This window comes from Megascapheus bottae, chromosome X (assembly GCF_031878675.1).
Source record: "Megascapheus bottae isolate mThoBot1 chromosome X, mThoBot2.hap1, whole genome shotgun sequence".
In the NCBI taxonomy this organism is placed as follows: domain Eukaryota; kingdom Metazoa; phylum Chordata; class Mammalia; order Rodentia; family Geomyidae; genus Megascapheus; species Megascapheus bottae.
The window spans coordinates 104,213,716-104,347,944 of NC_143547.1; the positions used below are offsets into that span (position 1 = coordinate 104,213,716).

The 134,229-nt window shown below is 47.4% G+C and overlaps 5 protein-coding genes and 1 pseudogene across 5 annotated transcripts; 4 read left to right on the top strand and 2 right to left on the bottom strand.

Moving 5' to 3' along the window:
• The first annotated feature begins 12,594 nt into the window (after nt 1-12,594).
• Nucleotides 12,595-70,621, top strand: Znf185 (zinc finger protein 185 with LIM domain). Its single transcript, XM_090325852.1, has 23 exons — nt 12,595-12,737; nt 26,390-26,469; nt 26,628-26,751; nt 27,123-27,188; nt 28,685-28,723; nt 28,807-28,884; nt 29,384-29,473; nt 30,397-30,480; nt 31,294-31,377; nt 31,712-31,753; nt 33,466-33,549; nt 37,927-38,013; nt 39,773-39,868; nt 41,337-41,435; nt 43,403-43,492; nt 48,190-48,387; nt 54,443-54,640; nt 58,607-58,717; nt 58,995-59,075; nt 60,670-60,741; nt 63,760-63,862; nt 67,107-67,205; nt 68,158-70,621. Exons 2-22 carry the CDS (start codon nt 26,436-26,438, stop codon nt 67,203-67,205), a joined length of 1,959 nt encoding a protein of 652 aa, XP_090181978.1. The 5' UTR covers nt 12,595-12,737; nt 26,390-26,435; the 3' UTR covers nt 68,158-70,621.
• Nucleotides 70,622-76,029: 5,408 nt separating this feature from the next.
• Pnma5 (PNMA family member 5) lies at nt 76,030-79,723 on the bottom strand. The gene is made up of 3 exons (XM_090325615.1): nt 79,617-79,723; nt 78,756-78,811; nt 76,030-78,600 (listed from the first exon to the last, which is right to left on the bottom strand). Exon 3 carries the CDS (start codon nt 78,476-78,478, stop codon nt 77,168-77,170), a length of 1,311 nt encoding a protein of 436 aa, XP_090181741.1. The 5' UTR covers nt 78,479-78,600; nt 78,756-78,811; nt 79,617-79,723; the 3' UTR covers nt 76,030-77,167.
• A 21,615-nt stretch (nt 79,724-101,338) lies between these two features.
• On the top strand, nt 101,339-105,514 carry Pnma3 (PNMA family member 3). The gene is made up of 2 exons (XM_090326287.1): nt 101,339-101,650; nt 101,978-105,514. The coding sequence occupies exon 2, from the start codon at nt 102,057-102,059 to the stop codon at nt 103,422-103,424; it is 1,368 nt and encodes a 455-aa protein (XP_090182413.1). The 5' UTR covers nt 101,339-101,650; nt 101,978-102,056; the 3' UTR covers nt 103,425-105,514.
• Nucleotides 105,515-113,109: 7,595 nt separating this feature from the next.
• On the top strand, nt 113,110-120,388 carry LOC150041709 (melanoma-associated antigen 8-like). Its single transcript, XM_090327192.1, has 4 exons — nt 113,110-113,279; nt 118,296-118,403; nt 119,129-119,185; nt 119,277-120,388. Exons 1-4 carry the CDS (start codon nt 113,110-113,112, stop codon nt 120,358-120,360), a joined length of 1,419 nt encoding a protein of 472 aa, XP_090183318.1. The 3' UTR covers nt 120,361-120,388.
• Nucleotides 120,389-122,826: 2,438 nt separating this feature from the next.
• On the top strand, nt 122,827-126,383 carry LOC150041710 (paraneoplastic antigen-like protein 6B). Its single transcript, XM_090326505.1, has 2 exons — nt 122,827-123,130; nt 123,459-126,383. The coding sequence occupies exon 2, from the start codon at nt 123,595-123,597 to the stop codon at nt 125,077-125,079; it is 1,485 nt and encodes a 494-aa protein (XP_090182631.1). The 5' UTR covers nt 122,827-123,130; nt 123,459-123,594; the 3' UTR covers nt 125,080-126,383.
• A 3,769-nt stretch (nt 126,384-130,152) lies between these two features.
• On the bottom strand, nt 130,153-131,695 carry LOC150041711 (paraneoplastic antigen-like protein 6B; annotated as a pseudogene).
• Nucleotides 131,696-134,229: the final 2,534 nt, after the last annotated feature.

Consider the following 134,229-nt stretch of genomic DNA (forward strand, 5'->3'; position numbering starts at 1 on the left):
CAGCCACATAGTAACATTTCTGCTGGTGCAAGAAACCTACATCAAAGTGGCCACAGGATGAGCTAAGAGAAGACAGACAAATGTGACTCCACATTCCCTGTATGGAATCCAGACTTCATACGGAGAGGCCCACTAGGGCCGTTTTCCTACTGCCTTGCCCTGTATGGGTTTCAGGACCTCATTTAGGATTAACTTTGCGTTTAGATAGGTAGGCATTTGCAAAAATCGCATGCGTGTTTTGGAAGGGTTTTGAAGGAGTGTGTGCGCAAATGATCTTATCCCCTTCTCTATAATACTTACTGAACATTTGCTGTGTGCCTGAACCTGACCTTATCAACAATGATTTGGGCGGGGGCAGTCGAATGGGAACTGGCTTCTGTCTTTGTGAGCTTGTGGGGGCATGGGAAAACCAGACGGGACAGCCACAACGTACACACTCTATGAAGGGACTGACCATTTGTGATAAGGTGTCTGTTGCCATTACTTAAGAAAAGCAAGAAGATGAGAAGGGAGAATCCCCTTCTAGTGGTGTTTGAGAAGCAACCACTCTCTGCTGTCAAATTATGCATTCAGTAATTCACAGGGTCTGTTTTTTTTTGTTTTAGATACAATTAGTTCTTCCTCAGGTGAATGTGCTCTCTGATTATGTTCATGTTCCCCATCCCCATGTATTTCTGATTTTGCAAACTTCATCTTTATGGACTTAAAAGTGCTTGGTTAGAAAAACAGGTTGGTTTATTACAGCAGCTCTCTGGCCTCTGACAGCCTGTTGGCTTTTTGATTGTGTTCATCGTTCCTCTCTAGGCTTTAGTGTAGATGGGGGGTGGCCTCTCCTTCCAGCACAGAGGGTGGAGAAACCCACAGCCACTCATTTTATGGGGGTGACACACATTGCTCTTGGATGAAAGCAGCACCCAGATGCAGTGAGTAGCACCAGCTTTGTCTTGAAAGTTTCCTCAGCCACAGTGTTGGGGGGGGGGTGTCTGGCATGACTTAAGTGGCTCCTTGTAAAGCATTTGGGGGCCTCAGCATGGCTGTTTGGGCTGGGCCTACAGTTTCAGGGGCTGGTGAGGCTACCCTGGGTGTTAAGAATAGCACCCTTTTTTGTTTTATTAGTGCTTTTTATTATGGAAGTAATACACTGTCATAAAAATTCAAAGAGTACAGCAAGAAATAGAGAAAACTCAAAGAACCTTCCCACTCAGCCCACACGAACCCACTTCCTCAAGGCAGCCACTGGGAGCCATTTCATGTGAAACTTTCTAGATACTTTCTATGCAAATGCGCACACGAGGAATCTGAAACTGCAGTTTTTGAAAGTTGATTTTTTAAAAGAAAATATGCATATTTTTCAGAGGTCAGACGTTGTAAGTAAAAGCAAAGAAACAAAAAAATTAAAGTAACTGAAAATCCATCTTCTATACCACAGCAAATATGAATATTCTCCAAGGGGTTTTCTGATACTCTACATAATTTTGTTTTCATCTGTGTTTTGGCCAGTTCTGGGGCTTGAGCTCAGGGCCTGAGCACTGTCCTTGAGCTTTCTCAAAGCTAGAGCTCTACCACTTGAGCCTCAGCACCACTTCTGGCTTTTTCTGTATATGTGGTATTGAAGACTCAAACCCAGAACTTCATGCATGCTAGGCAAGCACTCTACCACTAGGCCAAACTCCCGACCCCACCTACATAATTTTAGAGAAATGAAATCACATTATTCACACTGGCATGTTTCTTACTTTTATGCAAATTGATTTTCTCTCTTTCATTTAGCGATACGGTATAGACAATGTTCCACATTAGTGGAGATCTAAAATCATCATCTTGATCAGTCATAAATCACTCTGTTGTAAATTTTCAGTGCAAATATTGGTGGAATGTAAGCTTGAACAATGCTATAATGAGCAAACTTGTACTTAATTTTCCCCCATAATGCAGTTACAATGTCATAATATCTAAATGTGAGACCACAATTCAAAGCCTTGGTAGGTTAGCACTTTCTACCCACTGCACTGACAAAATGCAACATAGCTTACAACACCAAGTATTGCCAAGGGTATGGAGCACCAGGGACACTTAGGAACAAAATTTTGGTCAAACATGTTTGGTCCTGCCTCAGACCCACTAGTGAGGGATGTCTGGGAGGTCAAATCCAGCACTCTGTTTTTTAACACCCAATCAAAATCACTATCAGAATCAGGAGGTTCTGGAACTGTTTCACCAAACTGTGAGAATTGTTAGTCTAGAGAATCTCTTGCTCTGTAATTGAAGATGTGTTCAAAAGTGTGCAGAACAGTGCTATTCATAATAGCAAAGCAACTAGAAACAATGCATTCACTGGCCAAACAATGGAAATGGGAGGAAGTGATCAGATGTGGATTTATTCGGAAGGTCAGGTGGTAGGATTTGCTGGCAGATGAGAAATGGAGAACAAGAGAAAGTAAAGAGTCCAGGATATCATCAAAGACTTTGGCCTGAGTTGCTAGAAGTTGGTGTCACCATCAACTGTCCTGAGATCCACTTCAGAAAGAACAGGCTTACTTTGGACTGGTACATAGAAGATGAAGTCTATGTGAAAGGTGTCAGAATCAATATGGAGTTGCTCGTGTCAATCCTACCCCCCGAAGTGAGTAAATGTGGAATTATAAAGACAGTATTCTTATACGTGATCGCCCGATGCTAACTACCGCACACTGCCATCACCTTATACAAGAAGTGCTTCTACCAGGACATCTGCCCAGCAACCGTCCTTCCAACCTTGTTATTAATCACTATGGCCAAAGATTATTATTATGTATAGTCTGACTGTAATAAAAAATCAGAGGGAAATATCAAATAGGCCAATATGCTGTCTCTTCCCCCAAGATGGCACCACAATAGATGTTGACTGGGATAGTATATATAGCACTCTGGAGTTCAGGGAAAGGACCTGAGTTAGAGAAAAGTTTTAAGGACAGAATCTTGAATCCTTCCAAAGCCAAGAGGTTCCCCCTGGGGAAAGAGAAGGAGTTGAGAAGGGGCCATAGGTGATAGGAAAGAAGCCCTTGGTGTCTTATAAAATACAACATGGGGGAGGTGACAATTGGTGAACTTGACAAAATTGATTTCTATCTAGTAGTTGAAATGAAGGAGAGAGGAAGAAGAATCAGAAATGGTGCATGTACATAATTCCCTCAAGAATTTTTCCTGTAATGGGAAGAGAAACCATCAGTGGAGAGGAAGGTAGAGTCAAGAGAAAGTTGGATTTTATGGGGGGTAGAATTACAGCATGCAAGTGTGCGTGATGATCAGACAAGCTCAGTTAAGAAGGAATAATTGATGACCAAGCAACAGGGAGAACTGTTAGGAGATGTCCTGAGTAGGCAATGAAAGATACAATCTAGCACAGAAGTTGGCCTTTCATCTGAGACAAGGACAGATTATTCCAGAATGCCAGAAGACACGGCAGAATACTTAGGTAATGGTGCATCACATTTTACATAATATACAAAAGTGCTATTTTATGCATATGAGTTTATAAAAAGAATCTTTAGCAATTGATATTTCTAGATCAAAAGGAGGTCTTCTTTTTTTTTAATTTTCTTAGATATTTGTAGGTCACCATTCTAGAAGGGGGCACTAATTTATCCTCCTACTCCTTAGGAGTTATGGAGCATGAAAGTCCCATTTTCCCACAGCCCAGACAACTCCATGTTTTGCTGGTCCATTTTCAGTTCCCCATCAAAGAGACTGAGGTAGGAATGATGGTCTTTCTAAACATTTTAGCTTCATATGTTCCGTTCGTGTGCCAGCTCATTGTCCTATTGGATTTATTTTAGGAAGATTAAGATTTGAGCTATCACATGCAGTGCAAACAATGCTTCACCATTTGCTATTTGTCTAATGACAGTTATGGTGGGTTTGCCATACAGAAGTTTTTAATTTTTCCATCTTTTCTTTTATGGTTTCTGGTTTTCATGACATACTCAGAAAAAGCTGTCCCCACCCCAAGACTCTTCTAGTACTTTTATGGTTTAGTTTCTTACATTAAATTTTTGAGCCATCTGGAGTTTATTTCAGTGTGGAGCATAAAGTAGGAAGTCTAGCCTGCTTTTCCTAAATGACCACTTGTTCCAACATCATTTCTTAAATGATCTGCTTTTAATGCACTGATCTGGAATGTCACCTTCATCATGCACTGCATTTCAATGAACTTTCCTCCCTTTCTTCATACATACACAATACATCTGCTGAGTGTACACAGCAAGGGCTCAGAGGAGGCAGAGAGTATGAGCTGTGAACTCTACATCCAAGAAGTGGAGCAAGATACTGAACAATACACTTACCCCACAGGTGACGAGTACTGCAAGAAGTAGAGGATATAATCCCCTAAGTCTTGGTAGCTAAAGACAACTTTCTGCTATAAGCACTATCCTTACCTCACAAGAGAGTATGGTGGTTAACCAGGGCAGGGAGACCTAGGTCAACATTAAGGTCTAGAGACAAAGCAAGGCTTAGATTGGAAGTCCAGTGGGAGTTCAGTGTTTCAGGAGCTTAGAACCCGACAAGATAGGGGCCATAGCCAGCCCCTAATGTACAAAGGGAGAGAGAAGGAGCAGTCTCAGAGGCTGCCCCTTTGCCAAGTTGGACAGACATAGGGAGAAGTATTGTGGCTGCTTTGCAGAGAGCATGCAGAGAGAGGGAAGAAAGATTTAAAGGACCCAAAACAGGGAACCTGTTTAGCTTGATGGAACTGTTAGACATTCATGGTGATTTCAAGTCACATTATTTGCAGCGACAAGCATTCATTGTGCACAGCCATGTAATTGTCATCTCGATTCTAACCTTCATAATGATTCTTGCAGGTGGATTCTGGTACTCTTCCTTCTATTAAAGAGGTGAGAAATTGAAACCCAGAGAGACAAAGTAACATATCCAAATGTACACAGCTGTTAATGAGCACATCTGAAGTCTGTACCCAGACAATCCGGTTCCAGAGTTTATGATTGTGACTTTCAGATAAAGTGTGGTGTCAAGGAAGCTAAGAAAAGCAAGTTTATCCAGAAAGAAGGGAGTTATCACCTGTGGCTAGGTGGTAAATGAGTGCAGGAATGTGAACATTGGGTTTACAATGTGATGATCATTGGTGATGCAAACTATTTTAAAGATGTTGTAGGCTTGAAATCCTCATGGATATGAGAGAATGAGAGAAGTACAGAGAATGAATGTTGACAACTCTTTAGAATTTTGCAGAGCAGAATAGAGAAATGGAGGAGTAAATAAAGGGCATAGTCGGGTCCAACTGAGATTTTAGTGTGTGTGTGTGTGTGTGTGTGTGTGTGTGTATGTGTGTGTGTGTGTGTTTGTGTGTGTATGTGTGTGTGTCATGGGGCTTGAACTTAGCCTGGGCACTGTTCCTGAGCTCTTCAGCTCAAGGCTACCACCCTACCCCTGAGCCTGGAAGTTGTTCCTGAGCTCTTCAGCTCGATGCTACCGCCCTACCGTTGAGCCAAGCCCCACTTCCGATTTTCTAGAGGTTAACTGGAGATGAGTCTCAGTTCCTTTTGTGTCCAGGCTGGCTTTCAACCTTGATCCTCAGGTCTCAGCCTCTTGAGTAGCTAGGATTATAGGTGAGAGCCACAGGCACCCAGCATCTGAGAGTCACTTTTAGAACAATGCTGGGCAGTGCTCCAAATGAGATAGGTACTTTTTCGTGGGGTTCATGGGAAGAACAATGCCACTGATCTACATACCCACCAAGATAGGTGATGCAGTGCAAAAAAGGAATAATTACAAAGATAGGAGTCCTTGAAAAGGTCTTACATTCTCAGTGGAATCTAGGACATTATTTTAGTATTATTCTGTACAGTGGTATGACCTTTGCTGGCCTGATCCATTGTAGCACCACAGGTATTTCCATGATGCAAATGCTTAGATTTGCCCAGATGTATAGGGCAGAGGGATCAGAAGGATTATAAGGCCAGAAAGATTAGGATGTTGACAAGTTAGCAGTTGAAGTGATGGGCCCTGAAGTCTTAGTTGGCTAGGGAGGAAAATGAAGACAGACAAGAGCCGGTGAACGGAAAAGGAGTGGAGGAACCACACTGGAAGGTCATCAACAGCTTTGAAGAGACTTGTTTTGGACGCAGCTCCACAAGTTTATTGGAAAATGAGATTGCAGTGAGAAAGTAGGGGCCTACCCTACAGGCTGTGGAGGTCACCTCAGCATGCAGGCTGCCCCTGGGAAACATTGACAGGGTCTTTGGAGGCAGAAAGGTGGGAAAAGTAGGAAGTTTTCAGGGTGAGGCTGGGTGGTCCACAGTAATAGATACTGAAATCATGTGGTCACTAACCACCTGATTGCAAACATTCCTCCTTCCACTCACTGTCACATTCTGCTGCAAGAGCCAATTGATCTGACCCTTGACATAGGTGAGCTTTTCAAGCAGGGACATATTAGTTTATCCAAAGGTTAGTGAGCATAGGGGGAGAGAGAGCTTCAGCCAAGCACTGTAGGGGGACCTTGACTGGTGGACAGATCAATGAAGGAGGAAGTGAAGAGTCCCCTTGAGAAGAAAGTGAAGCCTCTAGAGCAGCACCGTGCCATAGAACTTTCTGTGATGATGGACCTGTCCTCTGTCCGTGCTGTCCAACACAGTAGTCATTGGCCCCATGGAACAAAGGAGCACTTGAAAAAAGGCGGTAAGACTGAAGAACACATTTCCCAATGTTTCATTGGAAGGCAATTAAACGTAAATACCAGAGCCCCTGAGTAGATGTCCTTCTTGCTTAGGACAGATGCAACTCGTTTGGAAGTCAGGGTTCACAGCCAGGCATGGGAGGTGGATGCAGGGGAATTGTGATTGAAGCTCACGCCTGTCATCCTAGCTACTGAGGAGGCTGAGATCTGAGCATCACTGTTTGAAGCCAGCCCAGGCAGGAAAGTCCACGAGAGTCATGCCTACAATTAAACAGCAACATGCTGTAAGTGCAGCGATGCTTCAAGTGGTAGAGGAAAAAACTCAATGACACCTCCAGGCGCTGAGGTCAATGCCAGGACTGTCACAAAACAGAAAATCAAATTCAGAAAACTATGGCAGTCTTTGTGTGTCACCTGTAGCCCTGTGTCAGGCCTTCTAGCCCAGGCTCCTAATCACGGCTGGGGCTCCACTGACCTCACTGCCAACTCCAGTTTTCCCAACTCTGAGCATGCAACAGCTACTATGCTTTTACCCTTCTACGCTCTGATTCACAATCCCCAGTGGACATCAGGCTGCCAGGGGGTCCCAGGAAACCAGACACTTGTGGGACAGCAGCAGGGTATGGGGGTGGGCATGTGGTTGGACCAGGCTTCAAGGAGGAGCTCCCAGCTGAAGGCAGACAGCCTCTGAGTCTTTCAGACTGAAGCCAAGCCCAGACCCTTCGCGTGGCCCTGCTCTGGCCAGCAATGGCTGAGCTGAGCTTAGGGAATGAGGGGGGGGTGGCTGGGCAGGGAGCCCACTGTCTCCTCCTCATCACTTCCCTTCCTCCTCATCCCAGGAGCCTCCTTGCCGGCCAACTGTACTAAAACTCCGGAAAACCATGGCGGGGAGGTTTTCCAATTAGAACATTCTTTTTCCGATCTGTGGATGATTCTTAAAGCAGGGAAAAAAGCCATTCTTCAGGGCATGTGGGGATTATCTGCCAGCAAGGCCTTGGCTCTACTCGTGCACTCGTGCTCTGGAGGCCTGGCCTGGGGCTGCCTCAGAGCCAGAGACAGAAGACAAGAGTCTGTGTTCTAGGGCATCAGGTCATGCACAGCAAAACTGGTAGTGAGTGCTCTTGATGTTATTAAAAGCAGCGGATTTGAAGGACAACAGTGGTCCAAGCCCTGATCCCCTTGGAGGGGATGTAAATATCTTCATACCCCTTGGACCTCATGTCCCCTTATTGTAAGAGGGGGTCAGTCACTGGTCCCAGTGGGGCCACTGTCAGTGGACCAAATCATCATGAGGATGGCTGCTATCCCTGGGAGACTGACCCTTCTCATTCCCTCCCCAGACTCACGGCAGCTCCTATTTGGGACTGGGTATGCCTGGTTTCTGTGCAATGCATGGGGGGCACTTGCCAAGTAAGAGTGTGGGGCATGCCAGAGAGCAGGACCAGGACCTCACAGCAAAGAGCACAAGTGAAAGGCATGGCAGGGGGCCCAAAGGCAACACTGAGTTGGTGGAGAGTATACCCCATCTGTTGAGGTTTTGAAGTAGCTACTAGCAGAGGAGCTGCTTTCAAACACAACAGGTTCAGGTTTCCAGAGGGCTCATTCTCGGCTAGTCTGCCTGGTCTGCTGACCCCATCCTCCAGGAAACCCATCCTGCTGGGAGTCTCACAAGTCACCCAGCAAGTGGAAACCAGTTGAAGAACTTTGGAGGATGAGGTGGCAGGGCGGGCCTGGGAAGGAGGGAGGGGAAGAGGGGATTAGGGTGCAAGCAGGAGCCCATCCCTTGCTACAGAGGAACCTAAGCACCCCAGCCTCTAGGCAGCTGGGTGGAGATCCATATAGAGTCACTGCATGCAGAGTTTAGTCTCAGCTCTGTCAGACTACTTATGTGGTTTTTGACTAGTGACCTACCGTATCTGGATCTGTGTCCCCATTCCTTCCAACTGCAGAGTTCATGGTGTTTTAGTTTTCAGTCTTCTCTGGTGTAGGAACACTTCCTGGGTCACCTTTAGAGCCTGATAACTTTCAAAGCCCCACCCCACTTCCCCTTTCAAACTTGGAACTCTTTGGCCAGATAGGCTTGCCTTAGCCCTGCTCCCAGCCCTGCAGATGGAAATGGGGCCTTCCTCTCAACTTTGGAATGCTGGTGACCCATGCTCCCATCTAGCCACCTGTCCCCCTCTCCATCTACTGGCTTTCACCTGGTTCCCCTCAGTACAGGGTCACTACCTGCCATTCTCTGCCACTCTCTCCCTCCATCTTTGACTTGTTATGCCCTGTCACAGTCCAGATTATCCCGAATCTACTGTATTTGGAACCAGCCAGACCTTGCTGGTGGCTTGCTTGTGGTGTTGACTGGTCCTCTGAAAGTGTGGCATTGCTACCCAAGCCACAGATCATCATGAGAAGGGCCAGGGCACTAGCCAATATTTTAGCTAAAGGGGCAGGAAGTGTGGCCTAGTGGTAGAGTCCTTGCCTAGCATGTACAAAGTCCTGGGTTTGGATATATAATATATATATATATATATATATATATATATATATATATATATATATAGTAGCTAAGGCTATGGACTAAGATGTCAGAGGATAGGAGAGCAGAGAGGCACAGACCAAGGTCAGGCCAGGTAGAGGTAGAGCCTAGTTTGGGAGGCAGCCAGTGGCCAGTGGAACTTGAAAGGAGTCTAAGGGAAGGTTCATGAAGAAGACAATATGACAGCTGAGAGTCAATGGAAGATCACCTGGTATCTTCAAAGAGGAAATATCATTCCAAACAAAGGGGGTATGTTGTACAAGGGGCAGTGATAGAAGAGTACTTGATGAGTCTGAATCTGTGTCTGTCTGCTGCCTGAACAGTAAAGAAGTCAGTGTGGCTGAGCACTGGTGGCTCATGTGTGCCATTCTAATTCCCAGGAAGGCTAGAGTAGTACAATTACTGTTTAAGATCTGTCCAGGAGGAAAAGTTCTTGAAATTGTATCTCAAAAATAGTCAGCAAAAAAATGGGATGAGGGCATAGCTCAAATGATAATGCACTAGCCAGCAAATGAGGCCTTGTGTTCAAGCCCTCATAGCCCTCAATAAATAATTTCTTATAGGACCAGATGCTGGTAACTCACATCTAGCTACTAGTAGGTAGTAATCCTCGCTACTCAGAAAGCTAAAATCTGAAAAATGTGGTTTTATAGCCAGTCTGAGCAGACTTATTTCCAAAAAGCCACCAAAAAAGCCAGAAGTGGAGCTGTAGCTGATGTTGTAGAGCATTAGCCTTGAGCAAAAATGCTCAGTCAGTGAAAGTATTCAGGCTGTGAGTTTAAGCTCCAGGACTAGCATGCGCACACATGTGTGCACACACGCACGCACGCACGCATACACAGACACACACAGACACACACAAGCCAGGAGAGGTTTAGAAGAGTGGCAAGTGACTATATGTAGTAGTGGAAGATAGTGGGGGTGGAAGTTAGGGTTGGAAGATTTTGCTGGGGCAGTGAACAGGTGGGCAGGGCAGGGCAGGGCAGTTACCATTCGAGTCAAACTTGTTTGCAGGCAACATCCGCTGCAGGGCCTGGCAGTCTGGCCAGGAGGGAGGAGTTGAGGAAAGGCTGGTGTCTTTGGCTAAAACAGCATGACAGATCTGTGATGGTCAGGGTTTTGAGTCACCAGAAACATAAAAAGTATTCAAGACCTCGCCAGCCCTTACTGGGCAGCCATGGTGTTAGAAAGACACTTAGAACTCTGGAGTGAGTTTGTTGTTCCTTGATGACAGCAATTGTTCCCATTTCCCCATTACCTCTGATTCACTGCTATGTCACCTCCATGAGGAGAACAAATGCTAGAGGAGTGTGACACATCCTAATAATGCCAAATAAAGTCCATGGCTACCAAGAACCATAGTGAGGGAAGCGGAGATGTCAGATGCTAACCATGAATCGAGGTCCTACCATATTGGAAGGACAAAAATACTTGGCATTAAGCAAGGCAGATGAAGTGACTTTCCTTACAATTCCCTTCAGAACACACAGTTTCCCTCTTTCCTCGTGAAGAAGGACCCCTTCCTTTTACAACCTCAATGTCCTATATCTTCTCCAAATGCCTTAGATCTGAGAGCTGGTCTGTGTGACTCAGTGGTGAGGCTGATGGATTCCTGAGGTCCCAGTGCTCACTGTGCTAAACAACAAAGGGTGATAGCTACTGTGCTGAGAGGGAAGTAAGGTAGCACATAGGAGGAAGTGATCTGGTTGACCGGGTCACAGGCACGGGAGCGCTTGGGAACATTCGAGTGAACACTTCAAGCATAACTGACTTCAGTAGGTAGAGAGGGGCTACAGGAAGGGCAGTGTAGGAGTGTGGATAGCTGGACGTAAGAGGACACATAATGTGTTCAGAAGGCATAGGGTGGCAATGTAACCGCAGTGCAGTGAGGAACAGAATACAATGGGTGGGCCTGCAGAGAGGGAGATCCAGCACAGTTAAATCTTTCGGTCATGTTCAGGAGTTTCACTTTGATTCTAATAGGTATGGGAAGCAATCAAGAAGAGAAACATGGTCATATTCATCCATCTAAAGTGTCTCAACAGTGTTTTATGTAAGCAGTGACTGGAGAAGGTTTCCAATGAGGCTGGAAAGTCAGCAAGGAGGCTGAGCTTCTGGGCATGGAGAGAAATGGGTGGATTTGTGGAGGGCCTTTGGGCTACAGACTCAGGATCTGAGAAAGGAGAACCTGTTCTGTTGGTCCATTGTTTTGATCCGTAGCCAATTGTCTGCCATTGCTTTTGGCTGGCTTAAATATTTCGTCTTGTAAAGGGTCTTTTCTACCATATCAGGTAGATATGCTGCTGGTAAATGTGTGTGTGTGTGTGTGTGTGTGTGTGTGTGTGTGTGTGTGTGTGTATAGTGGTAGTGAGGGTGTGTTTTGCAGCCAGGCCTAAGGCATGGTTTGTGGGTTTGTTTTTTTTCTTTCAATATTAGCACTTTACAACTGAAGGCAGAGGTGTACTTCCAGGTTTTTAGTGATCAGTTGGAGACAGGAGTTTTGTAGGGTCAGGCTAGCTCCAAACAGTGATGGTTATATGTCAGCCTTCTGAGTAGGTAGGAATATTCTTTTTCGATCTTTTCATGCTCACTCTGTCTTCACTCTCAAATCACGACCCAGCCACCATCACAAGGATTGTTCGGTCAGCATAAATAAAAAACATGTATGAAAGTGCATGGAGTCTGGCGCCTAAATGTGTCTTTCAGCCTAGTCTGCGAGGTAGCCTTGTTTACTGTGTCTTGGGGGCCCCAGCACCCCTTTCCCTGCATACCATTGCAGGATGTCAGTTGTCCTGGCGCTGAAGCTGACAGCAGCAGCTCCCTCACTTTTCCCTCCTACTCAGCTTCCTAGACTTCCTGCATGATCTCAGCCACCGCCACCCCCGCCCCCTCCTAGACCCTGTCTGGGATCTCCATCTGTAAAATGGATCTAGGCACAGTAGTTCTGGACACAATTGACCCGACAGCATCTGTGGAAGTCGTTGGCCTTGAGCCTGGGCCAGATCTCGGCAGGCGCGGGCAGGAGCGCTGCTAGTCAGCGGGGCCCTTCACGTGGTGGAGGCTTCCTGGCCCGGGTGCCGTGAGCCCAGAGGAATTCGCCTGGAACTTTTCCACGCGGTGAAGCCTTGAAGAACTCTTTCTGGGTTCAGCGTGGGGCGTCCGCGCCTAGATTTCTAGCGCAGCCCCGTGGGGAGGGGTTGGAAGGGGCGGGCAGGAGGAGGACACTGGCGGGAGAATGTGCGGAATGTGCCAGGCGCATCTACCTACCCCAGGAGAGGGCAGAGGAAGGGGGCCGGGCGAAGGGAGGGGCGAGGGGCGAGGCTCCAGGCAGCCGGAGAAAACCTGTTTGTTCTCCTGCGGGTGAGCCCAGTCCGTGCCTGCTCGCCTCCCGGAGCGCTCCCCGCTGCGCCCCGCGCCCAGCAAGCGCCGCCACGGTCTGGCCAGGTCGGGCACTGCCCACTCAAGGGAGCCCACGTCCGGCGCCCACCCGACCCTCCGCTGGCCCCACAAGGTGGGCACCTGTTCCAGGTAGGGCTGTCGACTCACTGTCCTAGGCAGCCAAACGGGGAGGCAGCAAGGGGCACGCACTAATTGGTGCGTGGAGGATACAAACTCGGACATCAGTTTTCTCACCCATAATCCATACTTCTCCGGGGAGGGGGAAGGGTGATCCAAGACTTGATTGCTTCAAAACTCAGGGAACCAGGGAACCTTACCTCCCCAGAACTCTTATGTCCATTTTACAGATGAGAAAACTGACCTCCACCGGCTGGCTCACCCAGACGCTCTCGTCATGGCTCTAGAGCCCATGAGAGAGGAGTTGATGTGCTTTGTGATGAACATGTGCTGGGCATAGGGCGATTTCAGGGAGGGCCACGGGAAAATAGCTGCTTGTGCTCAGACAGAAGGCGCCGAATCAAGTGTCACTGTGGTGATATCGAAGCAATCTGCAGCACACAGGCTCTGTGGCTGGATTGTTTTGATGTGGGCAGGGGAAGCCAAGAGCCTTGTCCTCTTTGGAAAGGCACAGTGATACCTTGCCTCACAGAAAAGCTGAAAGCTCAGGCCCTGATGTGGGCTCTGCTACTTCCGACCTAGAGACACCTGGGCAGCTCCATTGGCCCAAAGAGGTAATATGCTCGACAACCTCTCACCACAACTGCTCCAAGCTGTCATAAGATACATTGTAGGTCTGTGACTGGGCTTTAGGATCTGCGAGACAAGATGAAGGACACCACTTAGTATTAGCACTGTGAAAGGTAATGCAGAAACATGTGAGGATAAACTCACACAAGCACAGACAGACAAGAACTGAGAGAAGGGAGACTAATCGAAGTTTCTAACGCCTGCTCTTTGTCTTGCCATGGTCTCATTAGTCTTTCAACTTCTGCCTCAGATCTACAACCAGGACTGAAAGGTCTAAACACTGGACTGAGGCTTTATAGTAAAGTGCTATAGATCTGTGTGTGTGTGTGTGTGTGTGTGTGTGTGTGTGTGTGTGTCTGTGTGTGTGTGTGTGTCTGTGTGTGTGTGTGTGTCTGTGTGTGTGTGTGTGTTTGTGTCTGTGTGTCTGTCTGTCTGTCTCTGTTTCTCTACAAGTGTGAGTGTGCAGGTGTATACACACATACACACAGCTACAGAATGAACCATGAGATGTTCAACTACCTTCCCAGGGCCTCAACTGTCACATCTGCAAGACCAGGTCCAGATGTGGTGAGCAAAACACAGGGACATTCACAAGACACAATGTTCTACAGAGCTTGGTGCTTATACTATTTCCCACACTGCGTCTATAGAAAGAACACTCACTCAAGGATGGGAAAAAACAAACCCCTGCCCTGCCATGCCCTCTTTACCATCTTGGCTGTCCGAAGCCACCCATAGCAGGACTAACCACCCTGCCAGCGCTCAAAATCTATTCACTTGTGTCCTCTGGACACCCATGAGTCCATGACAGACGTAGCTCCCTATCACTATAGTGCTGCAGCTCTAGGAGGCACAAAGAATTAGGCCCAGTGCCCACACCACAGAAGCCATCCTACCTGAAAAGCTAAGGTATGACTTCCTGGAGGATCAAGACTTAGAAGCAGGATCAGGAGCTCAACAGCCACAAAATCAAGGCCACAAAATCAACTCCTTTGCACTTGCTTAACAGTACCTTTCACCCACTGCTGAAACACCAAAAGCAATTTTTCTTTATCTCCAAATGTGTTGCAGTGAGCTAGACAGTGGAGGGTGGAAGAAAAATCCTCATACCTGGTGAGGAGGAGGGACAGGAACACAGATAAGCTACTTTGTAAGGAGCTGAAGGTTAATGGCAGCTGGGATTGCTTGCTTCTGAGACAAAGCACTCTGGATGAAAAGCAGGGCTCCAGTATACCAAGAGCCATACTTCAACCTCACTCATGCTGCTTTCTGATCCCATATTGCGTCTGAGACCCCTATCATGCCCTTTTGAGAGATTTTACAGACCAGGCATTCTGGGATCCCACTATTAGCTCCAAGACCTGCTGGGAGGCAGGCATCCACACCTGTCTCCTCAACTATCTTCACTTGCATGCCAAAAAAATACCCCCAATTCAGGCTTGATCCACTATACAAGTTAGAAGCCTACTCTTCTTTACCACTCAGGTCTCCGCAGGTGACTGATTCCTTTGGTCTGAATGTCAACTCAAGGTCATAGCCTATAATGTACCAGGCCACACGCAACACAGACTGTGCCTCACGGAACCCTAAAGCCACCTTCATTGTCATTCTCCAGGCTGTATGGACAGAACCACTGCCATGGAAGAGAAAAGTTTCTCTCTAAGGCTGCAGAAGTGAGAAACATCTAAGCTGAAACCCCAGGCCCTTGGATCCCTATCCTCCCTCCCCCCTCACACAACTGACTCATGGCAGCACAAGGAAGTGCACTGGGAACTGGCCATTGACAAGGGATGAACTGGCCAGTTTCTTCCTTCTAGTGGGCGATGCAATGGGTGAAGTTGGAGATGAAGAGGACCGCACCAAAAGTGACACTAGGTTCAAAGCTAAGCTCTCGTACCATCTAGCTGTGGGCAGACCTGAGTGTGCCATGTGACTCCCAAAATTCTGGGTTTTCTAACTTGTGTGAAAGCAGCTGGGTATCTAGCTCAGAGACTTAGCTGGGAACTCTTTCATAGTTGTCTTGGCAAGGGGGAAGCTGGTGGCTAGGCTAGACAAAAGCTGCTCAGGATGTACACCCGTCACACCTGAGGAAACTGGTTGGAAATTCCTTAATAGGTGCATTTGTGATGTAGATTGTTAGTCTGATTTCCCATGTTAACAAAAATCTGGTTTGCTATCTTTTTTGTTTCAAAGAACTCCTGTAACTTCCCACTGCTGTTGTATTGCTTCCTTTCTGATTGGGGTGATGGAGGGTCATTTTTCTTGAAGGGAAACGGAGGCACAGAAAGCAACTTGCTCTGATCTTGTTTGAGGATTTGGAATGGAGTTATTGACGCTCATTGAAGCATTTAGCAGGCATTTCCTACTCACTCTGCTTGGTGGGATGGCTGAGAACTGAGAGGACAGACACAGAGGTAGGACAGACAGATCTAGGTGAAAAAGAGAGTAAAAAATATAAAGAGCAGACATCCTGTGCATGTCGTTCTCCAGGGCTAGTGAGCACACTGAGTTGAGGAGATGAGGAGGCAGAAAGGAATCTGCAGCTTAGGCAGATATCCCAGGAGGATTTAGTTTCTGGACAGACCCAGAGACCATTTTCAGGAATGCTGCCTCTGAACAGGGGAGGAGCTGCCTGGAGTGCCCCAACTGCTCCTTAACGCCTGCTGTGTTGCCCCCTCTTTCTGCAGAGCTGTCTTGAGATTACTGCTGGTGGCTTGAAGTGGCTCTGGACCTCTGGAGCCACATTCCAATTAGAGGAGACCTGGGGCAGTGGTAAGCATCCCGAAGCTGCTGGTGGTCCCTGGCCTTGGATGCATTTGCGGATACACCTCAGGCACTTAGGTCCAGCCCCCTCACTGTGGTCCCTGTGATCACGGGCTCCACATGCCACTTTCTGATGACTAGGTCAGTTTCTCAGACAGCTTGATGTGGCACAGAGTTGCTATGGAGAGAGCAGGCACAAGATTCCAGTCACAGGAAGGGGATCCCGGCAGAAAATGCTTACATCAGACACTGCCTGGTTTAGACTGGAAAAGAAAACCACAACAAAAATGAAAACGCAGGATTTGCTTCACCATTTCTGCCCGCGTGCGCTCCTACTCATTTTTGCATACTTTAGGATCAGAGCCAAAGGGCGCCTCCTTGGGAAACGCAGCACTCTGGCAAGGCCCACAGGGCCCGTCTCCCCTCCTCTGGCTCCTGTCTGTCTCCCCAGCTCTCCCCAGTACCCAGCCCAGCTGTTAGCTTCCCATAAATGCTTGTGGCAGAAAGGAAAATGTGACCTTGGGCAAATACTTTCTCCTTTCTAGGCCTCCATCTCTTATTCAAAAGTAATAGGGGGGTTATAGTGGGAAGGGCAGGCCAAAGAGGACTCTGAGATGGAGCTGGACAGGAAAGTGAGAAGGGGGAGAGCAAGGAAGACCTGGGACAGAAGAAGAGTGCAGTCCTGTCTCCCAGCTGTAGACTGAGGTTTCATGTGGGTGTAGGAGGGGCCTCTGAGTAGTCCTTACCTTTTGAGCTTCACTGGTGATTACTTCTAAGTAGACATAAAGCAGTTGGCTTTAGCCAGTGTTAGTCAGTGCTAGGGAAGTGGCATCAGTGAGGATGTATGTGGTAGGTACTCTAAGGGATGGAAAGGAGAGAGAGGATAAGCTGGAGTGGGGAAGGCTCCACAATTGCTTGCTTGCTTGCTTTCTCTCTCTCTCTCTCCCTCTCCCTCTCTCTCTCTCTCTCTCTCTCTCTATCTCTCTCTCTCTCTCTCTCTCTCTCTCTCTTGCTTGCTTTCTTTTCTTCCTTCCTTCCTTCCTTCCTTCCTTCCTTCCTTCCTTCCTTCCTTCCTTCCTTTCTTTTTACCAGCCTGGGCTTGGGCTCTACCACTTGAGCCATAGCAGCATTTCCAGCTTTTTTCTATGGATGTGGTATGGAGGAATGTAATCTGGCTCTTCCTGCATGCTAGGCAAGCACTCTACCACCAGGCCAAACTCCCGGCCCCAGGCTCTACAGTTTCGGAACTTCTTTTTGTGCCAGTCCTGGCTCTTGAACTCAGAGCCTGTGTGCTGTCTTTTAGTGTTATTCCACTCAAAGGTAGTAGATAACCACTTGAGCCACAACTCCACTTCTGACTTTTGGGGAATTAATTGGAGATGTGTCCTACTTAGACTGGCTTCAAAAATCTGATCTTCAGTGTCAGCCTCCAGAATAATACTATATGTATGATGTACCAGCATCTGGCTCTGAACCCCTTTCGAACCCCTTTAGCTGCCTTGTGTGCAGATGGTGGTAGCATCTTTGTATGATTGAGTCCTTGGCCCACAGGATGCAAAAATAATTGTGGTATGAGGGATACAGCAGTAAGCAGTGGCTGCAGGAAATCCCGAATTCCTCTGAGCCCTTTCTCATGATACAGCCGACGAGGTGATGCCCTGATAGCAGTGGGATCAGCTCGCGTAGTCCTGCCTAAGGCGAAAAGAACTTGTGGGTCCTAATGTGCCTGGCCTCACCCAAACCCCTCCACAGAGGCCTTTGACAGGGCTCTTTCCAAAATCCCTTGCTGGCCCTTGAAGCTGAAACGGCCCAGTCTAAGCAGCTGCTTGTGTTCTGCAAGCAGATGCTGCAGAGCCAGGCTGAGTCCTTGTGCTCCGGGAGTGGCAGGTGGCCATGCCTGTGTTTTCACTTCAGGACTTCACCTCCCCACCATCTTGGGAAGGAGCTGGCTTGCTTCACAACTCTTCCGTCCAGGGTCCCTTCAGCAAGACGCCGAGAAGTCTAGAATGCGGGGTGTTGGGGTGGGATGGCGGGAGGTGAAATTCCAGACTTTCATGCAGAAGTCATTTACCTGTAAAGCACATTTACAAATACCACCCCCCCCAAATACTAGTTCTTTTTCCATATTACATTTTTTCCTCAGCAACCAAACTCTCTTCCAGGTCTTTTTTTTTTCCATTTGGTGAGCCTCCTTCCTGCTGTCTTGTTGGCCTCCAGGCAGGAGCCTCAGGGACTAGACTATCTCAAGCAGGTCATGAGCTCGTGCAAGAGGGACAGCTCGTGTAGCTCCTGGGAGGTATGTGCTGAGCAGCATGTTTGTGGGGGGGCAGGAGGCAGACATGATCCAGCTGTTCAGCCACTGCTCGGCTGCGCCCAGCCCTGTCTACAGTCTCTAAATCACTTTTTTATGCCAGTACTGGGGTTTGACCTCCGGGCCTCATGCTCTTGCTTGGCTTTTCCTCTCAAGTCTGGCACTCCACAACACTTCCATTTGGCAGTTCATTGAAGATAAATCTCATGGACCTGTCTACCCAGGCTGTCTTCGAACTACAATCCTCATATCTCAGTCTCTCAGCCTCCCAAGTAGCTAGAATTACAGGTATAAAGCACACGGGAGCAGGAGGAGGACAGTGTTGTCACTTTGTCTCCCTCCGAGAAGAAAGCAACCTGGCTACTAATTCTGGTGAGATCACAACCTATTGGGAATCAGAATTCTCTGATTCACAAGACCTGGAGTAGGAGGCTACATTATAAAACGGGACATTTCATCTTGCCAGCCTTTTCAGCATAGAGAATCTGGCTGGCTTTTTAAGTGCTGGCTTAGGTCAGCCTGGGTCGAACCTCTGCGAGCCAAGCGCATTCCTTGAGAAAGAATTGGACAAGGATAGCCAAGTACGGTGTGTGTAGTGGTGGTGGGAGGGACATTCCTTAGCCCCCCCTTACACAAAAGCACATGACCTGCACCTAGGCCCCAGTACCTTTTCCAGGCAAACAAGTGGAACACCAGCTTGTCTTCCTATTTCCTCCTGCAGCTGGGGGAAGAGGAGTAGCTTTGATGCAGCCAATGCTTTCTCCCTACTTTGATAGGACATTGGCCCCACCCACCCAAAGTAGTACTCCGTGGGGTCCTGGAACATGGGCAATAAGCAGAAGGTGAAATGGTTGTGAGGGGAGCTGTGTGATCTGGCCTAAGCATTGTGGATCCTCAAAGTAGTAAAGCCTAATTTGGGTCTTCATAGAAGGGCTAGAGGGGAGCAGTCTAGCAGTTGGGGTCTCCCTTGCAGATTTCGTTTACTAAAGGTTTAGTCCTGTGTTCTTATCCAGTTTGAGAATTAAGACCCCATGAGGAGAGAAAATAGGTGCCCCAAATGTGGCAGAGCTGAGATAAGAATGCATTCTTCTTCCTACACACCAGCCATCTTCTCTGAGCTCTCTCTGTGAGCAGTGCCTAAAGGGCTTCGCACTGACTGTGTCCTTGAATGTCTGCGAACTTCTTCTGGGAAACAGAAGACAGAAGATTTTAACATCACCTTATCACTGTACTCATGACCAGATGGAAGCACTATGTTTTTCCTGATGGGAAGGGGAAGGACTAAGAACTTGTCCCCAATTAGTTAATGTTTTGTGAATCTGCCTATCATAGCAAAGTTCTTGCCCCAAACCTAAACGCAAATGCACATGCTTTACCTAAAATATGACCTGTTGTCAGCTCAGCAATGAGCCCATATGTTGGGCAGATCAAGTTTTGATGGTTCATCGAGATGCCAATTGCCACATGTGTATCTGGCCACTGGGCTACATGTTCATGCTCTGCCTTGCCAGGAAAGTCCATTCCTGTGTTCCTGGGCCCAGCAGAACAAAGGACTAGAGCTTCTTTGTCCCTCCCTGATGGTTTTCTCTAGCCCTAAGAGGCTACCCCATCTCAGTGGTGACAGGGAGAAACCAGGAAGCAAGGGGCTCTTCTTCCTGCAGTGGGCTAGTCTGCAGAGAGCATGAGAACAATAGTGAACACCCTAGGATTCTATCACTGATCATTCACACCAGCATAGATAACCAGGGCACATGTTCTTCCATGTCCATCTTTCCTGGGCTCCCAGTCAGCATTGAACAGGAAGGGGTCTGTCCTTGGGCCGATATAAGGTGATGCTTTGGTCAGAAGATTTGACCCTATCTTCCTACATAGTTCCCTTCTTTCCTTTCATTTTCCTTTTCCATGTTTAATACACAGTGACAAAGAATGACATTGGATTGTGTCTTACTGTATCCCTGACCCAGGGAGCGGTGGGATGTGAGAGCTTCTCTAAGAGAGAGAGGTACCTCTTATGAGGAATCAAGTGTGAGGATTGCAGTACAGCAAGGGTTTTGACAAAATGTTCTCTCAGTTTAAGAGACAGAGCACATCCCTATGCCGTGGTTTTCTTTTATTTCTTCTTCTTTTTCCTCTTCTTCCTCTTCCTCCAAGCATTTGTGTCACATCTTCTGACCCTCTCAGCATGGCTCCTTCAAGCTCTTGTGTGCATGAGTGTATCAGCTCCTTCCCTGACTCTACTCTGATGATCCCTAACTCTGAGGCACCAGGCTTGTTGTGATCAGGGAAAACAGGCTCCTTGCTTCACGCTCATTGGCTCCTTGATCTTATCTGTGCAAGACACTGATGTGGAAAATGGTAGGAAAGCCAGACACTAAGCAGATTGATATGGTAATTCTCAAAGAACCAAAAATGTTCCCCCAATCAAAGTACAACTGAAGGTTATGGTACTGAAAAAGTCCCCCAAATGGATGACCTGACTAGAAATGTGGTCGTGTGAATCATTCGAAGATTAGGACCCCACCAGCATCAAGGTACTGAAGTCATAGCTTGGAAAAGTCCAGACAGGGTCACATGCTGTTATTTGAGGGAGTTCCACCAAAAATAGGCCCAATGGGCAGGTCCATGGACTTGGTGGTTCTACACTACTTTACAGATGAGGGGAACTAGGTTCAGATACTGGAACGTCACAACTATGTGATGAGAGCAGATGTCACAGACTGGACCAAGATAAGTTAAAATCCTGGATGGGACCAGGCGCTGGTAGTTCAAGCCTGTAATCCTAGCTACTTAAGAGGCTGCGATCTGAGGATCACGGTTCAAAGCCAGCCCGGGCACTAACATCTGTGAGACTCTTATCTCCAATTAACCACCAGAAAACCGGAAGTGATGCTGTGGCTCAAGGGGTAGAATACTAGTCTTGAGCTGAAGAGCTCAGGGACAATGCCCAGGCCCAGAGTTCCAGTCCCACAACTGACAAAAAGGAAAAAAAAAGAAAAAGAAAAGAAATCCTGCATGGAAGAACTGGGTGGGTGACTAGTCATGGGGTGGGGTGAATGGGAAGATACAGGAACCCCAATCCCAGCAGTTTATTCTTGAACTTTATCCAAATTGTGGATGTCAGGCACGAGCCGGAGAGAGGCAACAGAAGGTAGGCTGCATGGTGAAGGGGGGTGGGGCTTGTTCTTCTCCAGTCCGTTATTGGAATAACATGTTGATAAGCCTTAGCAGCTGCAAAGTCGTGGAGCTTAGTCGGAATCCCATGGGTGGCCCCAGTGCTCAGCTTTGGAGGAGAAAGGAGAGGTGGCTAGTAGTGGATGTGCTTGGATCATGTCCCTTTACACCAGGAGCATATGACGCTGTCATGCATGTGGTTAGCAGGGCTCCTGCATGGACCACAGCGCAGATGCTTGTGAGTATGGCCCTGGGCCAGCCACTGACCTATCCTGGGTTCATTTGGTCATGGTGAAGCAGGAATGCAGTGGTATTTCATGCCTGTGGTTTGCAGATGTGCTGCCAGGCATCAGTGCCCTGTTCTCAGGCCCTCAATGCAGAGTGCTGACCTGGCTCATAGGATGTCCTGGCCTAGTGCCAGCTCTTCTTGCAGCATGGATTGGAACTGGCAGCAGCTAGAAAAAGGTGGAAAGGTCTGAGGCAGACTGTAGATGCTTCTCCCAACTCTGACGGACTCTATACTTGCTATTTTTACCCTTAGTGCAAAGAGATCAGGTCTTGGGGGAGGAGTTGTAGGGTCATAAATATTTTTGTGCCATGCCCATCGATGCCAGGGACCTGATTACTCAGTTCTCCCTGTTCTGGTTATATGAAAGCACACAGGATAATACTCGTCAGTCTGTATGCCATACTTCATATTTTCTAGACACAAACTTCATACGCAGGCAGTTGTCATTGGCTCTTTGAATACTTTGTTTTCTGCACAAATCCTGACTTACTAAGGCAAGGGTTAGGGAGCCTGCCGTGTGTGTGTGGCGGGGGTATAAAGAAAAGTTCTCTTAACCTCATCAGTGATTGTGATCTAAGCAAGGAGCAGATCCTTTAGTGGGGCCAGTGAACACTGTTCGGCTATCTGTCCTAGTTTGTGTTCCTTGCACATTTGAGCAAAGAATGTGGCTTTCTCTCTCAGGGATGGTTGATTCTACCTTTTCTCTTGCTGTTAGGACTTCACTGCTGGATCAGGCTCCAAAGGTACCTGCCTCATAATCTGCAGGTGCTCAAGTTCCTTATATGACACTGTGTTAGATTTTCATGGTGTATGTGCATCTTCCAATTTACTTCAAACCATCTCTAGATTTCTTAGAATACAGTGGCATTGCTATGGTAGTTTTGCTGTGTTGTTAAGGAATTATTGATTAGGTCTCTATGTGTTTATTATAAGTGCAATTCTTTTAGTACTTTGGATCTGAGCTTAGTTGACTACACATATGGAAACAGATTATATAGGAAGGCGTGTTTAATTATATTGATATATATTTGTGTGTCTATAATTTGAAATAACTATATAGCATGTGCTAGATTCGGATGGGCCATATTATGTTTAATATGACTGTTGGACTTCTCTAGATTATTCCCTTAGAAAGACTAGAGAACCAACAGGTAAGTAAGACGCGGGGGGTGATATGGACAAGTGGGATTACAGTTCATAAATACTACTGGAAGGAAGCACAGATGAATTCAAGACGACCAGGCAAGGGGCCATAAGTTATCTTGGCCTGAACCAACGTGGGGGATGGGAAAGCATGGCAAAGTGAAGAAAGATGTCAGATTGCTGGCTAAGACATAGATGCTAACCTAACCCCACTTGTCAATTCACTTAATTAAGACTCATCAGCTTGAAGGTTTTTTTGTTTGTTTGTTTGTGTCATGGGACTTGAACTCTGGGCCTGGGTGCTGTCCTGAGCTCTTCAGCTCAAGGCTTGAGCCACAGCGTCACTTCTGGGTTTTTTTGGTGGTTAATTGGAGATAAGAGTGTCATGGACTTTAGTGCCTCGGCTGGCTTTGAACCTCAATCCTCAGATCTCAGCCTCCTGAGTAGCTAGGATTACTGATGTAAGTCACCGCACCTGGCTTTAAGGGTTTTTTTTTTCCCCCAAAGAGTTATCCTACTGGCCAATCTAGCAGTCAGTTTTGATTTAGTGTCATATCAAAAAAGAAATTAGACTTGTGGACTGCAGCCAGGCCTGAGGGAGAGGAACCCATGCAGAAGTATCAACCCTGGTGTTTATCTGCCCCTGCTCCTGCCCCTTTGGCCTGGGACTTGCCAATGGCCCCTTTGCTTATGTCATTCTGCACATGTATGAGCCTATCCTCATTTGAAAAATAGCTTATGTGCTTCTAATTTGACAGAAGACTCCTATGCAGCATGGTCATTAACTCTATCGAGGGAAACTGATGAGTTTCTGAGTCTATTGCTGAACTTGGGATGGAGTCGGCTCCAATAATGTGGGTAAATGTTACCTGTTTGTCAACTTCATGTGTGGAAACCAGTGGCCACAGCCTCTGATGAGGTCCTGAAACGGAGAGGTGTCCTTGTGATTTCCTGAAAAAAGTGAGCGAAACCAACAAGAACAGCCAAATAGGGTTAAAAGACCCTGTAAGATCAAGTAGTGCGAGGTCTTTACTTGTAGGTGTAGAGTTGAAGTCCAGAGAAGGCAAAGCACTATCCCAAATTTTCACAGTCTGTAGCACTAAGAGATCAAGGACCACAAGATTTCAGGCTACCTGGGCCTGTCCACAAGCTCTGACTTTACCTGTGTGCCCCAGCCTGTAAGGCCACTCCCCCGAATTCCACGATAGACACAGTTGGGCAATTGGGCCTACGCAGGCATAACATCACCTACAGAATGAAATCTTGACAGAAGTGTGATGTGGCAGCTGAGTTCAGCGCAGGGGCCGGGCATGCAGGGTTCCCATCTTCCATGATGAGGTGCCATTCCTGGCATGCAGCAGGTTTGGGCTGCCTGGACTGCTCATTTGGTACAGTTTATGGGAGAGCCAGCTCTTGCTGACGTGGCTAATTTGGTTTGGTCTTGGCCCCTTGCCCTACCCCTTTTAGTGTGCCCCTGACTTCTACACATATCCAGGCTTTGCCAGTTGGCCTCTGTTCAAAGCTGGCAGAGCCTAGCCCCGGAGAGGCCCACAGGGTGGCAGCCCCTGGGAAGAAAGGCTGATCTTGCCTCAGAACTGTGCCAGCACAGCCAGGGTCACACTTTTCCCTTGCTGACCTCTGACTCCCAGGTCCTCTCATGAGGCCCGGGAGGTCTCCACTGTAGGCAGTAATTAGACCCGTCAGGATCTTTGCCACTCTGAGTTACTCCCAGCCTGAAGGACAGGTGCACATCCTTGGTGCTGTGAAGGCCTCAGAGACCACTATGGCCCCCCCACTATGGGCTTTTCCCCACCCTGCAGGGCACAGAGGAGGTGACAGAGAGAGAGAGAGAGAGAGACAGAGAGAGAGAGACAGAGAGAGACAGAGAGAGAGAGACAGAGAGAGAGAGACAGAGAGAGAGAGAGACACAGAGAGAGAGAGAGACACAGAGAGAGAGAGAGACAGAGACAGAGAGAGAGACAGAGAGAGAGACAGAGACAGAGAGAGACAGAGACAGAGAGAGAGAGACAGAGAGAGAGAGAGAGAGAGCAGAGCACAAAGCAGATATGGGCCCTGACCAGATCTTCACCTCATCTGGTCCTGCCAAGAGTTAGCAGAGAGCCTTTAGGCTTTCCTCCCTGGACATGGAGCCAATCCTAAACCAAGTAGAGCAGCCTAACACCAAATCATTTTAAGTACTGATCCTCCCTCTTCCAGAAAAGACAAGTTGAAAATTACTACTATTTGGTTCCTATCCAACTGTTCAATGATCTTTCCTGTCCTCACAGAAATCTTGAAAGGCAGACTCTTAATCCCATTTTACGAAGAAGGAAAGGAATCTGAGGCTGCTGGGAGAGATTGGCCTATCCAAAGTACACCAGACAGCTACTAAGGGTTACAAAAATTGTCCAACCCCAAAGCATCTGATTCCTCAAGCCCTGTCCTCTCCACACGCGGAAGTCAGGTCACCTGATTGGCCCGAAGGTATTTTGCCTAAGATGAGATTCAGCCCCACCTTCCAAATCTAATTGTACTATCTTAACTCCATGCCACTCTCCATGACCTTTCTGAGGCTCCCTTGCTGCCAGCTGTCTCTCCCACACTACCAGGGAGCTAGAATATGGTCATTAGCACTCGGTAGGAGAGTTCATGCTTGGCCCTAATCAGTGATTTAGTTGAACAGAGAGTTTCTGACAGCTCTAGAGCTCTGTGCTCTCCAGGTGAGCAGTCCTAGGTGGTTGTGTCACTCAGCAGTGCTAAGTACAGAAAGTGCTTTTTCCCTGGCCTCTGGCTTCCCGTCAGGACTCCAGCAGTTCTTGTCACCCCAGGGCAAAGGAGACCAATTGATCTTCTGGTGCTACAAATGGCATCATGACTCTATTACTCTTCTTTTTCTTTCTATAATATTATATGTGAAGATGGGAACTTTATAAAGAAAAAGTTGCTGTATCTCACAGTTCTGGGGCTGGCATGGTGTAGGCATCCAACTCAGATCTGCTGAAGATCTCTTGGTTGATGGCATCATAATAGCAAGACAGCGTGTAAGAGGATGAACTCATACAATGAGATGGGAAGCCAGAAAGAGACTGAGGCCTAGCCAGACTCACTCCTTGAGAACAAATCAGCCATATGAAATAACTAGGGTTCCATAAGAGGTACAATTTCTTCCTATGGAAATACCCCCTCCCCAGTGACTAAGCTCAAAGGTCCCACCACCCCTTACTACTGTCACACTGGGAAACCCAAATTTCCAACACATGAACCCCTAGAGATCAAGCCATAGCCATACTACAGAAGTGACCCACAAGCCATTGCAAATGTATGAAGTTACAAGTAAATGCTTGCCTTTCTTCCCAGGAGCTACAATCAAATCAACTGAGAAGGAAATTGCAGAGTAAACACCATGAGTATCTCAGCTCTGGGAGGCAGCACCAAAGGTAAGTGTGGGCTTCAAGGTGCTATACCTGTCTTGTTTCCCATAACCCACAAGAACCAGGAGTGCTGCCCAGGGAGCAGAGGGAGGGATGGAGAGGATGCTGTAGAGCCTTGGGGTTAGGGTTCCCCTTTTAAAGTTGTTTGGTGTTGCCCATGCCAGGAAAGTCCCTGCCTCCAGGTGAGGAGGAGCGCAACAATGTCCTGAAGCAGATGAAAGTTCGAACCATACTGAAGGGGGACAAGAGCTGGATCACCAAGCAGGATGAATCCGAGGGCCGTACCATGTAAGTCCAGGAGAATGGCAGCAATGGAGTGGGGATGTACAATCCATGGTGCCTCAGCCTTTGGGAAGGATGCCGACTGGCTTTCCCTTAGAGCTCACTCAGGTCATGAGGCCTTTGGCCAGTCTGAGATGATGGGGCATGGCGAAAGCAAGCCCACAAAGGGCAAGACTTAAAGTCACAGAGCAGGAAAGCTACCAGCCAGCAGGGCATATACATGTTCATGCAGCCATGGAGGAATGTTGGGAAGGAGAAGGTGAGGTTTGAATGGAGGCAACCAGCAGGCTGCTTCTAGAATAGACGCCACAGGGTGTAGGGTGCCAAGGAACCTTGGGAGTCAGCCTTTCACAGGCCCTCCTTCTTCTCCCCCACAGAGAGCTGCCCACATGCCGGAATAGGGCCACATCCTTTTCATCAGCTGGAGAGGTCTCAAAGACCAGGTAAGAGGTGGTGCCCTAGTACTTTGTAGTACCATGTAGGGGGACCCCCAAAGACTCCTGTGCAGCAGAGAGAATGGACCAGCCACAGGGGACACATAGGAAGCTTGAACTAAGTGGGGACAGGCAAGGCATACACTAAGTCATTTGGAGTCCATAAACACGTTGGGCTTTTCTGCTGAGTTTCTCCCTCGGGAAAGGGACAGTGTACACTCCCTAGCCTTGCAGTGCAGCAGCAGTGGGGCTGAGCTGCCTTCTCAGCTATGGCTTCAGATGGCAATTAGGATAGAAATTATTAACAAGACTGGGTTTCTAACTCTGCCCTGTAGAAAATGTGATCGTATCTCAGAGGGTTCTCAGGTACTGTTGATTGACCTGTGTGACACAGACCTGCAGGCAGTCCTGACTGCTGAGCACACTCGCCAGTTAACCCTCCAGGGAAGAATTACAGGTTTGCTCCAACGGCCCCGTAAGTTCACACTAACAGCTGGCCACATGGAACTTGCCTGTGTTTTAAGGCTTTTCCATCAGAAGTGTGGGCATTTCCTGCTGGCATGTGGAGGAACTCTCCTGAATGACAGGCTCAGTCATTGTTCCAAACTGCTGGCAGCTGGTGTCACTCACATTCTAACTCACTGGCAGATCCTTTGTCCAGCACATAGGCTATAGTATTTGTTGAGCCCTACATCCTCTCTTTAGGGGCCGACATCCCTGCTCAAGGCTAGTAAAGGATTATATTCTAAGGAGAGAACTGGGAACTGCCATGGGCAGCATTGGCACAGAGTTGAAGATCAACCAGCCAGAGTTCTAGCTTTCTCAGTGCCTGGTATTTGCTCAGATGAAGGCACTCAGATGTGGCACTCATAAGTGCCACATGGCTGGAATGGATCTCACTGCAAGTGTTGCTGCAACTTGATGACATTGTCAAACACAGAAATTCTGCATTACCCTTAGTTCCACTTAGTGACCCTACTGTTCCACTCCAAAGCCTTTCTGTTGCTAGAAGGTTCCTTGGAGGTGCCCTGCTCTCCTATCCCCAAGCCCAAACATAGAAGTTATGGAGAACCTTTAGCTTGAACTCATTCAACTTTGAGAGGAAAGAATAGGAGCGCTGTCTGCAAGCAGAACTGAGAAGAGTTCTCCTGCAGGAGCATACGGGGCTTGGCAGATCAGGAAGACGTTGGACTTTGGGAGAGACACCTCTGCAGTAAATAGGCAGCCATAGAACATGCATTCGTAGGCACCTACCATGAGTTATGGCCATGCTAGACCTGGCCACAAAAGAGTCATCCTTACAGACTCTTGGGAGAGACTGAGAGCAACAGATGGAGGGAGCACTTGGGTTAAGGGTATGGGGTAGCTAGCTCCCCCTCAGTTCTGCTACACTGTATACCCATGAGCTAATACCCTTTCATGCACTTGGGAATAAGATAAAAGAGAGTGATCTGAGCCTCCCAGGGGGGCCTCATTTCACTTCCTACCTCCTTTTCTCGTGGCAGGCCTCCAAGCACAAGAGCTTCTACTGGTTATATCATCCGGTAAGTGACTAGAGATCCCTTCCTGCCCTCCCGGGTCACTTGAGCCCCCTCCTGAATTAACACCATCTGGGCTTTTTTTGCAGGGGAGTCTTCACCAAACCCATAGATAGCTCATCTCAGCCCCAGCAGAACTTTCCTAAGGCCAATGGAGCTCCAAAAAGGTATTTGCATGGGGACACCCACCTGCTGGCTGGTGGGAAGGCATGAGCCCTGTGTAGATTCATGACAGAGAGAGGGCTCTATCTCCTGCAAGTGAGGGTTTGTGTGGGAAAATACCCTGACTGGCTCCAACAGCAGCAGGTGCAGTGTGTGGGCACAGGCATGTGAATACAGCTGTGAGGAGTAGAGCCAGAGGTCCAGTGGCCTAACAGCTGGCACTGCATATTCTGAGGGCATTGGCATTAATAGCCAAGCTCCTGGAGTGAGGCACAAGTGGGGCTTTATCAGAAAGGAGAGGCCCAGGACACTTGAGAATAGGAAGAAGACACACAGGCTGTTGTTTCCTGAAAGCTCAGTGAGTCTGTTGGCAAGAGGTGTCTTCCAGACGTGACAACAAAGAGGAAAGGCTACCAATGCCCCGCACCTAGTCATCTATCACATGATTTCTGGGAAGCAGAGGGAGCCTATGGATGGGCACATGAGAACTATTTGCCTCTCTAGTGCTACTGGATTGATGGGAGCAGGTAATCTTGGCCTTCCCCGCTCCTCCTCTTCTGGCTACAAAATGACCACTGAAGATTACAAGAAGCTGTAAGTATGCCCTTCCAGACACAAATTTTGTGCCCAGTTATTGAGCCTACTGAGAGGAGTTGGGCACTTGGCTCTAAGAAAGAAATGGGCAAGTTAGTCTCATGGATTTGACATCCCTTGCTGGTTGTGGCTGGGGCCTAGAGCCAACCACAGTCCCATAAGACTGGATAACTATACATACGGGTTTTTGTTCAAATTTGGGGGCAAAGTCTCGCTGTGTAGCCAGGCGAGCCTTATACTTCGGATCCTCATGTCTCAGGCTCCCGCATGTGAGGAGGACACAGCCTTCACCACTATGCCTGGCTTCAGTCCGTTTTTGACTACAAAAAATTTTCTAGGCCTACATTGATGTGCAGAAAGGGGCTATGACCATAAGGCTGTCGTTGGCTGGTTGTATTTACTAGGCAAGATTTTTTTTTGTATCCCACTAAATGTGAGGCTCTCAATCTGAGTTGGGATGGCCTGAGAGCCTGATGATCCTTGAGATGCTTCAGGCCCTGGCATCATGCTGATATGATCATTTTCTCTCTAATTCTAACATGTTTCTTAGATGTGAGCCTTTTGTATACCACCATCCCTTTCCCTTGAGATTCCTATCTGAGGCTACAACTTAGGGACGGAGACCCAAAATTAAGTTATGAGTACTCCCTGAAGTTCCCAGGAGCTTTATATTGGTTGTCCCTCGGCCCCATCATCCAGTGTCATGGAGTAAATGGGCAATCATTCTAGGGAAGTGGTTATCTTGAACTGGACCTTGAGGGGAGGAAATAGGGAGGAGTTCCAGTTTTCAGGAAGGAAAATGTGGCATGAACTAAAGCCATAAGGGCAATAGATGTCAAAAACCAATACCATGCTGAGTGGCAACCTGTGATAAGGAGCAGGGGGGCAGTCAGTATGAGAACCATGACTGTTTCTCCTCTCAGGGCACCATATAACATCAGGCGTAGCTCCACATCAGGAGCTGAGGAGGACGAGGTGCTCTTCTCATCAGACGAGCAAAGACGGAGGTAAGGGTGTCCCTCATGGGCAGAACAAGAGCCTGACTATACAGACTGCTGACAGGAATTGTACCAGTTGGGGTGGAAAAACATACGACACATAGGTTGTCAATGAGTTCAAGGTGTATGAAGATCCAGGCAACGCTTCACTTGTATGTTCTTCATGAGATTCTGTAAGTTTGTTTGAAAGTATCTTGAGAATATTATACAAAGAATCCCAGGAGAGGGACTGTGCATAGCACCCTCAATCTGTGCTATGTACAGCATCCTGGCAAGCCATGCACTGCACTTGGGAGGCAGGAATGGGCTTTGGAATTTTGAATGTAACCTTACCCACAAACTGGTGCTCTGCTTTGGACCAATATCTGCTGACCCATCCATAGCTCTGCTGGCCCATCTGTGGCCCAGGAGTATGGTAATGTCCCCTTGCTAGAGGAAGACCCTGGAAGAGTGACAATCATAAGGAAGGAACCACAATAGCGTGAGCCTTGATGCCTGAGTGGTACAGGTAAAAAGCGCAGGAACTAGCACCTATTTTGCCTTGAATGCCTACTCTGCAATCTGTTACATGTGTACTCTTAGGCAAGTCAGTAGAGTACCCTTAGGCCCAGTGACTTGCAGAAAATATAATAGCACCTACATGTCAAGGTGGGACTGTCAGCATGCAGGGCAGGGCTGGACACACTGTGTGCTTGGTAACCGGTCCCTGAAACAGAGGCCATGATGGCTTCCTCCCTCACCTCCATGGGATGGTCCTGACTCATTCTCAGGACATCCCAAACTATACTGGCACAGTTGAACACTTTTCCCATGCTGCCCCAGGTCGGAGGCTGCAAGCAGTGTGTTGAGGAAGACAGCCCCCCGGGAGCACTCATATGTTCTGTCGGCAGTCAAGAAGACCACTGGGTAAGTTAGACAGCAAGGAAGCCAGCAGCCCACAGGCCTGAGCTCCCTACCAACTGGCTCCATGCTCCAGCACAGTTCCCTTCTCCTCAGGCCTCCAGTCCCTTTGCCTGATGAAAGGTTGGGTTGAAAGAATAACCTTCGAGTACCCTCCTATTTGAACCTTCTCAGCTTCTTAGATGTTCTTCCCAGAAAATGGATGGAATCTGGCTACCCTCATCAGGGAAGCTGTGATACTGGGGATAGGAGGGAGACTAAGAGTTTTTTTGGGATAAAGTGGCTGAGAGGTCCCTACTATAGGCTCTGTCGGATATATGCCTTTCTACTTTCTTTCCAGAAGTCCTACCCAGGAGATCCAGGCCCCATTTATTGCGAAGAGGTAAGTGTCATGGAGGAAAGCATCGGAAGCCTGATGTCACTGGCCATGGAAGAAGGTTGCCTGTTAGCAGTGGGGGAGAGGGGGCTGTTGTCCCTGAGAAGAACTTGTAAAAGGCCAATAGTTAATGAAGCTGGGTCTCTGACACAAGATGGAGCCACTGCATTTCAGAGGCACTCTGGGAATGTGAACGTGAAGTAGTTGTTATTCCCTTGACCTAATTTCTGGTCTTCCAGAGAGAGTTTTGTCCACAAACTTATCACTCAGCACCCTGACTAGCTGAGCTTTGCAGGTGCCCTTGCTCTATTTGCCAAGATCCATCAGGAAGCATCTTTCTTGATCCCAGCAAAAGTCTTTTTTTTACAATCCTGGCTTGAACTCACGGCCTGAGCACTGTTCTTGGGCTTTCACAAGGGTTGCACGCTACCACTTGAGCCATAGCATCACTCCAGGATTTTTCTATGTATGTGATACCAAGGAATCAAAACCAGGTCTTCATGTATGCTAGGCAAGCACTCTACCACTAGGCCACACGTGTGGCCCCAGCAAAAGTCTACTTGCTTCTTATCATGCTCTCTGCTTTTACTCAGGACCACAGCTATCAAGAGCCATTCTCTGACATTGGAAAAGAGTCCTTAAGGGCAAACAGGATATCAGGACATTCTAGTAGAGTGAGGGAGGGGTGTCATGTGAGACAGGTCCCACTGTAAATGATGAAAATATGGCAGAGAGGGTGAAGAAACATCCATAAACTTGAATCTTTTAGGGATCTTTGCTTAGATGGACAAGGAAGGTCTTCAAGAAAATGTTGTATTATAAGATGAGAACTGAAATTCAAAGAGGACCAGCATGCTGTGTCCCAGTCTGAGGACCCAGCTAGTCATAGGTCCAGGTGAGGGACTGCCTTGCTGTGTGAATGACCAGAAAGACTGCCTAGAATATAGTGAGCACAATTTCAGACAACAGAAATGAAGAGTGTCAATGGTACTAACTGTATTTGGTTAAGTATTACAATTTAGGAGGCTTAAAATACCAGAATAGTTTCCAGCTGTTGAGGGTAGAAGTGTGAAGTCATGGTGTTGGCAGGGTTGATCTCTTCCTGAGTCAGCAAGAGAGAAAACTTCTGGTGGTTGCCAGCAATCCTTGCTGTGCCTTGGCCTGTACTTTAGTTGTTCCAGTGTGTGCCACTGTGTTCATATGGCCTTCTTTCTTCTGTGTGTCTGTGTCCCGATCTCCCTTGGCGATCATTAGATTTGAGGCCCATTCTAATCAATGTAACCTCATTTGATCTTGATTATATCCCCAAAGACCTTACTTTCAGATGTGATTAAAACCACAAGTTCCAGCCAGGAGTGTGGCCTAGTGGTAGAGTCCTCCCCTAGCCATGCACGAAGTCCTGGGTTCAATTCCTAGGTACACATACATAGAAAAAGCCAGAAGTGGTGCTGTGGTTCAAATGGTAGAGTGCTAGTCTTGAGAAAGCTCAAGGACAGTGCCCAGGGCCTGACTTCAAACCCCAGGACTGGAAGAAAAAGAATCACAAGTTCCAAGGAGCCTCAATTATCTGTGTATGTATCAGTACCTGTGTTCTCCAGCTGAGCCACCTTGTGACCACCTCGGGACCACCTCACTTGGGCATCACTGAAAGCACTGGAGCCAGTAGGATCCAGAGCAACAAAGATGACCACAAGTGCCACTTTTCCTCTTGCCCACAGGGTTGAGGTGGTAGATGAGGATAGTCCTTCTGAGGGGAGCCAGCACACATCTGCTCTGACAAGGTCCACTTCCGGCTTGAGCAGGTAATGAATCACTCATCTGTGCCACTCAGATGCTAGAGAACCCAGCTCATGCTACCTTCCTACTGGGCCTTAAGGATACTGTCCCTACCTGTCCAGCGACAGAATAACAGGACACAGTGCAGAAATGAGTAAGAGCTCATTTGACTGGATGTTCCAGGACTGAAAAGAGCAAAACAGCTTACCTCTCAGGAGAGAGCACGAGGTTGTCTGTTTAGTACTTATCTGTGTCACCTTAACCCTTGCACTGCTGAGCTTCATGGCAGCAAAGCATCCCAAGAGAGTGTACCAACTTGAGGGTTTGAGATGAGCAACCACTGCAATTGTTCACCTTGCTCATGACACTGCTATAAGGAGGCCAAGTTCAGTCTGCCCGAGAAGGAAGTTCTGCAGTCCCTAGCAGTGTTCACAGTTGCCCTCTTTGCCATTGCAGATAGGGGCAGATCGGATGCATGGGGAGTGCGCCTCGCCCCACCCTTTGGAAGTCAGGATTCCAGGAGCTGGACTCTGCCAAGAGATGGCTCTGGCCTGTGTGTTGGTCAGGTGTTTCCCACCTGCCTAGTTGGATGGGCCTGCCAAGTAGAATAGATCTGGAGGTGGGGTGACAGGGCCTGGGATAAGTGGAGTACTGCTTATCTCACTGCAGGTGTGGCTGTGATTTGCCCTGATTTCTAAGCCCTGAGTGTCCCGGGCTCTCTTGTCTTCAGATGAAAACCATCAATACCTCCTTGTACTTCACACTGAATGGTGCTAAGTCCTCCAGGGAGCGCCATTGCCTAGTTTCTGCAGGTGAAAGCACCTGGCTGGATTGAGAGCTTTGTCCAAGCCTATGTCTGCATCTCTGTGACACTCTGACAAACACCTGAGGCTAGAAAAGGAGAGTCTATCCCTATGAGTCACTTCCTGGACCACAACTGCCTATTATAGGCCTCCTCGAGTCATTTAACACCTTCCAACTTGAACTTTACCACCACTTTCAGACATGTGACCCTTGACCCTGGCTATCCTATTCCTCCCACCAGAACTCTCATCCATAAGGGACCTTTGTTTGTGCCAGTCCTGGGACTTGAACACCCAGCCTGGATACTGTCCCTGAGTTTTTGTACTCAAGGGTCTTGTTCCATCACTCTGAGCCACAGCTCCACTTCTGGATTTTGGGTGGTTAGTTGGAGATGAGTCTTGCAGACTTTCCTGGCTGACTTTGAACCAGAATCCTCAAGTGTCAACTTCCTGAGGAGATAGGATTACAGTTGTGAGCCACGACCACCCAGCCATAAGGAACCTTCAAAGGCTTAGAAAAGAGAATTGCAGAGAGCTCATTATCAGACAGTATCTAGAAGCCTTAGTAATAGATGGGGCTACATTGCCCACGGTCAGGCATCACAGACTAGATGACTTCAGCTACAGAAACTTCTTCATGGTTCTACAGACTGTAATCCAAGATCACAATGTGTTAAGACTTGATTCCTCCTGAGGCCTCACACCGTGCCAGGTAGATGGCTACTTTTTCTTTGTGTTCTCACATAATCTTCTCCATATCCATCCTCAGCTTTTCTTCCTATGCTAATTATTCTGGATTGGGACCGTTCTAGTGAGCTTACAGTCCTCTCAGACCCCTGTATCAATGTAACATACACCTCTTGTAAACGTCATCTCAAAATAGTGTACAGGGACAGGGAGTTTGGCCTAGTGGTAGAGAGCTCACCTAGCATGCATGAAGACCTGGATTCCATTCCTCAGTACCACATACACAGAAAAAGTCAGAAGTGGTGCTGTGGCCAAAGAAGTAGAATGCTAGCCTTGACAAAGTTCAAGGACAGTGCCCAGGCACTGAGTTCAAGACCCAAGACTGGCAAAAAACAAACAAACAAACAAAAAACAGTATGCATTTTTCATTTCTCTTATTTTTTTTGCCAGTCGTGGGCCTGAGCTCAGGGCCTGAGCACTGTTCTTGGACTTTCTCAAGGTTAGAGTTCTACCACTTGACCCACAAAACCACTTCTAGCTATTTTTCTGTGTATGTGGTACCAAGGAATCGAACCTGGGTCTTCATGCATGCTAGGCAAGCATTTTAACCACTAGGCCAAACTCCCGGTCCCTGTCTTCATCTTTTGAAAAAAAAAAGAATAATTTTAAGATGCCTTTAATAGAAAATAGGTGGAAATTTAAGTGCTACATGATAGATTTGAGAGGCGAAGTTATTTTGCCTGTGTGGCTCTAGGAAATTGAGCCCAAGCCGGATTAGAGAACACTCTAGAGACCACAGCTTTCTCACAGAGGAGACAGAAGGAATTTTCCCTTGTCAAGAGTGTAACTAGTTAGAAAAGCTAGAGTATGGGTCCAAGATCTTAATAGTAGGCTAAGCTTGATGCCTTGGACAGTTTTTTCCCTCAAATTCTGCAGCCAAAAATAAATATGAAACCCACAGCTACTTCCGTTGAGCAGCTGGCTGATGTTGAGTCTCTGGAGAGTCTTGTTGTCTGACTCCATAAATCAGATACTGCACCGGGTCAGGCACTCACCATTGGTTCTTCCATGTCCCGCTCTGGACTCTCTATCCATCTGAGAAGCCCAAGCAGGAAGGGTGATTCAACCAACTCTGGGTAGTAACAAAGCAGGTTGATGGCAGAGTGAGGGAGGGCAATACCATGGCATGTCCTTCCTAATCCTGACTGTAGCATGTCAATCCAAAGCTCACCTTCTCATGACTGCAGTGCATCGGGTGAATTGAGCAGCTCGCAGATCACTGTGCTGGTCATGCTTTTTGAGCTCTCTCCCTCCCAGACTCAGTGCAGGGCCTCAGCTTCCTTGGTTCTAGTCCTAGGGTATTGACCTGATGATGAAACCTGACTAGTATTTAAGGAACAGTAAGTGCATGGCTTTTGGCATAAGGTATAACTGCAGATTTGCCTCCAGTTAGCTGAGTGACCTTGAGCAAGCCCTTCATCTCTCACTGCTTTTATTTTTCTCCATGCAAAACATAGGGAGAGCACCAATGTCCACTCAAGACTGTCCCAAATAAGTAGGATATTGCGTTTTAATGTTTACCATACTGTCTGGGCAGTGTTATTGCATGCTCCTGGTTCTCAGAACTTCCAGAAAGAGCCTAGTATTGCCCCCTTCTGGCAATTAGAGGAACTGCAATGATGATCTTCTGTTGAGAAGAAAATGTCCCTTCCCTCCCTACCCCCCCTCCCTCCCCGCCTTCTGTCAGGGTGGGTTAATGCACTCTATGACACAGGTCACTGTCACTTCCATCCCCATATGTGTGCAAGGATATAGGGAGTGTTCAGTGATCAGTTTGGGGCTTCAGGTGATACCTGGTATTCAAGGGTATGTAACCTTCCAGAATGTACTTAGCCTTCTGTAGTAATCAGCTCAAATGAAAAGTTCATAGTGCACTGAGCTCTCTGCAGATTATGTTCTGGGAAGGTGGTGGGGCTTGTATGGAGCAACAGGTAAGGAGAGCTTGAAAGGCCTTGGAATTCATCTTCTGAGACTCGGTAACAAAATACCAGAAAGTGGGTGGATTGAAACCTTAGAAATGTAGTCTCTTACCATATGAGAGGCCAGAAGTCTTATCGAGGTTGGCAGAATCCTGGCTCTTGTGCAGATATTAAGGGAGAATCTGCCCCAGGCCTTTCTCTTAGATTTTGTTGTTCACTGTCCTTAGCAGTCCTTGGCGTGTGACCTGTCTCACTCCTGTGAGTCTTTGCCTTAGTCTTCACATCACCACCTTCTCCTTCAGTTGCCTGTATCCAAATGTCCTTCTTCATATCAGGATGCTGTCTTTCTTTGTAAGGACAATATAATACGTCAACTCCCACTCTACTTCAAGCCCATCCTGTACTCATTGCCACACAGAGATGGTCTGATTTCTACCCAGTAGGCCTTGTTGCTGTGCCTGAGGGAGTCCAAGGCTCATGTGTGTACCCCTTTCTATGCCTTCCTCTGGGGCCTAAAGGTAAGGGGCCTAAGCTCAAATGTAGTACCCAGAAGGTTCAAGGTTAAAGAGCAGATAAAAGCCAAACCAAAAGAAGGAGTTTGGGGGCCGGGAGTTTGGCCTAGTGGTTAAAGTGCTTGCCTAGCATGCACGAAGACTCGGGTTCGATTCCTTGGTACCACATACATAGAAAAAAGCTAGAAGTGGCGCTGAGGCTCAAGTGGTAGAGCTCTAGCCTTGAGAAAGTCCAAGGACAGTGCTCAGGCCCTGAGCTCAAGCCCAGGACTGGCAAAAAAAAAGAAGGAGCTTGGTTGGCATGGCTGTTCCACTCACTAGCCAAGAGGCACCTGAGAAAGAAGGTCCTTGGATGCTGCACAGATGGGGAAGCAGAAGGATTTTCCCAGCATCAACCCTCCAATTTCTCTTTTGGCCTGCAGCTTGAGAGGGGATGAGATTGTCCGCTTGCAGATCTTGACACCCAGGGCAGGACTTCGCCTGGTGGCCCCAGAACTGGAAGGCATGAGGTATGGAGGATCCTACTGTTACCCTGTTTCCTTCTACACTATTCTTTTTCGTGAGTGTGAGTGTGTGTGTGTGTGTGTGTGTGTGTGTGTGTGTGTGTGTGTTGGTAAGGGGGCTTGATTTCCGGGCCTCAAGCTCCCACTTGGCTTTCCTGCTCAAGGCTAGTTTTCTATTGCTTGAGCCACACCAGTACTCTAGGCTTTGGGGTGGATAATTGGAAATAAGAGTCTCGTGGATTTTTCTGACTAGCCTGGCTTTAAACTGCGATCCTCAGATTTCACCCTGAGTAGCTAGGATTACAGATATGAGTCACTCGCACCTGGCTCTTCTATACCATTGTAGAGAGATAGATGCAAATGACAAGGCTTTGTCTGCATGTGGGGCTTGCTGCTAAGTGGGTAAGGTTCCTGAGTCAGCCTCCCTTTGTGTATCCTCAACCCCACCAACTTTCCCTTCCCCCCATCTCAGGGCTATGACTAAGATGGAGTAGAAAGGGCTCAACTCTTTCTAGGGGAAGCAGAGGGGTAGGCAGGCAGGCAGGTTTGGGAGCTGTGAGCTGAGCCCTGTGAGCAGGTTTGGGAAGCTGGGATGGGGGCTTACAGTGTCCGGAAAAAGAAGACTAGGATACTTGTAAAGTCCACAATCTAGGAGGGAAGCAGGATTGTACATAGAAGATTATTGCTTAATCTGCAGAACAGGGAGAATACAGTTGAAAGCTTCTTGGAAGAAGTAGCATCTAAGATGAATTGAACAGTATCTCTAGGTCCTGTTATACTGCTCCTTGGATCCTACTTGTCAAACTTCCCGTACAACACATTATTTTCTAATTTTATCTTGTGTTGCTTTCTTTTTGCCAGTCCTGGGCCTTGAACTCAGGGCCTGGGCACTGTCCTTGGACTTTCTCAAGGCTAGAGCTCTACCACTTGAGCCTCAGCACCACTTCCGGTTTTTTTTTCTATGTATGTGTTACCCAGGAATTGAACCCGTGTCTTCCTGCAAGGTAGGCAAGCACTCTACCACTAGGCTACACTCCCAGACCTTGTGTTGCTGTTCTATTCCCACTGTCCTCCCCTGGGACCCAAGTTTCCACCCTCTCAGCTATCTTCCACTGTGTTCTACTGTGTCATCCTTAGACTGCCTCCCATGAATCTACATGGATAACTATTTGGAGAGGTTATTCTCCGAAGGGAGACAGTTGACATATTGAAAAGAGAACAGATGGAGGTAGCACAGGGAGGAATATGGGGAGCAGAGACATTTAAGGGACAGAAGGGAGGAGAGGTGGTAGGGAAGAGGGAATAGCCAGTGTCAGCGAGTACTGATAGGAATCTGAGATGATGGACATGGAGGTGACTTCCTGACAACCTCAAAGCCAATAGTGCCTAGGTTGAGCCTTGAGATTTAGATTAGCTGACCTATAAATTAACATTGTCCAGAACTCCCAAGTCAGGCTGGCTTCAGCTCTTCCTCTTATCTGTGGATTTGGAACAAGTCACTGAGGCCTTGTAGATGCCAGGTGGCTTACCTGGAAAGTGGGAATATAACAATACTGCCCATGTCCTGGCATTGCATAGAAAGTTGCAAGGATAGGGTGTGGCCCCCAGTCAATATTATGAATAATGACATTTTGTGAAGTAGGCAATTAATTGGTAGGAGAAACTAAGTTCCTTTGAGACGGCCGGCATTTGAGGATGAGGTAACTGACTCCACTGGAATGCGGGTGGCGCCCAAGTGAATAACTTGCACGTCTTTCCTCCACAGTTCTTCCCTAGGCCACAAAGACAAGGAGGCACCTTGCTCTGCAGGGCTCAAGAGAGACTCAGCTGGTGAGGAAACCTTCAATACGGATTTGAAAAGGTAATGCACCCCAGGGAACAGACGACCCCCAAACACAAAGACCATGTGCAGCCAGCTCTAGGCCTCTATGGCCCTTGCTATAAGATCGGCAGCTGGAACTGGGCCTACGCCTATTTCTGGTGTGCTGCGTGGGGTTGTATAGGTGTTCAGTGAATAGTTGTTGAAAGAATTAATAAGGATGGATGTTGTGGTGCATGCTTGTAATTCCAACATTTAAAAGACAGAGGTAGGAGGATTACGAATTCAGAGGCAGTTTGGGCTACATAGTGGTGGCTCATACCTACAATCATAGCTACTCAGTGACATAAGATCTGAGCATCCAGCTTTTGGGAACTCTGTGATACTCTCATCTGCAGTTAAGCAGCAGCAAAGAAAAAAGAACTGAAGTGGAACTATGGCTCAAGTAGTAGAGCACCGACCTTGAGAGAAAATGCTAAGGGACAGCAGCCAGGTCCTGAGTTCATACTTTAGTACTGGTACATGCACATAAAAAGCAAGAAAAACAGATAGGGGGAAGGAAGGAAGGAAGGAGGGAAGGAGGGAAGGAAGGAAGGAAGGAAGGAAGGAAGGAAGGAAGGAAGGAAGGAAGGAAGGAACAGAGGGAGGGAGGGAGGAAGGGAGGGAGAAAGGAAGGAAAAGGCCAAAAGAGATAAAGACAAAGAAGGAGAGGGAAGGAGAAAGGGAAAGAGGGAGTGAGGAAAGAAACAGAAATGGAGGGAGGCCTCAGGAAGAACTCCAAGGGAACCAAGTCTTGGCCCTCATTGGATTCCTTCCTCTCACCTAAAGCTGCCTCACTTTCTATGCTATTATACTAGAACAGATACTGTTCCTCACGTTGGCATTTAGAGGAACCAGTAACCAAAGTATAGACATTGATAGAACATCTAGCAGAGACTTCTCTGTGGACAAAGGGAGACATTTGGGGGCAGAGGGTCAAAGATGATGAATCAGAGCCACGATGGGGACTGATGGGCCCAGAACCTGCTCATCCCCCAAACCTGCCCCCCAGGCTGTCTAGGGAACAATGATCTGGTGAGCAATGACTATACTCCCCATTCCCTCCACGAAAGCTTGGTAGTAGGTACATTTGAACCCATAGTCCAGTGTGGCCCCCTGGAGTCCCAAGCAGAACTCTGATCCCTGGGAATGAGGGAAGGGAACCCCAGATACATGGAATGCCTGGTCCAATGCCTTGCCCCTTTGGCTCTTGCCCTGTTGGCCTCCAGCTATCCTCCTACACAATTTCCACCTTGCTCTGTTTCTTGTCTCTGTTCCTTATCAATCAAGTATGAAAAAAACACAGGAATACTTCTTAGACTCCACTGTGGTTTGGTTTGACTGTTGTCAGAACTATGAAAGGATGCAAGCAATAGCCTGTGCTTCCAATCCTTGAGACCTGCCCTCAAGACTTGTTAGATAGCTAAGCTCAAAGTGCAATCGCAGTGAAATGCTTCTCTTCTCATAACAGATCAACTACACAACTGAACGATGGCAACGGGACATCTGGAGCCATGGGGTCTGCACCAGAAGTCTCAGCTGGAGCAGACAATGGCTCAGAGTCAAGAGGGTAAGGTATTTATGACACCCAGGTACTCTCAAATTGCTGCTGATGTTCAGGCTCAAGCTTCCAAACTGCTCGGGCTGCTGGGAGGCACTGGTAGATTTTGGGGGTTGCCATCTGCTGTTTCTCCCATACTCTGCCCCCAACCGCATGCTTTGTCTTGGGCTTCCCCCTTGTCTTCTAATTATATTCCAATCTTATTTTTTCTTCCCCCACAATTTGGCTTTTAAGTCATTTGGCCTTTAAGTTCCTCCAGAGCAGGCACAAGGCCTATCTCCCAGATGTAGGTCCATCTCTTAATTGGGCCTGGCCTTGGGCAGATAGAATATTTGGGATACACAAAAGGGACAAAGCAAAGAATGGATGAATGATTGAATAAATGAATGAATGAATGAATGAATGGTGGGCGAACCAGTGCCTTTTTCCTGGTTGAGCATTAAAGACTATCTAAGGATGCTGTATTCCCCTGCCTTGTCCCTAGTACATATAGACTGACTCAGTTTCTTATTGGCTACTGTCAACTTTTGGTCCAATATGATTGGCTCTGTTTCTGAGTGCTTTGGTTTTGAATATTTATTTGGGCCAGCTTTCTTGTTCATGCACCTCATTAAATGAAGTATTTGCTTTCTGTTTCAATGGCACAACTTCCTTTTCTATTCATTTTCATGATTTTGTTCAATAATTGAGTGTAGTCATTATGGTCACACAACTGGTATGAACAGGCCTGGGGACAAACATGAGGGAGTTTTAGTAAATGTTACCCAAGTGGAAGGCAGACTTGTGCATGTGGTAGAGTACCCTGTGAACATGGGTGTGAGTATTATAGAGACAGAGGATGTGGCCTTATGGTAGGGTAATAGAAGTCCACTCATCTTGTAAAAAGTGGGTAAATACAGATGGACAATGAAAAGGTCCCTGTGCTTACAAATAGTCACAGAATCCAGTAAGAACAGGGAGCATATTACCATATGCTATGATCGAGGGAGTGTTTGAAGTACTTGGTCATGAGTTCATTTGTTTCTGTTAGAATAGTTATGAGGAAGATCTGATCATTGTTTCTAGTTTACTGATAATAAAGCAATGGACCAAGGAGATCAGGCTGTATTCCCAAGGTCACACAGCTGAGGGAGAACAACAGTGACTGGAATCTAGACCACATGTCTCCAGGTTGCTGCACTTAACCCGTAAGCAACACTGCTCCAGGGGTCCTTTAAACAGTTCCTATCTTTGAGGATAGAAAGCCAGTTCCTGAAGGGAAGATAGACATATATAGCACAAAGACTAGCTTGGCCTCTTCCCACAGGTGGGGCTCAGATACTAGGTCTGCCCCTTCCCTAGATGACTATGATATGTATGGTGCCAGGTCTCATTGCAGTGCAGCTGGACCCGCAGCTATCAAGTAAGGTTGTAGCCACTTTTCCAGCAGCCAATCCCATTGCCAGATATAGCCTTCAGGACTCATTTCAAGGTCCAGTGGCTCAGGGTTCCTGCATAGTTTTCAGCTCCGTACAAGTTTCAAATGTCAGGTGGTCACAGCAGGACAGGGACCTCATCTAGAGCCACGGGCCAGTAGGAAAAGAAGGAAAGCTGATAAGTCTATCCGTTCCAGGGCATTTCAGCAGCAACATTCATGGGGTCAAGGTGAGGTGGTAGGGGTGGTAGGGAACCAGTAACAACGTGGAGGAGGACATTGGGGATCGACCGTGACAACACATCTTGGAGGGAATGCTTTCTGGCCTCGTAAGGAGGAGGAAGGGAGAGAAATCACAAGGTCAGAGTCAGCAGAGAGGGCTGAGTCAAAGGGAACATATGCGTAGGAAGGACAGATGGCAGCAATGGCACACGTGAGAAGCCATCCACCACTGGCACATAGAGCTTTGTGTATCTGTGAGAAGATGGTTGGCAAATAGGAAAAGGTGGGCTCCAGCCAACTTTGGTGACCGACATCAGCAGTCCTGTGTTTCTTTCCTCAGCTCCAGTACCATTTCAGCCTCTGCTTCCCTGGCTGATAGGAAGGATGGCAGTTTAGCGGACCTGGAAGACATCAAGGCAAATTTTAAGGGGTAAGAAAGGCATTCACTGGTAGTGCTGAGAATCTGGAAGGGAAAAAGTTGGGTTGGGCATGTAGTAGACTTTACGTAGGAAGGTGAGGCAGAAGACCTGGCCTCAGGTCAGGGCAGGACATAACCTACAGGTGGAACTTGGCAACAACTGCCTGTGAGCCTAGGAAGGTTTCTATGAAGTTCTCTTGCTTTCAGTTTGTGAATATTCCAAAATCAGGAAATGATAGTCTTTCAATCTGGAGTGGCATATACAGTTAAACATGGTTTTGTTTTCAATGATCCTCATGCTGTGTTTATGGAGTGCTTGGGTGGGGAGGCGGGGGCAGAGAGAAGGGAAGCTTGGACTTGGACAACATTTGAACACCATACCAGTACTGCAGCAGGGGAAGGAGTCCTTGGTGGTTTAACAAAAAGGTTGTTTTTGAGGTTTTTGTCCTGAAGTATGTATAGTTCTATAAGCAGTGAGAACAGAATCTAAGAAACTCAAAGAACACAGTATGGATAGCTGTATGATATGGGTCCTTGGGAGAAGGAAATGATGAGAGGGAAGTCTTTTCCAAGTAGGTAGGGATCATTGGCTTTTTGTCCATAATATTATCGACAGCTCAAGTATGTTAATTTTGTGGTATCTGTTTTTTATGGTACTCAATAGAGTAGCCCCTGTTAAGTGCATGTTTATACGTAGTTAGAAAAAACACTTATGGTGTAGCGGAGATAGAAATATGGTAGTAATTGACAGATCAGATATTTGTGTGACAGGAGACTTAGGTAAAGCAGAAGATGGGACAGAAAATTCAAGTAGAGTTGTTATTAAGAAAATTTGCATTAATTTCGGAAAGTTTTAAATATTTGAGACCAGTGTGTTTGAGAGTGGTATCTTTGTTTCTTTTTGTGCTACTCCAGAGGTTTGAATTCATGTGTGGGTGCTATCCCTGAGTGAGTGTTTTATTTATTTATTTATGTATTTCTTTTAGGATGATTAGTGGTGTACCATTTGAGTTATAGCTGTAGTTCCATCTTATTGTTGATTAAGTAGAGATAAAAAGTGTCAAATTTTCTTGTCTTGGGTGTCTTGAGTAGGTTGGATTATAGGCATGAGCGAGCCATCAGGTACTTGCTAATGGATAAAGTATGTGTGTGTGTGTGTGTGTGTGTGTGTACTGCATGTTGAACTAGGGACCTTATGTTGTCTGTTGGTTTTTGTGCTTCAGGTTACCACATAACCACTTGAGACATAGCTTCCCCCTCTTCCGCTTGTTTTCTTTTTAAGGACCTTAATCTATTCTCTTTTCCAAATGTACGTGGTAGTCATTGTAAATCAGAAGTATTTTCCTGACCTAATCCCCACTGTTCCTCGCTTAAGAAGTCATGTAGTAAATGAGGCATCTGGTTTCCCCAACTAAGGGTGGGAGACAGTGGCTTCTGAATGTTAGACACTAGGCATGCTGCTCTGCTCTACATAAACATCACCCAGTACATATGATAGCATCCGAAGTCTCAATTCGTACAATAGAATTAGCAAGGAAAAAAATGTTAGTATTGCTGAGGCTGCCAACTCCTGTTCCTTGACACGTCAGGCTGTACAGGAGAAAATACATCTGCCAGGTCACCCAGCCTCCGGGACATGTTTACCGCTAAATGCAGAAAGCAAGGTTCATCCTTCAGGGAGATGCCCCCCTCCCACCCGCCCTCGTGCACACGCACAAACAGGAGCGCGCACGCATCAGCTCGCGGGGTGAGTGCGCCTGCGCAGGCCGCCATTTCCCGCAGCCTGCAGCTCGGGCTGCGACGTCTTTGGGAAAACGCGCTGGTCTGGCGGGGAAAATGGCTGCGCGGTCCAGAGCCGGCACCCCGGGGTCTCTGCTGAGGTCGTACCCGCGTCGGCCGGTAGGTGGCGGGCGAGGATCGCGAATGGCTCCGCCGTCCCCGGGACCCCGCCCCCACGGCCCGGCCCGCCGCGCCGCCCCCACCGCCCTGCCGAGCCATCCGGGACCCTGCAGCCTGCGGAGGGGATCAGGGGAGGGGGATAACTCATAGTGGAACCTTGTCCTTACAAAGTACTACGCAAAGCACAACAGGATGGTGAGGACTTGGCCCGCACACTGCAGCTCAGTCATAAGGAACTTGTAAACTTGATGGAGAAGCTCACTCAGCAGACGACAGCATTAATGCTGACTACACACTGCTAGGATTTTACATACCTTACAACGCTACTCCAACTAAAATTACAGATTCTGCACTATACGAACTTGACTCTGCTCCATTCCATGTACAGAAAGAAATAACACCATAGACTGGGTAGACAGCATGCTCGCTACTGCTTGAGTTCAAATGCAAACCATATCACTTACTACCTCTGTGGTCTATGCCCTGTTATTCATAAGGAAAGCCCATGACTTTCCTCATGTGCAAAATATTGGTCATAATATAGTCTATCATATAGGGCTGTGACACCCTGATGAGTATGCATTACAGCATTTCTTGTAACAAACAACTATATAATTTCAAAGGCAGCTTTTATAAATCCTTCAACTAAAATGAAACACCTCTAGAGGAAGGAGTCCAATCAATCAGTGGTCAGGAACACGTAGTAAGCTCTTCCCTGCATACATTAACCAGCTTTATTGCCCTGATTTCACTTCATAATAAATTTCCTTCCTGTTCAATTTTTGTATCAGACTTAACATCTAAAACAATTTTTCTCCTTATGATGCACCACATGTGGGTTGTACATGAGAAGCACATGAATTCTAATTTCTTTTCCTCACTGAAAAACCTTACCCAGCAGTGGAAGAATCTACAACACGTACTGTCAGAGTACAATCTAATGTAAAGCATGCACTTCTGTCCTGAATTACTACTGCATACATTATTACTCCCCTGGACCTTTGACCCACACCAATTTCTACACCCACAAGCAATAGCTTCAGAAAATACTTAATTGCAAATGTAAACCTCAATAGCGACGGCAGTCATTATTACCTATCTATAACCACTTCTAGGCAGTTCATCACACCCCAGCCAATTAACAACAAATAAGATTGAACATACTGCGTGCTTGTGTCTCATATTTGTAACCCTAGCTTCTCAGGACACTTGGATGGGAGAATCACACTTCAAAGTCACCCCACGCAAGTAACTCTGTGACACTCTTATCTCCAAATAACGACCAGAAAAACAGAAGTGGTGCTGTGAGTCAAGTGGTAGAATGCTACACTTGAGATGAACAGCTGAGCCCAAGCTCAGGCTTCAAGCCCCAAAACTGATCAAAAAAAAAAAAAAGATTGTTCCTCTTCCCCCATACTATATTGCTAAACAAACCTACTTGTGTTAGACCAGTATTTTCTTTTCTTGAACTACATACATCCCATCTCCTAAAATCTAGAACTCTCACTCATCCACTTCCCCCTATCCTGCACTGGACCCAAAATTGCTCTCCATTGTACTTTGGCATTTTGAGGGAATAGGGTTGTTTGTGCTAACCCTGGGTTTCAACTCACAGCCTGCACACTTTCTCTGAGCTTTTCCCAAAAGCCAGAGCTCTATTTCTGGCATGGGGGTACTTTATTGAAGATAAGCATTTGATACACTTTCCTGGTCAGGCTGGAACCATGATCTTCAGACGTCAGCCTCTTGACTAGCTAGGAGTACACATATGAACCACACAGAAGCCCAGCTTCCAAGTTTCTCTTCTCTTCTCTTCTCTTCTCTTCTCTTCTCTTCTCTTCTCTTCTCTTCTCTTCTCTTCTCTCTTCTCTTCTCTTCTCTTCTCTTCTCTTCTCTTCTCTTCCCTTCCCTTCCCTTCCCTTCCCTTCCCTTCCCTTCCCTTCCCTTCCTCTCTCTCTCTCTCTCTCTCTCTCTCTCTCTCTCTCTCTCTCTCTCTCTCTCTCTCTCTCTCTCTCTCTCTCTCTCTCTCTCTGCCAAATTTTTCTTTTTGAAGAATGTTGCTTCTGGTCACTAACTTTAATAACATCTTCTATTACCACACTTCTACAAAGCATTGTGAAGTTAGAAGTGGCAATTGGGTTATTATTCCTACTGTGAAATTTTAGTTTCTCTACACTGAGACAAAAAAATAAAATGGCATTGCTTTTAGGATATCCTCCTCTCCACTCCCCAAAATGACAATCACTTTCCCTATTACTCCAGCTTGAAAATAGGGAAACTACCTACTATGAACGTAAATAAATAAATACTATGAACTTCCTTAAATAAATGAGCACCAGGTTGGGATTTCTCCCACCCACTATTGGAGGCAACTCAATAATGCTAGAGAGTTATTTCAGGTTAAGTTCAACCTGAGTGCTGTTATGATGGGCTTAGTAACATGACTTTGTTTTTGCCCCGACCCAAGAGGCCCTAGGATCAGGAACAGGAAAAAGGGTACACAAGTGGAAGGTGAAGCATCAGCCTTTTCTTTTTCTTTCCACGGTGCTTGTCTTTGAGAGTTTAGCACAGGTATGATGTGAGGCCAAGGGGGGGAAAGATAACTGAGGAAGAAGATACTCCCTGCTGGATTCAAGTGCATTTCTTTATTATATATGGAGGCTGCCTTTTTCAGTCACAAATGAAGGACAGCACCACCCCCCCCCGGTATCCTCAAACAGATGAGCCCATCCATGCCTATAACAGTTTCTATGCCCAGGGAGAGGAAGGGCTACTTCCCCCTTGTGTGTAATCATGGGCCTTCTCCTCAGGATCTCTTCCAGTTATGAGGTGAAGACTGTGGATCCCAAGATCAGTGAGGCCTGCCAGGAGAGATCTGGAGACCAAGGAGATGTCGAGGAAAACCCAGCCTCACCCACTGAGCAACCTGAGGCTTCCAGTGCCTTGAAGCCACAGAGCGGGCGCAGCACTCCGGAGCAATGTGTGGAAGTGCAGAGCTGCAGTGGCAGGTGAGGTTCCAGCTGCACAGGGCATCTGCCAGCTGGAGCTGACGGGTTTTGTCAGGGGCCACAACACAGGTGCTACATGCTTCCTTCACTCTGTGCCACAGTGTGACATATTGCACAGACTGGTGCTTGTGCTGCTTCCTGTGAGCAGGATTGTAATGGTCACGTCTAGGTCAGTTTGTTATGGCTTGACATGGGAGCCCAGGGCTGTGATAGGTGGAGGTATATGACCACAGGTGCACACAAACTTATTCTCAGTGCCTCCCGCGGTTCCTATGCATTGCAAGTACAGTGAGGGATATTTTGCATGTACAGTGGTACACAGACTATGAGGGACAAGATGAGTATAAGCAAAGACAGTAATATGACAAGACAATGAAAGAAGGTCACAGTGAGAGGAATCAAATATGCTTTGAGCATGCAGGAGAGGGAATGACAGGGGACTGAATGGAGTGTTGGTATGTGTGCATGGGCACGGTGAGAAAGCATGATGTATTGGAGATGATGATAGTATGGTAGAATATTTTCAAGTCCAGGCTCTCCATTTTCCGCACAACCCCAGGCATGGGGAGACTCTTCTGCACACTGTGCTTTTATTGATTTGAATTTTAGGGGTACAAACAAAAGAACTAGCCACTTCTCTAGATCTTTGTACATAGCTATACACCCAACATAGAACTTATTCCCTGCCCCAGGAGATAAGACACCGTGGGACCGAATAGCTGTCCTAGTGGGGGGCATCTTTGCAGGTTCCTTCCTCTTGCAGTTATAAAACGAAAATGTACATCTATCCTGAGTTGTGGGATTTCTTATAGCACTGTTGTTGTATAACTAGTCCATTAGAAGGACATTTCCGGTCCAAGTTCACCTATATTCTCTTATTTGGCAATACTCTAGCTCAGTGTCAGTGACTCACCCTGTAACCTGTAATCAGGAGGCTAATATTTGAGTAACAAAGTTTAAATCTACCCTAGAAAGAGAAATGCAGTGAACCAGAAAAAAAGTCAGAAGTGGAGTTGTGGCGAGAGTGACAGAGCATTGACCTTGAACACAAAAGGGCTGTGTGCAGGCCTTGACCTCACACTCTAGGACAAACACAAAGGAAAGAATACTCCACGAATCCTTGAGTCCTTGGCCCCAGGCCATAGAAGGGCCCAATGCAATGACACTGAGTGTATAGTGTGGCCTTGGTCCCATCATGCTTCTTTTTTTTTTTGCCAGTCCTGGGCTTGAGCTCAGGGCCTGAGCACTGTCCTTGGGTTTTCTCAAGGCTAGAGCTCTACCACTTGAGCCTCAGTACCACTTCCAGCTTTTTTTTCTATGTATGTGGTACCGAGGAATCGAACCCGGGTCTTCATGCATGCTAGGCAAGCACTTTAACCACTAGGCCAAACTCCCGGCCCCCATCATGCTTCTTCCATGGCCGTGTTTACAGAATTGTGAGTGTGAAAAAGGGCAGCAAAGAAGGTAGTTGGTTCTTTTATTCTTTTCTGGGTGAGGATAAGTTGTGGTGTCAGGAAAGGTGTTCCTTGCAGGTGATATGAGGTTAGAGCTGGATCTGCTTGGCTAAATGGGTATGCAGGTAATGGCTTTCCAGTAGAGGAAAGGGAACATGAAGCTGCAGGGAGAAAGGACGTGAACTCGTGTCCTAGAAAGAGGCATGGGCTCCTGAACAGAGGGTCCTCAGGGCTGCTGAGAGTTCTCATACAGGAGTGTGGCAGGACAGGGTCACAGGCTAGGGAGATGCAGCACAAGGCAGGAGGTCCATGACGAGACCAAAAAAAGGTGATAAAGCTGCACCATTGATAATTACTGAGGGTTCCCGTGAGGAAAATGGGGCGTGCAAAGCTGCCCCCAGATTTCAGGTCTGGGTAACTAGGTAGGGTGGTGGAAGCAAGTAGTAGAGAGTAAACCTATTGATGGGCGTTATTGCATTTATATGATGAGGTTTGAGGGTCATGATGAACCTGAATGACAATGTTCAGTATACGATTAAGTAAACAAGCCTGAGTGTGGTGGCTGAGTGTCTGAGAGTTAACGGTTGTCAACTTGTAGGTTGTAGTGGAAGGGAGTGAATGAGGTTGCTTGGACAACCTGTAGAAGCCAGTGCATACCAAGCCCATGTTCTTAGCTTCACTCGACAAGCACCAAGGGCCAGGCACCATCCAGCCCCTGGCCATGTGGTTTGGGGTTATAGCGGGAGCTTTGGGACTTGTTTAGCTGACCCTTTTCTGTCTCAAAAACAGAAAGCACAATGTAAATACTGGCTTCCCCAGACTCTAATCAAGTGTACAAAATAAAAAGAGGTAAAGCCAGGTGCTAGTAGCGCATGGCAGTAATCCCAGTTACATAGGACGATGACATCTAAGAATCAGGAATCGAAGCTAGCCAGGGGAAGAAAGTCAGTGAGACGCCTACCTCAAATTATTTACTAATAAATCCAAAAGTGTTCAAGCCCCACAATCAACAAAAAAAGGATAAATCCTGAAGTGGAGTCACGGCTTAGGTGTTAAAACACTAGCTTTGAGCAAAAAGAAGCTTAGGGACAGCACCTAAGCTCAGAGTTCAAGCCCCCGGATTAGCAAGAAGAAAAAGCAGAGGTAAAAATCAATGATGCTAGCTGGGTATGGTGGCTCATGCCACTCAGGAGGCTGAGATCTGAGAAACAAGGTTCAAAGCCAGCCCAGGCACAAAAAAACCTGAGACTTTTGTCTCCAATTAACCTCTAGAAAATGGGAAGCGGGACTTGGCTCAAGGGTAGGGTGGTAGCCTTGAGCAGAATAGCTCAGAAGCAGCACCCAGGCCAAGTTCAAGCCCATGACCTACAAAAATAAAAATCAATAATGCTGACAGAGCTAGGTAAGGAAGAGGATCCATAGAGAGGGAAGGTTTTAGATAAATGCAAGAATTATACAGGAGTGACGTCATGGAAACAAAGCCAGGCTGAGCTAGCTTTCCATTGTGCGGAGCTAGCTTTCCATTGTGCGGTGAGCCTTGTGACAGCTGCCTTGGGGAAGCAGGTTAGGGAGGAGGAGGAGCTTACATTAGTATTTACTGCATTGCAAAGCGAGTGTGAAGGAAGGGGCAATTAGTGGGGATGCACAACTCCTTAGAATATTAGCTACACAATTGCAACTGTGGGAGACATGCCAGCAATCGTAGCTCCAGGGTGGTAAGGAGGAATTGCTAGAGGTGAAAGCAGCATATTTAGGCCCACAGTGAGTTTGCTGCTGAGATACAGAGCAGATGTGAGGGAAGACGGTTTCTGAGGTCATAGTGTAGTATCAGGGTTGTGGAAAGGAAAGAAGGCTGTTTTGGGATACAGATGACAGGTAGATCAGGAATGGTATAAGCCAAAAAAATATGGACAGCTTGAAAAATAGAGTGGCTTTGATTTTCCTCTGGAATTTATAAGGTGTCCCTGTCATAATTAAATAAAAATTGTGTCAAATGAATCTTCTGTGTTAAGGCAAGTGCTATAAACACTGGAGACATACACAAGGCAGAAGCCAGACCCTTGACGATAGTACGTGCTAACTTGAAAGTATGGAGAGAAGAGGCTTCACAGAAAAATCGAAGGAACACCCAAGCTAGCTGGAGTGACAGGAGACCTTGTAGTTTTCTGGGTGGTGGAAGGAATTCAGGAGACAAGCACTTTCCCCTGTGGTAATGTGTGCTATGCTATGGCTAGTTTATGATGAGTAGGGGATTTGGTGTTGACCAAGTGATGTACAGAAGAATATTACCATTATGGGCCTCAGAAGATGAGGATGTGGGAGTAGAGTGAGAAGACCCATTTGATTTAAACAGTACCTTTAAGTGGTCACCCCTCACCCCAGCTTCCACCCCAGCACTATCACTACGAAGTGATGCTACATGTGATGTGCTGAAATGAGCAGGGAGAAACAGTTCACTGAGTGACACAGGACAAAGTCCATCCTGACATTAGCCATAAGTAGATGAAGCCTTCCTCACATTTTCATCTGCAAAAAAAGGATGAAAAGTTTCTTGCTTCATAATAATAGCAGTGACTATTAGAGGTCTCCAAAAGGGAGGAGGTCTCTACATTTGCTGTTGGAGACTAGGTTTGTGATATCACAGAAAAGAATTTTAGGACACATCAAAGTAGAGAATGAGCAAGTTTATTGCTAAACCCAAGCCAAGAAAGTTCTGGATGTATGCACATCTGCTAAGAAACTAAAATGAGTACTCACTCTAACATCATGGATATTTATGGTGGCAGCATAGGCTGGGGGTTTGGCTTAAATTTACTCTACAGTTCAAATTCCCCTTTGTTCTGGACCGCTGATACATCTTATCATTCTTGCAGTTACATACTAGGGGTTTTGTTTTTAATTTTTTTGCCAGTCCTAGGGCCTGAACTCAGGATGTAGGCACTGTCTCAAGCTTTCTCAAGGCTAACACTACCACTTGAGCCACAGCACCACTTTTGGCCTTTTTTGTGTATGTGGTACTGATTAATCCAACCAAGAGCTTCCTGCATGCCAGGCAAACAGTCTCCCACTAAATCACACCCATCCATACTAGGGTTTTTGTTGTTGTTGATTTTTTTTCATGCTCTAAGGCTTCGTATAGCTTTTCCACTCAAGGCTTGTGGTTTACCACTTGAGCCACAGGGCCACTTTCAGCTTTTTGCTGGTAAATTGGACCATAAGAGTTTCATGGACTTTTCTGCCTAAGCTGCCTTTCTCCTGGGATCCTCAGATTTTAGCCTTCTGAACAACAAGAATTATAGGTGTGAAGCATCTGAACCCACTTGACTGTTTTGATAACAACTGTCATCAGGTTTACTAAATCTAGGTCATTGTGACATGGATGTTTGTTTTTCCTTTTAAATAAAGTATGGAGTTTGTCAGGTGCTCCTTTTAAGACAAATGTCTAGCCTTGATATAAATATTTTTCTTTTTTGTATACCGTTTATGATCAGTGGAATTGTTTTACAATTTTTTCTTTCAAGGTAAGTGCATTTTTTAAATTTAAATTTATTTATTTTTTATGATATCCTAGCTCTATGCCCAGAGTGTACTAATTATTTGAATAAGCAGTAAAGGTCAGAAAGCCTTAAAAAAAACTATGTCATAAGTTAGTGAGGAAATAGAGCTTAAAAAATAGTGTGTTTTTAATGAAACTATGCACAGACATAATGTTTATCTCTAAATTCCTGCTCTGGTTTTTCATCCTTTGCTTTCCTTGATCTATACTACCTCATGATTACTTCACAGTGAGCTGCAATGGAGTGGGGGTGAGGAGGGGGTGGGGTGAATACAAACTGGCATAAGGGTATGCCTGCGCATGCGTGCACTAAGATCTCAGACACACAGGCCAGCCTGAGTGCGCTTGCTCACGCGGCCATTTCATGAGGTGTGGGGCTGGATTGCGTTTGTGGAAATGCAGTAGTTCTGAAGGTGAAAATGGCTGCGAGATCATAATCGTCCTCAGCGAGGCTTGTCTTCAGGGTGTATTCTACATGGCCATTAGGTGGCAACAGAGGATCACAAATGGTTCCAGTCAATTCTCTGGGCTCCGCCCTAGAAACACTTCTCACCCATCCCCCTCTGAATGGATATCACAGGCCTTTTAGCAATCTAGTGCATACTACAGAGCTGCACCCGCTGCTCTCTCCTTTATTGAAGCCTCCACAGCAGCCTAAATTGAAGCACCTTCTTAGATTGTGACTCCTGCCTAGGCTCAGAAAACTTCTTAACCTGAGAGCCTGAGGAAAAGGCTGGATGGATTAGGCCATTCTCCCCCTCCCCTCAATTCAACAAATGAGCTTCTGACTACAATAATCTTTAAAATTATTTAACATCCCACTGAAATCATGAATAGTACTTTGCCTTTTGCCATAACAAGACAATAACAGACATGAGGGCCCCAAAAGAAGACAGTCCAGGCTTCCTAAAAGTTCAGGGTGTACCTGGCTCCCCCCTGCTGCATCCTCAAACAGATGAGCCCATCCATGCCTATGACAGTTGCTGTGCCCAGGATGAGGAAGGGCTACTTCCCCCTTGTGTGTAATCATGGGCCTTCTCCTCAGGATCTCTTCCAGTTATGAGGTGCAGACTGTGGATCCCAAGATCAGTGAGGCTTGGCAGGAGAGATCTGGAGACCAAGGAGATATCGAGGAAAATCCAGCCTCACCCACTGAGCAACCTGAGGCTTCCAGTGCCTTGAAGCCACAGAGCGGGCGCAGCACTCCGGAGCAATGTGTGGAAGTGCAGAGCTGCAGTGGCAGGTGAGGTCCCAGCTGCACAGGGCGTCTGCCAGGGCCCCCCAAACACACACACACACACAAACACACACACACACACACACACAAACACACATACAAACACGCCTGTTACTGTGTGAAACAGGTGAGTGGCTAGGAGGCAGAAACAGCTCAAAATAAACAACTCACAGTATAGTAGTCAGAATAATTCTGCACAGCTTTTACATGAAGTTGCAGTATAAGACCTCTTAGATCAATCCTGAAAGCCTGTTGGAGCCTACAAGTGTGGGTCAGGGTATAGGGTCCTAGCAGGTACTTCTGACATTCGTGCATTTGGAAGATCAGCGGGGAAGGCATGTGCTCCTGTGGATAGGCCTCAGTGCCTGAAGTGAAGAAGGCCTCCACTGCCAGATGCCCACACAGGGAGCGGTTGGGGCAATACCTCACCTCTCCGGTAGTTTCCAGAGACTGTGAAGCAGTAGACTGAGGAAACAGGGCCATAAGGGAAGCCAAGTACCAAAGAGGAACAAGGAAGTGGCTGCTGTTTGTTGTGCTTGCCTACAAGCAGCTCAGTGTCCTGGTGTCAGTAAAGCAATGCCTGTCCACCACTTGTATCACAGTGCTCTCAGTGGGACAACCTAGGGAGTTTATAGATTTTTTTTCACACCAAAAACAATCCTTAGTTTTGAAAATGTTTTTCTAATTTTTTTTACCAGTCCTGGGCTTGAGCTCAGGGCCTGAGCACTGTCCTTGGACTTTCTCAAGGTTAGAGCTCTACCACTTGAGCCTTAGCACCACTTCTGGCTTTTTTTTCTATGTATGTGGTACCGAGGAATCGAACCGGGTCTTCATGCATGCTAGGCAAGCACTTTAACCACTAGGCCAAACTCCCGGCCCCTGAAAATGTTTTTCTATAGGCAATGTAGAGTAAGTGTGTGTGCCACCCTTAAACCGTTGGTGAATTTTTCATTTGTAAAACGGAGGAAAAAGTGTGCCGAGGAAAACCTGTCCCACCTGTCAGCCTTGATAGTCAGGGCTCTGACATCTGAGGATCACCATTTGAAGCCAGGCTGGGAGGCAACATTTTCAATCCAAGTAACCATGAAAAAGGTAGAACTGGAGCCATAGGTCAAGTGGTAAAGTACTAGTCCTGAGCCCCTCCCCCCCCAAAATCAAGCAAAAGCCCAAAGCCCTGAGTTCAAGTCCCAAGAACTGGTACAAAAAGAAACAACCAAAAACAAACTCCCAAACCTGCTATGGGGTAGAAGCTGGATAATGTACATCCAGAGGAGAGATTCATTTCTAGATTCTTCAGGACTTGTTTTTCTTTTAATCAGTTTATGAAGACTCCTTGAGGGGTATGTAAGGAAAATTGGATTTGTTGGGTCATATTTTAAGGTGGTTTCTGGATGTATCCAGAGATATTATGAGACATCAAAGTCTGGATAAAATGACATGACTTGATAAAATCATCCCCATTTCTGCAAGGTGACTTCAACGCCATCTCTCTGGTAGAGCTTTCTGACCCCCGCATGTAGGTATGGTTCATGGGAAGCCACCTTTGGCTTCTGCCCTAGCAAGGTGTAGAATAGGATCTTCTGCTCCAAGGTAGGACCTAACATCTGAGGATTCCCTCAGCCCTTGTGCTTCTTGGCAGTTCTCCTGCCCGCCCACCTGATGTTGATCCATGACCTAGCTCTGACCTCTCTGGTAGTTTTGTGCCTCTCAGTTCCAAGAAGTGGCCTAAAAGAGATTAGAATCCAGACAGCCCAGCACCTGCATTATTAATCATAGTGATATGCGTCCTATCCTGCTGCTTTCCCTACAGTAAGCCAAGAAAGGAAAAATCATGCTCTGACAGGAAGGGGCTCAGGCCAAGCATGTTGGAGCCAAGATGGTCAGGGAAAGCTATCCTGCTGAGGAAGCATTTTAAGTGTACGGGCTTGCCTGAAAATAACCTTGAATAAAGCAACTTAGGCAAGTTGGGAGCGGGGGCACCAAAAGATGAGCCACGTAGCTGAAGGGTAGACAGTTGAACAGGACACAAGCTCAGACTCCTGTGTTAGGGAGAGGACATATTAGAAGGAAAGTAGGGCTTTCCTCCAAGGGTTGGACAGCAGACGGAGCGGGGGGGGGGGGGCTGCCACTGCTCCTGTTGCAGTTCTGAGGAGTCACCCTGGGATTTCTTTTTGAACGCTGTTCCTTCAGTGCAGCCGTCTGTTCTTGTGCTGGACATGGATCACAGGATGCCTGCCAGACATTGAAATGATTCAGCCAGCCAAAGTTTATTTTCCTCTTTTTTTTTGTAGGAAATTCTCATTTCATGATTGCTTTTTGCATCCCCCCCACACCTGTCTGTCCAAGTTCCTGTGGTATCTTCCCTCCCATCACATCTCCACTCTGTATCCCTGCTTCGTGGAATACTACAGAAATGCACTTACGATACACAATCTGAGGTGGACAGGCAGGTCCCTAGGTGGTATCTCTAAAGCCACACTCTCTTATGGAAGTGCAGGCCAGTCAGTGTGGCTGGAGTTTTCGTTCTGTATGACTCAGCTTGAGACTGAGAGACAGAAAAGCTAGACAGGTGCTAGGTCCTAACTGCTCATTCTGAAACTGTTTGGCCTGTCAGGCACTGGCTTCTCTAGCAAGAAAGTGATGCCCCAGAGCCGGGCCAGGTGGAAGAGCCATATCCAGACTGAGAAATTTGTGGGTAAACATGGCACAGAAGCCCAACTCAGCACAGCACTGTGTGTGCCCATAGCACTGGCCAAAGCTGCAGCACAGTGGGCAGACATGAGCTTGAAGGAAAATATGGTCAGTGGTCCCTGACAGGATGCCTGGAATTAAACTGGGCATTGTGCAGGCTTTAGTACAGAGAAGGAACAGTATGGGTCAACCGGAACTTGGGCAGAGAAAGCCGCCTTGGAGATTGCATTCCACGACCAGATCTTCTGTTGCATAGTCGGGAAGGAACCTTCCTTGATAACGTGCATCTGACTTTTGTCTTTATTCATATCTACATTCATTTGGCTTTCTCCCGTGGCTCATATTCTCTAGACAATTCTGCAGGTCCTGTCAAGGAACCTGATTAGAAGGCAACTTGCTCTGTATCCTGATTTTCACCTCATTAGCATCCCCACAAGTTATTCTGCAGTCAGGAGTTAAAAGTGTAGGTTGAAAGATTGTGGTCTTATAGTACTGTGTCAAGTTGTGACTTGGGCTATGTCACCACACAGTCTAGCTGGTTTTCTGTTCCATACAGTGAAAAATTCATTTGCTTATCTCTGAGCACATGACCTTGTAAAGGGAGGAGCTGTGTGGGGGGAGGAGAACCATTAGGAGAAGAAGGGAGAAAAGATAAGGCTATTGGATGAGTATGATGTAGTATAATATATGTATGCATGAAAATAGTGCAATCAAGTTCACTAAAAGTGGAGGAGCGGGTTAATAGAGGGGGTGAATTTAGATCAAAGCATATTATATTCATGTATGTAAAATATCACAGTAAAACTCCTCTGCACAGTTACTTTATGGTAATAAAAATGGGAGGTAAGGAAAGACACTCCAAAAAGCATACAGTACACATGCATATATGAAGAGCTATTTAATAACAAATGAATAGTGAATTGCAGGTATGGTTTAAGAAATACCAGCATTCGGGACCGGAGTTTGGCCTAGTGGTACAGTGCTTGCCTAGCACGCACGAAGACCCGGGTTCAATTCCTTGGTACCAAATACTTAGAAAAAGCCAGAAGTGGTGCTGAGGCTCAAGTGGTAGAGTTCTAGCCTTGAGAAAAATCCAACGACAGTGCTCAGGCCCTGAGCTTAAGCCTAGGACAGGCAAAAAAAAGAAAAGAAAAGAAAAGAAATACCAGCATTCTTTAAAGCCCCTTGAAATAGCAGTGTTGACATGAGGCCAGTAAAGTTAGACTCCTGGATGTGCCAGGTCTGTGTCTCCATGTCAGACCCTTCCTCCATTTCTTTCAGGGTGAGAAGTCCATCAAGCCGCATGGTCACTGTGACTGTCGCTGCCACTTCTGAGCAGCCTCACATTTATATTCCAGCCTCCCCAAGTGAATTGGAATCCAGCTCAACAACGTAAGAATAGACACCTGCCATTTTAGAAGGGGTTTTCTGGGCATACTAGGGGCTTCCTGTATTCTCCTAGGAAACAAAGGACTCAGCTCACATTTCCCACCGATCCCCTGTAATGCCTCCCATAGCAGTTTGACAGACTTTGGTCTTAGTTCCACCAGTTCCGCTTCTGCACTTCTTGTTCAAGCATGCCTAGGGGGGACTGATACCTCTTGTATGCCACAGCCAGGCCCTTAGAATGTTCTAGTATATTTCCTTCTGTTCTTCTATGCTTCTGCAGCAAAGGGATTGTGTTTGTGAAGGAGTACATGAATGCTAGTGAGGTGTCTTCTGGGAAGCTGGCAGCTCCGCAGTATGGCAGGTAAGAGCATGTTCCAGATCCTTCCTTGTCATGTCCTTGTGCCAGGCCTTGTGTTGCCCTCACTCCTGCATCAGATTACCTTTTCAGGGCTCAACCTAGCGTAGCTTCTGGGTAATGTTATTGTTGAATAGAACATAGCATGCTTTGCCACTTGTGTGATTTTCTGATTTGGTCCCCATTTCCCTCCCCCCACCCCCGCCCCTCATATTGTTTTCCCCCTTCCCTATCCTATTTCAAATAACCAAGTAAGCATATATACAATATATCAGATAACAAGGTGAAATACTGTAACAATATGAGACAACCAAGGGACAGCAAAGGAGATGAGAGACAACATAGTACATTAAGGGCAACAATCACTGCTTATATGGCTTTTGTTTCTATATCCTGGAGGTCCTTCCATTTAGCGTCATACTATATGGCCTTATGAATCTAGGTTTTGCTCTATTGCAAATCTCTGCTAGAAGAGCCCAAAGTTTCTACTGATTATGTCAAATGAGGGAAACCATTGAGCCTATGTTCCTTTGAGTCTGGCTTACATCACTTAATATGATTTTTACTAAGCCTTTCCATTTCCTTCGTAGTCCATTTCTTGCTGGTTAATTGGAAATGAGCATCTTATGGATTTTTCAATGTGAGCTGGTTTCAAACCATGATCTCCTTATCTCAGCCTCCTGATTAGATAGGATTACAAGTGTGAGCCAACAGTACTTGGCTCATTTTTGGATCCTTGACAATTAAATTTATTTTAACATTTAATTATAATATATATGTAAGGAAAACCCTCAGACTTTTCCTTAGCAGGCAATGAGTACTGTGTACTCTACTGTTTTCCCTTTTTGTTTTGTCTTTCAGGAAGCTTAGACAGAAACTTCATGCTGACAAAAAAAATCAGGTCCAAGGCTGAAAAGTCAACTCATGTTTTATTCAGAGTTTTACCATAGTCAGATTACCTGGTCTCTGATAAGTAGTTTTCTAAATACCTTATGGGCTACTACTTGGCATGCAGGGAAATGGCAAGCCCATTGGGGGGCAGGTCTTGAGGTTTGCAGCTAATCAGCTGTTTTCTATAACAATATTTTCAAGCCATCAGTTTCTTTTTTATTATAAAATGCAGTCCTATTGAAAATGAAAATACCACCTCAGGCTTAACCCCAACATGTAAGGGAGTTAGAGGTATCATATTATATACTTGTATTGTCTGTTCCAGAAATTGTGTCTGCTTTCTGCTGTGAGTGGGCTCCCGGTAACTCACAGTATAATCCAGAGCATACATGAACAGAAAACCTCTAGTCTTTTTCTGTTGTTCAGTAGAACTGAAAGTCCTCTTGTATCCAAGAATCCATGTCATTTCCCTTCCCAAGGGGTCTTTTTTATCCCCATAAAAGGGCTTTTCATCCAGAGGATCATGCCTCCTTGGCAGCATTATGCCTCATATGGCACCAGGTTCCATTTAGAATCACGAGCGATGGCTGTCCGTCTAGCTATGTCTCAGCTGTGGTGGTCTGTGGGTTCATGAGAAGTGTTCCCTGTGTATAACTGTGATAGTGATCTCACTCCCGTCTTTTGCTCTCCTCTTCCATCATGCTCCCAATGTCAGCAGCACCGAGGACTCGCATGACATGGACAAGAAGCAACCATACAACAGCACTCCATACCCTGACAGGTACGTCTACTTTCTTACCAAGGAGCTTGCAAGTTCTACAGATGAAAGACAGTGAAGATCTCTGCACTATATCTATTTGCTTTGGTCAGCAAGCTTCATAGCTTGTGATCTATTGGCACATCTGTCACACAATATAATACAGTTTATAGGGTGGTGGCACCTTTCTCAGGATATCACTGTTGGGGCAAATAAAGCCTTTGAACCCAGTTCAAAGCAAAAAAAAGTAGACACAACAGGTTACCAAGAAGGGAACTAGTAGTGTCTAAAAACCCAGGGGTCACTTCCTCAGGAAAGGCACTTCAGATCAGAAACTAATGACTCACTAAAGCAGCTTGCACAACTGATCAGAAGTCAAAAGAAAAAAAACTACAAAAAGAAAATTAAGACTTGGATCAAAAAGACAGAAGAGGGGGCCGGGAGTTTGGTCTAGTGGTTAAAGTGCTTGCCTAGCGTGCACAAAGACCCGGGTTCGATTCCTCGGTACCACATACATAGAAAAAAGCTGGAAGTGGTGCTGAGGCTCAAGTGGTAGAGCTCTAGCCTTGAGAAAGTCCAAGGACCGTGCTCAGGCCCTGAGCTCAAGCCCAGGACTGTCAAAAACAAAAGACAGAAGAGATAGAACTAAGAAGCCTAGTGGTATGGAGTCATTGAATTGAATAAAGAGCCTATGACTCCTCATTCAGCTGTTATGAGAGCAACTTAGGATGGCTTAAATGACAAAGAATTCCTACTTTAAAATTCTTGGAATAAGAGAGAAAAGAACATTTGAGATTCGATCCATTCATGTTACAGTGAAGAAATGAAGAGTAAGTTACACAGGGAGTTGGTGGCAGACCCACAGCTAAGTGCTTTCTCACTCACGGATAGATCTAAATTGCTGTGATGATGTTCCAAGACCGTGGCTGGACTTGGAACAAATGGAAGAAAGGAAGAGAATCTTTTGAGTCTCTAGCCCTCCCAACAAAAAAGGCACAGGGCACATGAAAATGCCATAGAAATCTTCTCTAGGATGGCTGAAGACACAGCCAAAAACACCCAAATCCTGGGCAACCATGTATCATTTAGTAAATCATATCACCAGGTAAATTCTTAGCACAAAGGCAATATACGAGTCTGTTACATGTTTCTGTCATAAATGCCTGAGGCTGAGCACTTTATTATTTATTTATTTTAATTTTTTTGACAGTCATGGGGCTTGAACTCTGGGCCTGGGCACTGTCCCTGAGCTCTTCAGCTCAAGGCTACCACCCTTACTCCTTGAGCCACAGCACCACTTCTGATTTTCTGGTGGTTAATTAGAGATAAGAGCCTCACAAACTTTAGTGATTGGACTGGTTTTGAACTACTATCCTCAGATCTAAGCCTCCTGAGTAGGTAAGGTACCATTACAGGCTAGAGTCACCATGGCTGGCAGGCTGAGCACTTTAAAAAGAAGAGTGGCTTCTTTAACTGACAGCTGTGGAATCTCAAGAACATGACACTAACATATAACATATTTGATTATAGTAAGATGCCTCAAAACACCACGGCAGTCTTTCTTTGAGGAACTCACCTAACTATAAAAGAACTACATTGCTCCTTTTCAAAAGTAGCATCCCCAATGACCTAATTATATCCCTCGGGCCCAATTCATAAAGATCCAAATACGTGTCCCCCTACCATACTGAAGAACGAGCTTCCAGCACATGGACCCTTGGATACACACTTTAACCAAAGGAGACAAGTTGGTTAGAAACTTAGGAATTAATCAGTTGTATAAAAGTAAATGGAGAGAGGCAGGCCAGACAGCCTGAAACCCCTTCTCCTTGTTGTACAAGCATTAGTACAGAATCAAACATCTCTGGTTAATTGCTGAAGTTGGAGGAAAGAAGGAGATTCTTCAAGGACAATCTTGGACCTCAGTCTCAGTCTCAGACCTCAGACATATGCATGTGCAAACAAAGGCTGTGAGTGAGATAGAAGTGGTAATGCACTAGGTTTCACTTGCTATGGCAGGCATCTCTTGCAACAGTGATACCTACAGAGAGCTCTGGGCCAAACTGGATGGCTAAATGCAACATGCCCATGGTAATGCTGGGCTCTGGAAGGAGCTAAAGTATCCAGGCTACTGGCACTTCTCTGGGTTCTGTGAGAAAGACAGATGCACATCTCTGAAAGGGAGCACCCCTGATTTTAGCCCAGACGACCAGAACAAATGTCATGACCTGTGTAAAAAGGAAAAGCAGAGGTGACTGTTAGAAACAAAAATGTACATCCACCAGGTACCAGGGGCTCACACCTGGAATTCTAGTTACTTGGGAGGTTGAGATCTAAGGATCCTGGTTTGAAGCCAGACTGGGAAAGAAAGTTTGTGAGACTCATCTCCAATTAACAGCCAAACTAAACAACCCTCCCACGGCCCATTGCTGGACATTGGTGACGCAACACCTATAGTCCTAGCTACTCAGGAGGGTAAGATCTGAGGATCACAGTTCAAAGCCAGCCCAGGTAGACAAATCAGTGAGATTCCAGTCAACCAGCAGAAAGCCAGAACTGAACATATGGCTTAAATGATAGAGCATGAACCATGATCAAAATAGCCAACAGAAAGTGTGAGGCCCTGAGTTCAAGCCTCAATACCAGCACCCAAAACCAAAAGGAAACAAACCAGGTTTCCTAGAACAAGGCTCCAGATCACCTCAGAAGGCAGTACATTCAAGCAAGCTTAAAGTGTGATTATAGCAGGCTGTACAAGAAGACTAAAGGCAGGTAAGCCTAAGCATATAGGAATAGAAGAACAGGGCTCTGCAGTCCCAGACCTAACATGGAGAAGGTCTGTGATACAAGGCTAGTGGCGAGTGGGTTAGGCCAAGGGCCCAGGGCTATGGTCCCAATTGTGAACCACAGAAATGAGCCAGCTGAATATGCTGACAGGAAATACTAGGCCTGGCTACATCAAAGCAGCAGGTTTTGTTGAATCACGTCAGAAGCCTGAATGCCAGCTTTACTACTGGGATTTTGGGTTTTTTTTTCTCACAGAACAACTGGAGGGATGTGCACTTACTGCAGCCGTGACATCCGAGACTGTCCAAAGATTACTCTAGAACATCTTGGCATCTGCTGCCATGAATATTGTTTTAAGGTAAGACAAAGGAGTGGTGCTGCTGACGTCACAGAGAGCACAAGACTGTCATAGGTTTAAGACCGGGAAGGAGGTTAGCTGTTCCTGAGCTAATGTGAACCATCTTAGGTGTGCTACAGGACTGAGGAAGGGAAGGAGAGTGGGTAATTGCACATGGCTACTATCAATAGAAGTGGTCTTCTTCCCAAGAAAGGGACACTAACTATAAAGGTCTTGGGGCAGAAGCATGGAGGGTGCTAGCTGGCATTGCTAGGGTACCAACAGTTAGAGGAGGATGACAAGAAATAATGTCCCGGAGGTAGCCGGAAGTTGCATTGTGTACAACTTAGTGCAATGATTGTTCAATTCATTCTAAATGTAACTGGAAAATGAGAGTATGAGGGTATGAGCTGGAGTGATGAAATCTGACTGGTGCCTTTCCAAGGATCCTTCTCTTCCAAGTGAGACTATAAGGTGGAGGTCAGGAGGCTGCTGTAGTAGATTAAGATACAGAATGGCTAGTTGACGAGGGATAGTAATGGTGAGGGGTGGAAGGATTTTAGTCATACAGCTGACAGGCTGTAGGGTATCAGAGGCTGAGAAGAGCCAAAGGAGATCTAAGATTTGGAACCTGAGATACTCTGTGAACGAATGGTGGGTTCCTTTCCCAAGGGTAAAGGAATAAAGAGGAGCAGGTTTTATACCTAGATTCAGAGTGAGGATGGACACAGGTGACACTGAAGATGCCAATAGAGAGGTCACATAGGCAATTAAATGCATAAGTTTGCATTGCAGGGAAAGAGAAGGGCTGGAGTCCTCTGAACTGTGTGACCAGATCAATTCAGCTAAGAAGTAAGTAGGAGGAGGAGAGGACTGAGGAAAAGAGGATTTCTGTGGGTGGTGCAGTGTCAGAGTACAGCACAAGGAAGACATTTAATCCGGCTATGATGGTGTGCCATTGAGGGATTGACTGGTAATTGCCTTTTCAAAGTGGAATGGGCATCTTTCTTGAGGGTTCCAGATGATACTTAAGGCGTGCGCCACCTGTTGGGTGATTTGAGAAGTGAAAGTTGGTCCATTAAGGTTTTGCAGGGTAAGGTGAGTCCTGACCTAGGAATGACAGACTGCAGTAAAAGTTTCTGCACTTTGATGCCTTTTCAAAGGTGTCAATAACTGTTAGGAAGTATTTATATCACAGCTTTTATGGGGGGGCACATATTAGTATAAGCCTATTTGCTTATCTTGGCTTGGCAGGTGTCATTGCAATTGCTGTGTGGACAATAGGGGAGGGGTTTGCAACTGGCACTGTGGATTGATTTAGTTCCAAAACAAAGCATTTTTTGTGTAACAGATGGAAGACAATCCAAAGTGGGGCTATGAAAAAGATAGGGGACAAAACAAAATGATTAGGAGGGGAGGGAGGGAGGGAAATGGGAACAAAAACATGAGAAGGAGTATCAATGTGTGAGAAGCAATGCACCTACTACCTGACGAATGTAACTGTAATTCCTCTATACATTACCTCGACAATAAAAAAGAAGAAAAAGAAAAAAAGGATAGGGGAGAGAAGGAGTTTTCATGCTCTTGTTCCTATATATAGGGAATTATAATTGTCTGCAAGGGCATCCATCTTTTGGTTGTCAGGTAATCAAGGTCCAGGTAGTCCAGGGGACAGGAGGAATTTGGTTTTCCATGGGGAGGGATGTATTCAGAGAGGTTCTAAAGTATTAAGACAGAGGTATGGCACCTGCCTTGCTATGGCAGGCTCAGCTGTGTACAGCAGGAGGCTTGCTTGTGGAGTCTAAAGTCTTACACAGTTGGTATAGTTCCTCAAGATGGCTGAAGCGGTCACCCTTAATTGATCAGTAAGAGATCAAATCACATGAAGCTTGAGAATTAGCCATTCAGTTTTGCAACACTGAGAGTGTTATTGAGGGGTGGCGTGGAAATGGTGGAAATGGAGAGAGCAAGTCTGGAAAGACCTGGTTGAAGGCTTGAACAACTATGTGAGTCACATGCAGGGAGAGACCCATATTAGGCAGTGAAAGAATGAGGAATTCAATAGTTGTACCTGTCTTCTAGATTGCTACAGACCACATTGTTTTTCTACTTTGTGGACTTCCATGCAAGTCCTGGATGATTCTACAGACTTTAAATAACTAACTTAATGGCACACACTCATGTGGAACATAGCAAGCTTACAGGAATCTGAGACAATTGGGCACCCCCATGCTATGCTAAGGTGTACTTAGCATGGGCAGGACCCCTAACAAGACCTTATGAGAGAAGCTGGTCTGAAATTTGGAGTGAAGGGATGTACGGGAATTTTTTCAGGGTTCTTGGGTCTTACCTGGGTGCTATCAATGTAGGCAGAAGGCAGTCATCTGGCAGGCACAGAGAAACTACACAACCAGACAGATTTCACACTGCTTTGGACTCATATAAGCTGTGTGCAAGTTGGGGTTTTGGCAATGAATGTGGGGCCTAGCATGCTTGAGGGATACTTGTGTCTGAGTGACTTTCCCTACATTGCCCAGCGAATAAGTAGCAGAGTCCAGGCTTAAACTATCAGAATTCTGAAGTCCAGAGTCTTAATCACTATGTGCTCATAGTGCCATCTAGGTTTTGCAGGGTTTTTGTTTTATTTAGTATTTTTAAAGTGTTTTCTTTATTTAAATTTGGTTTAGCTGGGTAATCTTCCAAGCCCTTAAATATTAGGCAAGCACTTTACTACTATGATACTCCCCCCACCGCTGTTTTTGTCTTATATTTGAAGTTGAGTTTTACTTCTCTCTTTCTCCTGGCCCTTGTACTTGGGTTTGTACTCAGGGCCTTTTGCTTGTTACACAGGCACTCTACCACTTGAGCCAAGATACCACATCTTTTTGACTTTTGTTATTTTTCTCAGTAGGGTCTTATGTGTTTGCTCAGGTTCAGCCTAAGACCATGCTCCTCCTATCTGTGCCAATCACAGAGCTAGGATCACACACACACACACACACACACACACACACACACACACACACACACCACCTGATCAGGATGTGTTTTCATTAACTTTCTGCCTAGGCTGGACCTGAGCTATACAACTTCAGATCTCCACATCTGGAGCAGGCATTTATTGGCATGAGACACCACACCAAGTTGTTTTTCTTGCCTTATTTTATTGCCTTCTTGGAAGTTCAGGATATGCTATTAGCTCATGGCATCTGCTTCCCCTCTTTCCTCCTTTGAATATTGACTGCCACCTTGCTTTCTCTTTCAGTGTGGCATCTGCAGTAAACCAATGGGTGACCTCCTGGATCAGATCTTCATTCACCGAGACACCATCCACTGTGGGCAATGCTATGGAAAGCTCTTCTAGGTGGGTACTTACAACCCATAAGACAGTCAGCCAAGAATCTACCAGAGGGAAGAAATTTGTTCAGGTCTCAGCCTGTGTGTTTCCCCAGGACTTTCCTATCCCTCTCAGCCTTTTGGTTCAAAGGCCCTTGAGTCCTTGTCCTGTGCCCTTTGGCACTTGAAGTCTTAAGTAGCATGCATACTACTCTGTGATGATGCTTCCAGGTTGATTGAGTTGTAGTGTTTTCCTGTCCACAGTACTTCCTATCCAGAAGCTCATCTGAGTTCACTACCTCTGGGATGCTACTACACCTGTTAGCTCCATTTTATGACAAGGAAAAAGAGTCTGGACATACCCCTAAAATACCTAGTTGGTTTATGGCTTTACCTCAAGTCTTCAGACTCCAGGTCTGGACTTCCTACCCTATTCTTTTTTTTTTGCCAGTCCTGGGCTTGAGCTCAGGGCCTGAGCACTGTCCTTGGGCTTTCTCAAGGCTAGAGCTCTACCACTTGCGCCTCAGCACCACTTCCGACTTTTTTCTATATGTGGTACCGAGGAATCGAACCCGGGCCTTCATGCATGCTAGGCAAGCATTTTAACCACTAGGCCAAACTCCCGGCCCCCTTCCTACCCTATTCTTTCAGAGCCTTTTCAACACTTTTTGTCCAGCGTGAAATCTAGACTTAATAGCCACAGTTTTGAGTAAGCTAGCATCTAAGCTCAGAGCTAGTGGAGTTGCCCCAAGTATCTGAACACTGATCAGAAAATTTCTCTTGAAGGCAACGGGAATGGGTAGCAATCAACCTCTTTCTCCCACCTACATGCAAGTTGCCTTCTTTCCAGGAAATACATTTGAGTTGTATTCTGGTTCTTCAGACTTGGGGCTGACAAGTCATCTGCCCCAAGGGCCTTTGACTCAATAGTGGATTGGATGCTTATTTCCAATATCATGGATACTTCTGTTTCCTTTTAGCTTCCTACTGGCTGAGCAGAAGCTGATGAATCCAAGACGAGTTTGGCAATCCCATTGCCTAACGTTACTAGCTCCTATCTTTCTTTGTGTCACTGATCTCTTCATACTTCTACCCACCTTAGCTTGAACTTACTAACATTCAATACTGTAGCTTAATGATTCTATGCCAATTATTTGTATGTGTAGTTTTTATAGCTTAAGAAATCACTTTAAAGCTATAATTTCATTTTAGGCTTAAAACTATTGACCAAAGGACTAAATAGGAACTGTATTTTGGCTTTTCTAAGACATATTGGCTTTCTAATAAGTGCAGCCAAACTGGATGTTAGGCCCAGGCAGAGGTATGGGGTTCTGTGTGCTGATTCCCTTGAGGCTTCTGAGGAACCACACTGAAAAATATTGACGATCCCTGGTGGGTAACTTGCAATCATTGAATGCTAGGCATTGATATACACTAATTGCTTGTCCATTTGCCATATGCATTTAAAAATTCCATCCACTTTTTAAAGTAGTTAGTTTTTGATGGAGTTATATAACAGACTTTAATTTCTTTCTCCTATCTTCCTTTCACTATATTTGAGTTTCTCTGTGAAGGTACGTGGGCATGTATTGGGAAGTTTACACAGTTAGACATAAATTTAATACGATATGATTTTAGGAAGCTAATAACCAAGGTGATGTCTATATCTATTTGAATCTTGATAGTTGCTTAATATTTTTGCCTTCAATTTGTGCTCCCTGAGCTTTATCTAGAAGTCCTCTCATCTAGTTTTCAGGGTACATACATATGGCAAGGTTAAGAAGACAGAAAAAGCAGACCAAATTTCTTAAGGCCTCACCACAAACCAGCTGTTATCACAAAGTGAAGGCAGTGATTGCTGTGACCATCCTAAGAAAAGGGGGGGCATTCTTGTCCTCGTGTTACACAAGATAGTGAAGCTGAATGAGGTGGGCCTGGCCTTCTGCAGAAGCCTGTGCAGAAACACTGTGGCCTCAACCCCACAGCCCAGGCTTTCTCCAGGAACCAATTGATTCAGTGTTTCATATGTGCCAAGCACTATTTGGAGGGCATATCATTCCTACTGTGTAGCACCACCCTGTGGGTTTCTCATGGAACATATTCTTACAAAAGGGAGCACTGTGAAAGCCGTTTTTCTTCTAAGAATCCTGGGTGCCCCTGAAAATACTCCAAGAGTCATTTTTCCCCTCTTCTCCCTCTTCCCTTTTTATGAAAATTCCTCTAAACCAAAACTGTCAACTGGGATCTGATTTGATTACTGGATCTTCCCAAAGAGGTGCGTGTCTAACCAGAGACACAGAAAGATCTGGTAGGCCTGCTTCCCTGAGCAAAGCACCTTTGGTAACCTCCTGATTTCCGATCCAAATTCTGTCTGAAGCTAGCAGCAACGGCTGGGTCCCAGACGATACAGAACACCAGGAATGTGTCGCCTGGCAGTGCACAGGCAGGCCCATCTCTGCAGTTTGCTGACTGTATGAACCTGACTGTACTCAATTTCTTTCAGTGGAAGAACAAGTTTAAAGTTTTTCAATTCAGCGCGGCACCAGTGGCTCACACCTGTAATCCTAGCTACTCAGGAGGCTGAGATCTGAGGATCACAGTTTAAAGCCAGCTTGGGCAAGAAAATCTGTGAGACTCTTTCTCTCCAATAAAGTACCAAAAAAGCCAGAAATGGCACCGTGGCTCAAGTGGCAGGGTGCTAGCCTTGAGCAAAAGGAGCTCAAGGACAGGACCTATGCCTTCAGTTCAAGCCCAGCACTGACAAAGAAAAAAGTTTTTAAAATTCAAAATGAAGGCCTCTTCTCTTGATTTTATTAGAAAATGTCAAAATGTCTTTCCATTTCCCCACAATTTCTGAACCCTATACACAATGATATGTGGACATATTCTTCCTGCCAAATGATTATATAGGAACATGTCATTTATTTGCATAATTGTATACATGATTTACTCTGAAGGAAAAAAAACAAGTTGGCATGGTATGCTCTGTACCCATGCTACATGAGGTAGTCTTCCTTAAGTCTGACTCTCAGCATGGGTCTTGGTACATTGTAAGCACTAACACTCAACTGCTGAATGAACGAGAACAAGAAAAAGAAGCCACTCTTTTCGTGAGAAGTGTTAGCCCAGAGTGTTGGTGAAGGACTCTAAGGTAGAATGTAAGACAAAGAGGCCCCAAGATAGGCTGATTTCTTCACCTCAAAGTTATACTGTACCTTTAAGGGAGTTTACAACTGTAATGTAAGATAAGACAGCTTATAAGATGAATTTTTTTTTTAAAAATTGATCCAAAACAGCTTCTGTCATTTCTTAGAAGATACAGAAATTGGTACACACAAGGAAGAGGAATGCTTCAATTGTTTTACTTTCTTTTGAATTGCTGTTTCCAATTATACTTGCTTAATCTACATTAATGTACACAATTACAATAAATGTTAAGCTATTATACAAGTCATTGTTAAGTTTTCCTTTGTTACAAGTAATAACTTGGTATGTCCTACTGTGCATATAATTTACCCGATCTCATTTTTCTTTGGTTGGTTGTGGGGCTTGAACTCTGGGACTGGGCGTTATCCCTGAGCTCTTCAGCTCAAGGCTACGGCTCTACCATGATGAGCCACAGTGCCACTTCCGGTTTTCTGGTGGTTCATTGGAGAAGATTCTCACATCACTGACTTTCCTGCCCAGGCTGGCTTTGTATCATGATCCTCAGATCTCAGCCTCTTGAAAAGCCATCAAAGTTTTGTTCCAACCCAGAGAGAAGAAGTCCAAAGACAGAACTCGTGACAATCAGATAACTCATTCCATCACTGAGCAGGGATCTAAGGACTGTTCTAGTGTCTCTTGCCCCAGTCTCAGTCACCATCTTGTCTATAAAGAGTATGACTGGGAAAGGAGGAAGAATAAATTCACAGAACAAGGACTATAGCAGTAACTTTTAATTAGGCATTTACGGCTCAGCCAGTGATGGCATGTGACACACAGAGTAAAACAAGGCAAGATAATAAAAAATCACTTGCAGACTACATTGCTACCAACAAATTGATTTCAGTATTGGGCTTCTGTTCTTTTTCCTGCTTCCTTTCCCCCTTGCCTGGACATATACCCTCCCCATACCCTCTGCTGTGGTGTCCTCCAGACACTGCTTTTTGCTCTTGAATGTGTTTGGACTGTAAATTTCTCCATATAACATAAAGGTGTGAATCTTCTCTCCCCAGTACCATCACTGGGAAGATGGCATACCTGTTTTCACATGCCTTTTGCTTACTCTTTTCTGCCTCTGAATGTCTCCCACTCCTGGCCCCTTGCCAGAGTCCTCTACCTGCTTTGTCAACTCTGTCACTGAATTCTACCCTCACCAGAAATTCCATAACGGAAGGGCTCTTCCAGGAGGGCTGTTCTACAAAACGCCATCTTTCTATGCAGCCTGTCTTTAAACCACGTTTTCTTTGCTTAATTTTACTAAGGGTGTATTGATTTTTGTTCCTAGGAAAAGTTGATTTTTCTATATTATTTTCTTCTGTTTTCTTAATATCTGCTCCAATCTTTATTAGTTTTTTTTCTGTATTACTTTCTTTGGATTTAGTTTTAATTTCTATACCAGTCTGCTTGGAAGTCATGGTTGCTCTTCATTCCTTAAGCCATGAAACTAAATACTAATTTGACTGTTTAATATATGTTTACATGTTTTTCCCTGAGTCCTGTGCTAGCTGCATGTTGTGTTTCTTTTCATTCATTTCAGAAGATTGTCTACTTTTCCTAGTAACTTTCACCCACTGGTTATTGTGGAATATGCTATTATACATGGATTCCAGAAAGGCACCGGTGGTTCATACTTGTAACCCTCACTACTCAGGAGGCTGAGATCTGAGGATCACTATCCAAAGCCAGCCTGGGCAGGAAAGTCCATGAAACTCTTATCTCCATTAACCAGGACTGAGAAAATGGCCATGCTGTCTGTAAGCACTGGATCATACAGTCAGGTTCAGGAGTATTCCAGTTCTGGGGATCTTATATTCCATGAGCATTCCTTCCATGCTGGACATGGAACTATAAGATTTAATGTTTGCTCTAGTGGGTTTTGGTTTTGTTCCTATCTTTCTTCTCTATGTCCCTATTCTTTGCTTTGGGAACTAGAATGATTACTCTGGGCCACTAAATGTCTGAAGTACTGGCACTTCAACTCAGGGCCTGGACACTATCCCTTAGCTTTATCACTCAAGACTGGCACTCTACCACTTGAGCCACAATGCCATTTTCACTGTTTTGGTGGTTAGTTGCAGATGAGGCTCTCACAGACTTTCTTGTGTGGGCTGGTTTTGAACCATGAACCTCAGATCTCAGCCTCCGGAGTAGCTAGGATTATCAGTATGAGCTACTAGCTACTAGCTTGGATTTTGAAAAATTTTGGAAAATGGTGAAACACTTAAAACTGGGATTCTAAAAGCTGGTCTAAGTGTATTTTACATCGTGACATGGACATAAGATACTTTGGAGGCCAGGCGAGGATCTACAGGATCCCCCCAAAGCAAAAGCGTGCTCCCTAACTTGGTGCTACTCTGTCTTCTTTTGCAATGGAACATCTAAAGGTATGAGTCACACTACACTTTTTGTCTTAGATACACTAAAACAGATGCTTTGGACTTGAGCAGTATTGGAAGAGTTGGGACTTTGGAAACACTTGGCGATGAACAGATTGCATTCTGAATTGTGAGATGGCTGTCGACTTTTGGGAGGGCAGGGACACAATTCTGTGGTTTTGAACTAGGATGGCCCCCAAAGCTCATATGTCACAGGGTTGACCATTAACTTGACTCTATTGGAAAGTAGTGGAAACTTAAAGAGGTAGAGTTTAGTGATAGCTCTTCAAGTCACTGGGGGCATGCTTTGAAGTGGATTGTGGGAGTGACAATGCTGTCTGCCTCTCTCCTTTTCACTTCTAAATCATATGTAAGTAGTTTTACTCTGTCATGTTCTCCTGTCATGATTTTGGTACTACTTACAGTTATAAAAGCATAGGGATCAATAGAGGGACCAAAAGAAATGTCTAACCCTGTGAGCCAAAGCCACTCTTCTCTTTGCAAGTTAATCATTTCAGGTATTTGTTTTCATGTTTGAGCCTTTCCAACTTCATCTGAGGAAGTTAACCATGCAAGGAGGAATGGTAATTGCCTCCCTGCTGTGGGCGTCATGAATAGCTAGGATTACAGGTATGAGACACCAGCACACACCCTTAACTACTGAGTTCCATTTTCCATTGAAAATTCATTTCCAAAAGCACTTTTGTAATCTGCAATCATGACACTTAAAATATGTGCTAGTGCACTACTTTTTAAAGTCCCTAGCACGAATCTGAACACTGCTAATTGATTCCAAGCCACTCAAGGGGCTGAGATCTGAGGATCATGTGGAAGCACACCCACTTGGACAGAAAAGTCTGGAGATTCTCATATCCAGTTAACCAGCAAAAGCCGGAAGCGGAGCTGTGCCTCAAGTGCCATCATTGAGTTACAAAGCAAAAGCAACAGTACAAGGCCCTGAATTCAAGCCCCAATACTGACATTAGAAGAAATCCCTATCATAAAGCAAGGTCACATTGAAGCATTAGAAGTTAGAAATTCAAAATATAATTTTGTAGAGAGAAGAGATAAAATTGAGTGAACATCAGTAATTTTTTGCACCAAATCATTTTACATAGAATACCAACAAATGAGGTTGATTTTCTAACTACTGATATTTCTAGGATCACAGTGCTCCACTGAAGGTCACCAATGTATGGGTCACTGGCCCTAGTACCAGGCAGAAGAAAGGCCGGCAAACACAACCATAGTGTTCACAAGACTGGCATGTACAGGGATACCATGTACAGGCCCAGGGAACAAGTCATGCCCCAGGCTCCATGAAGATGTAACGGCTGTTCCCAACAACTTGGTCATGTTTGTCCCAAGTTGCCTGGGCTTTTACTGGGGAAAATTGTGTACAGCAGAGCCAGTAAAGACAGATCAAGAGCTCCCACACCAGCGGACGTGGGCCTAATGTGTGACGCCCAGGGAAGTGGCTGACCAGTGCCAGGGATTCTTTTCCTTGCCCACTCTACTCTAGTGAAGGTGCCAGGTTCCTGGGTGTGAGTGATCCCCTCTCAACGGGCCAAAAGTGAGGGGAGACAGACAACGTCATTCTGTTCAAAAGAGAGGACTGAGGCTTGAGAATGGGGTGGCCTCCAGGGACCTGTGAATTCTGGACCAGATCCTAGCCCTGCTGATGGCCAGTGCATGTTGGGGAGCAGGCTGCCTGGCTGAGGCCCTCACCTGTCACCCCCTCTGTGGAGGATGGGGGTGGAAAATGATCACAAGCGTCTTGAGTGGGCAGTGTGAGGGGCAGCAGCAGGTGGAGGCCAGGAGCACACAGAAGGCCGTGTGGGGGCTGAAGCTCCCTGGAGAATCCTCAGAAGTCCAGGGCTAGCCTCTCGCTTGAGCTTCCTGCCCACGGGTTACATGACCTAAATGCCTGGTTACCGGGTAGTGGTGTGAAATACACTCACTTTCTAAATAACTTCAACTTAAAATCCCAACTTGTCATCCCCCTCAAAGCTGGAGGGGGCTATTCATGGAAGCCCAGAGGACAGTGACTGTCTCACCTACTCAGGCACGATGGCACAGAGCCCTACTCATGAGAAAGGCACAGTTCCCAAGGACTGGCTGACTGGCAATAGCACCTTGCCCGCCCTTCCCCTCCTGTCCTGCCAGTGAAATCAGGAGCATCTCCTGACAGATTTCTACAGCAACTGTGTGGTGTTTGATGGAGCTATAACCAAAATCCTGTCCACCCTCTCTTGACATACTTCAATGAGAGGATGGAGATGGTCACAGCTCTAAAGGCAGGGCCAGCTCTACTGTTATCCTGGGCAAGACCATTTCAGTGCTCAGAGCACTTAAAAGTAGCTACACACTGGGGCATCTTGGCTTCATACCCAGGCTGGTATGGGAACTTTGTCTAGTGAGCTTTGCCGGGCTAGGATTGCATACCTGGCCACTCTGATTTCACTGGAGACACCAAATGACCCTCTCCCAACACTTTTGTCCTGTCAGTGATTTTGAGGCCCTCATGCCCCTGAGACCCATTCAACGCCTGATCCAGTTATTCCTGGGAGCGCCCTGAATCCCCTGGGAATCCAAACACTGGTCTTGAAAGGAATAAGTATGCTGTTCACTGGTATCTGCTCATCTAGTGGCCCCCACAGCCCCTTACCAAATCTTTACCTTGACATCCCTCATGTTAAGCCAGAAACCATTACCCCCTATGCACTCCCAAGAGATGAGACTCAGCAGATGCATGCAAAAAATTTATTGAACAGAAATATTTGTTGAAAACCATTAGGAAAAGGATGAAAATGCAGGCAGGACCTTCCACCACCAATGGATAACACCAGTCTGTCTCCACTCATGAGACCATGTTTTATTCACCAGCCCCTTCTGGGCAACACTCCTTGCTGAGGGTCTCAGATCTGTCTCTTGCCAGTACAATGGCCTTTGGCAATGCTCCCTCACTTCAGGAGACCTTTCTTAGGGATCATCCAGTTTGGGTGGCCTCGTCCATGTCTGCAACAAGACATCCCGGGACATGGGAAAGCACAGCAAGGAAAATCACACAGGTCAGCTCTGGCCCAGATCTTTTTGCCCAATGTTGAAGTTCAAGTCACTGAGTCACAATTTGTTTTTGTACACCCTTTCAGCTGGCTTCTGAGACTGGGCTCTAGGCCTCTGGAAAGGAACTCCTCAGTGAATGCACATGCACTCATGTATGCATGAGTGCATTCATGCATGTGCGTACACACACACACACACACACACACACACACACACACACACACACACACACATGCAAGAGAACATCAAATAGATTGGCCTATGTCTACAAGAAAAAAAGCAGAGGTGGACTATGGCACCAGACAGGAGCAAGCAGAGCCTTCGCTCCAAGAGAAGTTCACATTAGCTGACACCTCCACGTAGGCTGGCATCTTACAGATACCTCCAGCTCAGCCACCCAAGTTGGCAGGGTACAAACTGGCCTTGGCCTTATTACTGGCTGAGTTGTAACTTGCCACGCCAGGCTCTGGTACTCCCTGCTTGTTATCTCTGGTTCTCCAGCCTCTCTGCAGGAACAAAAAGAACAAAACAACCCCATACCAAGTCCTGCCATCCACCACTGCCTCTTTTAGAACAAAACCTGCCCGGCACACCCACTCACTCCCATGATAGCTCTACAGAACTGTCCCAAAGAATTCCCCCCACCCCGTGCCCATGTGTGGTATCTCCTGAATGTTTGCTTCCTTCCCATACAGCCCTGTTAGGCTGCAGGGGAGGAAAGTAGCTCTCGGAGGCTCTGGCCTCCCAGGCTTTTGGGTCGAAAGACCCAGGCTTTACTCACGCAGGTGCTTCAGGACACTGCTCTCCTGGGATTCCCTTGGAACAATGGGGAGTGATCCTGAAGATAGGCTGGACCTTGCGGTGTCTTCCCTGAGTGTCCTGCACCCCTGGCTGCAGGCATTGGTTCTCTCTGGCTGGGGATGCCCTGAAGCTTCCCATTTAGTGAGCAGACTTAAACCAGAGCCCCCATGGTGGGCATGTGAAGGTGGCCTAGTGACTAGGCCAAACCCCTCAGCCTCACTATGTTTGTCCTCTGTTTCACTATGGTCTACAGTGGATAATTGGGTTTCTTGTAGGTTGGGTGTGTCAGCTTCCTGTATAGGTCCCTGGTAGTTCATGGGGCCTCTGTGTATGGCCTTCATTGAGGTGGGTGAATTTTGGTCTTGGTTATTGTCATATTTTCTAGTTGGTAGCAGGGGACAGGGTGTGGCTTGGGCCTGGCTGCCCTGCCCCTCTGCCCCCATTAGGTACCTTGTTAGTTGTGTGGGCTCCCTAGTTCCCCTTTCAAGGTGTGCCTGATTCTTGCAAGGAGGAGGGCCCCATATATCTCCTGAGCCTTTGTTTCCTAGGGCTTGGGGTGGCTCACAGCCCCAGCCCCCAATGTGTTTCCCGACACGATTTTAGCCTGTATGGTGTCAGCTCCTTGGTTTGTAACCTCACTTTGCCCTTCTTCCATTACACTATCATTCATTATACGCCTGCGCTTCAGTGGTACAGGTATGATTTCCTGTGTGGACTGGGTGCCACTATCAGTAAAACTCATAGTCTGGGAAGCAGTAGTAGTTTTCTGGACAGTGACCTGTACTCTCTGCCTGTTAGCACCCCCTTGTCTTACCCAAGCATCTAGCCTCTGTTTCTCCCTCATCACTGTGATGGTATTCTGGTGCTCCTCTTCATCTCGGACAAGCTTCATAAAATCCAGAAAACATGGTGGGCACCCTCGCTGGTCTAAGAGCTCAAGCTTACCCCGGAGGCTGGGGGTCATGGAGACCCGAGATAGGACATGTTTGAGACGAATCATGTCTGCATTTTGTGTTAACACTGGACTTTTCTGCACAGCTTTCTGCAATAGGGGCTCTAAGCGCAGCAAGAAAGAAGATATCTTCTCTGTAATCCTAGGAGAAGACTGCAGAAACCTGAACTGAGATATTCTAGCATCCTCTTTGTTTCCAAAGATCAGATTCAGGCTGTGCAGGCACTGCTCCACAGTCATGGAGTTGTCACTGGCCACAAGCGCCCGAATGATTGCTAGGGCGGGGCCACGCAAGCTCTCTATGAGGCGCCGCCTCTTCTCTCCCTGTGACACCTGCCACAAATGCATGATCTCAGTGACCTGCTCTATCCACACTTCAAAGGGCTCTTCCTGTTGGCCTGGGTAAACAGTTCCTGAAAACACCTTGAGTTTTCGGTACCATGTGTTATCCAGCAGAGGCTGCAAATCTAATGGCCTGGTGTCACCTGTGGCCTTGAGATTTGTGCCATCCATGGAAATGATGCCAATCCCCAACATTTTGGCCACATCTACAGTTTTCCGGCCCTCCTCTTTGAGAAAGGCATTCAGCTTACGCATAAATTCCTCATCCGAGTTTCGGGGTTTGACTACCACTTCCCAGGTCCCTCCATTGCCTGGTATGTGAGTGGGTATCATAGTATAATTGATAACATCAAGTAATTCAATGAACACTGCCTTAGCATTATCTTCCCTTCTAAAAATCTTTCCTGCCACCTTGTACTTGCCCAGGGCTTGTAAACCTGCTTTCACAGTCTCATCAATCTCTACCTCAGTACAGTGTACTGGGATACCCACAATCAGCAGGGCCTTTTGGGGATCTACTTCCATCCCCTTACACCAATCCTCTAAGAGTGCCAGAGCCATTGTCCCCAATCACTATTAGCTGACACTAGAGCAGTAAGAAGCTCACAGTCCTAAGAGAATTGAAAGAATGCTAAAGCAGTGACAAGTAGAAAGGCAGCAGTGTCTCAGGTTTTCACCACGGCCTGTAATACAGATGGGAAAGAGCATAGTTAGTAATTCTCTACTAAGAGTCATCTGCTAGAAATTCCCCTTAGAAATGTACTCTCTACTCCGTAGGCTTCCTAGAATTATTTTGTTTGGGGTTTTTGCAGCAACCCGTACCCCTTATCCTGCTTACCTTGTACTGCTTCACGTTCCTCCTTGGAAGTTCTAGGACTGTGGTGCTATGAAAGCCTGTGGTAGAAAAGGACAAGGTCAGGAGTCAGAGTATGATGCCCAGGGGTAGTGAACATGGCTTTGTGTAAACATTCCCCAAGGCCTACTTGGAGATGTAGGAGTGCAGATCGCTTGGTATCGCCTCACTGGACAAAGATTGGCCGCAGATGTGGAGCTCCACTTTGAGGAATGTGAGATACATGACAAGGGCCACAGTTGTGAGAAATGTAAGATTGCTAGGTGGGGAGAGTGCAGGACAAAGTATAGGTTTTTTTTAATGGAAATTTGGCAGTCCTGGGGACTGAACTCAGGTCCTGAGCTTGTCCTTGAGCTTTCCACAACGCTAGAGGTGTACTACTTGAGCCTTAGCACCACTTCTGGTTTTTTCTGTGTATGTTGCTCTGAGGAATGGCATGTGAGTGTTTGTGCATGCTAAGCAAGCACTCTACCACTAGGAGAAATTCATGGTGCCATAATTTATGGAGTTTTATCGGTAATTGTGTTATGTGGTAAAGTTAAGGTCTTTGGCGAGCAACAGGTATTCTGTGTATGTTTCAACTAATAAAGCATTCTGGCCATAATGATGGGAGGGGGTAGGTTCTAGTGAGGAATAAAGTTCTGAGAAAATAATAGTTTATGAATTCAAAATGTGTGGGAGGTGTAATGAGAGGCAAAAAGAGAATTCTGAAAGGTTAGCGCAGACTTTGTACCATAATGTGGCTGTACACTGTAGTTTGTGAATCCCAAAAGGCAGCCCCTTGCCATTTCTGCTATTTGTCGATGCTACAGAGTCCCCTTTCCTGTCCGTGTACGCCATACAAACCTTAGTGGTGTTCACGTTGTAACAGTCAGACAGCGCTGGAGATTGGAAGTTGTACTTTGGTGCGAGCTGCAAGGTCAAGTGTTGTAGTTTGGGTATTCTGTCCTATAGCACTGAAGCTGTTTAAGGTAAGGAAGAAAGAATTTTTATTATTGCTGTGTCTTGTATACTGTTCTAGTAATGAGGAGTGTAAATGGAAGACTGTATAGAGTTCACACAGAGAAGAACTGCTCAATAATATGTGGTAGAGCAAAAAGAATGCCAAGGGCAGATCAAACTTTTGTGGCTATTGTAACTCTTACATACAGAAAGTGCAGTTTATTATGTCCCATTTATGCTCAAATTTCCTAAATTACTTTGTAAATACCCTGAAAGGTCGGTACACTAGGAGTGGAAACTGCTCAGTAGTGTGAGGTAGACATGTGATTTGAAGTCCAGAAATTCTATGATGATCTACAGAACAGAAACATGTTGTGAAAAGTAAAAATAAACTGGAGCCGTGGGTCAAGTGTATAATATTAGCTACTCAGGAGGCTGAGATTTGAGAATCCTGGTTCAAAGGCAGCTTGGGCCGTAAAGAATCTGAGAGTCTTATCTACATTTCATCATTAGAGAACGGGAAGTGATGTTTGGCTCAAGGCCTAAGGTGGTAGCATGCAGTTGAAGAGCTCAAGCCCACAGTTCAAGTCCCATGCCGACAAAAATTTAAATATAATAAAATAAAAATGATGGCTGGGAGTATAGCGTAGTGATAAAGTGTTTGCGTATCACGCTGAAAGCGCTGGGTTCAATTAGTTATGTTAGAAAAACAGAAAAAGCTAGAATGGTGCTGTGGGTTAAGGGGTAGAGGTGTCGCGTTCAGAACGCGGACGAGCAGTGCCCCGGGCCTGAGGTAAAGCGCCGTGTAAAAATTAAATGAAAATAGCACTAACAGAGAAGCTTTAAGGAACATATTCGTTTGTATAAGTCCCCAATCCATTGTTGAAAACCAAACATTACATAGTTATCTCCTCCTTGCTCCCACCCCAGTAACCGCCATTTTTGAGGAGGGAGTCGAGAGGCCCCGAGCGGCCCACACAGAATAATTCTCCTCAAAGTACCTGACTACTGCCAGTTTCCACTACGCCCTTTAAAAAACTATGAGAAAAATAGTACAGATCTTTACTTGAGAAGAGTATCTTCTGTCTGGGCCCGAAGAATCAAGTCATATACCGGCTGGAAATGGTCCACAGAGCTCCTTCCAGCTTCTGCTTCTGCCGCCGAACTGACTGATCACGAGGAGGCAGGGCTTTATAAGCGACGCTCCGCCCCCAGTGCGCATGCGCACACGACCCTCTTCTAGCGGTTCTGAACACAAGCTCGGACCCGCCACCTGACTGTATTAACCGACGCGCGAACATCACCAATGCTCTTTGGAACCCAGCAGCCTTTGCGGCTCTGTGATCACGTGCCCCTCGTTACACCATCCACGCACTTGTAAATGCAAACTCTCACTACAGTGTTGTGAGCAAAATACAAGACCGGACACAGAGTCAAGGGCTGAGCACAACGCCAATCATAACAGCTGGTACGCAACTAGCACGAAATACAGATGTGAGGAAAAAAAGATAATGAAATACAAAATACAGGACCACTCGAAACTATAACAAATTCAAAGGCGAAATCCATGTTTATTTTTTAGTAGGCTATGGACAAGTGATTAACCCCTGAAAATAAAACTCCTTCATCCATCTCATAAGCACATAGCAACTCTCACACCTCACTAAGAAGTGAAAAACCATACAAAAATTCTCCTCTCTGGCTCCACCTAACACCCAAACAGCAGTCTGGCCTTCCAAAAGCTACTTTCTTCCACAGACAAAAATTTTTCTTATTAACCAGGAACCACAAATCACTATTCTGTAAAACACTCCATGGATAGCACACAAATTAGCAAACTAAAACAACACATTTCAGAGACAAAAGTTGAAACTATTCAGCTCGATATTTCTTTGGCCTTATTTGAGACTAAAAAGACTACCCTTTTATAAAATGTCATAATGAAACATTAAAAGCAGACAAAAACTTAAGGGTATTGAATAACATATTTGCAGAATCATCTATCCATTTTATTTATCAATATATATATTCAAACAAAAATCTAAAACTAACTGAATGTTCAACATGTTTACAAAACTACCAGCCAACACCATTTATTTAATTCCTTACTACTTTTATTAAGGAAAAAATTTAACTAACACTGACAAATGTACTTGACCAAATATGTGCCCACCCATCCTATATATGTATTTATTTTTGCCACTCCTAGAGATTGAATGGAGGACCTGGAAACTGTCCTTGCTCTTTCTCAAAGTCCCTATTATACCACTTAAGGCACGGTGCCACTTCTAGCTTTTTCTATGTATATGGACCTGAGAAGCCGAACCTTGGTCTTCATACATACTAGGCCACATTCCCACCTGCCTCCTATATATTTATTTATTGAAAGAAAATCTTAAGGGTCACAGATCAACATATTTGCAGAAGTACCTCTCTAACTTATTTACTCATTCATCTATTTATACAGACAAAAACTTAAAGGTCATTAAAATATCAAAGGAGTTGCACAAGTGGCCATTCACATTTATGATTTACTGTATTTATTTTCATAGTGCTAGACATGAAACTCATGGCCTCTACACATTAAACATCTACTCCATCATTAACTTACATCCCCACCCTTTAACTGCATCTGTTTTCAATGTCTCACATGGATAACATACACATATACTCTCACTACTCCTTGTTTATTTAACAAGAACATATTTTGAAGACTCTTTTAAATCAATGTTCCCCTCACAAGGATAAAATTATATGACCATAGTTACAATACACTACTTGAGGCCGGGAGTTTGGCCTAGTGGTAGAGTGCTTTCCTAGCATGCATGAAGACCTGGGTTCAATTCCTCAGTACCACATACATACCAAAAAGCCAGAAGTGATGCTGAGGCTCAAGTGGTAGAGCCCTAGCCTTGAGAAAATCCAGGGATAGTGATCAGGCCCTGAGCTCAAGCTTAGGACTGGCAAAAAAAAACAACAAGAAAAAAATCAAAACAATACACTACTTGCTCTTGAAGTAACAGTCGACAATTCCACCTTGCCACCATCATCCACCATTTTACATTACGATGTCATGGCAGTCATTCTCTTGATGGCAGCTCATACTCACCTCTGAAAGACGGGCTACTCCTCTAGCCAGACTTACATTTCTCTTTATTCTACTTCTCACTAGTATAAAACTAGCTTCCCCTTTCCTTCCTTAAGCTATAAGAACCTAGTAAGAAATGATGTCAGTTTTGAATTGTACCTCACTCCAGTGATACTGAAAACACTAAGTTTAATGTTCCAAAAAATATGTTCTTACAAAGATACGTTTCCCCATATGATTTACATGAAACTCAAGAAATGCCTCCCTTATTAACCCATAACAAGGCCACATAAAACTCCTTCAAATTCCTGTTCTTATGGATCATAAATGATTAGTTGAACTGCTTGCTACCCACTAATAAACAGGACCAAAATCAGGACTAGGAAATGTTTGAGGTACTTTTCTCTTTTTTTTTTCAGATTCAAACTTTGGCCTACCTCTGTTCCAAGCCACCAGACAGCTATAGTGGTACCTTCTAAGAGTACTCTGTACCCAGGTAAAACATTCTCTTCTACCATCCAGTAATTCCCATTGTCACACTGCATTCTTTTCCACCCTGTTTACTCTTCCCTTCACAACAAAACCGTTTTCTTCCAAGTCATTGAGACATATTTTTTGTATTGTAACATTTATCCTTTCCTCCTCACAGAAAGCCTTTCACATAAAGTCTCCTTGTTAAGATGATTCATTCTTTCCCAAGCTTTTTTGAGGTATGGTTGAAAAAAATCATGTATTTAGCATATACAAAGTTTTTATGTGTGAATATATTGTGAAATGATTGCTGAATTCAAGCTATCCATTATATTACAGTTATGCTGTAGTTTGGAAACAGTGAGGCTAAATACATTGGGGGGAAAAAGAAACTGCAACATCTGCATTGGGACCTGTCTTCATGGTCTTCAGAAAGAGCCTATGGACACAGCAGAAGTAAAATGGCAGAGATTTATTGAAGAAAAATATAAACAAAGCTCCCACTACAGGAGAGAGTCCCAAAGAAGGATCAGTGACTATTGGAAGTGGATTGTGCTGAGAATAATAAGGTACATATCCAGGAGATAACTATAAGCCTCTATATCATTGAACACCTCTTGCCCATAGCAATCCCTAGATCCAATCAAAGGTTCCATGCAGCCTTTGGGAGCTCTCCATGTGTCATTCAGCCCCTCTCACTGGGTGTCTATTCCAGTGCACACTTATAGTCCAATCTGTCTACTGCTCCCATGTAAGTCTTTCTGGGACAAACGACCATGAGGTGATGTCAAGACACTTTCATACATGACTACTCAAGGCAATTGTGAGAGACACAGTCCTTATGGGAGGGGATCTTTGTTCTGATTCCATACCTTTTCCGCTCTCAAACTGAACTATGAAAAATACCAGAGAGGAATTTAAGGGTAAAAACTGTAATAATGAATAGCCGAATTAAAAATGCACAAACTTCAGTCTCCTGAGTAGCTACATTATAGGCATGAGCCAATTAACCAGATAAACAACTAAAGTGGAGCTGTGGCTCAAGTGGTAACACAACCCTTGCACAAAAGTGCCTAGATCCTCATGGTATTCCTTAATATGTGTCTATTAGATCCAAAGAGTACAAGAGCGAGGACTCAATATTTGCAGACCCTATGCTATGGACATGGTACTAGAAATATAAATAAAATTACATAGACATAAAAATCCATGACTCTATAGACATAATGTTTTATTACACAGATTAATATGTATCTATGACATAGAAACCCTCTAAAATCTAAATGCCAGTGACTGTATATAGAGATTCCCTTATTGAATATTTGTTTGTTAAATGTCATTTGAATTATGATGTAAAAATCAATGTTAATAAATTCTGTAATAAAAAAATGCCTAGGTCCTGAGTTTAAGATGTCAGCTTCTTGATCAGATAGAGTTACAGGTGTTCCCCATCACAGCTTAGCTGTGATGAAGCATGTCTCTGGATATTTTTGTCAGGATAAAGTAAGAAGAAAACTTTCTCTCTTGATATCCCAATCTGTGCGATGAATAGCATTTAAAGAGGGCAAGAGGAGTAACCCCCCTAGTACATTGTCTCCTCTTCCCCTGTCTGTCTGCTCCACAGCTACCATGAGTTGATCTTTCCATCTTACCATGCTATACTGCCTCACCACAAATGCAATGAAATATTTAGTACATGACTAGCAATAGTCAGCTACACATATCATCCTATCTAGTTATAAAAAAGAATGTATAGGTTTCCAAAGCATGATTCAATCTTTTTTTGCACTTTGGCAGTTTTTCATGAATGTCTAATCGAAATAACCAAGTATTCAAGCTTTTTCACAAATTGTGACATTTTTCCTTTGTCAAATCAGATTCTAAATGATGTCTTCTCGACTTTGAGGGCCTGAAGTGTGGCCTAGTGATAGAGTGCTTGCCTAGCATGCACGAAGACGCGGGTTCGATTCCTCAGTACCACATACATACCAAAAAGCTAGAAATGGTGCTGTGGCTCAAGTGGTAGAGCGCTAGCCTCGAGAAAGCCCAAGGACAGTGCTCAGGCCCAGAGTTCAAGGCTCAGTACTGGCAAAAAAAAACTGCCTTTGAGACTTCACAAAACGCCCCAGGAAATCAAAAAAGAATCTGTTTGTTCATCTTGGAAAATGAGACCCCAAATAACTAAGTTGAATATTACATAAGTTGCAAAGGGAGGTATTGTCATTTTTTTACATGCTTATATTTTCATATATGATATTTGTATTGATAAAATATTATCAACATTTCAAAACAGTCTTTGCTCCAATTGGGATATAACCATGGACTCTCATGGTTAAAATTGTTGCAACTACAACTACTTTGCTGCTGTGAAGGCATACCTTGATTGTTTATTTGAACTGGATTAAGGGCGACTTGGGAATTAAAAAAAGCACAATACTGGCTGAAGGAATTTATAGAGATGATTAGATTATCCTACCTATGGTCTAGTGAATTCAAAACTATTTAAAGCTATTAATGTTATCAAGATTTGAAAATGTTACTGAAAAGGTGATACAGTGGTGAAAACTGGGGCCTGGTTGCAGGAAGATGGTTATTTGGAAACAGGTCTTTGAATGCTAGATGTTGCTTTCTTTCCACCATGATAGGAGTACTCTGTACCCTTGCCCTGCCTGGCATGCGAGATGAAACTTTTGAAATTATGAGTCTTTTTATTTTCCATTATTTTGTTACCATGATGGAAAGCTAACTCACATATTAGTTCTGTTTATATATGCATATTCCTAATGGGTCTTTTCTCTAAGTGCATGGTTACAGATGATAGAGAAAGAGAGGGAGAGAGGGTGAGGGAGAGTGAAAGGAAGAAGTTTGTGGTGTTCAGATGTCAAACTCCTGATTGACTACAACTAGAAAGAAGCAATTTGTAATACACAAAAGGCAAATTGCACCTTCATGGCATTGGAGTCTGACACTATTTTCACTAATACTAACTAGAGTTGTATTAAGTCATGATTTAGTTCAAATCTTGACAGAATGGAAATTAGATACTCCAGGAAAATGACGGTGCTTTTGTAGGAAAACATTTACACACTACCTGACATACTATGAAAACCCTAAACATGGGAAATAATAGGAAAATTGATGTGACTGACCCATGTTCAATAGTAATTAGCATGCCATTGTTTTTCTCATTCTGTTTCCTGAAGCAATTCACTGGACCAACCTAGATTCCTGAGCACTAATTTCCAGGGCCTATGATTGGAGGAGAATCAAGGCTGTATGGGTGAGACCCTCATCTTATCACTGTTTCCATGAAGGAATGGGGGATAGAGGCAGACAGTAACTATCACAGCCATAAACATCACAGAAATTGAGCTCCCCAAAGGCTTTTCTTGACTAATGCCTACAGGAACAGTCACATTCTCACCTCCACTACTCCTTGTGTTCATTGTGAAAACAGCTCCAAAGTCATACCTCATGTTACTTTTCCCACAGAGCTCACACATAGGACTGTATAACAGTATCAATCAACCTTGTATATCCCCCCTCCCCATAGTTGGTCTGACCATCCCTTCTATTTCTGACTTCTCTGCTCATTTGCTGTGAGCACTGGAAAGTAAAGCTCCATGAAGAACGTTCTTATGGCCCATTTACATATGAGCAAGAGAGACCTGTGAATCATGCAAAATTGTCTGCTTATGTGGTGAGTAACCTCACTTTTGCCTATCTCCAAACGTATTCTCCAATGCAATGAATTCCTATGTGTTAAAACAGCTTTACTGAGGCCCCTGGGCCAAAAAACACTGTCTCTGCACCTCGTAGAAGTTCAGGAATGATGAGGAAGACTTGCTGAATGCATAGGGACCCCAGGACCCTACCAATCCTATCTTGCTGGTCTTCTACTAGGCCATTCTCTTGATTGACAGCCTATAAAATGCTTATTATCCTAGAAGATCCAAGCCTTGCTTTGTTAAGCTCTGACCAAGTAGGTTGTGTTGTCATAACAATGCTGACACCTAAATGTGTTCAACCATGGGCCTTAAACAGACATTTGAGACCTTTCATCTACCTGGGGCTTCTGTGAGAATCGAGAGACTCAAGGGACCTTATAACAGGTAGGGCAGACACCATTGCCTGCCCAGACTGCATACTTATGTAATCCTGACGTGCCTGGTTGAGGTGTATTCTTGGATCTCCTGATCCAGGGCTTTAAGGCTGCTTCTGGAATCAGCTCTGTCAACTGGATACTACATAGTTCAGCATTTCAGTGAACTCTAGACTGAATTTCTCTGCGCCAGCACTCGTAGCATCAGAAAAAATTAGCAGGCAGTCAGGGGGCTTTGTTTAAGTAGGAGCCCAGATTGACTACAGTCACCTTGGAAAAAAATCAGATTTCTAGCTCTGGCTAGTAGTGGGCACAGAATGGGGTCTCAATCATGCAGAAAGAGGAAGTGGGGCTTCTTGGCTACAGAAATCTAATTAGGGAGGAACCTGGACTGCTGAAAAACTGTTGACAGCAGAGGCTTAGGTGAGAGTAATATAGGAGAGGCTCTGACTATGGTGAAGGGAAGGAACTCCTGGCTCTGGGTATGTGAAGCACAATGAGGGAAATTGCAAAAGGAATGAGAATAGGAGTAGGGAACAGAAATGACCACATTGCTGAGACTGGTGATGTCACAGAAGAAAACACTACCACTGGCACCAAAGAGGCCAATGTCTCCCCTGCCTACTCCCTCCCCGACTACTCCTCATCCTGGAAAAAGCTCACCCTTACCCACAGGCTACTAAGTCAGCCTGATATCAAGCAAGTGGACATTCCCATGTCAGTTGTCCTTCCCATGTAGAGGCAGAGGTGTGTTGAGCTCAGACAGAGGTCCTGGCCCATCTGCTCAGCCTCTTCTATATGCAAGGATGTGACATGAGCTTCTTCCTTTGCCAACAAAGGCTCCACTTGCTCCTGTCCAGTGCCATGAGCTCAGTCTCTGCTTTCTCGGTGTAGATCTAGGCCGGCTGCCTGCCGCTGGCTCTCGTGGACCTGTGTGCACGTGTGTGGGCTATGTTCTTCTCTGAGCACTTCCTCCCCAGAGGCCCTGAGCCCGTTCCCAGGAGTCATCACAAAGGATGGACGAGGAAGGAGTGGTGCTTCATGGTGGTTCAGATATCAGCCTCACTCAGGACGACTGGGAAAAGTGATAATTGGGGTTCTGAGCAAAACATCTTGCTGTTTTATCTGCTTCATGAGGCTTTGTGTGTTGCGCATTCCAGAATAACTGGATTATTCTTTGCCGACCATGTGGCAAGGTCACAGAACAGTGGATGATGCCTTTTGAAGGTCTCCTAGACTGAGAGACCATTTCCAGGAGCCATCATCCTAACAAGAGGCAGATGTGGAAACTCAGGAAGGAAGAATATGGGACAATGGTCCCCTGGGGCTGGAACTCAGAATCTGGGCACTGTCCTTGTCACTTTTTGCTCATAGCTAATGTCCTGCCACTTGAGCCTCAGTGCCACTTCCTGCTTTTTCTATGTATGTGGTACCAAAGAATTGAACCCTGGGCTTCATGAATTGTACACAAGCACTCTACCACTAGTCCATGCCCCAGGCCTCACGACTTGGGACTTTTGGCATCCAGAGGACATTGGAAGTTCCTGTATGTGCAGTTACCCCTTCTCCATATTGTCACCTAATGATTTTATTTAATAAATATCTTGGATATTTCAGGTTTATTGGGTCTCTACTTTGGGTTGTTAGAAAGGAAGCTTGTATTAGGCCCAAGCATGGTCATAGAAAAATGCTGAGCAGTTTTATTCATCTTAGAGTCAAAGATTAATGGCTTATAATTATAGGTAAGTAGTGTGTATCTGCATCCCTGTGCCATGTACAGAAACTTTTGGAATTAAAAAGTTGAAATGAGGGTACAGGAAATTAGACTAGACTTCAAATGTGTCTCAAAGGTGTGGCATATGTGTGTGTCCCTATCTATCTATGAATGTCTGTATGTGTATATGTGTATGTGTATATATATATGTGTGTGTGTGTGTGTGTGTGTGTGTGTACATATGTATGTTTGTATCTATCTAATGTAAATATAGATTTTGTAAGTGAACTGATTGAGTGGAAACGTGAATACTTAACCAAAGGCTTTTATTTGCTAGGCAAGGTAACACCACTTGTGCCATGGCTACAGCCCCTCTTTTCGCACTGGTTATTTTTGAGGTAGCATTTAGTATTATGTTTGAGTGATCTATATTGAGATTATCCTTTTTTGTTTCAGTAGCAATGGCAGGCACACCACTGTGCCCACCCAATATTTTCCCCATGGGTGGGATAACAGATGTTTATCACCATGCCTCACCATTAGTTGAGATGGAGCCTTGCAAACTTTTGCTGAGTCTGGACTCCAAACAGAATCTGCCATGTTTGTGTCTAGGATAGATATGTTTAAAATCATTTTCTGCTTTTATTATGTTTATCTTGCTCGTAAGCTATGGTATTAGAGCGTTTATGATATCTGGGAACAGTGAGTCGAGCTGTAAAATAGAAGAGTCGGGGCATTACAGCTATACACGATACGAGAGATCTGAGTAGTGAACGCTAAACGTGTTCACCGCCCCATGTGACTACTCAATACATTTTTTTTTTTTACCAGAGCCTTAGGCACTTGCTCCTTTGCGAGTTGCAGTGAGCATGTGCGCGCCTGCGCGCATGCACTAGTGTCCTCTGCACCTAGACCACCGCTCGCGGGGTGAGTGCGCCTGCGCAGGCCGCCATTTCCCGCAGCCTGGAGCTCGGGCTGCGACGTCTTTGGGAAAACGCGCTGGTCTGGCGGGGAAAATGGCTGCGCGGTCCAGAGCCGGCACCCCGGGGTCTCTGCTGAGGTCGTACCCGCGTCGGCCGGTAGGTGGCGGGCGAGGATCGCGAATGGCTCCGCCGTCCCCGGGACCCCGCCCCCACGGCCCGGCCCGCCGCGCCGCCCCCACCGCCCTGCCGAGCCATCCGGGACCCTGCAGCCTGCGGAGGGGATCAAGGGAGGGGACCGTGATCATGTGCAGACCATTAGGAGGCGGGGGTGATTTCCATGCCCGGAAGGAGCGGTAGAGGACTTGTCTGTAGGGGACCTACCTGTGTTGTCTGCTACACACTGCAGAGCCCCTACTTGTGGGCCTGAAGTTGGCCCATTTTATGGGACTCCATGTTGATGGGAGAGTTAGCACCCTATTCGTCTGATGAGATAGATGGATTGGTGGGCCTGTGACGATGAGATCCTTAAGAGCACAGAGATCATGGAGGACTTCTTTCTTTATAGGAGGGACTATAAATACATGAATAGAGAATACTAGGGTTTATCTGGTTCAGTATTCAAGGGCCAGGCTTCTTACATATGAAACTCTTGTACATTTCACAACCCTTCACTGCTTCCATTTTGGGATTGGCTCTTACTGCAATGCTTTGCTGATTCTGTGACATTCAGTTCAAATGTCAAAGATGAATATGCCTATTAATTCTCAAAATATCTCCCCTGTTAGCCCATTTCCTGTCTCTGACATCCCAACCACTTCTATTACATTCACAAAAACCATCTGTATTGTTTAATGTTTAATTATTACACTGGGAATGAGTCTCCATTATCACGCACTCTGTGGCATCTTTCTGGTCTAGTCACAGATAGTCAGGCAGTTTCAGTTGTGCCATTTGTACCAAGTTGCCAGGAGAGCCTAATGTCATCTTCTCCCCACAGGCTGTGCTTTAAAAGTAAAATTATTATTATTTGCAAAACCCTTCTCTGATTAAAGGCTAGCAAAACTCAGACTACTTTATCATTTAACTACTAAACTCTCTATTTTCCTCTTTCTCTAAGCAGCTAAAAGCTGCAGGGGGAAACTACCCCACCATACATTTTCCTTCCCCCAGAAGATATCCTTCTCTTTTCAGCTAGCCTTCATATTTTTCCCCTTGATTCTCATACCTGAGTAAGCTGATAACACAAATATCCAGACCACTCTCTTCTTTATTGTATAATGTTGATTCAAACAAACGTAATCCTTTTCATGCCATAAAAAAATTTTACCCCAGCCTCACAACTAACCACAATGAAAACTTAGACCACTCTCCTTTTTATTCACCTAAGCTGATGAGTCTGTTCTGCTCTCTCCACAACCATTAATTATATAAACTAAGACATTTTTTCTTGTCTCTTTGCTGTGTGTGTGTGTGTGTGTGTGTGTGTGTGTGTGTGTGTGTGTGTGTCAGAGAGAGGGTGGGAGCCAGACAGAAGACTGAGACACAGACAAATGAGAGAGAAAAACACACACAGAGAACATCAGTGTCAACATGAAAACAGTTTTTAGATGTGGATCTATCTTTTCAGGTCATAATAACAGCCCCCCAAACCAACTAGAAGTATATAAAACTATACTCATTCACATTGCCAGGAACATAAATTTAAAAAATATCACAATATCCATGTGCTGGTGACTCAGACTTGTAATCATAGCTGCTCAGAACTGTGAGATTGGAAGACTGTGGATCAAACCCAGCTTGGACAGAAAAGTCCATAAGACTCTTATCTCCAATTAGCCACTGACAACAAAGAAACACAATTACACTTGGACATGATAAATTAAACAAGATTCTAAACATTCACAGAGACTAAAGGAGGACATTCTTAGGAGAGGATCACAAAGGCTCAAGATCTATGTGCATATGACCACATAAAATGATCCTTATTGAAACTAACTCAAAAAAATGTAAGTGAGAGGGGTTTTTCGTTACTTCCCTGCCCCCCTTGTTGCTATTTTTCATGTGTGTGGGGGGGGGTCATGGAGGTTGAAATCGGCCTGGGTGTTGTCTTTGACCTCCAGGCTAACACCCTATCCCTGGACCTGAGTGCTGTCCCTGAGCTCTTCAGCTCAAGGCTACCACCCTATCCCTTGAGCCAAGCCCCACTTCCCATTTTCTACAGGTTAATTGGAGATAAGAGTCTCAGGTCCTTTTGTGCCCGGGCTGGCTTTGAACCTTCATGCTCAGATCTAGGCCTCCTGAATAGCTGGGATTACAGGCCTGAGCCACCATGCCTGCCGCTCTTTTTCATTTCTGTATTTTTCTCTTGTATGTGAGTTTATATGCTTGGGGGAGCACTGAAATGGAGGGACAAAGGGAACAAATTCAGCAGTGGTACTTACTAGACACTATGTTAAAAATGAACTGTACAACTTGTTTGTGAGGACAGGAAGGAAAAACTGGGAGCAAATGAGAGAATAAGGGAAGAGGTGACACTTTTGAACAAAATGTACTCATTGCCTGACGTACATAACTGTAACCTCTCTGTACCTCACCCTTACAATAAAATTAATTAATTTGTAAAAAATGTAAGTGGAAGTGTGGCTCAAGTGTTAGAGTATGATCCTTGAGTGAAAATGGAAAGGGACAGCACCCAGGCCCTGAGTGCAAGCCTCCCAATTGTCCCCCTTCTACCCACAAAACAAGATTATAACAGGCATTACAAAAATGAGAAGCACAAACACTCCTAGAAATCTTAAGGATGTATAATGATCCCCAACAACTCCCTTTAATTTGTTCTTCTATACCTTGCAGAAATTGAGGGGTTTCTAGAAAATGGCTGTACACTGTCCCACAGTCCACCATGTAGCAGTCATAATTGCAGATGCTACATGTTAGACATGGGGTCATCTTTCCAGCAGATTAATACAGTCTTGTGCGGAAGACCTGTACATGGGCAACCACAATGCAGCCATTTGTGTTTGACTTTGGAGTGGGCAGCTTGGTGTATACCATGTGGACAAGGATTTGACACATAAAGGTAAGGAACAGTATTTCACAACCATATGGACAAACAAAAATCTTTATTCATACCTTGTAAATTGTCACGCACACTCTTATAGTTCTGGAGCACAGCCAAGCCACTTCCATCGAAGAATTTTATGGCTCTGTAGAAACAGTCTCTGGTACGATTCTAGGTTCTTGTAGAATTAACACTTGACCCTAGCATGCTGTGCTTTTGTGTCTGAAGATTCCCATAATAAGCAGAGTTCTGACAGATGCCTTATAGGATGCAATGCATTATAGGATTGAACTAGTACATCTGAAATACAAACAGGATATGGGTGCAAGTAAATTTTCTTGACACTAGTGTAGACTTGTTGTTACCACCACAGTTATTCCAGTGCCCTTCTCTCAGCTCACTTGTTAGGCCATGTAATCTTGTATCTAGGGGAAGGGAAAGGGCCAAGGTTCATTCATGGAGGAATTGACTAGGTATTTGGCTAGTCATTTAAAGTGGATAACAGCTGCATCTAACTCACCATTCATGCCCACCTGGGGATGAACCCTGAAACAGTATAAAAGAAAGACCATCCCAGCAGGTGGAACTATGAGTGGTGCAGCTCGTTATTAATTTTGTGTGTGAAGATAAATGGCTCAAGATAGGAATATACACAGATGCCTGAACAGTGTCAAAGCTCTAGGAAAAAGGACTAGACACTTGTGGATGAAAAACCCTAATACACAATTATAGGTATGGGCATGAGCAGAAACTTAATAGTGCCCATCAGAAAGAATCAACAGTTGGACATGGAAATATTTTTTAATTTTGTTTTTTATGATAGGAGTAATGTATAGAGAGGTTACAGTTACATTCGCCAGGTAGTAGGTGCATTACTTCTCACATATTGATACCTCTTCTCATGTCTTTGTCCCCATTTCCCTCCCCCTACCACCTCCCAATCATCTTGTTTTCCCCCCTTCCCTTTCCTATTGCAAATAATCAAATAAATGTATATACAATATACCAGGTAACAAAGTCAGACACAGTAATGATATGAAATTAACCAAAGGGCAACAAAAGAGAAGAGAAATAACACAGTACATTAAGAACAACAATTACACAACATAAAGCTCTTGTTTCCCTATTCTAAAGATCGTTTCATTTAGTCTAATCCTATATGACCTTATGTACCTAGGTTTTTGAGCTATTATAATCTTCTGCTAGGAGAGTTCTAGATGTGTACTAACTGTTACAAATGAGGGAAACCATTGAGCCTATGTTCCTTTGGGTCTAGCTTACTTCACTTAATATGATTTTTCCAACTCTTTCCATTTCCTTACAAATGGGGTGATGTCATTCTTTCTGATGGCAGCATAGAAGTCCATTGTGTATAAGTGCCACATCTTCTTGATCCAGTCATCAGCAGAGGGGCATCTGGGTTGGTTCCATATTTTTGCTATGATAAATAATGCTGCAATGATCATCGTTGTGCTAGTGTCTTTAGTATAGCCTTGTTTGTGGACACTTGGGGTAAATGCCAAGGAGTGGAATTGCTGGGTCATAGGGGAGCTCTGTGTTTAGTCTTTTGAGGCACTGCCATACTGCTTTCCATAGTGGTTGAACGAGTTTGCACTCCCACCAACAGTGTAGTAGTGATCCCTCCTGGCCATATCCCCTCCAGCATCTGTTGTTGTTAGATTTCTTGATCACGGCCATTGTAACTGGAGTGAGGTGGAATCTCAAAGTTGTTTTGATTTGCATTTCTTTTATGGCCAGAGATGTCGAGCATTTCTTCATGTGTCTATAGGTCATTATTTCCTCTTCAGAGAACTGTCTCTTTAAGTCTTTGGCCCATCTTTTAATGGTATGGTTATTTCTTTGAAGATTTGTTTTGCAAAGATTCAATTTTTTTAGCTGTTGATATATTTTAGATATGAAGCCATTGCCTGTTGTATGGCTAGTGAAGATCTTCTCCCACTTTGTGGGTTTTCTATTTAACTTGCTAGCTATGGACATGGAAATATTTATCCACATTATATCCCTTCTTTCTTGAAAGAACCAAGTTTTTCTGTCTTAGGGAAAAAGCCAATTCTGAATATAATTTTGTCTTCCCTACGAGCACAACTTTTAGTCAGAATTACTATCCAGGGGCCACCAGTGTGTGACATAGTCCTGAACCTCACAGAAGATGGCATCTTACTAGGGGACGTGCTTCAGAGTGATGGACATATGTGATGGGATCCAGGAACTGGAATACTCTGCTGTCACAATCTGGCAGCAGCCACGAGCTATTCGACAGAGGTAGGAATGCCCTGAGGAAGGTGCAGCTAAAACATATGATCAGAGGGAATACTCTGTGAGGATGAGGGGTTCTCCAACACAGTGTTCCATACTCGCTCAAGCAGAAATCTTCAGGTAGCAATTTGTTCTCAGGAGGAAGAATATGTTGGTCAGAAAATGAAAGGATAGAAGCCACAGAGCCCACTGATTTACTCAGGAACCATATTTGTCTTTCCCATCTCATCACATCTAGGCTCTGTACAGATTGTCCTCCTCTTTAGGGTCCCATTGTATTTATAGCTGTGACTGCTGAGTGAGAATTACTGTGCTTCCTTGTGTCCAGAGATCAGCAAGCAAGAAGTCTTACCATCTCGGTAGTGGTATAGATATTTACCAAAGAAGAGGTAGGGATGATGTTAAAATCTGAACGGGGAGGAACAGATAAGAGAACTAGAAGAGCTCCTTGGAGGAACAGATAAGAGAACTAGAAGAGCTCCTTGGGTGGTCCTTAATGTTTTCTTGTCTGACTGAGGCTGTGAATAAGCAAACAAGTGTAGAAATTTTGGCCTGACAAGTGTGCAGATAGCAATGAATCAGATCCTCAGGGATGAGGGAAAGCCACCAAGACTGCAGGGATGATAGCTGAGGGTGAGGGAAGTGGACAGTAGAAGAGAAAAATGAGTGGGATTACGAATACTTGTTGCAATCACAGGACCAACTGTACCAATTGAGGCTGTATTTTGGCTTACCAACTTCTGTTTGCTCTCAGGAAACCCCACAAGAGCCATGGAGGAACTGCTTCATATTTATGCATCTGTCTGGAATAAGGGGTGGCCTGTGGTGGCTATTGAAGTGTACCACACAGGTGTTTCTTTAAGAAAGGAGTTGCTACTAGGGGTATTATTCACTGACAGCATTTGGACCAAGCCCATGCCATTTCTAAGGACCTATCGGTTAATTGCTTACCATAGCAGAGTACTAGGTTAATCTCTAGCTAATGCAAGACTCCCGTATGGGAGTCAGAGTTTTTTCCTGTTGGGCTGGTCAAGACCTTCTCAATATTCCAATGCAGTCTAAATCTCCTCTGTCAACTCTTCTTCCTTCTCCTGTATCCCTCCAGCTCTCTCCAGATGTCAAGCCTAAATTGATCTAAAAGCTGTTGCTGCTCCTCTTGTGACTCTTCCACTTTGTCTTTCTCAATAAATCTCTTGCACTCTGTTTTATTTCCTGCAAGACCCAAACTGACTTGCTTAATTTGCTGTTACAATGAATGCCTCCAAATCTTCCACCATGGATAGGTAAGAAGAACAACCAAAACACTATTTGCTCCTGCAAATTCCTTCCAAAATCATCTTTGAAATGCTTAATCTTCTCTTTAAAAATCTTCATGGGATGGTAGTTCCTCCACTGGCTTTCCCATCTTTTAGTATATTCAACTGTGTGTAGGGATTGGAGGCTGAGTGAGGGAAAATATAACCACAAGGGGCAGTAGCATAGACAGATCAATTAGGAGAAGCTTGGCAGTTTGCCCAGGAGGAGACTGTACTGATGCTTAATGAGAAGAGGGGAGAGCTTAAGTTCACCACCTAGGAAGAGAGGAAAGCATAAGGGACTCCTATGGAACAGAGACGTTAAAAAAGAACTTACATGTCTGGCAACATCACTCATAAACACACTGACGAGACTCTGGGTAGAGCTATAAATCTGCTTATTTGGTCTATCTAAAACATAATTGAGTGTATAAAACTTTGAGTTTTGATGCTCAAAATTGTACATTGACTTATTTCCTGCCCTCAGATTTGAACTGAAGTCATGTGAAAGCAGGCAAACTTAAATATAAAACGTCCGAAATACCAAAAGCAATTCTATGTAAAAAGAACACTTTGGGAAATATTACAACACTGGACTTCAACTTATACTGAAAAACCAAAGTTATAAAACACAGTTTCATATGGGCACAAAAACAGACATAGAGACCAAGGAGACAAAATAGAAGACTCAAAAAACCAAGCCACACTGCTATGACCATCTGATCTTTGACAAATGATCCCAAATACAGCCTGGTGCAAAGACAGCCTCTTCAAGTGGGAAACTTGGTTGTACATTGGTTACATACAGTCAATCTGCAATCTTTCAATCTACATAAAACTCAAGTCCAAATACATGAAAGATCTTAACATGAGACCTAAAATCCTGATACTTTATAGGAAAGATACACAGGGAAAAGTTTCAAGGTGCAGATACAGCCACTTGTTATTTTAACAGGACCCAGTTCCTAAAATAAGAGCAAGAATCAACAAATAGGATCACATCAAATTAAAAAGATTTTGCACTTCAAAACAATTGGGTAAAATCTTGACAACTATTTAACACAAAGGATTAATATTTAGAATATAGAAACAGATGAAAATGAATCTGCACAATACCAAATAATCAAATTAATAAATGGGTAAACAAATTCAACAAATTTCTCGGAAGAAGAAACACAATGCCTAATAAATGTTCAAAATCCTTGCTAGAAAGGAATTGGCCATCGCTATACTACCCACAGAAGGATATCTGGGCAAGTGGGAAAGAGTGTGAACAGGTTTTTGGTCCGAGTCCCCATCAGGAGCTCCACATTTTCCACGGTAACTTGCCAGGAGACTCTCCTGATTTGAGTGGCAGGACAGGAGGAAAAGGGCAGGCAAGGCACTCATGCTAATCAGCCAGTCCTTGGAAACTCTTTGCCTTTGCCTTTCCCTTGAGCAGACTGGGCCTGCATATGCTGTGATGTGTGTCTGAAGGGGACTGAAGGCAGGTGGGAAAGGGTGGATATATGATGAGGACTTACGTGGGAACAGATGTGTTAGTGTGAATGTCCCAGGATGTGAGACTAAATGAGAGTGAGAATATGTGATTGTGGTGGCACAATGTTGTTGAGTGTGGGTCACTGAGAATGTGGGGGAGGGGTATATCTGAGGATAAGAAGACTGTGAATCAGTTAGGGTATGTAATATGTATGAGCATGTGAGTATGTCACTCTGTGTCTAACTTTGTGTGGCTTTGAATGAGGAATATGTAAGTGTATCACTGAATGAGTATGATTTGCTTGGCTTGTTTGTTGAGATTTGGTCTTGCTAACTTTTTCCCTATACTTGCCTCAAGCCACAATCCTCCCAGTCTCTACCTTTAAAATAGCTCTGTCAAGTTCCATATCATTGCTATAATATGACTTTAATGCTATTAACTGTGAGAGATGTCATTTGTATATGCCTCTAGTTAGAATTTGATTATGAATATTGCTTAATAGCTTTGTTAGGGGATATTTCAGGTTTCTGTTGATTGAAATGACTACAGATAAAGTATTAGTTATGCTAAACTTGGTTGTATTTTTTCTTTTGTGTGTGTGTGCTAGTAGTGGGGCTTGAAATCAGAGCCTGGGCATTTTTGCTTGGCTTTTTAGTCAAGGATGGTGTTCTACCAGTTGAGCCACAGCTCCACGGTTGGCTATTTGGTGGTTAATTGGAGATAAAAGTCTTATGGACTTACTTGCCCAGGTTGGCTTAGAATGAGGATCTTCAGATTTCAGCCTCCTAAGTAGCTGGAACTACAGATAAAAACCAGCAGAGGTAGTCACTGAATTTTTCAATCTTTAAATGTAATTGTCAAATGATTTTGTAAACAAAATTGCTAGGCCTCTTGTAGGCTCATCAGATCAGTTTCCAGAGGTGGAATCCACAGGTCTTTACTTTTACTGATAGTTGCTCTTGGTTCTCCCATGCAGGTTGCTTCCTTCATCTCTTCCAATTTTCACCTCACAAGTGATGCCTATCAATTTGGTTCGCAAACGTAATGTTTTTCTGCCAAGTACCATACCAGGTAATCAAGACATAAAAGCAAATAAAACATTTCTACTTGTGTCGAGTTCAGTTAGGATAGTTCATAAACTTTTCAAGTGGAAAATATTCTTCCTATCATCTCTACATCTAGTATTTTTGAATCTTACTTTTCTGATGTATACAACCTCCACCTGGCTGGGACAGGCTCCTTTCTGGAGAAATTCTGGACATATCCCTTTGCCTTCATACCACTGGATGTTTCCCATTGACAGCTCACAGCTTTGCCATTTATTCTGTAGTGTCCCTTTTGAGAGCCTAAATTTTTGCCTGGGAAAATCAAGCATATGAAGATTTGAACTCTTGGAGTGGAAATGGTGGGAACAGACGTGGGCCTTTTCAGTCCTCTAAGAAATACAAAGGTGTTTCAGTTGGGTATCTAGCTCAGTGGAAGAGCACTTGCATGGCAAGTGCAAGGTCCTGAGTTCATTTGTTGGTTCTGGGGGTGGGGTGAGAAATACAAAGGGCTAATTTGGAAATTTGCAAATAAATATTTTGTGGAGAAATGCATTATGAATGATCTTTTACACATTTTTATAAACCTACACATACATGGTTGACCTTGGAAAGCATCCCTGATAAGGTGCCATTCTGCATGCCATAATCGGAGCAACGCAGTCGTGTCATGTTCCCTCTCATATGACGGAATCCTAGAAATGTGAATTTAAATCAGCATTGTCCGTAATTCATGTGAAAAGGAATATTTCCCTGGAAAGGAGTGCTGAATATATAGAAATCCGGAAAATAAATTCTGAGGAGGATAAAGCAAGTAAGGAGAAAGGTCCAATTGTACACAAAGACATATGGATAGGGATTTAAGATCTAGTTTTGACTGAACTACAATAAAGTATGCACATATATCTTAGCCTATTTGAGGGTCATGAGTGAAATAAGGACAGTGTTAATACGTACTATACAGGGTTCTTGGGAGTAGTAATTAAAATGATTCCTATAAAGAGATTAATAATGCAATCTAATCAAGGAAAAGTCCTCAAGATTCATTGCTTTTGGATCCCTGACAACTGACAGCAACAAGAAACATAAGCCTGAAAAGGCCAGGATGAGACACAAGTTATGTGAACAGTTTTGTGTCACATTCCTATACAAGGTGGTTTCCTTCAGGTGGTTGATGAAGGCTGTGTGAGGACCAACCATACCTCCTGGTGCGGTGCGAAACAGGGTAGAGCACTGTGTACAGGAGATTGGGATCAAGGGGACAAAGCAAGCATGATCACAAAGAACGCAGTAGTGATTGGCAGGATGCGTTAAGGACAGTCAATATCGCTCATCGACTTGGTTCCCTGAGACCAAACAAATAGAGAAGTAGATCAGAGTATACGAAAAATCAGTCATAAGGTGCTGGGGTCAATATCCACGGAGCAGTACCATGTGTGGGCCTTGCCATCTGCAGTAGCACAAATGCAGCCTAGCATTTGTAGTGTGGAGAGAAAAGTGTCCACGCAAACCCTAGCTACGGGTCATCCAAGGTATCAGGGACCCTGGCCCTAGGGCAGCAAAGTTGTTTTGCTTGCATACGGGCGCCACTGCAGGCCCAGGCCTGCCTGTAGTTCCGTTGTCCCAGCCAGATGGGCAGTGGAGCATGAACCCATGAGAGCACCTGTGGGATGCCCTCCAGAGGACCCCTCCTCCAGGCAGGTAGGTCCTGTTCTCCTAGTTCGTGGACTGGAGTTGTTGTGAGTGGGATTCGATTGTAGGAGAGCTGGGAAAGTCTCCGTGTTCGTTTTCCGAACCCCGAGCTACACGTCTGATTATTTTTTCCTGGAAGAGTCCCTGGCCCCGCAGGGGCTCGAACAAGTGCGCATCCCACGCCTGTGCGGGAGGGGCGGGGTCGGTCGGGGCTGGGGGAGAGCCAAGGGCCCTGGGCGCCAAGGGCGCTGACGCCCGGGCCTTGGGAGGCGGCGGGCGGGGGTCCACCCGGGACTGGACGGGAGGGGCGCGTGGAGCGGAGCCGGTGACGTCATCCGCGGCCCCCAGTGCCCGCGGCGGCGGTGGCGGTGGCGGCAGCGGCGGGCACAGCAGCCAGGTCCCGTGACCCGTGTGCGCCAATGGCCTGGCGGTCTCCAGGGCGACGCGGAGGGTCCGGGCTCCGCCGCCGCTGCCGCCACCGCCCCCGCCGCACCCCCGCCCCGAGTCCGCACTGCAGAGAGCGGCGGCGAGCAGGCGCGGGCGCTCCGGCCCACGTGCCGGAACCAGACAGCCACAGCCACAGCCAGAGCCAGACGCGCTGAGCGAGCCGGAGAGCGAGCCCGCAGCAGCGCAGGGACGCACGCACGCCCCGGGAGACCAGGGCCGCTCGCTGCAGCTGCCGCCGGTGAGCGCAGCCCGCCGGAGCGCGGTGCGTGCGCCCCCCCGCCCCACCCCACCCCGCGCCTGCCACGGACCCGGGCCCCGAAGCGCCAGCGCCAGCGCCAGCAGAAGGTACCCGCCAGGCCCGCGCGCGGAGGACGAGGCCGGGGCGCGGGGGGAGGCGGTGGAGGAAAGGGGTCCAGGCGTGTGTCCCCGCGGGACCCCTCCGCGCCCTTCCCGCGCCGCGCCGTGCCCGCACCCACTGCGGCAGCCTGGGGCGCGTAGAGTTCCCCCCCCCCAGCCCGACCCGCAGGGATCGGCCAACTGGGGTGGGGGAGGGGAGGAGGGCGGGGATGGGGTCCCCGCGGAGGAGAAGCACCCACAGCTGGAGGGGGCCTGGGGCTGGGGTGGGCTGGAGGGCCGGCGTTCACCTCGCTCTCACCCCCTTCGCATTCACAGGCAGTGGAGACCTGGACGGGGATTTTTGGCTCCGATTTATGTATTTATACACCAATTAGAATACGCTGCAATTGCAGACATGCCATTGACCCTGTTGCAGGACTGGTGTAGAGGGGAGCATCTGAGTAGCCAGCGCTCCATGCTGATCCTTGGCATTCCGGAGGACTGTAGTGAGGATGAGTTCGAGGAGACTGTCCACGTGGCTCTCAGGCACCTGGGACGATACAGGGTCATTGGCAGAATGTTTAGGAGGGAGGAGAATGCCCAGGCCTCTCTACTGACATTTTCAGAGGATTTTGACTGTGCTTTGGTCCCCAGAGAAATACTAGGCAAAGGGGGGCCTTGGGAGGTAATTGTAGAACCTCCTAATTCAGATGATGAATTTCTTAATCGACTGAACCACCTGTTAGATGAAGAGAGGAGAACCGTATCAGACATTAATAGAATCCTCGGGTCCTATGCTAATTCTCCTCCTAGACTGGCTTTTAACCCAGAAGTTTGGAACTGGGCCCAGACCCTGGAGGTAACAGTTCAACCTCTGCTAGAACAAATGTTGTACCGAGAGCTAAGAGTGTTTTCAGGGAACACCATAGCCATCCCAGGGATGTCAGCCTTTGAAGCCTGGCTAGAGCACACCACTGACATGTTACAGATGTGGCAAGTGCCTGAGATGGAAAAAAGGCGCAGACTGATAGAATGCCTTCGAGGCCCTGCTCTGCAGGTAGTCAGTGTGCTTCGGGCTAATAATGCTGGCATTACAGTTAAGGAGTGTCTGGAGGCCCTGCAGCAGGTGTTTGGGCCTGTAGAGAATGGGAAGATGGCTCAGATAAAATTTTGTAAAGCCTACCAGGAGCCAGGAGAGAAAGTCTCCAACTTTGTGGTACGTTTGGAGCCATTGCTCCAAAGAGCTATTGAAAAGAATGGAATACCACGGAAGAATGTGAATCAAACTCGCCTGAAAAGAGTCTTAGGTGGAGCCACCCTTACTGACAAACTTCGAGACAAGCTTAAGCTGATGAAACAACGCAGGAAGCCACCAGGTTTCCTGGCCCTGGTGAAGCTTCTGAGGGAGGAGGAGGAGTGGGAGGCCACTATGGGTCCAGAGAGGGAGTTCCTGGAAGGGCTGCAATTATCCCCAAGTTCATCAGGCAGAGTCAGTCGCTTTGGATCTTTTGTCCCTACCTCTGACCAAAGCGTTGAGACCTGGCCTTCCCAGGGCTCCCAGCGCCGTCGCCGTCGTGGCCGAAGGGGTGGCAGAGGCCGGAAGGGAAGTGTGCAAAGATCTGGCTCTCGAGGGGCAGGGAACCGGAACCACCACACATTCTGCTACAGTTGTGGAGAAGATGGCCACATCAGGGTACAGTGCTTCAACCCCTCCAACTTGCCCTTGGTGAAGCAGAAGAAGCAAGCTGCAATTGGAAAGTTGGGAAACGGAAGCCGGGCTTGAGACAAGAGCCAACCCAAGCCCAAGGCCACGTAGGCTCCAAAGAAGAAGGCACCAATTTTTACCACAGGTTAAGCAGACAAAAGACATACTGGAAAAATAGAATGGAACATTCCAGACAAATAGCACTATATTTCAGGGGGGAAAAAAGGCAGGGCAGCCAGGCCCAGGCCAGACCTCCTCACCCTTCACCAACTGCCAACAGACAAGACCAAATTGCACCCAACACTGTGGGGGGCACACACAAGGACCCCATAGAGTGCCAGAAATACATGCAAGAAGCTGACACACCCATTCCAGAAGACACCAAAAACACTACTGTGGACCTCAGTGAAGCAGAGGCCCAAGATAGGGAGGCTGGGGGCTGTAGTCTTGGTGTCAACCCAGTCACATGGCCACCTCCAGATGCCCACCCTAGAAGCTCTGATTTAAGTGTGCTCTCTAAATGTGAAGCCGCATTGGGCACAGAGAAGTCTATCTCAGCTCAGCCTCAGCCAGAAAGAGCCAGTGATCCAGGACAGAGAGAGAAGATATCGCAGGGGAAGCCACAGGGTCCAGCCTATCTTCAGGATCACCCACATTGTTCCAAGGGAACCCCAGGAGAGCAGTGTCCTGAAGCACCTGCGTGAGTAAAGGCTGGATCTTTCGACCCAAAAGCCCTGGGAGGCCAGAGCCTCCGAGAGCTACTTTCCTCCCCTGCAGCCTAACAGGGCTGTATGGGAAGGAAGCAAACATTCAGGAGATACCACACATGGGCACGGGGTGGGGGGAATTCTTTGGGACAGTTCTGTAGAGCTATCATGGGAGTGAGTGGGTGTGCCGGGCAGGTTTTGTTCTAAAAGAGGCAGTGGAGGATGGGAGGACTTGGTATGGGGTTGTTTTGTTCTTTTTGTTCCTGCAGAGAGGCTGGAGAACCAGAGATAACAAGCAGGGAGTACCAGAGCCTGGCGTGGCAAGTTACAACTAAGTAGCTGATAAGGCCAAGACCAGCTCAAATCCTGCCAACTTGGGTAGCTGAGCTGGAAGCATCTTCCAAGACAGAAGCCTACATGAGGGTGCCTAAAAATCATATAGGAGAAGAGACTATTTGAAAACTGCCAGCTGCCTGCTTCTCCCCAGAGGCAGATCCCATCCCAGTTCCATTCACCAACACCAGATAGTATACTTCCTATCCTGGGAAAGCCCACCCTCACCTATAGACCCCTTAGTTATCCCAGCTGTCAGCAAGTGCCCACCTCCCACACTAATCACCTTTCCCGTGCAGAGGCATGAGGTGTGCATAAAGCCCAGACAGAGGTCCTGACCCACCAGGCCAGCCACCTACATGCCTGGGCACAAGCCATGAGCTTTACCCCATGCCAATCAAGGCTCCACTTGCTCCTATCCAATGCCGTGAGCTCAACCTCTGCTTTCTCTGTGTAGATCTAGGCCGGCTGCCTGCCGCCACCGCCACCAGCTCTCGTGGACCTGTGTACACGTGTGTGCGTTATGTTCTTCTCTGAGCAGTTCTTCCCCACAGGCCTGGAGTCCATTCCCAGGAAGCATCTGGAAGGATGGATGACAAAGGAGGGCTTTTCCTGTGACCTGGACTTTAAATTCTGGCAAGAAGACCTGGACCCTGGATTAGTGGGGTTCTGGTGACAGTATTTTCATGTTTTGTTCCCCTTGTTGTGACTCAGTTTCCTTTGCTTGGGGGGGGTGTTCCTTACTGTTCTTTCCAGCATCTCAAAATTGTCCTTTGCTGAACACAGGCAGTGGACAACCCACAGCAGGCAATCCTGAAGACTGGCCATTGCTAGAGACCATTGTCCCTGACAAAAGGCAAACTGGGGCTCGCAGCAAGGAGAACGTGGCAAGAGGGACTCAGTGTGTGATGTGGTGTGTGTGTGTGTGTGTGTGTGTGTGTGTGTGTGTGTGTGTGTGTGTATGTGTGTGTGTGTGTGTAGAGGATATACAAATGAGGCACACCATCCAGAGCACATCCCAGGGTCTAAGGCTTCTAATGGCTGTGGGGAGTTCCTATCTTTGCTTTCACTCCTGTTTCCTCAATAGTTTCAGCAAACATTTTTGTTAATAAATTTCATTAATGTTCTCATGGTGTCCTGTCTCTGCTGGAAGAGGTTGGGTTGGAGTGAGGGGTCAAGAGTACTTGGGCTATCCAGGCACTGGTAGTACATGGTTGTAATCCTACCTACTAAGGAAGTTGAGATCTGAGGATGACAGTTTGATGCCAGTCAGGAGACTCCAATTAATCACTGAAGAATCCACAACTGGTGTTGTGGCTCAAGTGGCAGAGTGATAGCTTTGAGCCAAAGGAGTTCAGAGACAGTGCCAGGCTCAAAATTCAAGCCCTAGGACTAGCACAACACAAAGAAAACTGAAAACAAACAACAAACCCACCTGGGTTAATATTGAGGGAATGTGTATGGCAGGTTTCACAATGGACTATGGAGTATCCTAACTGCAGAGGTGCTCACAACTCAAGAGATAGAGGTTTATAGACTCAAAGAAACCCAGCAGTGCAAGTGGGTAGTTGACAGGGCATTGGTGGGTACAGGTAATGATCACTGAATCACCAAGGTACCAAGAAGCGCCTCAGAAGTAAGTAGGTATGACATTAAAAGGAGAATGGGTTTTATCAGGCTGGAGCAGATGGCTCATGTTTGCTAGCAGTGCTGGAAGAAATTAGGGCATCATATCTGGAGTGTCAACCTCATCCCTTGTATGTGAATATGTGTGAAAATGTGTATAATTCTGAGTTCCTGAATGACAGTGGATATTATGCTAGCTTATGTTATACAGTTTATAAGTGTATCAGTTATGTGTGAATGTATGATAATAACTGTGAAAGTATTATGAGTGTTTAAATGTTTCAGTATGTATAAGTGAATGTGAATATGTGAGTGTGTGAGATAGCCTGAGTGCATATATTGTCTGAGTCTGTACAAGTGTGAATATATGTGCAGATATGTGTGTTTGTATCAGTATATGTGTAAATAGGTTTGTGTCTATCAATAAAAATGAATGCACATGATTGTTTTCTGTAAATATATATATATATTTATATATATATATGTATGTTGTATACATATAAGTAAATGTATGAACATACAGAAAGTTGTGCTTGTGGGTAAATCCATTAGAATTTGTATGAAAGTATATGTTAGAAGATTGGAGGATCAAAAAGACAAAACTCTTAATGCACATTACATACAAGATGCCAGATAGAAGATCTAAGGGAGAATCTGTTGCATTCCTTTAAATCTATTTAGAGTCCCAGAAAAATTTCACATGACATCTGGCCTAAGTGAACATCTTTATTTGTGTCCAAATTGTCCCTTTTATAAAACATCACTCACATTGGATCTGGGGCCTATCGTTATCCAGTTTGACCTCTATATTTGTGTTCAAATTGTCCCTTTCAAGAGAACATCAGTCATATTGGATCTGGGACCCATCGTTCTCTAATTTGACCTCATCTAAATTTAACTAATTAAATCCACAGAGATCCTATCGCCAAATAAGGTTGCATCCTAAGTCAGCGCAGGAATTCTTTCTTCCTTTTTTCTTTCTTTTTTTAAGTCTTTCTTCCTTAATCTTTTTTTTTCTTCTTTCTTTTTTGAAGTAGTAGAGTTTTGACTCAGGAACTTGTGATTTCTTGCTAGGTACTCTTACCATTCCAGTCTCTCCTCCATCCCACAACAGATTTTTTTAATAGAAACTATAAAAAACAAAAGAAAAGGGAATATGGAATGGTGTATTTTCAATCATGGAAGAAAGTAACTGCCATAGGTTAGTGTATCTAGCAAAGTCAATTCCATGATTGAAGCAGATATAAAAACATCCTTTGATACACAAAAACTAAAGGAAATTGTGACCTCTAAGCCAGCACTACAGAATTTACTTAAAAGCATTCTACACACAAAAGAGACAGATAAATATACTTACAAAAATACAGGAAAAAATTCATCCATGGATAAACAAATGAGCAGAGAAAAATGAAGCCCTACAAAACAATAAAATGGCAAGAATTTCTACATACTTTCCAATAATAATTCTGAATGTAAATAGTCTTTACTTCCCAATCATATGACAAAGGGAAAAACTGGACTAAGAGTCAAGGCTCAACCATTTCTTGCCTACCAGAAAAGTACATTGCTGGCAAAGACATGGGCTTAAATGCAAGGACAGAACAAGATTTTCCAAGAAAATGGACTGAAACAAAATAGTGTGTGTATAATATATTGTATAATAATATGTATAATAATATGTATATATATATATATACAGAGAGTGACATATGGTTCTACACACACACACACACACACACACACACACACACGTGACCGTCTTAGTTCAAACCAAAATTAGAAGCTCTGAAGGATACTTAATATTGATAAAGGGAAAATTCATCAGGAGGATATAAGACTTATAAACATGTATGCACTGAATGTTGGCACATCCAGTTTCATAAAGAAAACACTACTGGATATACAAACATATATTATACTCCTCCATGAATTCAAAGTGAATTCAATACACAACTCTCTTTGTCATCCAAACAAGTCAAAATAGAACTTCAAACTTCAGTGTCACCATAGAGGGAATATACATAAAAGACATCTACAGAATCTTCCACCCCAGAATACTCATTTCTTCTTAACAGCTCAAAATGTTCTTCCAAACAGGTAATATTTTAGGATATAAATCAAGCGTTAAGAGATACAAGAAAATTGGGATAACTTGTTCTATTTTATCAGATCATAATTGAATGAAACTAGAAATCAGTAACAAGAGAAACTATCTCAATCAATATCTGGGCATGGTAACACATTTTGTTTACTTCAGCTATGTAGAAAACGTGAAGAGGAGGATCATACTCTAAGTCAGTCCAATCAGCTACCAAAAAAAAGCCAGAAATGGAGCTGTGGCTCAAGCGGCAGAGCACTAATCTTTTGCAAAAACAAACAAACGAACTCAGGGATAGCATCCAGGCTCTGAGTTCAAGACCCAGAACCAATAAAACAAAAAAAAAAACAGAAAAACAGTCAATCTAAATAAAGGAGAGAAAATACCCAATTTAACAAAATTGGAAATGAAAAAGGCCAAAAGGACATATCACTACAAATATCTATAAAATTTGGAGAATCATTAAGGAAGACTTCAAATATTCTAATAATATGCGAAATCTAGAAGACATGGACAAAGTCCATGTCTAATAAGCTTAAACTGCACAGAATTCAATAACACATCAAAAAGATTAGATATCTCAAGCAAGTTAGTTTAATTGTAGGGATGAAAGGCCAGGTCAATTTATGCAAATCAATAAGCTAAAGTAATATAGCATATGAACAGAACAAAGGAAAAAATAATATAATCACCTCAATAAATACAGAAAAAATGACAACATTCTATATTCCTTAATGATGAACTCGGTGTAAACTAGTAACTCCATCACATAGATAGATCGATCGATAGATAGATAGATAGATAGATAGATAGATAGATAGATAGAGATATCCTCTATCTCCTACATCTAAATCATACTAAGTGGGAAAAATGAAAACTATTTCCTCTAAAATGAAGAAAAAGAAAACGATGTCGATTCTCTCTAACCAAATTATTCTTGAATTGTTAGGGAGGTCAAAAAGAGAAAAAGAAATAAAAGGGTTACAAGGAAGAAAAGATGCCAAATAATCCGTACTTTCAGAAGTCATGACTTGGTACTTAGAACTTTAAAGGCTCCACCAAAACCGCTGAGATTTCATAAACACTAAGAAAAATAGCAAGATTAAAAAATACAAACCGAGTACATTTTTCTACATCCCAATAATAAAAGGCTGAGAAATAAGCCAACGGGAAAATTCCATTTTCACTAGCCTCCAGAAATTTTAATATTTAGAAATAAACCTAATAGACAAGATGAAATTCCATTAGAATAACAACTATAAAACTTTCAAGGAACAAAGGGAAGAAGATGTTAGGAAAAAATGAAAAGACCTCCCATGAACATAAAAAAGGCAAAAATATTATTGTGAAAGCATAGAACTGCCAAAAGTTCAGTACTCGCCAAAATTCTAGTGTCATTTTTCTCAGAAGTAATAACTTCAGTTGTAAAATTCATATGTAAGCAAAAGAGCTGAAGGATCCTGAGCAAAATGGTGAATGCTAATAGTTTTTCAGTACAATACACAGTCATGGGGGGAAAACCCATCATACTAGAGAAAAAGCAAATATATAGACCAAAAAAATGGAATAGAAGAGAAAAATCCAGACACAAGTCTACACAGCTACAACCATCTGATTTTGTACAAAGATGCCCAAAACTTTTGGCAAAGAAAGCAATAAATGGTATTGTGAAATGTGGATTTCCACCATTAGACTGAAAGTAGACCTCTATATTTCACCTTGTACAAAAATCAATTCAATATGGATCAAGGCTCTTAATGTAAAAGCAGAAACTGAAATTACTAGTGGAAGACATTGAGGATATAAGTTTACTTAATCATGGTCTGAATAGGACTCCAGTTGCTCAGGAAATGAGAACAAGAACTAGACCTCTTTGACTTTCACTTACCTAAATGCTGGACGTGTCTCACATTTTGGTTGACAATGCCTGTGAGGTGCATAAGGAAGATATTTCTGCACTTTAACAAGTTGAGTCCTAATTTAATGTTAAACACCTTCCGGTTCAGTGCAGATGTACTTAATACAGGTAGGGCCATTGTCACTTGGAGTTTCCTATATGTGACCTCCCACTACACCAGGACTACTTGTCAGAATTCTGCCCTCCCCAAAACCTGACCCAGAGGAAGAAGAAAGCAAAGCTGATAGGGTCTTGATAGTCCATAAAAAAACTAATGTAAAAAACATTAGTTGGGCTTTCTCTTTCTTGTGGAAAGGTTCTTCAACTCTTAGAGAGGTAATGCATTTTCTTTCTCCTTCGTATCTATGCTGGACTAGTTTCTCCCCAAGGATTTGACCTCACTATTGTATATCCTTCTGCAGGTTTCTCTCCACCCACAGTGATCATCACATTTCCGAGACTTGTTCTGTCTCAAAATTTAGTGCCATAACTAGGTGATGGATTCTCAAATCTGTAATATTAGCTACTTAGGAGACTGAGCTATGAGAACTGTGTTTCAAAGCCAGCTAGGGTAGAAAAGTGCTCAGAATCTTATCTCCAATTAATCAGGAAAAACAAAGCTGGAAGTGAAGGGAGCTATTCAAGTGGTAAAGGGCCACCCTTGAGAGAAAAATCAAGCCAAATTCCAGGCCCTGAGTTCAAATGCCAGTAACACACACACACACACACACACACACACACACACACACACACACACCCCACAAATATCATTCCAAGTGTGCGACAAAGGGACTTGGAGGTTTTTAGGTTAGAGGAAGAACTACAAGGACAACTTCTGAGTTAAAAAAGGTGAAATGACAAGAAACTTAATAACAACTGTGCATATCAGAATAAAGAAACAGATATGGCAAAGAAAAGGAGGAAACAAAAGTTACATTTAAATACTTGAACAAACCTTCAGAGAACAAACACTTCTAAGGAATATAACAGCCCAAGTCACTCAACCATATAAATGCAGCAACACAAGATTCAGAGACTGGAAGTACTGCTGCTTGAGGAGATCCTGGGAAAATATGCCAGCCAAATCTCACGTCAACCATGAAACCACGTACAGTGGTGTGCAGTACTGGATTCAGATAAGAGAGCAGCATATACTGGGAGCATGGAGGTTCAGGCTAGCCAAGGGAAATAAAATCCAAACCCAAGTCAAAGAGTAATTGAAACCAAGACGTAATCAGAGTATTTGAAGTGATAGAATGATTACACCAAAGATCATAGATAAACCTGTAGTACAACAATACTAAGACACAGGGATCTCATCATGTGTATCAAATACTCCCAAATTTAAAGAAAAGAAAATGAGACAGGCGCTAGTGACTCATGGCTATTATCCTAGCTACTCAGGAAGCTGAGACCTGAAGATCATGATGTAAAGCAAAACCAGGCATGAAAGTCCATGAGATATCTCCAATTAACTATTAAAAAGTTCAAAGTTGAGGAAGTGGCACTGGGGCTCAACTGGTAGACTGTTAGCATTGAGCTGAAAAGGTCAGGGACAGCGCTAAGGCCTACAGTCAAAGGCCCAGGACACACACACACACACACACACACACACACACACACACATACACACACACACAGAATTTCAAAGTTGTACCATCGGAAAAGTGGTAGAGGATTATCCATTAGCAAAGAGTACAGGTACATCATTCAATTCCTGATATGGTGTCCTAGGAGCCATATTCACACAAAAATTCATAGATCTCACTGAGGACCTGTCATATAAATAAACAGAGTGGTTAACATAAGGAAAGACAGGGTATTGTAAGGACATCAATATTTCTAGGCAGTGAAGGTTCTTTTAAATTTATTTCTTAATAAGGATAATAGTGGAAAGATATACACTATTAACCTAGAAAAATGAGACCAGACTGTTTTCATAGCTTAAAAAGAAAAAGAAAAGAATTGGATTGCAATACAATATTCAAAGGCATTAAAAGGGACTGTGGGTAATCACAAAATAGAAAACAAAAATGAATGCACAGTAGTTATATTAGAAAATAAAGATTCTTTCAGTGATGTCAAAATCAATGACACATTTATGTAATAAATCTGAGGAAAAGATTGCTGAAAAGATTATTACCATAATGTATTGAATACTTTCTCAACACAGAAATGAGCAAAACTTGTGGAAAAATACAAAAACAATATGAGTATTTTAATCTCAACAGAAAGACAAATGATCTTCAGACAGAGGAGTGAAAACAAAAAGCTCAAGCTTTGCACTTCCAAGGCAAAGTAAAAAATCAAGAACAATCACAATGAATTCCTTAGAAAACAACAACACTGATGCACGTTGGTACACCACCTGCTGGTGAGGGTTTGTCAGCAAGAAAGCCTGGACCTGCTTTTAGGGAAGGTATACAGGGAAGATGTGCGCAGTAGGAAGCATTGTACCAGCTTCTGTCCTAGCAGCGTGAGTTCCTGCCACGAGGGCCAGTCGTCAGAAGGAGCACGGACCCCAACACTGAAACGCAGGAACGAGACGGGAAAGAATGCAGAGGCCTCCGCACGGACAGGAAGCGGGGCAGTTGAGAGCACTGCGGAGTAGCCTGGCCAGGGGAGGGGTTGGGGACAGGATGACACAGGGAGCAATGTGGTCCCCACCTGAGTGCAAAGCCCGGGAGGAACAGAAAGCAGACGCGGCAGACAGTTGCACGGAACTTGACCCCTCGGGTGTTGCTACACGGACAGGACAGCAGGTGGAACGGGTGGGAGCCCGGGTAGCAGCTCAGGCAGGAGCGCTGTCACCTGGAGCCCCACTGGAGGGGACTCTGGACACAGCAGAGCAGGAGCCAGGAGAAGGAGCCCCAGGAGGCAGAAAGAGCACCCCCGTGGGCCCCTTGTGGTGAAGGTCCTGGCAGACAGAGCAGCAGAGCACACTGAACAGCAGAGCCTCCGACAGCCTAGGCCACAGCACGCGTGGGCCGGCAAAGCGAGGGACTGGGTAGACTCTGCTGAGAGCCCAACTTCGTAGGGGGAGGGGCGGGGGGATAGGCGGTGTAAATCGTGTACCACGCACGCGCACTGTGCCTGTCAGTCATGGAGGGCTCGCGCCTTGTAGGGCCAGGGTACCGGGGCAGCGCTGCCCGAGGCGAGGCCCCGCCTTGCGCATGCGCAGAGAGCCAGGAAGCCAGCGCGACCACGAGGGCTGGCAGAGGGATCCGCGTGGGCGCGCCAGCCGGTCCTGAGAGAAGGTCGCTGTCCTCAAGGTAACAGGATTGTTTTTATTCGTGGCACACGATCGCCACACGAGGGGAGCAGGGTCAGGCTGGATCCCAGGCTCTTGGAGATCGAAGTGGTTGGTGGCCCAGGACGGGCCGCGGCGGCTCTGAGAGGCCCCCCGCCCGGCTGCCCGTGGCCTGGGCCGAGGCCTCGGCCAAGGCCCCTTGGGTTTCCCAGGACGTGTGTTGAGGCGTCCAGCCTAGGCCAGGAAAGGTGTGGCAGGGCCAGATGTGGGCCGGGGTGCAGGCCCGGACTCGCGATGTCTCCGCGGGGCTCCGTGAGGCCGCCTCGCACACGCGCACAAGGCCGGGAAGCCGCTTAGGCTCAGATCGCTGGCGAGCGCGCCACGTGGTCACGCGGGCTGACCGTTATACACGGATTCTCTCGCAAACGGTCCACATGCCGTGCAGTTATGTACGTACTTGTGTGCTAGGTATAGCTGCCCCACAGGACACAAAAACAAGGCAGCGTTCCTCTTCCTGAACCAGGCTCAGGTGATTTCACAGGATGATCTCCAGTGCCACCCATTCGCCTTCCAGGGACATCATTCTACCCTGTCATGTGGTCTGCAGCTCTCTTTGCTTCCTTCACGGTCGCAAAGCACACGGGCACTCATTGCAACTGAATCATATTTGCTTAGGCTTCTTTTACGTCCTCAAAGATGATTCACCTCGGAGAAAGAATGAGTTTTGTGCACTTGCTGGAGAAACTGCCTTGAGGATGCCTGTCCCATCTACTTGGCGTTTCATGACATTTAATTTTGACAAGTTCCTTCCTAAAATAATAAGTTTTTCTAGGAGTAAGTACTCATACTTTTAGGAAGTTTGGGTACCGAAGCTGCCATTCTGATTGTGTTGGAGGGTGGAGAAGCCTAGCTATACTTCTTTTAACTCTTTAATGTTCACTAAAGCTGGGTGCAAGGCCGATAGGCACATAAATTTCAAGAATTGTTAATGCATGCTCATTTTTTTGCTTTTATGCGCAATCATGTACAGACATGAGTACATAACAGATGTCTAAGATAACGTGTGCTTAGGAGATCTCTGTGCCAACCTAATACACTAAGCTACTGCGGGCTTTTGTCTATGAGATGTCGTTTTGATAACGAGCAAGACTTTGGGTCTTGCTGTTTCTCTTCCTGTTCACTAATGCATTCCTTTTGTCTAGGGAACAGAGACAACAAAATTCAGCATTAATGCCAAAGACGGGATACAGAGTAATGTCTGCCAAGGTGTTGTTTCTGTACTGTGTGCTTCTTTCTTACCTTTTGATTTCCCTATCTACTATGGAAGATAGGCTTTATTTTCTCACCTTGAGCACACTGTGCATTGCTTGTTAGCTTGCTGTGAACTTGCTTTACTGTTTCTTTACCATGGAAGTATGCTTATGTTTCCCCGGGTATGAGTAGTACCTTGGCTGGGTGAGTGAAAAGATGTGGGTTAGCAGTTATTTCAGCCCTCTACATACAACAGACCTGCCTCATTTTGTAACATTGTGTGGAGAGTTTGCTGTTACCCCTGTGGCCCGACATTTGTTAGTTGCTTGGCTTTTTTGTTTTAGAGGTACTTGTTTCCTTCTCTCTAAGTTCTTTGGACTTCCTGTTGAACTACAGCAAGCTGTGGAGTGGCCATCTTCTGGTCTTGTCTGTTTGGAGTCTTAAAGGCATCTTGTACCTGGAGGGACTCCTCTTTCTCAAGGTCTGACAAGTTTTCAGCTACTGTTGGAAACCTTCCTTGTGCTTTTATCTAGCACTTCTCCCTCACCTATGCCCATCACTCGTAAGTTTGGTCTTTTCATACTGTACTGGAGACTTGCTTATGCCTTCATTCTTGGATCTTTGCCTTTAACAGCAGCAGCAACAGCAACAGCAACAACAGATGCTTTATTTTTCCTTTTTTTTGCCAGTTGTGGGGCTTGAACTCAGACCCTGAGCACTGTCCTTGGACTTTTCTTAAGGCTAGAGCTCTATCATTTGAGCCACAGAACCACTTCTAGGTTTGTTTTTTTCTTTCTGTGAATGTGGTACTGAGGAATTGATGCCAGATCTTCATGCATACTAGGCAAGCACTCTTCCACTAGGCCAAACTCCCGGCCCCAACAACAAATTCTGAGAACTGGTGCCGTGGCTTAAGCGGTAGAGCAACTAGCCTTGAGTGAAATAGCTCAGGGACAGTGCCCAGACCCAGAGTTCAAGTCCCAAGTTCAACCAAACAAACAATTAAACAAAAAAATTCTTCTTCTGTCCAGTTTGTACACAGGCTCTGATATTCTGACTTCCATTTCCTTTCGTCTGCTGGAGAGGCTATTGAGCAGATTTTTTCATCACCAGGAGTTTTAATTTTGTCTCGTGTCCTCCAGGACTTCTGAATCTTTATTGAGTTCCCTTTGCATATCTCCTATCAGACCTTTCAGGTCATTTGGGTGTTTATTTGTATCTTCTGAGAGCTCTCTTTGTTGCTCATCTGCATTCTCCTCGAGATTTGTCAAATCAAAGTAAAATTCGCCTCCACTTGGCCCAGTGCGGCTGCTGCCCAGAATCAGGTAACCATAAGCAATAAGAAGATAGGGTTCATGAGTGTGATCCTTGCTATTTAGAATGATGGATCCAAAGATTCACTTTTCAAAGGGAACCTCAGTCAAACAAACTCATGAAAGTTTTATCTCCAATTTCCAGCACAAAGTCAGAAGCAGAGCTATGTCTCAAGTGGAAGAGCACCACCCTTGACAGGAAAAGCACAGTGACAGCTGCAAGGTCGTGAGTTTAAGCCTCAGAAAATGCCCATAACCAAAAAAAAAACAAGGAAAGGAAATGTTGGGGGCAGAGAATACTGGCTCACACCTGTAATCCTAGCTACTCAGGAGGCTGAGATCTGAGGATGACAGTTCAAAGCCAGCCCGGACACAAAAGGACCCAAGACTCTTATCTCCAATTAACCTCTAGGAAATGGGAAGTGGTGCTTGGCTCGAGGGTAGGGAGTCAGCCTTGAGCTGAAGTGCTCAGGGACAACACCTAGGCCCAGGGTTAGAGAGGTAGCCATGAGCTGAAGAGCTCAGAGACAGCACCCAGGCCGAGTTTATTCCCCATGGCCCCCAAAAAGAAAGAAAGAAAGAAGAGACAGACAGACAGACAGACAGACAGACAGACAGAGAAGAAAGAAGAAAATGTTGAGATATGCTGGGTGCTGGTGGCTCATGGCTCCTGTTATCCTAGCCACACAGGAGGCTGATAGCTGAGAATGAAGGTTCTACGAAGCCTAGGCAGACAGATTTCCTGTGCTCCTACCACCACAGAACCAGTAGAAAGCCGAAAGGAAAGGAATGACGCTAGACATGGAGTGATAGCCATGAGAGACTATGATCTCAACACCCAGGAGTGACCAACGAAATCTGACCACAATAGACTGTGTTAGGAGCTCAGTGAGTTCTGGTATTCCTGAGAAGGGTCGCATTCGAGACCCATCTGTGAGTTAAACTAACCTTAAACTGTCCCCATGAAAATAAGCATTATGGGATTTGCAAGGTTGTGCATGCCTTTGGAACTGTTGACAGGAAGTAAATGCGGTGTTGTCCGGAGGTGAGGCTATATGTGTTTGCACGGTGGACATTTGGGTAAACTGTGCAAAAAGTGAAAAGAAGCTGTCTTGGTACAGCCCTCAACCATCATGACTTTCACCTTTGACCCTCTATGCTGCCACACCGGAGACCGTAAGTTGGTACACCTGGAGGTGCACTGGAATGCATAAGTCGTCCTCCAGAAACTACCATGTGGGCAATCAATGCAGTTGCCAAAATGCCATTTTTAAATATTGACTAGAAATTTCTCTTTCGCTGTAAATATCAACTATGCAAATGTTTAATACCTAATGCTGTGGGAACTTGTATGTGAGGCTTCTGAGGTGAGGTGCCTGTGTTCCAGCTGTGAGGAACCTCTCTTCGGCTCCTGCCTGACAGAGAATGTCTCCTGAGTCCCACGGCTGGGCAATGCTCATGATATCACTGTGTGCCTGGGAATTGTGGGAAAGAGATCAGGCTCTGCGGGGACCACGCACAGAATGACACCGATCCTTTTGTTTTTCCGGGATACCTACTCGTTCTCTGAAAATGATTTTCCTCACAGTCCTTCTGTTTTCCAAGTTCTCACCCTTTCCCGATCGCCTCAGTGGCACATCCACTCCTTTATAGAAGGAGAACAAGTGAGCTGCGGTTTCAGGCCTTTGCTTGAAGACCAGCATGAGTGACCTAGGAAGAGGTGGAGATTGTGTGACATGGACTCTTTCTACTTTCTGAGACAACAGGGAGGTGCTACTCACAGTGGGAGTGAGAAAGACTTACTGGCCTCATGTTCTGACTGCCTGCAGTTGAAACCCAGAGCCCAGGTTACAGAGGTGTGTCTTTTTGGTCTGTGAGATCTCCTCCACTCAGCAATTTGGCTCAAAACCTTCCGGAGGGTGGGGCTGAGGTGCTGGGGGGGGGGGCGTGACGTGGGGAATGAAAAGACCCCTATTCCAAACATCGGAAAGTTGCCCATCCTGTCAGTCCAGGGCAGCTCCAGGCAGCACTGTGGGGAACAGGTACCACTTCCCCCCAGCTTCCTGCTGTAGGCAAGGGCAAGAGGTAGGGAGACAACGGCCTTACCGCGCAGGCTAGGTGTGTTGGTCCCTAGAGGAGAAGGCTGTGGGACTGGTAAGAAGTAATCGTGGGGGCCGGGAGTTTGGCCTAGTGGTTAAAAGTGCTTGCCTAGCATGCATGAAGACCCAGGTTCGATTCCTCGGTACCACATACATTGAAAAAAGCCAGAAGGGGTGCTGAGGCTCAAGTGGTAGAGCGCTAGCCTTGAGAAAGTCCAACGACAGTGCTCAGGCCCTGAGCTCAAGCCCAGGACTGGCAAAAAAAAAAAAGTAATCGTGGCTATCTTGAGGACACTTGAAGGGGTTCTTGTGAAGGGCCACGGTGACCTCTGCTGAGCTTCCCGAGTGAAGTCTATCGTTTCTTGTGTCTCCCAGAAAGCAGGAGGCCTTGGAGAGAGAGAGGAGACATCAGGAGAGCCAAGGGAACCACTGCTGGTCAGCAGAGGGGAGAAGGTGGCCAGCGTATGTCTGTCAGGAGGCAAGGTGAGGCGAGACAGGCCCTTGTGACTGTGGGTGGACAGGCTTCCACGCAGCTCCCCTTCCTTAGTGTGTCTCATGGAAAATGGCTGAAGGAAGGTAGTCTCATGGCATCTGAAGGGACAGTCCGTGTGCTTACCGTTTTGTCTGGTCAAGCAGGGAGATGGTCCCCAGTCCCATCACGGCGATTCTCCCATTTTTGGCCTGGTCTTGCTTTCTGCCCAGGACAGATAGAGCCACACGTGAGGCTTCCCACTGCATTTTGTGGCCAATTCAAGAAGGCGGAACTCGTTCTCAGCGCCAGCACAGGGGTGACCTGGGGCCAGTCAGTGCCAGGGGCCCATTGGGAGCCTAGAGCGAACCCCGGGACAGTGAAGACGCTGGCACAGTACAGCCGACCCATCCTGTCCGGCGGCTGCCCGGTGGTGGGCTTGTAGGCTTTGGCCTGCGGGAGGTGGGGTGGTGGGGAAGGTCCCTCAGTGCCTCTGCCAAGAGCTTCAGAGGCCACGACTTAGAAGAGCTTGCTGTGAGGCAGTTGTCCTCTGGTCGTGGAGGGGATGACACTCGGTGGTGTCAGGGGAGAAGGGGAGTTGCTCAGCCCGCCTGAGCCCTCCCCCCTCCGCCCCACCTCATCAAAACCCCCACATGCCCTGCAGGCGGCCACCACAACAAGGAGCTCATAGCCACCTGAACCCCCAAGGACCCTCCCCCCCCCACACTTCCTTCCGCAGGCTCTCAACAGACAGACCAACGGTGAACACAGGACCGGCTGCCAAAAGAGATCACCGGTACTGGCTCTCTTGTGATAGACCCCGTGGGAGCCGGCAAGGGTGCCATTCTAGGCTGAGGCCACTCAGCCTGTCCTCGCTCTCTCCCCAGGACCGTCCACCCTTCTGCCTGCCTGCTGTGCTCAATGAGAGCCACGATGCCCTATGTCCCGAAGAGCCAGCGTGTCAAGGGCCAGGGATGCTCCCAGGCCCCAAGGGAGGCGTGGGGCCTGGTGGGCGGGCTGGTCCCTGTGGTTGAGGAGGAGGAGGCAGCCACTGCCACTGCCTCCACTGCTATGCTCCCAGCCTCCCCAGTGGAGGAGCAGCGGGGGGAGGCAGAGGAGGCCAGAGCCACCGCCTCTTCCTCCTTCACCACTGTTGGGCTCCCTCACACCCCAAGGGAGGAGCCTGTGCCTCGGGCACAACCTGGCATTGGTTGTCAGAAGGCCTCCCTTCCCCGAACTGGCTTGGTCTCTGCTCCATGGAGCCAACTCAGTCAGGGCTCCAGAAGCGTCGTGGTGATTCCTAGTCTGTTCCCCTGGACTGGCCAGGTAGACCCCAGATCCCTGCTGAAAGATGGCCTGTCCCTGGTGCCCCTGCTGCTCCTCAAGTACCACCTGAAGGAGCCAACCAGCAGAGAGGAGCTTCTGAAGCACGTGTGCAGAGAGCACCAGGAGTTCTTCCCTATGATCTTCAAGACGGCCTGTGAGTGCCTGCTGCTGGTCTTTGGCCTTGAGCTGCAGGAAGTGGTGCCCGGCGGCGACTCCTACGCCCTGGTCACTTCCCTGGGGCTCACGTATGATGGGCTGCTGAGTGATGTGCAGGGGGTGCCCAAGACAGGCTTGCTGATCATGGTCCTGTGCGTCGTGTTCAGGGAGGGCAACCACGTCTCTGAAGAGGTGCTCTGGGAGGCCCTGAGTAAGATGGGTGTGTGTCCGGGGAGGGAGCACTACACCTACGGGGACCCCAGGAAGCTTGTGGAAGATTTTGTGCGGGAGCAGTACCTGGAGTGCCGGTGGGTGCCCAACAGTGATCCTGCTCGCTGTGTGTACCAGTGGGGCCCCAGGGCCCTGGCGGAAACAAGCAAGGTGAAGGTCCTGGAGCAGTGGGTGAATTTCACTGGGCGTGATCCCAGCTCCTTCTCCTCCCTGTACAAGGAGGCTTTGAGAAAGGAGAAAGAGGCTACCCAACAATGAATGGTAGTGACGGGCAGGGTAGGCTACCTTCCGGGGCGGGGTGTGGGGGGAGGGGCAGGTCACCACGGTGACAGACAGCCGCCCGTGGCCGGGGGCGGGGGGGGGGGTGGGGGGGGCGGTCATTGTTCACTTTTGAGTTGGGAGAGAGGAGTCAGCCTTGTCACTTGTGTGGCTCCAGGCTGGGTTCGGGAACACATAGGGGACACCTGTTTGGATGTTCAAGTTGACCTTGGTTTCAGCTGTCCTTTCACATGGCAGCTTTATAGGTAGGACCTCATCGTGCGCGGTTATGGATGGCAGTAGTCGCATGGTTACTGCTGCGGATGTATGTAGTTTGGGGGAACCTGTGTACTTTGGTGGCCCGGTGCAAAAACAGTGCAGTCGCTTATCCCCCGTGCAGATGGAGGGGACTCGGCTGAGAAGCGATTGTGGCATAGGGACACGGAGGAAAGGAGAGTTAATTCTTGCGTCCCCCTATTCTGTTGTCTTTCTTTGCCATCATATTAAAAAGTTGCATTTGAATGCGTAGACCTGGCTTGGCTTGACTGTTACCGGAGCATGTAGATGCCATCTCATCTTAATAAATACATAGGCAACCCTCACTCTGTTCCTCAAACCACTTTGGGCACCTTCTCCCGGGAAGATTTAGCTGTGCGGTGGAGACACTAGGAAGCTGGAGTCAGTTGGGCTGACGTCTCCCCACAGACCGAATGGCTGGTTCTGACTGGGTGCCGGTGGCTCATGCCTGTAATCCTACTGCTCAGGGGGCTGAGATCTGAGGATCAAGGTTGAGAACCAGTCCAGGCAGGAAAGTCTATGAGACCCTTAGGTCCCAGGAACCACCAGAAAGCCAGAAGTGGAGTTGGGGCACAAAGTGGCTGAGTGGTACCCTTGAGTAAAAGTGTTCGGGGACAGTGCCCCAGACCCTGAAATCAAGCCCCATCATCGATAAGACAGAGACAGAGACAGAGAGAGCTGGTGGGCTAGGTCTAGAAGGAGCAAGCGATTCTCCCGGGTGTGAGGAAAAGTTGGCCCTTTAAAGCACGGGGAAGAAGGAAAAATAGTCAAGGAGGCAGGGCTCCGAGGAGAGCAGTCCAGTGTCAGTATCAGTGTCCTGGGCCAAGATCGTCTGGGGCCTAGAGAAACTGAAGTTCCTTCCGCAGGAGTTGATTCTTAGGAATCTCCTTGGTGGATAGGAACGTGCCCACAGAGCGTGCCAGGAGAGGAAAGAGAGGGGGGTTGCCAGGCAACCGCATTCAGAGGTGTTAGTGACCAGGCTTGCCCTCTGAGTGGTAAGAAAGGTTGCACACATGGCCCTGGCCTTGTGGAAGGGGTCAGGGTTGGAGTGGTGTGACTCATGGGGCCAGAAGGTCTCTTTTCAGCTGAAGCAGCACTGTCCTGTTGCCATGCCTACTAGCCCAGGCAGCGAAGCACAGGACAGGGCGCTGTGCATGGGTGAGGAGACCAGACAGATGGAGACTTCTGGGATGGCTGGACACCCACACGGCCCTCGGGGCAGAGAGAAAGCAATGTTCCAGGTCTGATTGGGCTGCAGGGGGCACAGAGACAGTGGAAATACGAGGCGCTGTGCTCCCAGCAGCCGGCCTCTTCGCAACCAGAGGGTCCCAGAGACCCTGAGTAACCCTGTGTCTAGCAAGAAGGGGCAGGTCCTAAGGTACAGGCTCCAGGGGGCCATCGGAAACTCATTTGGGACACACTGCAGAGGTGGATAGGCCCAGGCACACCCTACAGCTGGGAGGTCATGCTGTCCCTTGGGCCCTGTCCCCAGGGCAGCCAAAACCCTTAGGCCCCATGGTGGATGATGGCGGCCCTGCGGGCCCCGACCCTCAATCTGTTTCTTCCAGCAAGCCAGGCAGCACCCAGATGCTGGACCTTCTGGGGGCTGGGGAGCAGGGGCCCATGCGAGCCCATGTGGAATCCCCTCCAGGGGACACCTCCTCCACTGCACCCCAGGAGCAGATAGACCCTGCTCCCCTAGCTCAGGGCCTGGAGCAGTGCCCGCGGTGGGGTCAGGTTGACAGGGAGCTGGGAGAGCTCCCGAATCCCTGATCCCAGCCCTGGGCCATTTTCTGGTGACCCCAACTAGAAGACCCTGCCATCCCTGGCCCCGCAGGGGCTCGAACAAGTGCGCATCCCACGCCTGTGCGGGAGGGGCGGGGTCGGTCGGGGCTGGGGGAGAGCCAAGGGCCCTGGGCGCCAAGGGCGCTGACGCCCGGGCCTTGGGAGGCGGCGGGCGGGGGTCCACCCGGGACTGGACGGGAGGGGCGCGTGGAGCGGAGCCGGTGACGTCATCCGCGGCCCCCAGTGCCCGCGGCGGCGGTGGCGGTGGCGGCAGCGGCGGGCACAGCAGCCAGGTCCCGTGACCCGTGTGCGCCAATGGCCTGGCGGTCTCCAGGGCGACGCGGAGGGTCCGGGCTCCGCCGCCGCTGCCGCCACCGCCCCCGCCGCACCCCCGCCCCGAGTCCGCACTGCAGAGAGCGGCGGCGAGCAGGCGCGGGCGCTCCGGCCCACGTGCCGGAACCAGACAGCCACAGCCACAGCCAGAGCCAGACGCGCTGAGCGAGCCGGAGAGCGAGCCCGCAGCAGCGCAGGGACGCACGCACGCCCCGGGAGACCAGGGCCGCTCGCTGCAGCTGCCGCCGGTGAGCGCAGCCCGCCGGAGCGCGGTGCGTGCGCCCCCCCGCCCCACCCCACCCCGCGCCTGCCACGGACCCGGGCCCCGAAGCGCCAGCGCCAGCGCCAGCAGAAGGTACCCGCCAGGCCCGCGCGCGGAGGACGAGGCCGGGGCGCGGGGGGAGGCGGTGGAGGAAAGGGGTCCAGGCGTGTGTCCCCGCGGGACCCCTCCGCGCCCTTCCCGCGCCGCGCCGTGCCCGCACCCACTGCGGCAGCCTGGGGCGCGTAGAGTTCCCCCCCCCCCAGCCCGACCCGCAGGGATCGGCCAACTGGGGTGGGGGAGGGGAGGAGGGCGGGGATGGGGTCCCCGCGGAGGAGAAGCACCCACAGCTGGAGGGGGCCTGGGGCTGGGGTGGGCTGGAGGGCCGGCGTTCACCTCGCTCTCACCCCCTTCGCATTCACAGGCAGTGGAGACCTGGGCAGCTTTCTCAGAGGCCTAGGCTCCCGCCCCAGCTCATTTTCCACCAGTGCCAGCCCGGTCTGCTCCAGGGCCGGCTCTCTGCCCCTAGTGTCAGCCCAGGCTGGGCCGGGATTGGGGCGATGGCGGTGACGATGCTGCAGGACTGGTGCCGGTGGATGGGCGTCAGCGTTCGCAGGGGCCTGCTGATCCTGGGCATCCCCGAGGACTGTGACGAAGGCGAGTTCCAAGAGTCCCTGGAGGCTGCACTGTGGCCCGTGGGCCACTTTACCGTGCTGGGCAAAGTGTTCAGAGAGGAGGATAACGCCACCGCGGCCCTGGTGGAGCTTGACCGGGAAGTCAACTGTGCTTTGGTCCCCAGGGAGATCCCAGGCACCGGAGGCCCCTGGACCGTGGTCTTCGTGCCCGGTTGTCCAGGCGAGGAGGAGTTTCTGGGCCACGTGTTCCACTACCTGGAGCAACAGGGGGAGGCGGTGGAGAGCCCAGAGGGGGCCCTGGACCTGGGGCTGCACGAGGACTGCTGGCTCCACTCAGTCAGTCAGGCTGTCCAGCCCTGGGTGGAAATGGTGAGGTACCAGCGCCTGGCTGTGTTTTCTGGGAGGGACCAGCCCGACCCCGGGGAGGAGTCCTTCGAGGCCTGGCTAGACCACACCACTGACATGCTTCGCGCATGGCAGGGGGTCTCCGAAAGGGAGAGGAGGAGGAGGCTCATGGAGGGCTTGCGAGGGACTGCCCTGCAGCTGGTGCATGGGCTCCTGGCAGAGAACCCCGCCAGAACTGCCCAGGAGTGCCTGGCTGCCCTGATGCAGGTGTTTGGAGACAACGGGTCTCAGGCCACCATCCGGGTGAAGTGTCTCTCTGCTCAGCAGCAGCCAGGAGAACCTCTCTCGGCCTTCGTGCTGCGGCTGGAAGTGCTGCTACAGAAAGCCATCAAGAAGGGGGCCCTAGCCAGGGCCTCTGTCGACGATGTCCGCCTGAGGCAGCTGCTCACCAGGGCCAACCTGACTGAGCCTCTGGATGAAGCCCTGAGGAAGCTGAGGATGGTCGGCAGGCCTCCAACTTTCCTGGAGATGCTGGGGCTCATTCGGGAGTCGGAGGCATGGGAGGCCAATCTAGCCAAAAGTGTGGCCGCCCAGGCAGACGATGAGGCTGCTGCCCGGCCTGGGGCCCAGGTGTATGACGCCCGGGCAGATGCCAGGGCCGCTGCTGAGGCAGAGGAGGAAAAGGTGGACGAGGAGGGAGAGGACGTGTTGGAGAGGGAGGAGGAAGAGGAGGAGGAGGAGGAAGAAGTGGAGGAAGAGGAGAGGGGCGAGGAGGAGGAAGAGGTGGAAGAGGAGGAAGACGAGGGCCATGACCCTGCAGGCCTCGGCCAGGGAGGACCCAATGAGGCTCCTGGGGCCCCCACCTCAGCCCATATGGGCAGTGTTTTGGGGGAGGCGCCAGGAGGGCCTGGTTGGCAGCCAGAGAGCTTCGCCTGGGCAGGAGAACAGGAGGCCGAGGAGCCTTCTGAGGCGCACGCTGAGGGATTCAAGGATGCCTTGGAGGAGCCCGAGAATGAGGATGGGGCAGGGGACGTGAGCCGCCCCGAGCCCTCCCCAGGCAAATAGGCTCAGGAGGCCCAGGGGCCTCCTCGCCTCTATGGCAGCAGAGCCCTAGAGGCCAAGGGAAGCCCAGGCCGGGGCCACCGCCTTACCCCACAGGGGGAGCGGGGTGCGGGGAAGGGCCCTCCCCTAGACCAAAACAGCCCCACGAGGCCCCTCGTCTCCTCCCGGTGCCCTGGACACCACCACCAGCCCTTCCAACGGAACCAGGCGGGTGGCCACATTTGCCACCAAATGGAGCAGAGAGTGGCACCCACCTATCCCCATGAAAGCACCACCCTCCCCCTGCTCCCCCCCCCCCCGACACACACACGCAAGTCTCAATTCCAAACTTCTCTGCATCAGGTGGCCAGCCTGGAGGTTCCTGGGAGGGGACAGCTCCAGCCTTAATGGGGGGGTGCCCGAAGACATCCGCCACCCTCACTGGACTGGGAGACATTAAGGCAAATAGGCCCCTAGCTGCCCGCCTCTCCCAAGAATGGGACCCCCTACCCCAAGCTCTAGTCGCCATCCCTGGAAAGAGTACGCCCTGTCCCCAAACAGCCCACGCTTATCTGTAGGCTCCCTAGTGAACCCTGCCACCACACAAGGTCCAACCCCCACACTAGCGCTAGCCATCCTTCCGCACAGAGAGAGGTGTGAAGTGGGCATCAAGCCAGGGTGGTGTCTTTATTTTTTTGGGGGGGGGCTTCTGGCCCACCAGGTCAGCCACGTGTTCCGACACATGCCATGAGATTCCCCCACCCCCCGTGCCCCCTCCCCCCCAAGGCTCCACTTGCTCCTGTCCAGTGCCATGAGCTCAATCTCTGCTTTCTCGGTGTAGATCTAGGCCGGCTGCCTGCCGCTGGCTCTCGTGGACCTGTGTGCACGTGTGTGGGCTATGTTCTTCTCTGAGCACTTCCTCCCCAGAGGCCCTGAGCCCATTCCCAGGAGTCATCACAGAGGATGGACGACGAAGCAGTGCTCGCCTCTTGTCTGGAACACAGACTCGAGCAAGAAGATCCGAACTATGGGTGGGGGTGGGGGGCATCTGTGCCTTGAAGTTCCACATCTGTTGCTACTTGTGACCAAGTTTCCTCTGCTTTGTGGGGTGTTCTTGGCTGTGGTTTTCTGTACCCTAGGACTATCCTGTGCCAACCTTAGGTGATCCTCGGGAAGGATCTCCCGAACTGACTGCCAGAGGCCATTGTCCTGGGAAGAGGCTCACCTGGGGCCCTCAGCAAGGGAAAATACAGCAGGACTGGCACCAGTATGTGTGGTGTGTGTGTGTGTGTGGTGTCTGTGTGTGTGTGTGTGTGTGAGTGTGTGTGTGTGTGTGTGTGTGTGTGTGTGGTGTGTACAAATGCAGGACGCACTAAGGTGGCAACTCATCAGGAGTCCCAGGAGGAGCTGTGTTCTCTACTGGCAGTGGAAAGTTCCTGTGTGCATTTGTCAACCCTTTCTTCTCCTCAATGGCTTTCAGCAAACGTTTCTCTTCAATAAATTTCGTGGGTGTTTCTGCTGCATTCAGTCTCTCTTCGGATGGGAATACATGCATAGGGGGTAAGGGCTTCTGGGCTAACATTGGGGGATGTCCAGGAAAGATCGGTGAGGGGTCCTGGGGGGCCACCAAATGAGCAGAAGCCAGACAGCATCATGCTGATAGTCCTCAGAGCCGGCGGCCACTTGGTTTCACAAGGCACTCGGGAACGCCCCCCCCCCCAGGTATAAGTGGATCAGGTGTTGAAGGGGTCTCAGGAGGCAGTAGGCCCCAAGACCCCTGGAGGTGCCATGGGTGTTTGGGGTGGGTCCATTCAGGTCCTCCAGAGAGATCTGAGTCACCATGTGTGCAATCCCAGGCCTGCATTCCTTTAAGCCACAGTAACTGAAAGTAGGAAAATTTAGGCCTTCTTGTGCACACAGTGGTGGCATGAAAGGGCAGTCTCACTGCAGAAGAGACTTGAACATAGCTGGCTCTCTCACCAATACTGAGCCTTAACCAAGCGTACCAGAAAGCACCCATTGGCTCCTATAGGGAGGTGCCTTAGGGTATTCCACAAAACCTCAGACCCCACTGGCCCTTCTGGATATGGGGAGGAAACTTGCCTTTCTGTGAAGCCTAATATCCCCCATTTCCTACTCACTCTGGCTTCCGGGAGCAAGTGGATCAGGTGTTGAGGAGGCTGCTTAGACACCAGCAGGCAGGTTCTGAGGCCTCAGGCTATATGGCAGCATTAGATTAGGGATTGCTCAGACAGGTCACCTGTGCAAGCCCATGCTGCCAATCCTGTTTAGCAAAATGAGAAAGAATTGGCTGGGTATAAGGCCAAGATGCCCATGCCTGCAGCTGCTTTTAGGGACTTCAAGAACTGAAATGGGTCTTGTGCAGGCAAACTGTAGACCCTACCTTTGGACCTATGGCCAGCTCCATCTTTTCATTGAAGTATGTCAGTGGAGGGTGAACAGGATTTTGGTCAGGGGTCCCCATCAAGAGCTCCACATTTTGCACGGTAACTTGCCAGGAGACTCTCCTGATTTGAGGGGCAGGACAGGAGGGAAAGGGCAGGCAAGGCACTAATGCTAATCAGCCAGTCCTTGGGAACTCTTTGCCTTTGCTTTTCCCTTGGGCAGACTGGGCCTGCATATGCTGTGATCCCTAGAGGTCCCCACTGACTGAGTTTGTGTCCATTGATAGGGATCACACACATTCAGAACACAGGTAACTTCAATTGTGTAGTCCAGGCCAGAAAAATGCTAGGGAATTGCCAGCAAGATGTCTGGGCTTCAATTTGAGCCAAGGTGCTGTGGTGTGCGAGCCCTTGCCAATGTACCCACTCCAGGTTTTTCCCCGCCCAGGTCATGTCGAGGTACATGTTCTGATAAGATTTGCCACACTGGAAGCCCTGGTCCTTTAGCGCATAGTCTTTCACAACAAGGGATGGGCAACTCCTTTCTTCAGAACTTCATTCGTTTTCATGCCTAGGCAAAACATGCTCCTTGGCCCTATTCTCCCTATACTTAAGAATCAGTCCCAAGGATACTTTCACTGTGGGTGCCAATATCAATGCCTGCCTGGAACTGGAACCCAAATGACAGCCCAGGTCCATACACATGTCACGAAAGCAAAGGTAAGACTTTCATATTCCCAGGTCCTCACTATGAGCCATCTACCCCAGAGCACAGAGAGAGGATCCGCCTTTTGGTTGAGGATTGGCAGCTTCCTCTCCACTAGTGATGACAGAACAGGACAGACCCACATCAGTGATGCCTGTGCCCCTGGTCCAGGAGACTCACTGTGGTGGTATAGATTAGACTGTTCACCTTCTGCTACAGCCCTAGCTCCAAGTGCCCTTGTACAGGTACACCGTTCCCATATTCTCAATGACCCACATTCTCTCAACAACACACATGCCACCACAATGACATATTCTCACACTCATTTAGTCTTACATCTTGGACATTCACACGAACACATCGCTTCCCACATAAACACACATCATATTACACCTTTTGCCATCTGCCTTCAGTTCCCTCGTCACACCCACTCAGTGAACACAGCTCATTTGGTGGCCCCCCAGGACCCCTCACCGATCTTTCCTGGACATCCCCAATGTTAGCCCAGAAGCCCTTACCCCCTATGCTTGTATTCCCATCCGAAGAGAGAGACTGAATGCAGCAGAAACACCCACGAAATTTATTGAAGAGAAACGTTTGCTGAAAAGCCATTGAGGAGAAGAAAGGGTTGACAAATGCACACAGGAACTTTCCACTGCCAGTAGAGAACACAAGCTCCTCCTGGGACTCCTGATGAGTTGCCACCTTAGTGCGTCCTGCATTTGTACACACCACACACACACACACACACACACACACACACTCACACACACACACACACACAGACACACACACACACACACACCACACATACTGGTGCCAGTCCTGCTGTATTTTCCCTGCTGAGGGCCCCAGGTGAGCCTCTTCCCAGGACAATGGCCTCTGGCAGTCAGTTCGGGAGATCCTTCCCGAGGATCACCTAAGGTTGGCACAGGATAGTCCTAGGGTACAGAAAACCACAGCAAGAACACCCCACAAAGCAGAGGAAAATTGGTCACAAGTAGCAACAGATGTGAACTTCAAGGCACAGATGCCCCCCACCCCCACCCATAGTTCGGATCTTCTTGCTCGAGTCTGTGTTCCAGACAAGAGGCGAGCACTGCTTCGTCGTCCATCCTCTGTGATGACTCCTGGGAATGGGGCATCAGGCCTCTGGGGAGGAAGTGCTCAGAGAAGAACATAGCCCACACAAGTGCACACAGGTCCACGAGAGCCAGCGGCAGGCAGCCGGCCTAGATCTACACCGAGAAAGCAGAGATTGAGCTCATGGCACTGGACAGGAGCAAGTGGAGCCTTGGGGGGGAGGGGGCACGGGGGGTGGGGGAATCTCATGGCATGTGTCGGAACACGTGGCTGACCCTGGTGGGCCAGAAGCCCCCCCCAAAAAAATAAAGACACCACCCTGGCTTGATGCCCACTTCACACCTCTCTCTGTGCGGAAGGATGGCTAGCGCTAGTGTGGGGGTTGGACCTTGTGTGGTGGCAGGGTTCACTAGGGAGCCTACAGATAAGCGTGGGCTGTTTGGGGACAGGGCGTACTCTTTCCAGGGATGGCGACTAGAGCTTGGGTAGGGGGGTCCCATTCTTGGGAGAGGCGGGCAGCTAGGGGCCTATTTGCCTAATGTCTCCCAGTCCAGTGAGGGTGGCGGATGTCTTCGGGCACCCCCCCATTAAGGCTGAGCTGTCCCCTCCCAGGAACCTCCAGCTGGCCACCTGATGCAGAGAAGTTTGGATTGAGACTTGCGTGTGTGTGTCGGGGGGGGGGGGGAGCAGGGGGAGGGTGGTGCTTTCATGGGGATAGGTGGGTGCCACTCTCTGCTCCATTTGGTGGCAAATGTGGCCACCCGCCTGGTTCCGTTGGAAGGGCTGGTGGTGTGTCCAGGGGGCACCGGGAGGAGACGAGGGGCCTCGTGGGGCTGTTTTGGTCTAGGGGAGGGCCCTTCCCCGCACCCCGCTCCCCCTGTGGGGTAAGGCGGGTGGCCCCGGCCTGGGCTTCCCTTGGCCTCTAGGGCTCTGCTGCCATAGAGGCGAGGAGGCCCCTGGGCCTCCTGAGCCTATTTGCCTGGGGAGGGCTCGGGGCGGCTCACGTCCCCTGCCCCATCCTCATTCTCGGGCTCCTCCAAGGCATCCTTGAATCCCTCAGCGTGCGCCTCAGAAGGCTCCTCGGCCTCCTGTTCTCCTGCCCAGGCGAAGCTCTCTGGCTGCCAACCAGGCCCTCCTGGCGCCTCCCCCAAAACACCTGCCCATATGGGCTGAGGTGGGGGCCCCAGGAGCCTCATTGGGTCCTCCCTGGCCGAGGCCTGCAGGGGTCATGGCTCTCGTCTTCCTCCTCTTCCACCTCTTCCTCCTCCTCGCCCTCTCTCCTCTTCCTCCACTTCTTCCTCCTCCTCCTCCTCTTCCTCCTCCCTCTCCAACACGTCCTCTCCCTCCTCGTCCACCTTTTCCTCCTCTGCCTCAGCAGCGGCCCTGGCATCTGCCCGGGCGTCATACACCTGGGCCCCAGGCCGGGCAGCAGCCTCATCGTCTGCCTGGGCGGCCACACTTTTGGCTAGATTGGCCTCCCATGCCTCCGACTCCCGAATGAGCCCCAGCATCTCCAGGAAAGTTGGAGGCCTGCCGACCATCCTCAGCTTCCTCAGGGCTTCATCCAGAGGCTCAGTCAGGTTGGCCCTGGTGAGCAGCTGCCTCAGGCGGACATCGTCGACAGAGGCCCTGGCTAGGGCCCCCTTCTTGATGGCTTTCTGTAGCAGCACTTCCAGCCGCAGCACGAAGGCCGAGAGAGGTTCTCCTGGCTGCCTGCTGAGCAGAGAGACACTTCACCGGATGGTGGCCTGAGACCCGTTGTCTCCAAACACCTGCATCAGGGCAGCCAGGCACTCCTGGGCAGTTCTGGCGGGGTTCTCTGCCAGGAGCCCATGCACCAGCTGCAGGGCAGTCCCTCGCAAGCCCTCCATGAGCCTCCTCCTCCTCTCCCTTTCGGAGACCCCCTGCCATGCGCGAAGCATGTCAGTGGTGTGGTCTAGCCAGGCTCGAAGGACTCCTCCCCGGGGTCGGGCTGGTCCCTCCCAGAAACACAGCCAGGCGCTGGTACCTCACCATTTCCACCCAGGGCTGGACAGCCTGACTGACTGAGTGGAGCCAGCAGTCCTCGTGCAGCCCCAGGTCCAGGGCCCCCCTCTGGGCTCTCCACCGCCTCCCCCTGTTGCTCCAGGTAGTGAACACGTGGCCCAGAAACTCCTCCTCGCCTGGACAACCGGGCACGAAGACCACGGTCCAGGGGCCTCCGGTGCCTGGATCTCCCTGGGGACCAAAGCACAGTTGACTTCCCGGTCAAGCTCCACCAGGGCCGCGGTGGCGTTATCCTCCTCTCTGAACACTTTGCCCAGCACGGTAAAGTGGCCCACGGGCCACAGTGCAGCCTCCAGGGACTCTTGAACTCGCCCTTCGTCACAGTCCTCGGGGATGCCCAGGATCAGCAGGCCCCTGCGAACGCTGACGCCCATCCACCGGCACAGTCCTGCAGCATCGTCACCGCATCGCCCCAATCCCGGCCCCAGCCTGGGCTGACACTAGGGGCAGAGAGCCGGCCCTGGAGCAGACCGGGCTGGCACTGGTGGAAAATGAGCTGGGGCGGGAGCCTAGGCCTCTGAGAAAGCTGCCCAGGTCTCCACTGCCTGTGAATGCGAAGGGGGTGAGAGCGAGGTGAACGCCGGCCCTCCAGCCCACCCCAGCCCCAGGCCCCCTCCAGCTGTGGGTGCTTCTCCTCCGCGGGGACCCCATCCCCGCCCTCCTCCCCTCCCCCCACCCCAGTTGGCCGATCCCTGCGGGTCGGGCTGGGGGGGGGGGAACTCTACGCGCCCCAGGCTGCCGCAGTGGGTGCGGGCACGGCGCGGCGCGGGTAAGGGCGCGGAGGGGTCCCGCGGGGACACACGCCTGGACCCCTTTCCTCCACCGCCTCCCCCGCGCCCCGGCCTCGTCCTCCGCGCGCGGGCCTGGCGGGTACCTTCTGCTGGCGCTGGCGCTGGCGCTTCGGGGCCCGGGTCGTGGCAGGCGCGGGGTGGGGTGGGGCGGGGGGGCGCACGCAACCGCGCTCCGCGGGCTTGCGCTCACCGGCGGCAGCTGCAGCGAGCGGCCCTGGTCTCCCGGGGCGTGCGTGCGTCCCTGCGCTGCTGCGGGCTCGCTCTCCGGCTCGCTCAGCGCGTCTGGCTCTGGCTGTGGCTGTGGGCTGTCTGGTTCCGGCACGTGGGCCGGAGCGCCCGCGCCTGCTCGCCGCCGCTCTCTGCAGTGCGGACTCGGGCGGGGGTGCGGCGGGGGCGGTGGCGGCAGCGGCGGCGGAGCCCGGACCCTCCGCGTCGCCCTGGAGACCGCCAGGCCATTGGCGCAACACGGGTCACGGGACCTGGCTGCTGTGCCCGCCGCTGCCGCCACCGGCCACCGCCGCCGCGGGCACTGGGGGCCGCGGATGACGTCACCGGCTCCGCTCCACGCGCCCCTCCCGTCCAGTCCCGGGTGGACCCCCGCCCGCCGCCTCCCAAGGGCCCGGGCGTCAGCGCCCTTGGCGCCCAGGGCCCTTGCTCTCCCCCAGCCCCGACCGACCCCGCCCCTCCCGCACAGGCGTGGGATGCGCACTTGTTCGAGCCCCTGCGGGGCCAGGGATGGCAGGGTCTTCTAGTTGGGGTCACCAGAAAATGGCCCAGGGCTGGGATCAGGGATTCGGGAGCTCTCCCAGCTCCCTGTCACCTGACCCCACCGCGGGCACTGCTCCAGCCCTGAGCTAGGGGAGCAGGGTCTATCTGCTCCTGGGGTGCAGTGGAGGAGTGTCCCCTGGAGGGGATTCCACATGGGCTCGCATGGGCCCCTGCTCCCCAGCCCCCAGAAGGTCCAGCATCTGGGTGCTGCCTGGCTTGCTGGAAGAAACAGATTGAGGGTCGGGGCCCGCAGGGCCCGCCATCATCCACCATGGGGCCTAAGGGTTTTGGCTGCCCTGGGGACAGGGCCCAAGGGACAGCATGACCTCCCAGCTGTAGGGTGTGCCTGGGCTATCCACCTCTGCAGTGTGTCCCAAATGAGTTTCCGATGGCCCCCTGGAGCCTGTACCTTAGGACCTGCCCCTTCTTGCTAGACACAGGGTTACTCAGGGTCTCTGGGCCCCTCTGTTGCGAAGAGGCCGGCTGCTGGGAGCACAGCGCCTCGTATTTCCACTGTCTCTGTGCCCCTGCAGCCCAATCAGACCTGGAACATTGCTTTCTCTCTGCCCCGAGGGCCGTGTGGGTGTCCAGCCATCCAGAAGTCTCCATCTGTCTGGTCTCCTCACCCATGCACAGCGCCCTGTCCTGTGCTTCGCTGCCTGGGCTAGTAGGCATGGCAACAGGACAGTGCTGCTTCAGCTGAAAAAGAGACCTTCTGGCCCCATGAGTCACACCACTCCAACCCTGACCACCTTCCACAAGGCCAGGGCCATGTGTGCAACCTTTCTTACCACTCAGAGGGCAAGCCTGGTCACTAACACCTCTGAATGCGGTTGCCTGGCAACCCCCCTCTCTTTCCCTCTCCTGGCACGCTCTGTGGGCACGTTCCTATCCACCAAGGAGATTCCTAAGAATCAACTCCTGCGGAAGGAACTCAGTTTCTCTAGGCCCCAGACGATCTTGGCCCAGGACACTGATACTGAGACACTGGACTGCTCTCCTCGGAGCCCTGCCTCCTTGACTATTTTCCTTCTTCCCCGTGCTTTAAAGGGCCAACTTTTCCTCACACCCGGGAGAATCGCTTGCTCCTTCTAGACCTAGCCCACCAGCTCTCTCTGTCTCTGTCTCTGTCTTATCGATGATGGGGCTTGATTTCAGGTCTGGGGCACTGTCCCCGAACACTTTTACTCAAGGGTACCACTCAGCCACTTTGTGCCCCAACTCCACTTCTGGCTTTCTGGTGGTTCCTGGGACCTAAGGTGTCTCATAGACTTTCCTGCCTGGACTGGTTCTCACCTTGATCCTCAGATCTCAGCCCCCTGAGCAGTAGGATTACAGGCATGAGCACCGGCACCCAGTCAGAACCAGCCATTCA

Coding starts and splice junctions, on each gene's coding strand:
- Znf185 (XM_090325852.1), top strand. CDS start 26,436: ATGAGTATCTCAGCTCTGGGAGGCAGCACCAAAG. Junction 28,724..28,806: donor TCTACTGGTTATATCATCCG/GTAAGTGACTAG, acceptor CTTTTTTTGCAG/GGGAGTCTTCACCAAACCCA. Junction 31,754..33,465: donor GCCCCATTTATTGCGAAGAG/GTAAGTGTCATG, acceptor TCTTGCCCACAG/GGTTGAGGTGGTAGATGAGG.
- LOC150041709 (XM_090327192.1), top strand. CDS start 113,110: ATGGAGGGCTCGCGCCTTGTAGGGCCAGGGTACCGGGGCAGCGCTGCC. Junction 113,280..118,295: donor AGAAGGTCGCTGTCCTCAAG/GTAACAGGATTG, acceptor TGTGTCTCCCAG/AAAGCAGGAGGCCTTGGAGA. Junction 118,404..119,128: donor TATGTCTGTCAGGAGGCAAG/GTGAGGCGAGAC, acceptor TTCCTTCCGCAG/GCTCTCAACAGACAGACCAA.
- LOC150041710 (XM_090326505.1), top strand. CDS start 123,595: ATGGCGGTGACGATGCTGCAGGACTGGTGCCGGTGGATGGGCGTCAGC.
- Pnma5 (XM_090325615.1), bottom strand. CDS start 78,478: ATGGCTCTGGCACTCTTAGAGGATTGGTGTAAGGGGATGGAAGTAGAT.
- Pnma3 (XM_090326287.1), top strand. CDS start 102,057: ATGCCATTGACCCTGTTGCAGGACTGGTGTAGAGGGGAGCATCTGAGT.